The sequence below is a fragment of the Phodopus roborovskii genome, unplaced genomic scaffold, assembly GCF_943737965.1.
Source record: "Phodopus roborovskii unplaced genomic scaffold, PHOROB, whole genome shotgun sequence".
NCBI lineage: Eukaryota > Metazoa > Chordata > Mammalia > Rodentia > Cricetidae > Phodopus > Phodopus roborovskii.
This window is the reverse complement of record NW_026126447.1, coordinates 8,950,410-9,094,588: the sequence shown is the minus strand read 5'-3', so window position 1 is coordinate 9,094,588 and position 144,179 is coordinate 8,950,410. Positions and strand designations below refer to the sequence as shown.

At 37.9% G+C, this 144,179-nt stretch overlaps 2 protein-coding genes and 1 non-coding gene across 4 annotated transcripts; 2 read left to right on the top strand and 1 right to left on the bottom strand.

Annotated features, from left to right (window-relative positions):
• Window positions 1–3,885: 3,885 nt before the first annotated feature.
• Window positions 3,886–11,936, top strand: LOC127224833 (FERM domain-containing protein 3). Of its 2 annotated transcripts, XM_051187989.1 has the most exons (3): window positions 3,887–4,171; window positions 8,549–9,004; window positions 11,714–11,936. In XM_051187989.1, exons 1-3 carry the CDS (start codon window positions 4,045–4,047, stop codon window positions 11,725–11,727), a joined length of 597 nt encoding a protein of 198 aa, XP_051043946.1. In that variant the 5' UTR covers window positions 3,887–4,044; the 3' UTR covers window positions 11,728–11,936. The 2 variants fall into 2 exon arrangements, with proteins under 2 accessions (XP_051043945.1, XP_051043946.1); XM_051187988.1 differs by lacking the exon at window positions 11,714–11,936 and having other exon boundaries at window positions 3,886–4,171; window positions 8,549–9,072.
• Window positions 11,937–56,771: 44,835 nt separating this feature from the next.
• On the top strand, window positions 56,772–118,933 carry Rasef (RAS and EF-hand domain containing). Its single transcript, XM_051188055.1, has 17 exons — window positions 56,772–57,133; window positions 78,302–78,448; window positions 79,359–79,449; window positions 88,482–88,577; window positions 92,208–92,285; window positions 94,936–95,051; window positions 96,310–96,378; window positions 97,844–97,928; window positions 98,796–98,884; window positions 99,565–99,799; window positions 100,106–100,240; window positions 100,332–100,476; window positions 103,851–103,932; window positions 105,172–105,286; window positions 107,880–107,999; window positions 114,246–114,322; window positions 118,673–118,933. Exons 1-17 carry the CDS (start codon window positions 56,799–56,801, stop codon window positions 118,776–118,778), a joined length of 2,121 nt encoding a protein of 706 aa, XP_051044012.1. The 5' UTR covers window positions 56,772–56,798; the 3' UTR covers window positions 118,779–118,933.
• On the bottom strand, window positions 72,985–73,087 carry LOC127225004 (U6 spliceosomal RNA). The gene has a single exon (XR_007834751.1). It is a non-coding gene; the product is annotated as a U6 spliceosomal RNA (small nuclear RNA).
• Window positions 118,934–144,179: the final 25,246 nt, after the last annotated feature.

The window sequence follows — 144,179 nt, the reverse complement described above, 5'->3', positions numbered from 1 at the left end:
TTTTCTAATTGTCTGGAAAAGAATTTCAAGTTTTTAAAATAAAATATCAAATAAGAATTTTTTTCAAGAGCATCCTTTGTGCTGCTGATACTGTCTTTTGGAGCACTGAGCTCCAAACAAAGAAAGATCTGTGCAGAATCTGTAGAGGGACTGCACATACCTGCCTCCTTTTTCTTCTTCCTCTGAAGGGAAGTTGCATATGAATTTGCCTTGAGTCCAACAAGGTGAAGAAAAGTAGCAAGGACAATATAGAAAGCTAGCCTTGTTGGTTTTCCCTCTCTAAATAAATGCAGAAGATCAGAGAATCCTTACAGGGCAGTGCTTAAGATCTATCTACATATGAAGTCTGAAAAGTAGAGCAGAAAATTGATTTTTCAAATTTGAGCAAATAATAAAATGTGCTAAATATTGAGAATCACCTCAGTTAAAATTATAATTTATAATAAAATAGTAAAATATGATGAAGAAAGAAGGTATGCAAATGGGTGAAATTTTGTGGCTGGGAGTTAGGGGAAAGAAAAGTATGGTAGTAATTTTTTTCAGATGTTTTACTTTTTTTCTATTTTGTTTTTGGGAGGTCTGTTTCTTTCATGTGATCCATCAGGTCAAGTGTTGTACTAATATGATGAAAAGTAAAGTGGTTTATATGAAGTCATCACTGCAGCAAAGCTAGTTTTGCAGATCTCTCTTGGAGTTGTGATTTGAGAGTCAGCTGGTAGCCTGGACCAAAAATAGTTCAGAATTCCTTGGCTTACTACATAGGATGGTTATTTTTATCACCATAGAAGAGGAAGTGGGCACACAAACTAGAAGTGAAATAGAGACAACTTTACAGTTTATATCCCACATCTATCTTATTTGAACATGAAAGAAACATCTGGCTTGTGATTTGCTGAGACCTAGACCTTTGTGTCAAGAATGCATATCAAGTTAGGTTTTCCTGTTAGCAAAATTTTAGTCTCAACTTAAAATATATATGGAGGCATCATTTGCTTTATGAGATTGATCGATTCTTTCCAAAGAGGTTGAAAGGACAGTTTCTCATTAGTGATTTCTAGACCCATTCAAATGAATCCTTACTAATCCCTTGAAATTCTTTGTTTTGCTACAAGGCAGAAATTCATCTAGAAATGGTTTTCAAACTTTGTTTTCAATTTTTCAAACTATTACCACAAATATTTTTAAATGCCTATGAATCTTTAAAAATTAGTTATTTATGGTGTGTAGCATGTTTTAATAATATCTTCAAGAACCATTGCTGGTAACAAGTGAGGAATGACTAATGTCATTGTTCCAGGGCCTACTTTTTTGTTATACATCTATTTTGTGTATGGAAATTTTATTCAGAATTATATCCAAAGGGGAGTTGAAAATGGTTAAAGAGTTATTAATTTATTGTGTGATAATTTGGTGTTTGCAATTTTGAGGTTTTCTGTTCAAGACTCAAATTTAAAATCTGTTTCACTCTGTTTCACATAAGATTTATCACTGCTCCTGGAACTACCAACCCATGAGAAGGAGTTGGAGGCCCCTGTGATGTCTGCAGGTGTGACTTCTACCTCCCATTATAGTGCACCACACTCTTTCAGAATTGGTGCTAGGCTCCCATTTTACTTCCTGAGGGCATGATTAAATGGTTGAATTTCTTCTGCTTATATAAGCATACTTTCTTCATTAAGTATTACATTGTAGGCATTTTCTCACACCAATAAATTTCTGTAAACATAAATTTAATGTCTGAAATATCACATATATTGAGTTATATTCCAATTGGAAATTTAGGTTGATGCTTTTATTAGTATAATAAACGATGCCTTGGTGAACTGTCAAAAATTCGGATTACTCTTTCCAGAATAAATTTCTAATAGTGGATTTTAGGGTTAAGGAATATCAGACTTGAAAAACTCCCTAAGTTTTGCTAATCTTCTATCTGTAAATTCTGTTAATTTTAGTCTCATAATGAAATCTAACAATGTAGAATTCCCAATGATGGTTCTAAATGTAAACACTTTGTCTCCTAAGAAAAGAAAAAAACTACTGACATTGTAAAAATCTTTGTCAGTAAGTTAGCTATTAGAAGTAGAATAAATATATGAATCTATGATGGCCGCTTGTGCTGAGTCAGGAAACCTCCCTCAAAGGAGCCACGCAAATCTTTGCTTGAATCTAGCAAAACAGTCCAACTGAGAAAAATGCTGCTACCAAGAAGCCTTGCTTTTTTCTGTTTTTTGATTTCTAAAACCCTTTTAAGTTTCTGTTAAGTCTCAAATGGAAGTTCTTATTAGCCATGTTGGGCTCCATATGTAATAAGTAAGTTTTTCCTCCCGCAGCTGGTCTTGTCCCACCACAGAGCCAGCCCCAATTAACACACCAAGAATCTGTATTTGATATAATTCTGTTGGCCAGGTACTTGTTTCTTATCGGCTAGCTCTGCCTTAATTATTAACCCATTTCTATTAATCTAAGTATTTCCACATGGTCTTATGTTACCGGAGAGAGTGGGCCTGGACCTCTGTTCTCCAGTCTCTCCATGTTGACTCCTCCTTACTACTTCCTCTTTCCTCCTTGTCTCCTAGTCCTGCCTGTCTTGCTTTCTTATTGGCCAACAGTGCTTTATTCATTAACCAGTATGAGAAAGATATTTACAGAATGACATCTCCCATCATCTCCTCTTTTCTGTCTAAATAAAAAAATGGTTTTAACCTTAACATAACAAAATATATTACACAACAGTTATCAAGTAAGAATCACAGTTAACAATATTTAGTTCATTAACATTTAGTAAGATTTAAGAAAATATTTCATCATCTATTCTATCTTTGTGAGTCTAAAGTCTATGTAAATTATCTTTAATCCTAACTAAGGAAAACTATAACCATAACTATCTGTCTTCAACTCCTTCAAAGACCACAGAAGAATAGTATATAAACTCTAGAAATGACAGAGACAAAGGAACATACAAGCAAAAACATAAATGAAAGGTCCATTGTAGTATTTATCAGTTAAAAAATATCACTTGTTCATCATGTTCTAAAAATGAGAATGTTTGTGCCCTTAGTGACCATGCTAGAATGCAGGCACATTTCTGTCATATGGACAAGTGCACAAGTTTCAAAATGTAAGGAGAATGTGATACTTGACTCCTGCTTTTAAAACACATTATAGCTCGTAATTCAAGCACCAACAGCTGTCAATTTACATTTTAGTCAAACTGTTATTGCTTGAATGCCAAGGTTCAATATGGTGTTACCTCTTATTGTTTTCATGAATTTCTCCATGAGCCTTGACTGTAATACGAATGAAGAGTTGGCACGGTGACAGGATGGAAAGGAAGTATGTAAAGAACTCACCGTTTTGGTGCAAGGAACACAGTCCTGCCTACTTGCCATATGTGCCTGCCACAAACAACCAGGAGTGTGGCTGGCCCCAGCTGAATACACATCAGTCTCAGTGGAAAATGTGAACTACTGCTTAATAAATTATTTCATGTTGAAGCAATACTATTTAGGATATCCTGTTTTCAAATAAAACACATTATTAAAAACAATTGTAATTTACTGCTTAAGTACTTTTTCCCATTTAAAAAGACTGTGTTTTGCATTATTTTTTATTGGTAAAATCTGCTCTAGAATATGATGGGAATGTATTAAACACTTAAATGTAGATTGTTTCTGCCAATGGAGAATTAGTAAATTTTATTTTTATGGTAGGTATTTTTGATATTTGTTAGCGATCATTGATTTAGATGGGTTAGAAAAAAACTAAGTGAGGACTTAGGCATAAAATTTTTACTGTTCATCAGAGGAGGGGTGTGAGTTTATAAATAGAATCTTCTCCCTCCCTCCTTGCCCAATGTCTATCCCTGATGAGTTATTTTTGTTGGCCACATTAAGAACCTGACATTTGATTCTATCTCAGTGTGTTGTGCCTTGGTCCTCTGAAACAGAATGGATAGTGAGCAAAAGGTCAAAGCTGTTGTTGCTGGTTGCATATATTCAGGGCCACAACTGACAACAGAGCCTTAGGAATATCATAATATTAAAGATGGCAAAATGCTTGGTCAAGATCCGGACTCAACGAAGCCTCCACCTGCACATGATGAACCACTGTAGCAGTAATGTGTTTGTTCGTCTGCTGAAACATGGCTCCAAGGTCATACCTCGAAATGCTGGTACGTGCTTTGCCCTGGACTGTCATCCTATGCCTAGATAAGTGTGGCTGCTTCCAGCTACAAGCTCACTACTGGTGAGCCAGGCAGAAGCTAAGCATGCACGTGGCATACATTTTTATTTTTCATAAGGAGTGAAGGTAGAGAGGGAGAAAATAGGAAGGAGAGATGTAAGGTAATGAGGAGTGTAAACAAGTAAGTGAGAAGGGAAATGGAAGGCCAAGCTCTCTTGCACAACAAAATAATAAAGATTAACTTCTTTATTCAAAAGATACAAGAGGAAAGCTGTTGTGTACCACTGCAGATTGCTTAGTAGTGAGAGATGATGCTTATTAGACATAATGAACAATCAAAACATTTCTCTGCCTCTCATTATGTGGATTTCAGATCTCAGATGTGTTCCTGTGAGACAGAGTCTCCCCTTGTTTTTAATCTTCAATTGAGAATTTTATTGAAATAGACTACCAGGCCCTCCTTTGGCCTCTGTGAGCTCACACACAGAGAGAAGCATGTAGATGAGTAAAATTAAAGTGAGTAAAATGAAAATAATCAGCTAAATAACCACCATCAGACTGATGTCATACTAATTTCTTTTCTCCATAATGATCCTGTTTTATGTTATTTTATGATCTGGGAAATTGAAACAAGAATTCAAAGTCAGATCCTTATCCATAATGCTGCTGTAATTTTATATGTTTGTGTGTGTGTGTGTTTTCAGAGAATGGTTACAGTAAAATTTATTCTGAGAAATAGCTGGACTTTGTCATAGCTTAGTAATATTTATAAAAATGCCTTAGTTGAAATTAAGTGTATTTTTATGACAATATAAGTAGCATGTGATGAGTTCCTATTTGAGGACCTATACAACTATTGTTTTGTTTTATTTGAGGAAGTCTTGCATGTCTAGGCTGCTTAAAAACATAAGAAATACAACCATACCTATATGCGTCCATTGTCAGAGTGATACATTTTTCTAGATGACACAAAATGAATCCCAGAGTTTAGACTAGGGTTCAGTCCTTGTGCTGTACATGCTATGAATCTAGACTGGTCCATATAAGAACCGCATCACACAAAATAGTATCACTGAACTAAAATCTTGTTTGTTACTCTTACTAATGACTTTATTCTCCCAACCACTAGCAGCCACTTAAAAATCTCCATCTCTTTTACCAGACTGTAGCATACATAGTAGGCACCACACAGGATGCAGCCTTTTCAAATGCTTCACTTTTAGCTATAAGCACCTAAGATTGATCTAGGACATCATTTTAACACTGAATTATATAACATAATTGGATATTTTTTATAATTTTTATTTTTTAATTATTCCTGTAATCTTTCCCCATTTGTTGTTTCTGAAAATTTGTAGATAATAATTGTTAAATTATATTAAATTTTAGATTAAAAGGAGAACTGAATGTTTGGATATTTAGGACTCTTACTAAAGAATGTCATCATGGTCCTTCATTTATTGTTATGTTCAGTTACACTTTCACATTGTTCTCTTTTAAATTTTGCATATTTATATTCATTTTGCATATCGTTGAGTAGTGCATATTTAAGGATTTTGAACAAGATTGTCAATTATTATATTTTAATAGATTTGAATGATGTGTCATGAGCCACTGAATTTAAATTTTGATTTTGAAAACATTGCTCAATTGTCGTGATTTCCCCATTTATTTTGTTTTATGTACATAATCTTACCTTAGAAAATAGAGAAAGTATGCACTATAGTCCATACTTTCATATTTCTAGTTTTATTAGAGTCTGATGAATAGTGAGATTTTTCTCACATTTCATACTTGTTGGAATTCTAATGCTTTGACATTATATTCCTTCACCATCATATGTAGTTGTTTCTGTAGTAGAAATCTCAAGTCCTTGTCTTTTATAACATAAAGATTTAATGGAAAGGGGGCCAAAATAAAACCACAAGTATGGTGCTTGTGTATAATAACAAACAGATCCACAAGAAAGAATGATAGCTGTCAAGCAAAGGTGCCATCAGGAGAAATTAACAGAGAATCATGTTTGAGATGGTTTGAATCATAAGGCAAATTTTTAAACATAAGACAAATTCAGAAGAAAATGGTGAGAAAAAGTTTTAATTTATCTCTGTTCACAGCTTTTCCAATTCTCAGGACTTCACCTCAAAACAGTGACTTTTGTTGTGATTTTTGTTTTCTTTTTCACTTTCAACATTGTCAAAAGAGTCTATTCTAGTTAGTTTTATGCCAACTTGATACAAGCTAGGGTCAATTTTGAAATGGTACTCTCAATTTAATTAATGTCCTACATACAAATGTCCTATAGGCAAATCTAGGGATAATTTTGTTACTTAATTATTGATTAATGGTTGCTGTGACAGGGCCAGGCCACTATTGGTGGTGAAGCTCCTGGACAGGTGGTTCTGTACAGTATAAGAAAGTAGGCTGCAAAGTTCCGAGAAATCACTTAGCAAGCAGTATTCTTCTGTGGCTTTTGTCTTCAGGTTCCTACCTTGTGTTCCTGCCCTGGCTCCATTCAGTGATAGACTATAACCTGAGAGTTTTAAGATGAAATGAATCTTTCCTCACATCAATATAAACCTAAGAGAGACAGAAGACTATAGAAGGAGTTGGGAACTTTGAGTTAGAAAAGCCACAGAGATTAATAGGCTGTTTGGGAGCTTGGAAGATAAGGCTTAAAGCAGGTGACAGAGGCCATGCTTATGAAGTATTGGAGAGAAGCAAAGACTATCAGGACCATTTATGTGATATTTTTAGTTAAGAGTTTATGTTTCTGGTCAACTGGAGTTGAAAAATTGGCTGTCATTAACAAGAAACCAGAAAAACAGTAGTGAAATCTTTGCTTTGTTAGTACAGTTGATACTGGTTAGGTGGGGTCAGGTGGGGGCTCGGGGGGAGGTAAAGAATTAGTTGTGGTTACAAACAGACTAGCATCAAGGTAAAATCTTCTAGGAAGTATTCTTAGAGTTAGCAAACCGAAATTGTGGTTGAAGGGTTTCAAGGATGTATCTTATGACAGATCTTATGACAGAAGCCAGATTTGGTAATTTGTATTCCTGGTGGTAGTAATTTTGAAGAGATGAAGAGGCCATGGGGAGCGGCTGAGGCTTGACACTGTGAGAAACAGGGAGAGGCAATTTGTGAAGGTAACAGCCTCAGTTGCAGGTCAGAGTGTAGGTCTGAAGACGTCAGAGAGAAATTGAAGTTTGGTACCATGTGGTGGGATCAGAATCTCAGAAGAGAGGCCAGAAGAAACCATTAGTGACAGTACAGCCTCACTGTACCTGGGGAAACACCAGTATATTGAAGATACAAATACCATGAATGCCCACCAAGGACAGTAGTAGATGTGCAGTAGAGCTGCCCTGAGCCTAGACATGGCACCTGTGCTGTGTATAGTAGAGCCAGAGGAGTGGAGCTGCCCAGAACCTTTGGAGCCCAGAAGATCCTAAGTCAGACATCTGACGCTAAGCTTCACATTGCTGGACTTTCATTTTGTTTTGATTATAACTGTGCTTTGGCCCTTCCCTCTTGGAGTATGAAAGTACTTAACTTCTCTCCAACCCCTAGGAACCCACAAGCCCACAGTTAAGAGACTTTGGAGTATTAGAAATATTTTATTTTATTAAGACTGAACTTTTAAAGAGACGTTAAATTTTAAACACTGATTTTTTTTGTTTATTTGTTTTTTGTTTTTTCGAGACAGGGTTTTTATGTGTAGCCCTGCTGTCCTGGAACTAGATGTGTAGACTAGGCTGGCCTTGAACTCAATGTGATCTGCCTACCTTTGCCTCCTGAGTGCTCAGAATAACAGCATGCACCACCACTGGCAAGACTGAACTTTTAAAGTGTGTGAATTTTTAAAGACCGTGACACCTTTAAAGGTTGAAATGGTTTATATTATGAGAATGATGTTAATATGACATCTTAGGGGGAAAAGGAAAGTTAAATGTTTGAATTTCAATTTGACAAGGGGTCAGTTCCATTAATTCTATGTAAACATGACAGAGATAGAATCATTTGGGGCCGGGTGGTGGTGGTGCATGCCTTTAGTCCCAGCACTTGGGAGGCAGAAGCAGGTGGATCTCTGCTCATATTATTTTTGAAAACCTGCCCATAGTTGGGGATCTACAAACCAAATCACAAACTTAAAGGTAATTACAACCTTTGATCACTGTTATTTTAGGTTTATCTTGTTGAGCCAAGAACTTAGTGTAAGGTCTATTACTAACCTGACTTTGTTTAAAGTCAACATTCCACAGAATAGGTTCATGTATACGTCAAATTTCACATGGTTCTACATAAAGACTTTTATGAAACAAGAAAATCTGAAATTTAGAACTTATAAAACAATATTTTTTTCCAGGTGCCCCATTGCCTAAAGCAGATGTTTCTGAGTCCCTGGCTGTCAGCTCACCAGTGAAGAGAGCTCAGGGTGCAGATGCTCTGAGTGAAGAGGAAGAGAGAGGAAAAGAAGACCCCTTGACGATCTCTGAACTAGCATATATTCCCAGTACCAGTCTGCTCTCTACCCCAGTAGATGATGATGAAATTGACATGCTTTTTGACTGTGTATCTAGGCTCGAATTAGATAGAGAAGACATGGATTTATTTGAGGAACTGGAAGCAGATGAAAATGCCTTTTTGATGGATGAAGAGGAGGAGCTGAAGGAAGCCCGTCAAGCTTTTTCATGGAGCTATTCCATCTTGACTGGCCGTATCTGGGTCAATCCTATAGTCAAACGTTGCTCCAGGCTCCTTGTGGTGGTCCTGGGACTCCTGCTGTTTGTATTTCCACTGCTCCTCCTCCTTTTGGAGTCAGGTATTGATCTCTCCTTATTCAAAAACCTAAATTTGAGTAGTTTCACTATAAATATTACTGTTCCCTGAAGGAGTGGGCATTTGGGAAGATCAACATTTTTTGTGTACTTATTGGTATTCTCTAATAAGAATATAAGGCTGTATTCAATATTAATATTATTTATTTTTCAGTAGCTGCGATGGTACAAATGATCATGGGTTTGTATGCCAAATTCTTAATTTGGCTTCCTATACTTCTATGTACTTAACATTTGTTTAAACCAAATAAGGTTATTTTATTTAAATTAGAAAGACAGCCTTAAAGAAACAAAAGATATGCTGTTTTTATCATAGTGTAGACATTCTTTTTATTCTACATTGTAGTGAATTATCTTTTCCTGTTTCTTTGTCATTGCCAGCATTATGAAATACATGTTAATAATTAGAATTTTAGTCAAAGTGTAAGGGAATACTTTTCAATATAATCCTTAGTGAAAACAGCATTTCTCTAAGAAATGTTTATACAACTGAATTTATTCTGGGTTTTTCTTTCAGTTTTTAAAAAGTAATTTTATATTCAAAGAATCTTGGTAAATTTTTTGTGAAAGAAGTCCTATTGAATTATTTAAGTATACATATTTTAAAACTAGTACACAAAAGATATATCACAATTTTTTAAATATTATGGCATAAATTTTATAAAATATATGTTAGGCTAAGTAAACAATCTCATAGTTTGAAAATACCTGAATATGGTATAGAAAATTAGTAGAAACAAGTTGTAAGTTGTGCAAACAGACACTGGAATTGGAGAAATAGACAGAGAACATTGAATTTGCATGTGAAGGCCACCTTTCAGCATTTAGACATGATAATCTAACAGCTTCATTTTGGTTATGCCCATGGATTTATCTCAGATAGGCAGAATGTTGTAAAAAAGAAGTGAAATTTGAGAAGAAATACTACAAAGATACTTTAGTTAATTGTGCAGTGTTCACTAATTGGAGTGAAGGAAGATGTGTTGGACTGATGAATGACACCAAAGGAAAATGGACAGATGACCTCTCACATGGAAGTGATAGTGATGCAGGTCCTCCAACAGTGTAAGGAGCTGTTATGCTGTCTTTCCAAGTCCACAAGAGCACATTTCAGTGATTCACAATGACGGTAGAAAAATGTAAATGTAAAATGATTTTGAGCCTTCACAACATTCATTGTGATTCTGTGGGAAAAAACTCCTCAAAACTGTTTGTGTAAGTTAGTGTGTTGGTGGATATGTGTGTGTATGTGTGTGTGTTTGAAAGTGTATTCATGAGCACATATATTTGCATATATGTCAGTGTTTGTATGTGTGTACTTTATGTGTGCATGTCTATAAGTGTATATGTTTGGGTATATTTTAGTGATGTGTGTATATGTCTGTACATATGTATATCTCTGTGTGTTAGTATGCATATCTATGCATGCCTGTATGTGTATTTGTGTGTGCACATGCATGTGTATGTGGATCTGTACATATGTATATATGTGTGTCTGTCTCTGTATATATGTGTGTATATATGTGTATATGTTGTGTCTGGTGGTTATGTGTATATGTCTTTGAATGTCTCTGTGTAAATGTGTGTTTGTGTATGTGCATCTGTAAATATGAATATGTGAGCATATCTGGGTGGGTGGATGGGGGATGTCCTTCTCTATATATGTTTCTGTTATTGGTTGATGAGTAAAACACTGATTGGCCAGTAGTGAGGCAGGAAGTATAGGCAAGGCTACCAGACAAGGAGATTTCTGGGGAAAGGACACAGAGAAAGGCACAAGGAAGACATCATGAATTGGCGGAAAGAGTAACATGCTGAGGCATTATTGTTAAGCCAAGAACACATGGAAATACTTAGATTAAAAGAAATGGCTTAATAATTAAGAGAGAGCTAGCCAATAAGAGGCCTGCGCCATTATCCAAACAGTTTATAGTTAATATAAGCCCATCTGAACTTATTTAGGGCAAAACAGTTGGGGAACCAGGCAGAATAGAGACCCATTAACATGGATGTTGGAGGCAAAGTCAGAAAAACAGATGGGGGGGGGAGAGAAACAATATCATCTTGATTTTCATGATGGGCAATATATGCCTTTCTTTGCTGGCTTTATTTAATAAGATCTTATCTTATTCATAATTCAGCTTTGGTAAAGAAGGTAAGTGAGGGGAGAAATCTTACAGTACATTTCTTTGTGTTTTCTGTTAAGAGTGCTTACCAACACTATCAGAGAAAAGAAAAAAAAATGGTACTGAGTTTACAGTATAGAACTTAGGATTTTTGCCCATATTAAAACACTCTATTTTCTTACATTGTAAAAATATGTAATATATTATATCTCCCTCACTCTAATAAAATTTCAACACTATCATCAACTGATTTCAAAGTAGGCATTCCAATCTGTCTAGTGCGGCACAGCTCTGGGTAATCTGTCAGCTCAGGAACATTTTTAGTTGTGTAATACACTAGCTATTACATTTGCAGAGCTTTCTTCTCAAAGGCATCCTGTGATTTGTACTCTGAGATGCTCTCACATCTGGAGTGACTTTTGGGATTGTTGTAGATGATGAGACTTGAACATCTTCATGCAAATTTGCTCTTCTTTGGGAAGATAATTGCTGGAGGTATCTGTTTACTTACTTTTCTGCTTCTTCTCTTTTTCCCTGTCTGTCTTGGACCTGCTTTTGGATTTCCAGTCTTTACGCCATAAACAGAATCAGCAGGACCTGCACATGGGTGGACCCATTCAAGATTTGTTTTCCACATTCCAGCCTCAGTCTATGATTGAGTAGGCAAGTTCATGAGTGAGCCCAGAGCTCAGCAGTCATCAGTTCAGAGAGGAAGAAAGAAACATCACTTGGGCCTCAGGCTTCAGCTGTATTCACCCATCCTTTAGTAAAGCTGATTTGGACCCTCTTCTGGACATTGTGTGACATTGTGTCTTTTACATACTAGAAAATTAAATGGTGACATTATGGTGGTAATACTTAGGTCTTTTAACTTCCAACTTCACAACATGAAAGTGATAGAGAAGGAACTGGGAATCAGTCCATGACCAATGAAGGGTTGGTTGAAACTGCAACCCTTTACTTAGTGCAAATATCTTTTTGGGAAGGGCACCAAGGCTTTTTTTTTTCTGGTTTTCAAGACAGGGTTTGCTGTGTAGCTTTGGAGCCAAGGCTATTTTTATGGTTACAAAGGAATATTCTTGATACAATTAAGAGAGATCTTCTGTGTTTACTATGTATCAAAACACATATTTTAAGTTCCAGCACATTTTCCTTCTAACATATATTGCATTGTTTCTTCTTAACCATGCAATTATGATTTTAAGCACTGACTTTCTAGAAGTCTTCCTTTAAAAGAAATCAAGAAAATTCATCAAGAAAAACAGTTTAACAGCTACATCTTTCAGAAGAAGCTAAAAATGCAGTGTTCTGATGTCAGGCTACTCTAATTCTATTGACATGAATCAACTCAATCTTGTCTGTCAGCCTGATTTTCCTGACATGCTGACCTTCATGTTCTCAAATGGTAAATTGGATAAGACCAATGCTCACCACAGAGCCACGCTCTGTTCCCCAGGCAGAGGATTGCCGTATAGTATTTCTGTCATTCTTAGGTTCCTACTGATGTGATAAAATACTAGAACACAAAAAACATCTTAAGGAGGGGAATGTTTGTTTGGGTTTTAGTCAGTCATCATAGGAACCCAAGGCAGTAACTCAGGGCAGGAATTTGGAGACAGGAACTGGTGCAGAGGACACGGGGGAGTGCTGTGCAATGACTTGCTCTCCATAGCTCTCATAATCAGGGCTATAGTCAGGGCTACCCAGTGAAATCCTTTCTCAAGAGCAAAACAAAAACAAAATAAAAAAAAACAACTAACAAAACAAAAATCTCCAGTGTTTTTTATCGGGTACACACTCAATTTCCTCTGTGCTGCTATTGAACCATGAAGCTCCACTTCTCTGACTCCATCCTCCCCTGAACATAGTTTGTCTCCTAGGCTCAGGGAAGTTCCAGTATACATCAGCTTTTTCACAGACAGACATCCCAGTCATGAAGTTGCCTTTCAACTGAGGTTGCACCTTCATCATTGGCCCCTCCTAGACTCCCTTCAGGGTCCCTGACTTAGATATATGGTGTCAACTTTCTACTTCTCTCTATGACCCCTTCTATCCTGTGATCTCCACTTCAGCTGAGGTTGTACCTTTATTAGTGGCATCTCCTAGACTCTCATAGTGTTAACTCTTAGCTGTCCTCCTCAATCCCTTTGTGCTTTCAATGCCATACCCCATGAGACACTCTTCACGTTTCCAATTCAGCTGTCAGAATGAGACATTCTCAGATCCTCTGGGATAAAACTTCTGTGTGCTGATGCTGAGAAAACACTTCCCAGGAGATTTTTCCCACAGTGATGGTAAATTACCATAGCTGAATTTTCAGTTCCTTCCAGTGACTAGTCTCAACTGTTCCAGTAAAAATAAAGTTTTCACTTCTATAGATTCTTAGTCCAAAACATCATATAAATGACCTGATAAAGTTAGAAATGACCTGAAATGTTAGAAACCAGGCATCCATCACCTACAGTCCTCTAAGCATTATCTCCCATGTTCCTCCAACATCTCATGATGCTCTGAACAATTGGTGGCTTTTCCAGCCCCTAATTCCAAGCTTCTTTACAATCATATAACAACATTGTCAAGTTGTTCACAGCAATATTCTACTCTCTGGCACCAATTTCTGTCTTAGTTAAGTTTCTATTGCTGTGATAAAACTTCATGAACAAAAATCAACTTGTAGAGGAAAGGGTTTATTTTACCTTACAACATTCAGGACACAGTCTTTCACTGAGGGAAGTTAGAGTAAGAATTCAAGGTAGGAACTGGAATATAGGAACTGAAGCAGAAAACATCTCAGAATGCTATTTAATGGTTTTCTCCTCATGGCTGGCTAAGCCTGCTTTCTTATACAGTGTAGGATCACCTTCTAGGGATTTCACCATCCACAGTGAGCTGGGCCACCCTACATTAATCATTAATCAAGACTTGCCTACAGGCCAATATGACGGAAATATTCCTTAAGTGAAGTTCTTTTTTCTCAGATGGTACTGGCTTGTGTGAAGCATATGTTATTGTATATATGTCAAATATATATACTACTCCAATCCAACATACCTATTGTCAGTGATGAAGGGAATGCTTTAAATGATCATGTCATGGAAGCAGCTAATGTATGGCTATTTTAGGAACTCCATATCTTCTTTCAATATAGCTCCTCTTAGGTCTTTCTCTGCTGTAATGGCAAAGTGAAATAAAGAAAAATTATTTTCCACAGCTTGCTTTTTTATAACCAATAATCAGACTTAATTTAAGTTAGTGGTGGTGGAGTTACTAGCATTATGAAGGCCCACTTTATGTTTTCAGAACTGAGAAAAAAGTTCGATATTCAACAAAATAACTTACAACATATGGTTTTATCAAAGATTATAAATTATAGAGAAAATAATTTTAAAAAACTTTTGGACATATTTAATGTTATATACTTGATTTTTACTCTTGATAGTTTTATTTTCTTAAGTTTTTATGACTCATTTTATTTTTATAACTTATTTTTTATGGCTCACCTTATTTTATGACTCATTTTACTGTTTTCTCTTAAAAACACATTTTTTTCCCATGCAATATAATCTGAATATGGTTCCCCTTTTCTCAAGATTATCCCTACTTTCACACCACCCAAGTTCACATTCTTTCCTGGTCTTATTTTTATTAGAAAACAAACAGGCATCTACAAAAAAAATAAATCTTATAAGAAAGTGAGATAAAAATAAAAATAAACAAACCTGAATAGAACAAAATAATTAAATAAATAGAAAAGCAAAGAACTGAATAAAATTCACATATAAATGCAGAGACACACACATTAGCAAACACAGAAATCCAACAAAAATCACAAAATCAGAAACCATAGTAGATAAGCAAAAGACCTGTATGGGAAGGAAAAGGAGAAGGATTAGAATTTGGAGAAGGAGGAGGAGGAATACCAGACAGAAGAGCATTATGAGATTACAAAATAAAACTTCCCAAAAAAGTTTATTTTGTTCATTTTGTGCTAGTCATTTTCTGCTGAGCAGGAGGCTTCCTGGGAAGAGTGGATTGTATAACAGGTGAGACTACATTGCAGAAAAGTAATTTTTCATTTGCAAGTGATTATCAATTGGAGATATCTTCTTGATTACAGATGGGGTTTGTCCCTTTATCTCCCTGCTTTGGGACCACATCTATCTGAAACCTGTGCAGGCCCTGGGCATGCTACCCCAGTCTCTCTGAGTTCATATTTGTATCACTCCCGTTATGTCTAAAAGGCCTTATTTTCTTGGTGTCCTCAGTCCCAGATGGCTCTTACACTCTTTCTGCCCCTTCTTTTGCAGAGTTCCCTGAGCCATGATAAATAAAGACACTCTTCTTAATTTGTATCCCCTTGATCTTCTTTAGTTGACAAATTCTCTAGATAAAACGTAAAGTACTATATTGAATAGATTTGGGGTGTAATTGCTTTGAGTTTGTCACCATTTAATTTGATATTAGCTATCAGCTTGCTGTATTTTATCTTTATTATGTTTAGTCATGCCCCTTGTATCCTTTTATCAAGAAGGTTACTGAATTTTCTCAAAAGCTTGTTTTTCATCTAATGAGATGGTCATTCATGTGTTTTTTTCTTTCAGTTTGTATATATGGCAGATTACATTGACAGTTGAATCATCCCTGCATCTCTGTGATGAAGCTTACTTGATGTTGGATGATCATTTTTATGATGTGTTCTTGTAATTGATTTGCAAATATTTTACTGATAATTTTTATCCTAAGGAAAAGTGGTCTACAATTCTCCTTTTTTGTTGTTGTTGAGTCTTTATGTGGATCAAAGATCAGGGTAGCTGGTGGTCTCATAAACAGAATTAAGCAATGTTCCTTCTCTTTCTATTTTGTGGGAGAACTTAAGGAGTACTGGTGTAACTCTTTGCAAGTCTGGTAAAATTTGGTTCTAAAACCATCGGTCCCTAGGTGTTTTTGATTGGGAGACTTTTCTTGGCTACTTCAATTTCACTGTTGTTTATAGGGCTGTACAAATTGCTTATCTGATCTATTTACCTTATTAAATTGTATATGAAGAAAAAACTATTCGTTTCTTTTATATTTTCAAATTTACTGGAGAATACATTTTAAAACAATGTCCTTATGATTCTTTGAATTTTCTTGGTATCTGCTGTTATGTCCCTCTTTTCATTTCTGAATTGGTCTTTTCCCTCCACCCTTTAGTTAACTTGACTCTTTGTCAAGGTTGATTTTCTTCAAAGGATCAACTGTTGTTTCATTGATTCTTTATATTGCTTTTTATACATTTGTTTGTTTCTATTTTATTAATTTTGCTCAGAGTTTGATTATTTTTTTGCTGACTACTCTTTTTGTTCTAGAGGTTAGGGTATGCCATTAAGCTACTGATATAAGACCACTCCATTTTTTTTTTCTTTTAATGAACTCAGTTCTGTGAACTTGTTTCTTAAAGCCACCTTCATTGTGAACCATACATACATTTGGGTTCCTTGTGTTTTCATTTTCATTCAATTCTATGAAGTTTTCATTTTTTTTCCTTAATTTCTTTCTTGACTCAGTTTTCATTCAATATGGATTTGCAGTTTTCATGAGTTTGATAGCCTTCTGTTGTTGGTGATATCTGGGATTAATATGTTGTGGTCAGAGAGAATGCCGAGTGTTATTTCTATTTTCTTGAATCTGTTAACACTTTATGTTCACATATGTGTTACATTTGGAACATAGTTACTTGAGATGCTGAAAGTAAGGTACATTCATTTGTGTTTGGTAAAATATCCCATAAACATCTGCTAGATCCATTTGGTTTATGATGTCATTTACCTACAGCATTTCTCTGTTTAGTTATTATTTGGATGACATGTGTATTGGCAAGAGTGGGGTATTAAAGTCACTCACTATTACTGTGTGAGTGTCAGTATGTGATTTTGATCTGGTACCTTTGTGTTTGGTGCATTGCTGATAAGAATTGCAATGTCCTCTTGGTGGATTTTTCCTTTAATCAGTATATAATGTAATTCCCTGTATCTTCTGATTATTTTTGCTTTGAAGTCTATTTTGTCAGATGTTAATATGGCTACACTGGCTTTTTTCTTGGGTCCATTTGCTTGGAGTATTTCCTCTATCCTACTTCCATTAGATAATGTATATCTTTGATGTAAGGTGTGTTTCTTGGATGAAACTGAAGGATGGATATTGTTTTTTGTCTTTTTACTGGGGAATTGAGACTACTGGTCTTGAGAGTTCTCGATGAACAGTGTTTGTTAATTCCCATTGGTTTTTGGTTGTTTTCGTGCTTGTTTTCCCTTCTTCTTTGAATTTGCTGATTTGAGATTATTTATTCCTTATCTTTCCTTGAGTGTGGTTAAACTGTTCATGTTGAAGTCTTTCTTCTAGTGCCTTTTGTAGAGATAGATTTGTAAATAGATACTATTTAAATTTTGTTTATGGTAAAATGTCTTTCATTTTCCATCTTTTGTGATTCAAAATTTCCTAACTATAATAGCTTTGGATTAGGTTCCTGTTCAAGTTCTTATAGTCCTCATTTACAGTTTAATACAGCTTGGGTTTTCTTTATTGATTCATTTCAACTTGAAAAATTTTCTTTATTTCACTCCACTGTTTGTTTTTATAGATTTAATTAATGGATCCATTCGTTTTCACTTTAAGGTACTTCATTATATTCATGATAGCTAGATTGAAGTCCTTGTCTTGTGCTTTGTCTATATTGCATTTCTCAAGGCTTACTACAATATGTCTGCTGGGTTCTAGTGGAGTCATATTGTTCTGTCTGTCATTGGTTGTATTTTTACATGGACAACTAGGCATCTGACATGAAAGTCTTATTGAAATGGATGAGAAGACATTTCTTTTCTTTCACCAGATCCCAAGCTTGGCAGCAGTTCTGCTTCCTGTCTTCCTGAAGGAGAAAACTTCACACCAAGACAAAGGTAGAACAAGAAGATTGCCAAAATTTATTTATATCAGGAAGTAATCAAAAGCAAAGTATAGTCTCCAGATTGGAGAGTGGTTGGAACTGAGGAGCAGTAGCAAGACTTGTCTCTAGTCTGTAGTTTACCATTTATCTTCTAGGACTGTCTGGAATGATCTACTTCCTTGAATAAAAATGGTTTCGTGGAAGCTGTTCATATTTGCAATATAGTCTGTTACAATTAGATACATACATACATACATACATACATATGTAATATATATGTAACTGTCCATAACAGTTAAGACATTTATTACAGAAAAGGACAAGTATATATTATACAAAGGTATCTGCTAGAACCAACTGAGAGTGCTGTTTTCTTCCAGTGCTTTCTTTTTTTCCTATTATCTAGTCAGGTTATCATGTACCCAGTTGGAAGCCTTCCTATTTATTTTCTCCAGTGTTCCTGACCTTCCTGTTTTGACCCTAGCACTTATTTTAACTGTAACATTATCATTCCCTGTGGTTGCCCCTTCCTTGCTCTAACAATATCCTCCCAGATAAAAAGGCCCTAAGTATTTGAATATGAAGTGACACACAATTATTGCCAGAACAGTCACTGGGTCACAATTTCTACTTTGAGGCCAGAGATTACAAAACCTAAGGTCCTCAGTGAGCCTAGCAACATCAGTGGTGTAACATGTTACCACTTTAACACTTCCTGAATGGCAATCAAAATAAGAGCAAATTGAACTTCAATTTATCAAGCCAACACACACCCTTAACACACATTACTCCTAATAACAGTGTCACTATCACTGAGGAACTTGTTAGAAATTCAGTATGTTAATCTTAGAAAGCTCACTGGGATATATGTTCAATTTGGAAAAGAGCTACAGAAATGCTAAAAATTAAGATCAGAGCTCTAGCACACACTCTTCCAGGACATTTCTTTTTGCATAGATCAGGGTAGATTCTTTTTACACAGATTAGGGTAGAAATTGCACTTTTCTGAAACATATATGAAAACTATTGAGTCATTTCCATTCTCCCATTCTAAAGCCCTGAAGTGGTAGAGAAATCTAAATAGCAATAGAAAACTAAGACTAAATGTCAATTATACCAATGGTGTTGGTTAATATTTATCTCTCATGTGTATATGATGCATGTGTGTGTGTGTATGATGTATATGTGTAACTGTAGTGTGCATGTGTACAGCATATAGAATCTAGAGAACAACTTTTAGGCACTGGCTCTCTTCTTCTACCATTGGCTTCAATGAATTGAACTGTGGTTAAGCAGGCTTGAAGAATGATTGCCTTAGCCCTCTTACTGTATACAATAACCTATTTTAACTACTTGGAAGAATTTTTCTAAGTACAATGTCAGTGTGTTATACAGAAAAATAATAACAGTGATTAAACTTATGAATGGAAGCCTACTTCCCTGCCATACAAAAAACCCTGCGCTTTCCACTGAACATTTTTATTTCCTTTTTTTAAAACTGAGATAGATATGTTTATTTTCACATGAAGAATTGAATCAGCCGAATAGTTGATACTATGTGATGTGAAGAATCTTAGACATATTTCTGAGTTGATATTTTGATTTTACAATTGTCAATGCTGAAAACTACTTCTAATGATAAACAGCTGAAGTATGTTTAGGGATAGTTTAGGAATTGTTGGGTATACTATTCCTTTTATTTATTTATTTTTCTTATTTTACATATTGATCTCAGTTTCCCCTCCCTTCCCCACTCCATTCCTCCCTCTGACTCCCCACCCCCCCCCCCCACTCTCCCATCCAAACCTCCCCACACTCCACAGGGAGGGTGATACCTTCCAGGAGGGATCAACAAAATCTGTCAAGTTATTTGGAGTAGAGACTAGGCCCTCCTTACTGCCTCTAAGTTAAGGGAGTATCCCTCCATGGGGAATGTGCACCCAAAGTCCTTTTGTGCACCAGGGATACATCCTGGTTCTACTGTCAGAGATCCCTTAGACTGCCCAATTCTTCTAACTAAGGCCCATGTTCAGAGAGTGAGTCGGTCCAATGCTGGATTCCCAGCTATCAGTCTTGGGGGTTCATTAGCTCCCCTTTGTTCAGGTCAGCTGTCTCTGTGGGTTTCTGTAGCCTGGTACTGTCCTCCTTCTCTGCATTTGGATTCTAGTTTGGCTCAGTGTTTAGCTGTGGGTGCCTGGTTCTATTTCTATCAGCTACTAGATGAGGACTCCATGATGGTGGATAAGTTAGTCATCAATCTCATTATCATGGAAGGGCATTTATGGTAGCCTTTCCACTGTTGCTCAATGTATTTTCAAAATGCATTAATTAATTACTATTTTGTTTTCTCACTATAGAAACCTCAATTTGTTACCTTGTTTAAACATGGAATTTGGGTTAACCTGTTTTGTGTTTCAGGGCAATGGACACTCATATTTGATGCCAGAAGAAACTATCCTTTATTTCTGGTTAATAAGAGTTGTGTTTTTGTATCAATAAGCTCATTTATAGGAATCTAAGTGTCATACAGTCACAATAAGTACCATGACATAAAACACTTGCTCTTAGGGTAATCTTTTACTCTAAAAATTCTTCACAGTCCACTAATACCTAGACTCTCATCTTGAATGTGAGGAATGTGAGATCAAGGGCTCTGTATATTGTACTTGTGTCATGTACCATGTTAATCCATGTTACCATAAATGGAGAGCAGAAACAGGAAACAAGACACTTCAGAGTTTAAATATTTACATATTCTATTTCTGTAGTTATACTGTTTTGATCTTTCCTAGGCTTCATATATATTAGTAAAACACTAACCCAGTAGGAGTAGATGCCAGCAAAAAATGAAATTGAGACCTGAAATCAATAAAGTAGAAACAAAGAAAACAATACAAAGAATCAATGAAACAAAGAATTGGTTCTTTGAGAAAATTAACAAGATAGACAAACCTTTATCCAAACTAACCAAAAGCCAGATAAAGAATATGCAAATTGACAAAATTAGAAAGGAAAAGGGAGACATAACCATGTACAATGAGGAAATTCAGATAATCCTCATGTCATACTTTGAAAACCTGTACTCCAAAAAATTCAAACATTTAAAGAAATGGACAATTTTCTGGACAGGTATCACTTACAAAATTAAATCAAGAACAGATAAGTAGTTTAAATAGGCCTATAAACCCTAATAAAATAGAAGCAGCCATAAAAAGTCTCCCAACTAGAAAAAGCCCAGACTCAGAAAGAAAATCATGGTATGCACTCACTCATAAGTAGATATTAGACATAGAGCAAAGGATAACCAGCCTACAATCCACACCACTAGAGAAGCTAGGAAACAATGAGGACCCTAAGACAGACATACATGAACTCCTCAATTATGGGAAAAGGCCCCCTGAGTATATTTGGAGCACTGGCAGTGAGGAGAAGGGATGTAGAAGAAAGTGGAGGGAAAAAGGAAGTGAGGAGGAGGACATGAGGGAAAAGGAAGGCCAAGTTGGGGGGAAGAACAGAGAAAGGGAGCAAGGAAAGAGATAGCTTGATAGAGGGAGCCCATGTGGGCTTAAGAAGAAATGTGGCACTAGGGAAATTCCCAGGAATCCACAATTATGATACCAACTAAGAATCTAAGTGATGAGTGAAGGGGTCAAAACCAAGCTGGGGGAAATCTACAGAAACAACTCACTTGAACAAGTAGGATGTTACAAACTACTGACTGACAGCTGGGGAACCTGTATAAGACTGAACCAGGACCCCTGAATGTGGGTGTCATTGGGGGCTTGAGTAGTTTATGGGGCTGTTGGCAGTGGAACAGTAATTATCTCTAGTGAACAAATGGGTTTGGGAGCCCATTCTCTGTGGAAGGACACTCTCTGAGCCTAGATACACAGGTGAGGACCTACGTCCTGCCCCAAATGATGTAACAGACTTTGATGATTCCCCATGGGAGGCTTCACCCTCCCTGACGAGGGATGGTGAAATGGTGGGGAGAATGCAAGGATGGGAGGGATAGGGAACTGGTTTTAGTATGTAAAATAAGATTGTTTTTAGTTTAAATAAAAATTAATTGAAAAAAGAAAAATGTAAAAAAAAAAGAAAAAAGAAAAAACACTATTTCACTAGACTAAGGCTCATTCTTCTTACAATGTACATAGGTTTATATGCTAACAAAGAATTTAACATGCCATTGTTTTAAACTGATTGCATTTAAATTCTTATAGTTATAATCATTATAACCACTCTCTTGAAGATCCCTAAAACACCAAGCTTCTGAAAGTGGCAATACTTTTAGGGAAACAATCAGAGCCCTCTGGAACTAGGTGAGAACCACAGAAGTGAGCTCAATGAAACATATCTGAGGAGACATCATAAGTGCATTTGGAGTATTATCATTCTGTGTCTCCTGGATGCCACAATGTGCAACATTATGCATACATAACACACTAAAACTGATATATTTTGATTATTAAAAAGAAATGTGTGTGTGTGTGTGTGTGTGTGTGTGTGTGTGTGTGTATGTGTGTGTGTGTATGTGTGTATGTGTGTGTGTATCTTGATCGGAGATGTAATTCTGTAAACATATTTCTCTTATGGGACTAGGAGAGGTGGAGGATTCTGGGAGACGTAGTAGAGTCACAATGTGATCTCGGGAAGAGAGGGCACAGTTTGTTGTTCTCTGTAAGATAAGACCATGTAGAAATATATATATATATATATATATATATATATATATATATATATGTAATTACAGATTAATATTTAAGACATATCTGGCCAATAAGAAACACTAGTAACTGGCCAACAATTTTATAATGAATACAGTATCTCTGTGTGTTATTTTGGGACTGATGTGGCTCAGGGACAAGGTTGGTGGGAAAGTGCTTGTAACAAAATAGCACCTGCAACATGGGTACTAAGAACTTCCACTTAAAACTTGACAAAAGCTTAAAAAGGGAATTTAGAAACAAAAGAACAGAGACAAGCAAGTCTTCTTAGTAGCACCATTTTTCCTTGGAGGGCTCTGTCTTGCTGGAGACAAGCAGACAATCTCCTGGCTCATTTAAGGGAGGTTTTCTGACCTGGTATAAACAGAAAAAACTGTATGGCACTTTTAAGAGGCCCTGCTAACAATTGAATGGTATGTATGAGAGCTGACAGTGGCAGTGATCACATCTCCAAGCCGGCAGCATAGACCAAGATGGTGAGAATAGCTCTCAGTGCTGGCAGTAAACATACACCCCCCATATTGGAAAAAAAAAAAGTGGCTAAAGCAACTGCCTCTTTAATTTTAACAATGTTTTTGTTCATCAGATAAAAGACTTGTGGCTAGAAAAATGGAGTAGATATACAATAAAGACAGATTCAGCTGAAGTAAAACCTAAAAGGTTTTTACAGTGTATTTAAAAATATACATACGCTTGGGAGAGAAAAGAGAAAAATATACATAAGCTTGGTTAAAAAAGAAAAAAAGTGACTGGGCAATGCTGCACACTTTTAATCCCAGCACTCAGGAGGCAGAAACAAGGAGATCTCTGTGATTTTGAGGTAGCCTAGTATACAGAGTGAATCCCAGGACAGGCAAAAGTTACACAGAGAAATACTGTCTCAAAAAATGGAAAAAAAAATAGAAGTTAAAGAAATAGAAGAAAAGCCACCTAATGATGGGAAATACAGATACTGTATGGTATTGTGTTGTCTTTGAATTGCTCAATTGCTAAGGAAGAAACAATAACTGCTAAAATACACTTGATTATTAATGCCGCTGAATTAATCCAATTTATATATTTTAAAAATGCTTTGACTTCTAAATTTAAGTCTAAGGACACATTACTGGGGAAAAGAATTTCTATTTTTGTTTCCACAGAAAATAGAAAACTGTGGATTCCTTCCAGACTAACATGGTTTGATCAAGCAAGAGCCTGAAGCAATGTCCATGGGACAAGGCAGCCTTGCAGATAAGGATTTCTGCGTCTTCTTAGGATCCCCATGACAGCACCCCATACCAGAAGGAAGCAGTTTGGAAAGAACAACGCCCAAGTTCCCAAATATTGTCTATAAATGTTTGTTTTCATTTAAATAGGCTTGGTTATAAATAGTTAATGATCACAACCAATCACTTTTTAAAGGTAAAAAAGGATTATGGTATAGATATGAATACTTTGCTTTGGAGTAGATTTTCATTTATTGATGCAAATTTAAGGTCAATTTTGTGATATGTGTATTTCTCCTCTTGTTTAGATATTGTGTTCATATAGCTCATTTAAAAATGTAATGTTTAATTAGTTACCTATGATAGTAAAACTTAGAGTTGAGTTAGTTATGTTTTCAAGATATATTTGAGATGAATAGACATTCTTCAAACCTTTCAAAGACCTACAGAATATGGCATTTAAAATAGTTTAGGGTTTTTCTTGACAGTGAGGCACAACTCCTCTTGGCAACACCACCTGCGTCAGAAAGGAAGATGGACATCAAAGAAACTGGTCATGGAGTTTACTTCCAGTATGGCAAGACTGATCATTTGGGCAAGATACTGCTCTTATCTGGTCTGTTTGACTTTATGCTGTATAAACTAGACAGGCAAGACCCACAGGAAAGTGACTGCTGATACAAGATGGATATTGCTAAAGGGTTCCTGCTTCATGGAAGAGTCTGCCAATCATTCTGCAGGACACAGAGAAAAAAAGTACTGACAAACTGCCAACACAGGTGGGACAGTTTGAAATTTCCTGCTTTGTTGAAAAGTCTGCCAGATACACTGTGGCCTATGTGCCAAACATGGATGTACCAATTTATAGAAGGACTTTGGATGACTGTCCAGGTAGGTAGATGTTGCTGTCATTTCTGGAGTTTATATACTATCCTTCTGTGGTCTTTGATGGAGTTGAAGACAGATAGTTATGGTTATAGTTTTCATTAGGATTAAACATACCTTACATACTTTAGATTCATGAAGATAGGATAGATGATAGTAGAACATTTTCTTTAATTCTTGATAATGTTAATGGACTAAATATTGTTAACTTATAGTTCTTATTTGATATCTGTTTCATTATAAATTTTACTATGTTAAAGTTAAAAGCTCTTCTTTTTATTTATACAGAAAAGAGGAGATGATGGGAGATGTCATTCTGTAAATATGTTTCTCTTATTGGTTAATGAATAAAGCATTAAGGAAAGCAAGATAGGGACTAGAAGAGGTGGAGGATTCTGGGTAACGTAGTAGATTCATAATGTGATCTTGGGAAGAGAGGATGAGAGTCTGGCATTCTTGGTAAGATAAGACCATGTGGAAATACATATATTAGAATTATGGATTAATATTTAAGATAGAGATAGCCAATTAGAAATTCCAGTAACCAGCCAACAGTTATATAACTAATACAGTATCTCTGCATGTTATTTGGGGCTGAGACAGCTCTGGGACCAGTCTGGCGGGAAAGTGCTTGTAACACTATCTGGTTTAGAATATTTTAAAATTACAGTCATTAAATTTTTAAATGGCAATAATGACAAAATTAAAATTAAATTTAAGACAACCTTTATAGTAGCAGGAGTTGATAGTTTCTTCGACTGATTAGAGCATTAGGCATAGTGTCTTGGTAATGTAAATATGCACACACACACACACTTGTTTTGGCATGACTTACTAAAGACATGAACAAGTTTTGGTAAATTCACAGTACAATTTGATGAGTGCTTTTACTGTCAGCACTCCAGCCTCAAGACAGGAGGATCATGAGGTTGGTATCACTTTGGGTCACATATCAAGAACATATCTTGACCCCTTTTCTTCTCACTCCCCCCTTTCTAAAAAACTGGACTCTGGGAGTTTGGCTCAGTGCTTAGCTGAATCTGTTTCTGATTCCATCAGCTACTGGATGAAGGTTCTATGATGGCATTTAAAGTAGTCACCTATATCCATTATAGGTGAAGGGCATTGAAGGTACCCTCTCCACTATTGCTTAGATTCTTAGTTGGGGTCATTCTTGTAGATTCCTGGGAATTTCCCTAGTACCAGGTTTCTTGCTAACCCCATAATGACTCCCTCTATCAAGATATCTCTTTTCTTGCTGTTCTTCTCTGTTCTTCCCCCAACTCAGCCTTCTTAATCCCTCATTTTCTTCTCCCCCTCCATTTTTCCTTTCCCCTCTCTCCTATATACCTCCCCCTCCCTCTTGCTCCCAATTTACTCAGGAGTTCTTGTCCCTTTTCCCTTACTGGGGAGTCTATGTAGTCTCTCTTAGATTCCGCCTTGTTTCCTAGCTTCTTTGGGGTTGTGGATTGTAGGCTGGTTATCTTTTGCTTTATGTCTAATATCCACTTATGGACAAGTATATACCATGTTTTTCTTTCTATGTCTGTGTTATCTCACTTTGAACAAGTTGGGAAACCCAAGAAAACAGACAACCTGAGCAAGTGGAAGCACATGAACTCCAGGCTGATAGCTGGGGAACCTGCAAAAGACCAAATTAGGCCCCCTGAACATGGGTTTCAGTTGGAGGGCTTGGGCAGTCTATGGGGGCACTGGCAATGAAACCAGAATTTATCCCTTGTGCATGAACTGGCTTTTTGGAGTCCATTACCTAGGAAAAGATACCTTGCTCAACCTAGATACAGGAAGGAGGGTCTGTGTCCTGTCCCAAATAATGTGACAGACTTTGATGATTCCCCATGGGAAGCCTCACTCTCTCTGAGCAGTAGATGGGGTGTGTGGGATGAGGATATGGTGGGGCTAGTAAGAGGACAGGAGGGAGAGGGAACTGGGATTGGATGAGGATATGGTGGGGGTAGTAAGAGGACAGGTGGGAGAGGGAACTAGGATTGGTATGTAAAATGATTGTTTTTAATTTTAAAAATTTAAATAATAATTTAAAAAAAATAAAAAAAGGACATCTCAAACAGTACACTTTCTTCAGTGAAACTCCACAAAATTACTCTAAGTGTATACATAAATCATCATTAAATTGTATGCTTATACATACAATTTGTACCTTCGTACTTTGAATAACTGTCTTAACATTAAAATATCCCAAGTGGCCAGCCCTGAAATCACATATATGCAACCAAATTTATACAGACACACATATTAACATCTGTAACTATATATTCACATAATCTATCATCTGTCTGTCTGTCTATTTAAAACAGCAATTAAAAAGTAGAGGAAGTCATGGATTTGAGAGAAGGCAAGAAACTGCATGGGAAAGGTCTGGAGGAAGAAAATGGCAAGAACATGTAATTACATTTAAGTTCAATTTCTTTTTAAGGAATACTTAAAAAATACTGCTTATTTTAAAAAATATCATGTAGAATGGCCTGGGGTGTAAATAGCACAATAGTGAGTGGCTAGCATGAATGAGAAGAGTGAGAAGGTGGGTCTAGCTCTAATACCACCCATATGTGTTGATATGTGTTATGGGATGAATTATGAGTCTGAAAAAAAGTTGTGTGCTAAACTTCTAAATCAAAGTAAATCAGCTGGCCTGTAATTTTATTTGGTAATAGGGTATCACAGATGTAATTTATTAGAGTTAACTCCTTCTACATAGGGTAGGACCCCTATGCATCTACAAGAGAGGGAAGTTAAGATTACACACACACACACACACACACACACACACACACACACACAAAGAAGGGGAGGGAGGGATTGAGGGAGAGATGGAGGAGGGGAAGAGAACACTAGATGAAAATAAAGGCAGAGAGATAATTATTAGGGTACAAATCATAGAAGTTAGGCTAAAGTGAATAAAGAGATTCTAACAACCCTAAGAAAGAATTGTTTAATAATTTTGTTGTCATCAGAAAGACTAATAATTTTGTTAATTATCAATCAACAAAATCTGTGATATATAGATGTTTTATAAAATTGTGTGCAGCTGTCTTAGATGAGCACATGTTTAGAATTGTAATAGCCTTTTGGTGGTTGTTTCTTTATTGAGTAAGAAATGATATTTATCATTTGTGACAGGTGGCTAACTTAATCTGCTTAAGAGAGACTTAGTTCACTTTCCTCTATAGCTTCAGAAAAGGAGCTCTAGGCTAGAAATAACACATACTGGAGGGAAAACATTAGCCGTTAGTTTCATATATATTACCAGCACTCCTTTATTTTCAAAGGCCAATGGATTATTATATGCAAAAGACATTTTTAACTTCTCTCTCTCTCTCTCTCTCTCTCTCTCTCTCTCTCTCTCTCTGTGCTTTTTTTGAGACATGGTTTCTCTGTGTAGTTTTGGAGGTTGTCTTGGAAGAGTTTAACTTTCTAATGTGTCATTTTCAGGTTCAAAAATTATTTTCATGGTCTCAATCTATTTTCAAGTGATCAAAGACAAACTAACTACCCTATCTTATTACCATCACAAATGGCAAGTTTTAGATAAAAAAGTAACTTATTTTGATTCAGTTCAACAATGACAGTTCAGTTTATTCAAAAGTGATAAATATTAAGTAAATATTAACCATGGCGACTTTTATGCCTTCTTTACTTAGATTATTTGAAATAGGGTTGCTGTGATTGTCAATACCTTTCCAAACTGCTTTTCAGCTTTGCTTTAATAATGCTAACTGCTAAAAACCCATACCAACAGGAATTTGAATCATATAGTTCTCTTTTGAAATATAATTATCCAAATAATTAAATTATTATCATGTTATTTGTGAGTTCACTGTCAATATATATTTATGAATTCCTACCAAATTGTTCATAATCCTGCCATATACAATGGGCAGGAATATGGTGCGGGCACATTACCACAATGCTGACTTTAGAAGTTGATTTCTTGGAACTAAAAAGATTTAGTCTATTGAAGAAACCATAAACCTATTTTGCCATGAAGAAGAAAAACATTAAATCTCATTTCATGTAGAATTTACAGTGTTGCATTGGGAAAAAAATGTACAAAAATGTTATAAAGTGTTCTGAAATCTTTATAGTGGTAGAACTGACTATTTTTGGTTAACACATTACAGTCATGAAACATTGCCTTTAATTTTCACAAATTAAAAATTTATCACTAATAAACTTTTTATACACTGCTATCTCTTGTGCATAACAATAAAGAAAGCATAAATGAAGAAATACAATTAGTAGATTACTAATTGCTTTTATTTTGTATTGAGTTTTTTTTTTAATTAAGAAATCAATCAAAACTTTGAGTAGCTCATCAAATGGATTTAAGAGGTACTTTATTTCAGGAAAATAATTAAAAATTATAATCTGTCAGGAATCTCACTAAACAGATCTGTAATAGGTGACAAGTGTACATACTAGTATAAAATCAGAATTATAGAAACTTCAGGAGTGTTCATTACTCCTACGTTGTTTTTGTGAAACAACATAGAGCAAGCTACGACAGTGTTGCAAGAAAACTTAAATCATTTGTTAAAATAGACTTGTTTTCATAGGTAACTATAGCTTACTATTTCATTATTACTTAGTAGATGCCCACAATGTTCAATGCAGTATGGTCCCCTCTAAGGGTTAGTTGTATTTGTCATTGTGACACAATCTACTTGGGAAAAGAGAATTAATAAAGCAATGTCTAGATCAGGTTAGCCTATGGTTATGTCTCTGAGGGCGTGTTTTGATTATATTAATTGAGCTGGGGAAAACTTACACATTGTATATGGAACCAGTCTCAGAGTTTGGGTCCTAGATGTTGTAAGGCAGAGGGAAATTGCACAGAAGTAAGAATAATCATTTACCCTGTTCTGAATGTAGATGTGATATGTCTTGTTCCTTAAGTTCCTGTCATCCTGACTTCCCCAGAATGATGGACTATAACTTGGAAATGTGAACTAAAATAAAACTTTTCTTCCAGAATCTACTTTTATCACAAGAGAAAAAAGGAAACTAGGATAGATTAGGAACTAAATCTAGAAGTAGAATCATTGCCCAGACAAACCTGACACAATTTGAACATCCTTATGAATGAAATGTGAAAGAATTTGGAACTTTGAGGTCATGGTAGGTAAAACACATTTTAGTGGATGGCTCCATACCCAAGTGTATATAACAAATTGGACTCAAAGATTTTTTTTAAATAGGAAATGTATATAATAGCCAGGTGTTTGTGACACATGCCTTTAATCTCAACACTTGGGAGGCAGAGGCAGTGGATCTCTGTGAGTTTGAGGAAGTGCTTGAGTATGATCCAAATACCTTATATGAAATTCTCAAAGATTTAATACAAATTTTTTTTGTTCACTCACCACCTTCTCAGATTATTGTATATTTAAACAATTAGCAACTTAAAAGTTTAAAAATGAAAATAAGTAAATAAATGAAAAGCCCAGAGATAGCTAGACTCCAATAGACATGACCTCAGAGATCAAAACCCTAGGTCTACATTGACATTTGAGACGTCTAGAACCAAAGTTCCAGTTTCTCAAGGGACTCTGGACCAACTGGAGTGAAATACCTATGTTGCCTTTGGGGATATTGCCAGAGCTAGATCCAGTTTCAGATCCAGAGTCAGAGCCAGGGTCCTGTTATTGTTGTATTTTACTCTTTCAGTTCTAGTAAGCCTCAGCATATGAGCCCATAGTATTCTTGTCAACATGGGAGTTGAAAGTAATAGGAAGTGGTAGATGCCCTAAACAAGCTCCACAAAAACCAGCAAAGTGTGGTAAAAGTTGTGTGAGTTGTTAAAACATATTTTCTGTGTGATGTCTAAGCACAGCACCAAATAAAGAACACTATTTTTTCTCTTGTTAAGAAGGATGTGGATACTTACATGAAACAATAAATTTTCAATAAAACCCTCATTTCTGTATCTAATTTGAAATACTTGTTTATGCACAAAAGTATAGCTTGAAAGCATTGGAAATCTTTATAATGATCAATAAAAAACAGTGAGTACTCTTTTATTTCACCTTGATACCTTTCTATAAGTTTGAAGTAGACAATTACTAACACTTGCTATCTTTATAGATTATATTTTAACTGCATAATAATAGATTTTTATGGGATATATCTGGGATTCCCATTAAGTTATCCCAGAAAAACAAAAGATGAAAGAGATTGATGCTAAAGATGGAAAAATAGCAAGGACAGCTCTCTATAGCACTTTCTTAGCACTGCTACCATACTTGGCTGGGACCCAATCATCCCTTCTAGACCATCTCTATCCCTTTGTGACTCCCAACTAAACACCATAATAGCTATCTACCAGGGATCTCACAAATGCCACACTTAACGTGCAGCCAAGGGACCAGCCAATACACTTTGCTGGGACCAAGGAACCCCACAGTTGCCATTCTTGTACAGGACCCAAAGTGGACATCTTAGATTTACTATTGCTATGTTGAATACCATCAACAAAAGTAAGTTTGATTTATGCATCCACACCACTGTTCATCATCTAAGGAAGTCAGGGCAGGAAGTCAAAAAGGACAAGAATCTTGTAAGGAGTATGGTTTTTCCTCCTGCCGCTGGTCTGGTCCCGCCGCCGCGCCAGCACCAATTAACCTTGAAACTCTGTATTTGATATAATTCTGGTGGCCCATTACTTGTTTTTTATCGGCTAGCTCTGTCTTAAGTATTAACCCATTTCTATGTATTTCCATGTGGTCTTACCAGCGAGAGGCAGCTGGCGGTTCTGCCTTCTCCTGACTCTCCATCTTGACCCTCCTTCCTTCCTCGTTCCTCCTCGTCTCCTAGTCCTGCCTATCTAGCTTTCCTATTGGCCAACAGTGCTTTATTCATTAACCAGTATGAGAAACATATACAGAATCACATCTCCCATCAGAATCTGGAGGCAACAGCTGATGAAGAAGCTATGAAGGAATGTTGCTTCAAAGATTTCTCCACAAGGCTGTCTCAGCCTGCATTCTTATATATATATATATATATCCAAGTCCATATAAATGAAAACAAACATTTACAGACAATATTTGGGAATTTGGGTGTCGTTCTTTCCAAACTACTTCCTGCTGGTAAGGGGCGCTACCATGGGGGATTCTAAGAAGATGCAGAACTCCTGGCTGTAGTCTGTAAGGCTGCTTTGTCCAGCTGTTTTGAAAGTAACATCACCTGGTACTCTGTTTCAGGCGGCCTGGCTTGATCAAACCACATTAGTCTGGAAGGAATCCACAGCTTTTCATTTTCTGTGGAAACAAAAATAGAAATCCTTTTCCCCAGTAACTTGTCCTTGAACTTAAATTTTGGAGTCAAAGCATTTTTTTTATTTAATTTATTATTTTACAAGTCGATCCCAGTTCCCTATCCCTCCCTCCCTCCCTCCTTCCCTTCTTCCCTCCTTCCTTCCCTCCCTCGCTTCCTCCCTCCTTCACTCCCTTTTCCCCTCTCTGCCCTCTCACAGGCACTCTAACCACCCTCCCCTCCTATCCCCCCACCCCAATTCCATATGTAGGGGAATGCCATCCAGTTGGGGTCATGTAGATCTGACAGGTCATGTGAAGTAGGGACTAGGGCTTCTCTTCTGTCTCTAGATTAAGGCAGTTATCCCTCCATGGGGGAATGTGTTCCCAAAGTCATTTTGTGCACCAGGGATACATCCTGGCTCCACTGTCTGAGGTCCCTTAGAGTGCTCAGTCCTTCTGGCTGAGACCTATATTCAGGGGGGCCTGAGTCAGTCCCATGCTGGCTTTCCAGCTATCAGTCTGGTGGCCCATTAGCTCCTCCTTGTTCAGGTAAGCTGTCTCTATGTGTTTCTGCAGGCTGGTCTTGTCCTCTCCATCTGCATCTGAGTTCTAGTTCGGCTCAGTGTTTATGTATGGGTGTTTGCTCCTGTTTCCAACAGGTATTAGATGAGGGCTCCATGGATAAGTTAGTTGTTGATCTCACTCTCTGGGTAGGGCATTTATGGTAGCCTCTCCATGGAAGCTCAAACTGTTAGTGGGTGGCAGTCTTGTAGTTCTCTAGGAATAGAAAGAAGACAGGGGAGAGAGAGAGAACATAAAAGAGGGAGCCAATATTGGTTTGGAGAGAAAATTGAAAGCAAGTTCCTATTTCTAAGACAGCATGTACTTTGGAAATAGGCTTAGAGGCCTGCAAGCTGTATTTAACCCAAAAGTCACTATCTTTCATAGTACTAGAATGTACCGCAGAAGCTTCCAAAGGAGGGAGAAAAAGACAACCCTACTTGGTTATGATGGGTATGATAACCCTAAGGATGTACCTTGGCAACTACCAACAACTCTCTAATTGAACTTACCCAGATCTTTAAAAAAATACATCCCATAGCCAGGAAGCACTAATTACAAAGATTGCTGACCACAACAAGTTATTCGTTGAAATGTCAACTCATTGCTCTGACCAAGACTGCTTATTCTGGTTTTAACTCATCTGTGAAGCATTTTCCTTGAGCTCTTTTCTGAAAGATCTTATGCAGAGTGAACATCCTTGACTTTTCCATTTCCTATTGATGAATATACAGCTTAGAGAAAATGGGAATGGAATGGGACAACAATGATGGATGGTCATTTTCAGTACTGTATTTGAGGGGGTGGGAAAATAGCACAGCTAGAAGCCTCTTACATTGTATAGTGTTTTACATGGTCTGTTCATAAAATTCCCTTTTTCTGTTTGTAAGAATGTTCGTCCAACAGAAGAAAATTCTTTAAATATTTGTAACAACTTTTTTTTTTTTTTTTAAAAAAAACCAGGCCAAAAAAGAAGAAGAAAAAAAGGTTTTTGGGAACATGTTAACATATAAAGTGGTTTTATAGAAAACAGCGATTGTCTTGTATATTTTGATAAGCAGCAGTTCCAGATTTCATTTGTAATACAGTTTGTGGTATTGGAAGAAAAGGATTCTGGGATTGCCTAAGTGAATTATGTTATAAATGCAAAGAGGAGGAGGAAATATTAAAAACCATATTTTCTAAATGTGTAGCGCATGGTTAATTCAAGATTCTGTACACTACAATATTGCTTCCATTTTCCTTTGTTTGTATATTTGATACTGTTACTTAGAATCTCTAACAAGTAAAGCATTGTAGCATGCCTTTTAGTAAATGTCATGGCATCTGTACTCTCTTAAAAAAAAAAAAAAAACAAGTGTGAAATCCTTTGTAGTACTGGAAACTTAGTGAACTATGGAGGGCTAGTGGAGACAGGGGTCTTAGAGGAGAGTACACAACTTCCACATTTCTATATCAGACTATTTACAAATGCCTTTCTAAATATTTGTTCCAACAGGTAAGTTCAGTTTTTATCCTTTCTCAAGAAAAATTCTCTCTCAACACTCAAAACTCATTACAAAAAAATCTGCAACTGATCAAAATGAGAAATAATCATTTAACTGACATGTCTTAGCACTAATTTGCAGGGGGAGAAAAACCTGTCAGATTTCTGGATTTACATCTTTTTAAATAGAACCACTCAACCTTTAATTGGATTATCCTAAAGGGACCAGAGATCAAACCTAGTAACCCCTGACACCAACAATACAGAAAACATAGAGTTACTATGATTTTTTTCAGTACTCCCCATAAATATTGTAATTATGGCATATCATTGAATTCTGGTGAGTTGTTTTTGTCTCATGCCATCTAGGAAAATGCCTTCCTTGAAACAATTATAACAATTAAAATTCTTCATAATGGGCTGAAACCAAATTATGCTGGATAATGTTTCCTCTAATTTTTAATTAAAAGAGGTGATAATTACTTTTTCTTGGAATGTTAAATACGCATGAATGTATTTGTAATGATTATTGCATGTTTGGGTGATACAAACATCAGTACGGCTACCAATTAGTACAAATGTCTAACAGATAATGTTTTCTATTTACCAGTCCCTCATTTTACTATATTAGGCCAATACATTCTCCTAGTGATCCTAAGGTAGGTGTTTTTTTGCATCATTCTTGTGAAATTGATGAGAAAAATAAGGCACAGAGCTGAGGTTTTTCTCAGCGAATTAGGCTCTAAGTACACTATGCTTTTCAAAGTAAGTAAAACAAACTTTTCAGACTCCTTTGATAAGCATGCTGGAGTCATTTATGAGAAGTTGTACATAGAGATCTTACTGTTTCACACATAAAAGACTTCCAGTTCTCATTCTTCATAATCTTTGGAATATTTGTGAATATGACTTTAATTTTACCTATATGTTCCTATTCATTTCTAACTCATACCTAAACAAAATACAAAACTCTATGATTACCAGAGACATGGACGTGCATTTATGTGGAGTGCTTTCCAGAAAAACAAGTGGTATTCTCTTTTTCCTTAAGAAACCAAAGTTAGTTATGTGAAGACCACCGACAGACAGACTATATGGTTCTATACCATGCTGCTCTCAAGGTAGTCAGTTACCTCTGCAAGTTTTCTTCATTTCTAGATTAGAAACCTGTTCTCTGAAAGGAATAGATCATGCTAAACCAATTTAGTTCTACATAAAAGGGACCATGGCTTCAAGAGTTGTAGTAAAACAACGAAACATGAGAGTATGGTGTCTGTCATACATTTACCAACTTGTTCACTTCTCCACACATTTAACTATTAAAATGTTAAATTAAGTGCAGTAAGAACTACAAGGCATCTTACTTTGAATTCATATTTGAGGACACAAAATGCTTTATGTAAGATGTGGAAATAAAGCATAAATGAATGGCACTAAGGAGGGATAAACTAGATAATCCTCCAAGAGAGTGTGGTGGAGAAGGTGGTGTTGCCATATATACCCTTGATATACTCTGCTGCATATCAGTGTAATCACATGCTGAACTGGCTTATAAAACAAAGGCAAGGTTTTTTGTTGTTGTTGTTGTTTTGGTTTTTTAAATTACTTTTAGGTTGTTTTACATTGATTTTTTTGAGATTTAATTTTAATTGCAAAGTTTCCCCTTTCCCTTTCTTCCCCCAAAGCTCCCCCATATAGCCCTTCTCAATCTCCTTCAAATGTATAATATCTATTTTTATTAATTGCTATTGTACGTGCATGTGTTCCTAAATATAAGGTGTTGAGTCCATATTATGTTACCTGCATGTATGTTTTCAGGGCTGTTCAGTACTTTCCAACCAATTGGTGTGCTCCTCTTTAGAGAAAACTACCTCTCCCATTTGTAGCATTACTCAGTTGCTTCTAGTTCTTTGTGTAGGGTTGAGGGCTCATGGGCTTTTCTTCATGAAGTATTTCATGCTGGTTGATGTCCTTCTTGTTCAGTCTTTGGGCAGTCATGTTGGTGAGACCTTAAGGGCATAGCTTCTGATGTTAAGAGGAAACACAATATCACATTAGATCCTTGAATCCCCTGGACTTTATATTTTTTTCTGCCCCTTCTTCATCAGTGTTCAGTGAGTTTTAACTGTAGTCATGTTTTAAAGACATGACTACTGGTACTGGGCTCTATAATTCTACATTTTGATTGTTTTTGGTTTTCTGTAGTGGTCTCTATCTATTGAAAAGAGAAGTTTCATTAATGAGGAGTGAAGACTATACATATCTGTGGGTATTAAGACAAATGTTAATAGATTGTTGTAAGGGCTTATGCTGGTTTAATAAATTAGTGCTTGTAGATTCTCCAGTAACTGGGATTTTCACTGGCGCTGATTATGGCTAGTTTTTCACTCTTGTTGAGCAGTTCTTAAGTCAAATTATTGAGCCGATGGCTATCATCAATATATGTGTGTCACTACTGCATCCATTGGGTTATCATGCTGTGCTCATCATTGATGTGGTTCAAAGACATCATATCTATGTAGGAGTGTTGTTTGCCTCCCTCCTTTGGAAGCTTGCATACTCCATTTGTTACCATGAAAGCTAGTCCTTGGGTAAGGAGCATTTGGGTCAGTTTTATATCAGGGTTCTCTAGGTCCTGTTTCTGAAGTGCATGGTGTGAAAATAAGTTCTGCTTCTTCTTCTTTTTTTTTTCTGCCTTCTCTCCAAGCCATTAATTTGGAAGATTCTTCTCTCATGCAATACATCCTGATCATAGCTTTCTCTCCCTTCACTCCTCCCACTAGCCCTATCTCTACCTCCCCTTTTCCCTGAATACCTTCTCCTTCCATCATCCTTCAGAAAAGATCAGGCCTCCAGGAGAAAATAGCCAAACAGGATGCAAAATACAATATGATAAGGCAAAGTCCTTCACACCAAGGCTAGACAAGGCAATTCAAAAGACATAAAGCAGTCCCAAGAGTAGGCTAATGAGTCAAAGACATGCCTGATCCCATAGTTAGGAGTCCCACAGAAAATACCAAGCAAACAGCAACAACATACACTCAGAGGACCGGGTACAACACCATTAGGCCCCATTCTTGCTGCTCCAGTCTCTGTAACACAATATCTTCCCTTCTTAGCTGATTCAGTGGCCCATATTCTCCTCGTGTCCTCCATCCCCTCTAATTACTACAGTCTTTCCTCCCACTCTCTTTTGGGATTCCTTGAGCTCCCACATAGAGACCTGATGTAGGTCTCCAGTTTACATCCTATCTCAGTATTTCAAGATATGGGTCTCTGCATCTGTTCCCATCTGCTGCCAGAGGAAGCAACTGGACAAGGCACTGATCTAAGTGTATAGCAGAATATCATTAGGAATTGTTTCATTTATTTTTTTTAAGATCAGTTGTGTTTAGTTAGCAGGACTATCCTGTTTCCAGTTCCTGGCCACCCAGGCAGTAGTAGGCATGGGGTTCCTTTCATGGTATGGGCCTCAAGTTAAAGCAGATATTGGTTGGCCACTCCCACAAGTTCTGCCTCACCACTGCCAAGCACATCTTTCAGGTAAGACAGATTGTAGGTAATAGGTTTTGTGACTAGTTTGGTGTCCATGTTTCTCTTTTAGTAGACTGCAGAGTAATTTAATGTACCAAGGAGACTAGAACACGGGGTGAAGGTTCTATGCAGGCACCAGCTCAACCTTTCTACATTCTACAAACTGTAGATAGGCCCCACTATCCATTGCAGACAGCAACCCGCTGTCCTAACATCATCTTGAGTTATTTGGGGATTTCCATGAGATCCCCTGGATGAACAGTTCAATAGAATGTAACCAATCCCAACACTGGGATCCTTGCCACTGGGAACTACAAGAGATGCACAGTTCAGTCTCCATATCCCCCATTATTAAGAGTCCTCAATAGGATTGCCTTCATGGATTCCAGAAATATTCCACTGCACTAGGTTTTCATACCACCATAAAAATGCCCCTTTGTTGGGGGACATGAGAGAGGAAAAGCAAATAACTTTGGAATTCATGGGAAACAGCTCAGTGTGGTGGTTATGTCTCAGATAGGTTGAGTCTAAGGACTACATTCCCTGAGGATCTAAGGACTACATTTCCTGAAGACCTTATTCTGTATTGAGCATAGCTCTGCTTATTGCCCTTGAGGTCACCATGTCTCTCATAATCTATGAGTTGTATGAAAACTCTAAGGTGGTTTCCAGCCCCTCTGGGCAGTGTCATTAGTACTTACAGTAATAGTAACTGTCTTTTTGCTGCTGGAACAGATTAATGATTCAACTATCACCCTCAGAAAGCCCTTAAAGATGTACATTCTTGGTGAAGTTAGGTTAAGATGTTTTTGTTAACAGCTTTGATGAAGAAAATCTTGAGGAACAATTTAAAGTTGAAAGAGGAACACTTTGTTAGTTGAGCAAAGGACTCATGGAGCAAGAACAAATGCTGCCTAATTATTACTTGTTGACATGCCTTTCTTGTTAAAGATGGGTTGGTGACCAAAGACAATGATTAATTCCTTGTACCCACTTTTGCCCTTAGCTTCTGTAGGTTTGCACTGTGAGGAATTAAAGTTGAAATGGCTATTCAAATAGCCATTTCAAATATATATATATGTATGATCTGTGATCCTCCTGCCTGCCAGTTCAAAAGAAACTGGCTGAATTGTAACTGGATTGATTACAACTTGTTTAACCAATTTTAAAGGAATCATTGCTTTGAGGTAAAGATGTTATGGTGAAAAATTAATACAACTTTAACTACCTGTGGGATTCTCAGAAAAACATGAAACTTGTTATTGTAATGTGATTTCTTCCTGTATAAAGATTTTAATTTATTTTTAGAAAATATGTTACTTCTCTCTCCATTCGGTGCACCCCCCCCCCCACTTCCCCTGAGCTCTGGGGGACTTGTCCATTACCAGTTCTGTGAGGGGCTTTATATGAATCTCTTAGAATACACCTTATATCCTAGTTCCTCTGGTGGTATGAATTATAGGCTGGTGATCCTTTGATCTAGGTCTAAAATCCATATATGAGTGAGTACATACTGTGCTCCTCTTTTTGTAACTGGGTTACCTCATTCAGGATGGTTTCTTCAAGTGCCATCCACTTGCCTGCGAATTTCAAGATACTATTATTTTTTTTCTGCAGAGTAGTATTCCATTGTGTACATGTGCCACATCTTAATCAACCATTCTTCAATTGAGGGGCATCTAGGTTGCTTCCAGGTGCTGCTATGAACATAGTTGAACAGATGTCTTTGTTGCATGGATGTGAATCCTTTGGGTATGTGCCTAAGAGGGAGATTGCTGGGTCCTGTGGTAAACTAATTCCCATTTTCCTGAGGAACCACCATACCAATCTCCAAAATGGCTGTACGAATTTGTACTCCCACCAGCAGTGGAGGAGTGTTCCCCTTTCTTCACATCCTTTCCAGCATGAGTTGTCATTGGTGTTTCTAATTTTAGCCATTCTGGCAGGAGTAAGATGGTATCTCAAAGTTGTTTTGATTTGCATTTCCCTGATAGCTAGGGATGTGGAACATTTTCTTAAGTGTCTTTCAGCCTTTTTGATTTCCTCTATTGAGAATTATTTCTTCAGTTCTGTACCCCATTTTTAATAGGGTTATTTAGTGTTGTGTTGACTAGTTTCTTGTGTTCTTTGTATATTTTGGAGATCAGCCCTTTGTCGGACGTAGGATTGGTGAAAATCTTTTTCCAGTCTGTAGGCTGCCGTTTGGTCTTGTCTACTGTGTCCTTTGCCTTACAGAAGCTTCTAAGTTTGAAGAAGTCCCATTTATTAATTGAGAGATGTAGGAGAAAATGAGGGGGAGGAAAGGAAAACATGTGCGACCAGGAAGATTTAACCTGGTTAGGAATAGAAGACAGGAGAGAGAGAGAGAGAGAGAGAGAGAGAGAGAGAGAGAGAGAGAGAGAGAGAGAGAGAGAGACAACATAAAAGAGGGAGCTAATATTGGTTTGAAGATAAAATTGAACACAAAGAAAGATCTAGAGAACTACAAGACTGCTACCCACTAACAATTTGAACTTCCATGGAAAGGCTATCATAAATGCCCTTCCCAGAGAGTGAGATCAGCAACTAACTTATCCATGGAGACCTCAAGTAATGCCTGTTGGAAACAGAAGCAAACACCCATACATGAACACTGAGTCGAAGTAGAACTCAGATGCAGATGGAGAGGACAAAACCAGGTGGCAGAAACACATAGAGACAGCTTACCTAAACAAGGAGGAGCTAACAGGCCACCAGACTGATAGCTGGGAAGCCAGCATGGGACTGACTCAGGCCCCCCTGAATATGGGTCTCAGCTTGAAGGACTGAGAAGTCTAAGGACCTCAGACAGTGGAGCCAGGATGTATCCCTGGAGCACAAAATGACTTTGGGAACACATTCCCCCATGGAGGGATAACTGCCTTAATCTAGAGACAGGAGAGAAGCCCTAGTCCCTACTTCACATGACCTGTCAGATCTACATGACCCCAACTGGATGGCATTCCCCTACATATGGAATTGTAGTGGGGGGATGGGAGGGTGGTTAGAGTGCTTATGAGAGGGCAGAGAGGGGAAAAGTGAGGGAAGGAGAGAGAGAGGAAGGGAGGGAGTGAGGGAGGTTGGGAGGGAGGGAGCGAGGGAGAGGGAACTGGGATCAACATGTAAAATAATAAATTAAATTAAAAAAATGCTTTGACTCCAAAATTTAAGTTCAAAGACAAGTTACTGGGGAAAAGGATTTCTATCTTTGTTTCCACAGAAAATGAAAAGATGTGGATTCCTTCCAGACTAATGTGGTTTGATCAAGCCAGACCACCTGAAACAGAGTACCAGGTGATCCTACATTCAAAACAGCTGGACAAAGCAGCCTGACAGACTATAGCCAGGATTTCTGAATCTTCTTAGAATCCCCCATGACAGCGTCCCTTATCAGCAGGAAGTAGTTTGGAAAGAACGACACCCAAATTCCCAAATATTGTCTATAAATGTTTGTTTTCCTTTAAATGGACTTGGTTATATAAAATAAAAAAAAAAAGAAAAATGCATATAAAATTCTAAAAAAAAAAAAGAAAACATGTAACTTTTGGTTGTGAGTTAATCTTTTCTTATATAGAAATTTTTGTATTAGTAGGCGTAAATGAAATAAAGAAAAATCAAAGACGTAGAAGAAAAACATCAGGAAAGACATAGAAGGAAAATATCAGGGAAGATATAGAAAGAGGAAAACTTGAAAGAAGGAAAACATCAGAGTAGAAGAACAGAGCAGAAAAAGTAAGAGAAGAACAGAGAAAAAATAAACAACAAAAGCCAATCAACCAACCAACCAACCAACCAACCAACCAACCAAACAAACAAACAAAAAAACCAAAAGGAAGAATTAAGCTTTGGCCCCCAGAAAATTTGTGTGTGTGTGTGTGTGTGTGTGTGTGTGTGTGTGTGTGTGTGTGTGTTTAAAGTTGAGATGACTCATGCTGACCTGTTTCTCTGATGTGGAAGATGGGTCCCTCTGTATTCCCTCAAATTCCAGCCATCTATGTGCATTCTCCACCACTCCATGCCATCTCCTCTCCTCCACCTGATCCCTCTCACTATTCTCTCTATCCATCTGAAAAACTATTCTATTTCCCCTTCTTAGGGAGATCCATGCATTCCTTACAAGGGTCTATGGGTGGTAGCTTGATTATCATTTATGTAATTGCTAATATCGACTTTTAAGTGAATGCATACAGCATTGGAAAGGCAAATTCTTAATTAGCGAATACACAGAACCTTTCTGCATTCACAGGAAGCCACCAATTGCTATTTCAGAAAACAAAATGTTCTTATCAACAAGAGGATCTGTTCTTATCTCCATGAACAAAATCTGTGTAGAGATCTAACCATGGTTAGGCAACTGTTCTTGCACACTCCATTTTTTTTTCCATTTTCATATTTCAATTAAAATTTAGTAACAATCAAATGTTTGTAGTCAGCTTAAGAAAGTGGTCATTATCACTAGTTTATACAGTCATGGAGATGAAAAAGATAAAGGTAGAAGACAGCTTTTGAAAGACAGAAATCCATGGGACAGTTACAACAAAATTTAGTAAAAAAGTAAGAAGATAGGTATAAGTTTAAATTGCCTATGAACCATTCATTCTTATTTTTTCCTGCTGTCATTCTGGTAAGATGTTTGGTTTATTTCTCTTCAGATTTCTTTGTTTGTCTCATATTCTAGATACTAACATATACATATAGCTAGTAGAGTTTTTTTTCCCCTCACAATCTGTAGGCTGCAGATTTTCTTCTTCATGAGGGTCCCATTTAACAATTGTTTGTTAATATAAATGTCTGAGTTACCAGTGTCCTATTGAGTGTGCTCCAGTGCCTTTAAGTTGAAGCTTGTCTTCTTTCTTACAAGTATAGGAGTGTTCTGGGAGCTATTAATGGGGTAAAAGGTAAAATTTATGTCAGTTTTGGAGAGGAAATTGTTTTTCCATTAAGAGAATACAGCATGAAGGAATTAGAACAGAGTGGGAAAAGGAAAACCCTTGAAAGGAACATGTTAAGAGTGGGTTTTGAGGGATAGGGTCAAGGTTTGTGTAAGGAATAGGAGGAATGAGATGAATTTTTAGAGCTTCCTTTAATTATTGTTTTAGATTTACATGCCTTAAATTACTTTCTTGAACCTGTAAATCATTTTCTCTAATCCTCATTACCTCCTTAAGCTCTCATATTTTCAGATCTTTATATAGTCTACTTTTTTTTGACCCACATAATTTGTATCATTTACTTTTTAAAATTTTTTATTAATTTACTTTTTACATTCTAATCCCAGTTCCCCTGCCTTCCTCTCCTCCTGCCCTCCCCCCCCACTCACCCCTGCTCTCATCTACTCCTTGGAGAGGGTAAGACCTCCCCTAGAAAGTCTACTAAGTCTGTCCTATCATCTAGTTTAGGCAGAACCAAGGCACCTTTCCACTCCCCACACCTCTCCGTCTAGGCTAAGCAAGGCATCTCTTCATACAGAACATACACAGTAAGTTTGTATATTAGTGTTAGATCTTCTATCCACTGCCAGTGGCCTCATATATTTCCCCAGTCACACCATTGTACCTATATTAAGTGACCATTTACTTATTCTTACTCTATATGCTCCTTGTCTGTTTCTTATAACCTTTCGAAAATTGAATCTTTCTTAGTGTGAAGCCTGTCAGCAGGGTAATTTGCACATCTGAAATGAACTAACCAGGCAGCTGAGTGTTGTTAAAGCTACAGTTAGTCATCAACATCATAAAAGATCTCTGAAGGATAAATGTGAGTAGGAAGTATAACTTAAAGGCTTTTTTTTTTTTATAAAGAAATCAATTAAAACAACAAAGGCTAACTTAGCTGTCTGAGGCTTACATGGTTCACTGTGTGCAGAACTAGTCAGTCTTTAGTTGTCAGAGATGGGTATAATTTAATCTTCAGTTGATATACAGAGCAGACAGCCTTCAGCTGTCACACCCAGTTGTAAGGAATTTTTTCCTATTGAGGAAGAACTTGGGAAAATTGCCCTTTCTTTGATGAGGCAGAGTACTGTAGTCAACCTAAGAGTGTCTACAGTTTGTGCTGGTTCCTGGCAGCAGCAGGTGAGGCATGGGCACTTTTGTCCAGTGGTTACCATCACCACAGTACATGTAGAGTCCTCAGTCTTCTTCGGAGACTTAAATAGTTTTCTTGTAAGGGAGGCAGTCTCTGTTTACTGTGGGAAGTTTTTGTTGAATATATTATATACCATATTAAGCAAATAATTAAGGAGTTTGATAATAAAGTACTTATAAGGCATACCTGATTTTAGGCTTAAGCTTGAAAACATGTGGCTAAAAAAGGCTTATTTTGACAATTAATCATAATTGTAGTTATGAGCACATTAAAGAGCATGATTATTTAAGTTAGGTGTGTCTTAATTATCTTTAACAGTTTATATGTTAGTCCAGCTTTATCCCTAAGTTTGAGCCTTAAAATGTGAGTTGAAGACTCAATTGGAGATCCTTTAGCATCAAAATAAACCATAAAAGCACTAAAGTTTTACCATTATAAAATATCCCAGTCTTTTGTTTGACTCAGTTTGAGCTGAAGGAAGTTTCATAACAGGAAAGGGTTAAGTAGGGAAAGTGGCTGATGAGAAGGGAGAAAGCTGAAGGTGGTGTTGGATAACATGGCCATAAAGTACATTGTAGCTCACTTGGTAATTAAATCTGGAGAATTTGTCTTCAGGAAAGGGGAGACTGAAGCAGCTGCCTCAACGGTGTAACTAACATTGGAAGCTGGGCTCACATAGGAGTGTGGCCAGATGACAAATGTGTGGAAAGTTTGGTTTTAGTGATGGGAGGAGGATTGGTGGTGTATTGAAAGGAGGGCCCTTTTAGACTGTCATCAATTGGGAGGAGAGGGCAGGCAGGGCTATTGGCATCATGAAGTTCGACAGAGCTCTAGGAGCCTTAACAGCAGGGGTAGGGGTGTGGGAAAGTCATAATAACACAAACAGGGACCTCAGCAAACTGCAGGACTTCCTAGAGGAAGCTGAGGGACTGGAGGAACATTACAGAGGACCTATGGGGGATGCTGGATTTAGTAGCAGCTCTTGGGGGAGGTAGTAAGGAAAAGGATGCTATGGCCCATTCATGGACCTAAGGAAGCTGCAGTTTCTAGGTGGAGGAGAGAGAAGACATGGATTTGTTAAGGAGTGCTGGAGAGGCTGAGTTTGGGTGATGAGCTCTGACTCCTTCCCACCAGACCAAACTGGGCTTGGCCATGCAGAGTGGGCAAGGTGAATTGTTAGTGGAAGGGTGTGAGCAGGGTGGGATTTTGGTGCTGTGACACAGAGCAGTACAGGGCACAGGTTTGGCAGCTGGTAGGCACAGAGTGCTGGGTAGTTGGTTTTCCTGCAGCACACAGAGGTTTATATAGGACAAGAAACAGAATGTGTATGAAACAATGGAGCATAGAAAAGTTTATAGAGTATAAGAGACACACAGAGAGCTTGGAGAGGACAGTAGAGAAAGCAGAGACATGTTCAGGCTCCAGAGTTATGGTTGAGTACTAAAGTACACTGTTAATATTAGATTTGAGTTTTCTGGGTGGAGGAAGGATTTTCAGTAACTAGTGGAGATCAGTGAGCCTAGATAGAAAGAAATGACATCTCCACAAGACTCAAGAGACCATAAGAAATGTCTTTGGGATGGCTGGTGACCCAGCCTCTGTCATAAAGAGAAGGGCATAGTTTTCCCTTAAAATTCAGGACCTGTCCACAGGATATTTGAAGAGGGAGGAACTCCAGATTCTATTTGTACAGCCACCAAAAGCAAAAAGAAAGCATGCCAACTACACCAAACTTAATGGAGAATATAGGGAGTTTAGCTGATGTTGGATGGAGAAGGCTGGTGTTTAAAGGTCCAAATGTGCAGAAACTGGACTGGGGGGGTGGGGGAGAGTGCTTAGGCCAAATATGTGTCACAGAACTAATGAAATGATCTTTATCTGCACAAGACACTCCAAGACCAACTTCTCAGCACACAGGAGATTTATTTTCCCCAGAGGGACAAAGGATATGGAGTAAGAAACAAAATGGGAGATAGAGGAAGAGGGAGAAGGGGCAAAGGAACGAGAGAGGGAGAGAAAGAGAGAGAGAGAGAGAGAGAGAGAGAGAGAGAGAGAGAGAGAGAGAGAGAGAGAGAGAGAGAGAGAATTTATTCTTGGGGACAAAGGACTGCCTCTGAACGGAGAAGAGACAGATGTGGCCCTTAGGTAAATGCCAGTTAATAAAGGTAAAAAAGGAAACTCAATGGTAGGATGAAGTGTTTATTCTAATTGGCCATGTTAACTAGGGTAGCCACAAGGGACTTCAATACTTTGCTGGACTTCAATATTATAGCTAGACCTTAGTAGTTAACTTCTGTGGGAAGAAGTGGCAAAATAAGGGAATAGAACTTTGTGGCTAGCTTTAGGAATGTAAACTAATCTAATAGCTTTTTTTTTTTTTTTTTTTGCAAGGAAGGGGGAATAGGAGAAGGGTATGGCCTTTCAGGGTCATGCTTGCCATGTGTAGGCCTGTTAGAATCCCTTGAACTGCAGCAGATGGTCTGATATAAAGCTGGGGATAAGACTTTGGGATTGGACGTGGACGTAAGGAGAGAGAGGGGAAGATCTTCAATTAACTTACTTGCTTATCTCAAAGAGTAGTCTGCTGGTTTTCACAGAACATCTGTCAGAGCTGGGGGCTTGGGTAATGCAAAGTGTGTGGCAGTAGTTAGGAGGAAAAGATCTATGTGACACACTAAAGATGAGGGCCTGAGGAAGGGAGAACTCAACAGGTGCTCTGCTACAGTGGTTTTGGAGGAGCTGAAGGAGTGAGTGGTAATGATCTGCAGTTAGCCTACCTGCTTCTCTAGCTGGAGTGTTCCTGCTAGGTATCATGTCTTAGGTTAAAAAGGCAACAGAATCCCAGTATGGAAAAGGAGATTACAACTGAGGAGCTACTGGTAATTGATAAGTGCTGAAAGGGGGAAAATAAATTTTCTTTAAAGCTCTTATATCTGATAGGATGATCACACTCCAGTGGATGGCTCCATACCCAGGGGCAAGGAGTATTTTATATACAGCAACATAAATTGGAGTTGGAAGGTTACAGAAAATAAAAAAAGGAGGTTTGAAGTTGAAGGAGTTGGAGAAGTAGGGGTTAGATATGGAATTGAGGGCCTACAGACAAATGGGACCTCATGGAAGTTCAAAACTTCCTTAGCAAAGGAAATGATTGAGTGGCAGAGAATCTTTGCCATGTATCTTAGTTACTATTCTATTGCTATGAAAAGACACCATGACCAAGGCAACTCTTATAAAAGAAAGTATCCAACTGGGGCTTATTCACAGTTTCAGAGTTTTATTCTATTATCATCAGGGGGAAAGCAGACAGACATGATGCTGGAGCAGTGGCTGAGAGCTTTGCATCTGATTCACAGGCACAAACAGAAAGAGACATAGAAAAACACTGGGCCTAAAATGGACTTTTGGGACCTCAAATCCTACCCCCCCAGTGACATACCTTCTCCAATAAGGTCACACACCCTAATCCTTCCCAGAACATTTTATTAATTGGGGACTAAGAACACAAATATATAAACCTTTATAGGCACTATTGTTTTTCAAAACTGTCAGGGCAAAGGAATTATGCAGACTGGATCCAGAAAGGTATGTATTTTATCTTTAGATGATATGACTGTACAAAGGAAACATTTCTAATTCTACTGATTTTTGTGAGAATATAAGTATGTCATTATAAAATAAGCAATTGAATTTTTGTACACTAGCAGCAAAAAATAAAGTTTATATCAAATGTTTAATATTTTAATAGCATTAAAATACCAGATATAATTACAAATGTATTTAACAAAACACACAGAAGGAGAAGGTCTACATTATAACCTGCAGAGAACTGTTAAAGGGAAGTAAAAATTATTTAATGAATAAAATGGAGCATCCTTCTCATTAACTGGCAAACTTAAGAGTAAAATATCAATCCCCCAATCAACCTATACTATTTAGCATAATCAACAATACCAAGAAGACATATTTCATATAAATCAGCAAAAATATACCTCAAAAATTAAATGGAAACACCCAGGGTCAGGAATATTCAAAACCACATTATTGTCAGTGTACACTGCATTTTCTTATGGCATCCAGATCCTCTTTGAAACTCATTCAGTTTGCTGAGGTGCTGCAGTTGTAGGAGGGAAAGTACAGTTTTGATCACCAGTCTTGGTACTCTGTTACCACAAACGATTCACTGGTCTGAGCTCTGTTTTTCTTCTAACATAGTAGCCCCCTTCTGCTAAGGCAAAAGTGAAAATGAATTTTCTGTAATCTAATGAAATAACAGAAGCAAAATGAGGTCCGATTTCTTTCTACTGTATTCAGTTTCTCTCTTTTTTTCTCTTCCACGATTTATATGGAAAATACAAACTTCTGACTCAACCAAGAAGGACAATACATCTGAGATGTATCTTTGCTAATATGGAAAAATCACACACCAACTCTGCTTTATCATCACAAATGGCGTAAGAAGTTTGAAAGTACTACTCTTCCATCAGTTCTAGTGACGTCATGCTGCTGTGGTTGAGATGTGAAATGTTATTTAATACTGTTTGGAACATTCCCAAAATATTCATTATTAAAATTTTCTATTTAAATTATTATTATTGTGTATTGTGCTGGTGGAGGTAGACAAACATATAAACCAGAGTGCATGTGGGTTCAGGGACCTAATTCAGCTTTTCCTTCCACTGTGGGATCTGGAATAAATACCTTATTCCTTCCATTTCACCATCCCAGTACCTATGTATTTTCTTTAAATAGTACCAAGAGGTTTACTGAAGTTTTGTAATTGCTAACACACTCACAATGTTACATTAATTCCAGGAAAAAACACTATCAAATGGGAAGATCTATAATATTTATATTTGAAAACTAGACCATAAGAAAATGTCATATAATGTTCACATTTGATGATTCTTAATGGGGGTATATTAGTATCAATTTAATTTTCATGCTTTTACACATATACTTAATTATGCATTTTTTATACATCTTTAACATTTTTCCTTTCAGTTCCTGGGAATGTTATGTAATGAGTAATATACTCTTGAGAAGTAAAACCCATACAGGAACTCAACTTTCCTGAGCATTCCTGGACTTACTGAGGAGTCTCTTGATGGTGTAGCATTTGTGGGATATTTAGTTCCATCTTAATTGGCATATCAGATCTTTCTAGGGAAGAGTAAGTAAAGAATTAAGTCATTATGTGTCAAAGCCTCTTGTGCCTGATGGAAACCCTACACTGTAGATTACAATGCATTTCCATGAAAAGCTTTTCCCATTTATCAGTTTTATGAAAAGCAGGTTTCAAGGGTGCTATTCATTTCTGTTATGGGAAAGTGGGCTAATGTACCACAATGAACCATTTATTGTGACTCCCTACTTTTATTGACATGAAGCCTCACAAACACTTTAAAGAATATTTATTCTACAACCCACAACTCCAGAGAAACTTGACAATAAGGACAACCCTAAGGGAGACATACATGGACCCTGGAGAAGAGGAAAAGGACAAGATCTCTTGAGTAAATTGGGAGCATGGGGAGAGGAGAGAGAGGGGTAGGAAGAGAGAAGGGAAGGGGGAAGGAGAACATGAGGGATCAGGAAGGTCAAGGTGGGGGAAGAACAGAGAAGGAGAGTAAGGGAAGAGATACCTTAATAGAGGGAGCCATTATAGGCTTAATGAGAAACCTGGCAATAGGAAATTCCCAAGAATCCACAAGGATAACCCCAGCTAAGAATCTAAGCAATAGTGGAGAGGCTACCTTAAATGGCCTTCTCCAATAATGATATTGATGACTGCCTTAAATGCTATCATAGAGCCTTCATCCAGTAGCTGATGGAAGCAGAAGCAGACACCCACAGCTAAACACTAGCTGAACTGGAATCCAGTTGTAGAGAGGGAGGAGTGATGAGCAGTGGTTAAGACCATGCTCGGGAAACCCACCACCTGATCTGAGCAAGTGCGAGCTCATGGACTCCTGACTGACAAGTAGAGAACCTGTATAAGACCGAAACCAGGCCCCCTGAATTCAGGTGGCAGTTGGAGGGCTTGGGTAGTCTATGGAGCCTCTGACAGTGGAACCAGTATTTACCCCTAGTGCATGAATGGGTTTTGGGAGCCCATTCTCTATGGAGGGATACTCTCTTAACCTAGATACATAGGGCATCACCTAGGTCCTGCCCCATATGATGTGGCAGAGTTTGATGATGCCCCTCTGGGAGGCCTCACCCTCACTGGGGAATGGATGGAGGGTCAGTGGGATGGTGAGATGGTGGGGAGTGAGAGGGAACTGGAATTGGTATGTAAAATGAGATTGGTTTTTATTTAAATAAAAATTAATTTTAAAAAGAATATTTATTCTGCAGGTAATTATCTTAAGGTAAGACCAGATCAAACCCAGAACTAAAGGTTTTGTTTATCAAATACAATTAGGAGATATTAATGGTTTTATCTCTTGTGTTCTAAGGAAATCTTTAAGAAACTTGCTTCAAGTTTATCTCTGATTTGCAAATTTCTCCAACAGCCAGGGAGCAGGCTGTCTCTAGACACCCTGGTGCTAACTTTGGCTGTCAAAGGGTCCTGTGTTATCTCCAATTCCTGGCTCACAGTTTTTGTTTGTAATATATTAATAGAACTTCTGTGTCTTTCTTGGCTTTCCTGACATAGTACTGAGAGTAATGTTCTAAGGGTTTCTGCAGCCTGTTATATGATATGATGAAAGAAGACGATAAACCTTGAACTTGTAAGAGACAGACTGCAATGAAACTGTGGGAACTGGATCTCATTTCTTTGACACTGGTAAATGGTGTAATTAGGTGTGAGAGAGAAAAACTCAGATTTATATTTATATCCTTTCTCATAATTAAGGGCAATAATTTAGTTACATGACAAATGAGGATAAATGGAGAAAGACATGGATTTATACAATAACATTAGATTGCCAAGTACTTGGACTGCTCACCTGACCTTTTCCCTTGGTTATCTCTAATTAAAACATGGTGCAATCAGTTTTGAATTAAGGTGCCTTTAAAACCTTTGTACTATTTATATTTTCACCAGATAATTTCATGATGGGCTGAGGTTAATCTGAGCATTACAGAATTTTCAGAGCCTTACTGATCTATCTACTAGATTCTCATATTACTTTCCTCTTCTCATATTAGACAAATGTCCAAACTGTTTCCATGTAGTGCCAAATGTGCCAGGAGTAATAACACTGCCACACGATTGGGACCCATTATGAATAACAATAATAAGTACCTAAAAATGACTGTTCAGATGTGGTAGTGTAATGATCTAAAAGTCAGCGGGAGAAGATGGAGGGTATATAATAGTGATTGTCACAGTGTCCTTGATGTGAATTACTGTTCAGTAATGGGCTACTGAGTAACAGGTATGTCAGTATCCATAAGTTTGTGTGGTTCCATTTCACATTGACTTAGGTCTTTCTTTCTTTCTTTTCTTTTTCTTTTTTTTTAAATATCCAGTAATAACTTTACTCTTTGACATAACCAACAATTACCCAGCATATTGAAATGGAAGGCTATTGTGTGTTGGGTCATATTTAAAGAATTAATGTGAGCTGTAGTGCAGACTATTGCAATGCAAAACAATGTGTTATATTTAGAGAATTAGTATCATCCATGGAAGAACTTTGTATATTATTTAAGTTTGTAAAAGCCCTTGTTTCATTCAAGGCAATGCATTTTTTTAGCAATTGTTCATACTGTTGGTTAAACTATCACTGAATTTTAAAATATATCTCATTTACATTCAGCTGTGTCATGTTTTATTTTAGAAGAAAAGATAAATGAGGCAATACAAGTTTGGTTTGTGATGTTGCTTGTATGTCTATCTTGTAATAAGTTATTATGCAACAGGATTACTTATTAGAATATATATTAACATTCAAGAGACAATGATAATTATAGAAAGATGTAATAGGCATCAATGTTATGTGTCACCATAGGAATGTTGGTATTTTGTGGTTGACAAAATAGTTCATACTTGATTTTGTTGTCATTATTATGTAAAAGGTAGTTTATGACAATGCATGACCCCAGGCTTTCTCCTTAGGGCTGATTGCTCCGCGATTTTTCTTGCTTCGGTTTTTCCAATCATTCATTCTTAAGTATTTCTTACAGGACTTGTTCTGGTTTATGCAACAACACCAACTATGATATAGGCTGATTTTTTTTTAAATCACTATGCACAGGGAGTTAACTGTCTTGGAATACTGCTACCATGTGAAACAGCCAGTGGAAGTCCTCAAAGGCATGGGCTAGCCACCACCCAGCACCTCTCTCCACATTAAAGAATCTTGGTAAATGACCAGAGACAACAAACACTAAAACCACCTTGTGGTACACTGTCCAAATGGGTAACAAAAGAATTTATGCACAAATAAATGGCTACTGTTTAAAATGACTACTTATTGGCTATGTTACTAGGAAATGGGTAAAAACAAAACAAAAAACTCATCTAGCTGTTCTGGAATAAGTTACTACTAGTGGAAATAAGATATTCACAGATGGCATTTGTAATATATGTGTTTTGTGATGACTTTGTAATGAAAAAGGCTGGGGGGAAAGGAAGACAGATGAAAGAAGACAGGGAATACTGGGTGCTAATCATGAAGTCCGAACAATCTTTAGGAAAACATTTCAATCTAAGTAGTGTAAAAACAACTCATTTGTCTTGAAAACATATCCACTTCTGTCTAACTGCATGAAGTTGAGTTACAAAGATTCAGTTTAATCATCTTTGGTGTACAACTTTAAAGGTATTACTAAGCCAAGTCAGTTTTTATATTACATGGAAAAATCAATCTTTAGAATAAACAGGAAAGCTCATGAAATCAGTGCTTATGCTGAAACCCATTGTAGTAATTATAAAGTCAACTGGTGTAATAGGCTCCAGATCACACATCACTATATTGAGTTAGTTATGAAGCTGCTAAGACAAAATTTCTGTTAGAATGGCTATCACAATCCACTAGCTACATCTGTGCAGGGCTATATAGTTCTTACATCCCAGGCAGTTATAAGTGTGAACATAGCCAGTCTACCATTCAAGGAGGATTAATCCCTGTGAGTGTGTGCCATTTAAGGAAGAGGACTCTCTAAGAAGTTCAGCATTGGGCTTGATGTTTAATGGCCTTTGCCCAGAAGGAATGTGACAGGCAGAACTCACTACAATGCCCATGTTTTCAAAACTCCAGTGATCAATATAAATTAATCCACCCTGAGCAAAAAAGTGAAATGCTGAGTGTGATCATTAACATTGACAACTTGACTGAATCTAGATTCCTGAAGAGACAAGCCTGTGGTAGTATCTGGTGAGGGATTATCTAGGTTAGATTGATCGAGGTGAGAATATCCTCTTTAAATATGGGTGTCCTTGCATCCTGACTGCAAAGGCAGTATGAGCAGCTGCCCCATGTTCTGTCTCTACCATGATAGTCTGTGTCCCTTGGACCTGTAAACTGTGATAAATCCTTCCTTCTTTAAGTAGATTGTGTAAGGCATTCTGTTGTGGCAATGCTGTGTAACAGTTTTCTCTGAGATAGAAACATTGCATCCTGCAGGGAAGCTCCTTAAAACAGAAAGAAAGCAACTCAAAAATAACACTGGGACATTTCTGAAACTGGTCAGATTTGCTAGGAACCTCCGTCCCAAAAGTAAACAATAAAGATTGCTAAGCATCATTGTCAGGTAAGTTAGGCAGTAAAGGAGAAGCAGACACTAGCCAAGCCTCCAGAAGGAGGTGTAGATAGCCGAACTACCTGATTGGGATACTCTCCAACCAGATGACAGCTGTAGGCTTTTCAATGTGATCTAGATTTCCAACTTTGGTGAGCTGTCACTAGTGCTGGAGTGGGCTTTGTTGATAAAACTGACTTTGAGCCTTTTCTGCTCTTGTAAGTAATCCCTCATCCATTGTCTTAGTTAGGGGTGCTATTGCTGTTAGACAGCATTTAATTGGGGCTAGGCTACACTTTAGAGATTTAGTCCATTATCATTCGGGGTGCCATGCAGCCAGATATTATGCTGGAGAAGGAGCTGAGTTCTACATCTTGATCTGAAAGCAGCAGAAGCTACTGTGTGACACATTGAGCACAGCTTGAACATAGGTGATATCAAAGTCCTCCCTCACAGTGACAGACTTCCTCCAACAAGGGCACACCTACTCCCCACAAAGTCACACACCTCTTGATGTTACCACTCCCTTTGGGGACCATTTTTTTTTCAAACCACCACACCCATATTCCTGTAAATAACCCCAATAAAATTTACTGGTTCACCAAGTTGAACTTTGGTGGTATCAATATTTTAGTCTGTTATGGGCTTTCTATCTGGGGTGAGTAAATGAGTGTGTTATATCTCCCCAGCAGAAGTCATTCAACAGGGAAAATAGCAAGTAACTAATATAGAAAATTGGTAATGTTGCTGTGACAAAGTTCACAGGGCTTTGAAAATGGCTTCTGAGTTGAAAAATGGAAGAATTTGGAAGTCTGGACTGAAAAAGCCCTTGAATACTCTGAGTAGAGCTTAATGGATATTCTGGTGAAAGGTTAGAAAACTAGACAGCCAAGAGAACCACAGCCAGTGGAAGGCCATCTCATGATGTTTCAGAGGAATCAGATTCTACTGGAACTGAGCTAAGAGCCATATGTGTAGTATTCTGGCAAAAACGTCTGACTGCTTTCTGCCTTTGCCTTGAGCACTTGATTGAAGAAGAGTTTAAAGGCAAAGGACAAATAGTTTGATAATGTCAAGGTTATTGCTCATCATTTTTAGCTAAGAGGACAGCAAGAGCAAAAATGTGAAGGTTGGAGTGGAAAGGTGTATGAACTAATTTAAAAGGGAGTGCAGTGTTGGTCTTCAGCCAAAACTTGCCCTGAACTTATGGAAATCCTGCTGTTGCAGAATTTCTGGTGTTGGCATTAGAGGCTTGAGTAACTGCTGGTCTGGGCAAGAATGAAATGGAACAGTTTTAAAGATGGGATACATAAAGGAATCAGTGTCAAGGAAGCAACATTGTCAGTAAAAAATGTTTAAAACCAAAGGGATATGTATCCATATGTTTTGTTTAAAGAAAAGACAACAAAGCCCAAATGGTTCTGCTCCTTGTTTAAAGACTGTGGTGTGTACCCTGTGACTTTTAACAGTCCTTATAGTCCTGGCTCAATCATTAGGAGAGTAACCAGCCACCACCTTTTGATTGGATTTAAGGACCACTTCATGAGATGGATCCCATATCTGACACTGCTACAGTGGCCTAGATCCTACACCTAGACAGATCATGGGCTTAGGGGAAAACTCCCAATTACTCTGCTAAAGGACCTAGCAATACAATGACTCCCAATGATACATTGTTATACTTAGAGATCAGTGCCTTGCTCAGTCCCCAGAGAGTGATTCTGTGGAACATTCAGCCCTAGATGGGATGCCATTATCAAATCCCTCTCCTCAGGCTTTCAGGGAGGTCTATGGGCAAGAGGTGGCACAAACATTGTTAAGTGCCAGGAGTAGTGGATAACTGACTCCAAGGCCACAGTGTGTCCCAGACACAATAGGACAGATATACAGAAGAACTAAAGTGATGATGGCAGAACACACAATGTCTGTACATGTTCATGCCAGACAAAAATCACAAGACTGTAAAGGGGAAGTGGATGCAAAGTCCCATCCCCAGTCAAGAAACCATATGCAATTGCAATTGCTAGCTGGTGGAAAATCAGTGTGCTCCAATGGAGTGTCATTGCATCTCTCCACCACACTCTAACACAGGCCACATCCCCAGGAGCATTTGTTCAGCATAAAACAAGCAATTTTTTTTTGTGCTTTAGTTTTTTTTTTAATCTTACTATTTTTTGTTTCTTTGTTTGGATGTTTTGTTTGGTTGTTTTGTTTCTTCGAACACACACACACACAAAGAGAGAGCAGACAGAGAGTGAGAGAGACAGAGAGAGAGAGAGAATAAAGTTGGGTGTGGAGGAGAAAAGCTGAGGTAGGAGAAAACATGATAAAAATACTTTATATAAAATATTCTTCAATAATAAATTAAAAAGAAGCTGGGAGTGCTGGTCCATGCCCTTAATCCCAGAACTCCCCTGAGGCAGAGGAAGATGGGTCTTTGTGTGTTTGAGGCCACCTGGTCTACAAAGCTACAAAGTGAGTTCCAGTGTTAACAGCGAAACTCTCGAAAAGCCAAAAGGGAGGGAAAAAAAAAGAAAAAGAAAAAGCTATCTCTAAGCGATTTTGGTATTAGCTTTCTCTAAAGCCAAGGAGTCACAGAGTGACAAAAAGTGTTTCAGTTTAGGCACATGGGAGACAAATGTGACTATGCCAATTAAGTAAAATTAGAGGTTTTTGGGAACTTTTTTCCTTGATTTTTAAAAAGTAAAGTTGTAATTAGGCAAAGTTATCACATGTCTGGACTAAGAGAGAACACAGTCCCAACAAGTTTAGCCAATTTGGCCTCTTATCCCTACCCACCTTTTCCCCTTTTGTCATCTTGTTAGCACTCCATTTGCAGGCCCGCACCTCCCATATCTAGGGTGCAGAAAGGGATAATTTGAGTAATTACAGGTCTTTAAGATCCGGACAGAGTCCCATAGTTCCTGCTCACTCTCCCAAAGCCTAACAGAAATCCCCTCCAGCTGCTGCAAATGAAAGCCTGGGAGCGAAGCTGCCTCTTTGCTCCACTGCTCCACCGTAGGGTGGAGCCTAACCGCGGGGAGGTGCCAAGAGGCACTCGGTGGCTCAGGGCAGCAGTCGGGCGGCTGCAGCTGGCGACAAGCGCTTCATTCGGCTTGCGCTCCGCCTCATCCGGACATTCCCGCCCTTGGCAGGTGGATAGGTGGCAGAACCGGCTGGACCTGCTCCATTGGCCGAGCCCTGGACCCGGGAGCTCCGCGGTAGCCAGCGGCACCATGGAGGTGGACGTGGACCCCGAGGAGCTGGCGCGGCTGCACTCGGTCTTCGCCGCCTATGACACTAAAGGGTCCGGGCGCCTGGAGCGTGCGGAGTTCGGCGCGCTGTGTGCGGAGCTACACGTGGCTGAGGCTGAAGCGGAGGCAGTGTTCCTGGGGCTCGACACCGATCGCGATGGTGCCATCACCTTCCCGGAGTTCGCGCAGGGCTTCCGAGGAGCCTTCGGCCGGGACAGTGCCCAGGGCACCTGGGAGGAAGCAGAGCCAGCGAGCCTGGGCCCGGCGTGGCGGGACTTCCATGCGCGCCTCGGGGACGAGGCTCAACTCATTCCCAGGTGCGTGGTCCGGCGATCTCCGGAGGCATGCGCTGTGCAGCTGGGATACCCAATCTGGGAGCGGCTTTTTCTCTACTGAACAACTGGGGTGACTTTTGCAGAAGAGATCTGGAGTTACTGGTAGGGAAGGAGTTGGCCAAGTGAGGTTTGAGCACTTCCTGCGAGGACTGTGGTGACTGACACCTGTAGCCTCCCTCTGGAGTGGCCCAGGGCTGGCACAGTCTTGGTGGCTCACTGTGGCCTGTCCAGTCACCTATTGCTGCTTCCGTGCCGCATTGGCATCTTATGTCATAGTTCTGTGTTTGTTTTTTGCTGAAACAGAAAAGGAAGCTGCAGTATATCTGGGTACACATGCTCATTGATGTGCCCTGCATCACTTATTTTATTTAAGGTTACCTTGGGAAGTGTGTTTGTCTGTTTTTGACTGAATGAGAAAGAATCCTAGGAATTGGAATTCAGGAGCCTCCAGGGTCTTTCCCAGTTAATGAAAGACAGAAAATTGATTCCAGGTCTTCTATGCTGAAAAACTTGTTTTTATTCAGTAAATAAAATGACATAGTCACACCATATATTTCCCGACATTACAGATAGGATAAGAAATACTTATTGTCAAGTTATTAACTTTAGTCTTAATTGGAGGGGGATAACAAGGGCGATTTTAGTATCAGACTTTTATCTACTGTCGCTGCATTTCTGCTTTTCTCTGGAAGTTTTTCTGCTTTTGTGGTTGTAATTTAGCTACAATTTTGTGGAGCACTGGCTGTTTTTATGAAGACCTGAAAAGCTTCATTTTAATTGGCAATTTCTATATGTAAGACTTTTGGTCTCAGAGAAGGGAAACTGTCTCGGGAGGTGTCAGGCTCCTTTAGATTGCTCCAGAGCACATGCTTTGTCATCCTGGTTTCTACCTGCAGTTGGATAAGGGAATTTTGTGACTTAGGTTGAGTGACTCACGGTGACATTATGTTGAGAAAGTGGGTGTGAGGTCTAATCCCTTTCATACACGTGGGGGAAAAACAAACCCTATGGTGTTTCCAGGGAAGTAGGAAAATTTTAACACTGTTGCTCTAGGCTATGGCTTTTCTTTGAGCTGTTTTTTTCCAGCACATCTAGTTATTATTATTTTTTTAAATAAGATTTAAGAATGAAATAGGGAGAGATACTGTTGTGAGTTTGCGCCTTCTCCCCTTTTCCTTATTAGATTTCAGCTGCAGACGTTTGACACTTAACCTCTCAGTCAATATATTGATTTTTCCAGAATCAGTGGACAAACCAGGACTTAACATAAGTAGTGGATGATTATCACCACATCTTTCCAAAGGCTGTCAGAGGTTATTAAAGGTATCAGTGTCACCTGATAGACTTCTGTCCTAACCTTCTTATGGAAGGTTAACAAGTACAATGTTTGCCTTTCTGTTTTGTTCCAGTGAAAAAGAACCAAGCTTAGTTGAGCCGCCTGATTGTTGCCATGGCAGCAATAAACTGTTTTGGTAAGTTAGAGAACTGGCACTCCACTTCCTCTTACAGTTGTTCACGTTTTTTTTTTTTTCTTCCATCCACACTTGATTAAAAAAAACACACACACACACACAACAAAACAGAAACTGCTTAACATTTTGTTATTGATATTCTGATTCATTAACATAAGCAAATTCATCCTTCAAACTTTATTGAATACACCACAGATACCTACTACTATCCTAGGTATTGTTCCACAACCTTGGGGCAAAGGGAAAGGAAGGATAACAAGCTTATACAGTATGTGGGTTACATTTCTTTATATATGTATATTGGTGGGCTATTTGCAGGAAACCACAAATATTTTACTGCTATAGATGAGAATTTTCTTTGCTATCTTCAGAATTTTTTTTAAAAAAGGTTTATTTTATTTTTACTTATTTCTATGTGTTTGTGGGTATGTGCAGGTTACCTCAGAGACTTAAGGTGTATTAGAGATAGTTGTGAGCTTCCTAATATGGGTGCTTGGAGCCAAACCCAATTCCTCTGGAAGAGCAGCCAGTGCTCTCATCTGCTGAGCCATCTCTCTGGCCCCAAAGTCTTGAATTTTCTAATCTTTAAGAAAAATGGTACTTGTTCATTTTACTATGTGATATAGTGGGGTTGATTTGATATAAAATACTGTTTTCTTCTGCAGGAATAATGAAATGTACAGGAAGCTGTGGCATTCTAGCTTGTTCCCAAACTGATACTCTATCTTGTTTGATGGTGTATGGCCTCATGGCTGTCTTAGGGTACACCCGCCCAGTTTAAAATTAAAATATACTAGATACAAGTTTGGTAGTGCTAACTACTTTTACATTTTAGCAAATATTTAGTGATTTTACATTTGCAAATGTTTTACATTTAGGCAAAATATTAAGTGATTTTTAGGTTTAAACTTCACAATCCACAATAATTTTGAGATTAGAGAAGAAATTAAATTGTGCTCTAAAGGAATGTAAATGGCCTTTGTGATGTCTGTTAATACATGAAAGTGTTTGTTTTGTCTTAGGAAATTGAGGAACTGTTTCCCTTAAATTCTGGTGGTTTGTGACCTGTAACCTTGCATCTGGCAGATATAAAGATAGAATATGGTCTCATAGTAGTGAATCCAAAATAAGAAGCAAGTGAAGCAAGCACTTATGAAAGAGTATTTAGTAAGGAAAGTGATGGTAGGTCAAGGGGCCTTCTAGAGGTAATGGGTGAAATTGCTGGAATGAGATGTCCAGGTATAGAGCTGACTTAGAATGCAGCTTAGAAAATTGCTGGAGCCTAGGTCATTATATTTTTGGTTGAGTTCTTGGCTCTTGCATTTGAAAAGAGCAGTGATCCCAGGTTGTTTTTCACTGTTCTTGAAGTAGATTCCCCTACTACTCTTTACACTTCTTGGTGATATTGGCCTATAAAGAAGGAAGTAGACACCTCAGGAAGAATCTGGGTTCCTGTCTCCCAGAAAAAGGAGCTGACCAGAGATAATAGATAGTAGGGAACAGGAACAGTTTATTAGAAAAAGACACACTTCCAGGGGAGGATGTAAGTCAGAGTAGAAAAAAAAGGTTAGATACCCCTGGCCATTATGTAAAAAATTGAGGCTTTTCTCTTAGATTTTTCTGGGCTTTGGGAGTTATTAGAACAGGTTAGGCTTTCTTGTGCAAACTCTGTTAAATGTGCTTTTTTATTAAATTGACCAGTTCTTTGACAAATTCAAACATTATATAATATACTCTAGTCACACTGTTCTGTCTGACCTCTCTTATTCTCTTACCCCAACATCTCCCCCTTTCATCAAGTCTCCATACCACCTTCAGGTATTTATTTTTACTTTGTGATCTTCTTGGTTTAACTAGGGTCACTCACCTGGGAATGGGTGTGAAGCTATGACCTTCCTCAGAATTTCTGTTTGCTGTGATAAAAATCTAAAAATAACTCACAAAGTGTTCATTTCATCTTACACTTCTTAGGTCATAGTCTACCACTGATGCAAGTCAGGGAAGGAGTGCAAGGCAGAAACCTGGAGGCAAGAACTAAAGTAGATGCTTGGAAGATTGCTGCTCACTTGCTCACTCTACTGGCTTGATGAGCCTGCTTTCTTATATACCTCAAACCACAGTGGTGACATCCTCCATAGTGGGCTGGACCCTCAACACCACAATTTTCAGTTAAGAAAATAACCCACATGCTTGCCTATAGGTCAGTTAGAAGTGTTTTCTTCTATGATTCTCTGTTTTCCATTAGCTCTAGATTATGTGAAGTTGACAAAAAAAAAAAAAAAAAAAAAAAAAAAAAAACTAACCAGGCAACCAATCAACCAACCAACCAACCAACCAGCCAACCAAACAAACAAAAACCGAACCAAACCAAACCAAACCAAAATCACCTAACAGGACAGCTTTCCACTGGAACTTGAGTGGCTATATCACTGAAAACAATGATGTCTTGTCTCTGCTTGCCCCCCTCCTTTAATCCTCAACTGCCATTGGCCCCCCCTGGTCAAAGTGAGGCCCTCCAAGCCTCTGAGTCCCTATGCACCTATGACTGTATGTTTTCTGGCCCAGTATTATGTAGAAACTATACAGGCAGCCACAGCTCCTGTGAATTTGAGTGCCATAACCATGTAATGCCCTCAAGACACTACTCTATGGCCCATTTTTCTACAGTTAAACTCATATTCTTTTGTCTTTTTTAAGTGATGTGTACTGAATTTTGGGAGGTGAAATGTTGGTGTCTCCTTTAATGCTGAGTACTCAACACTCACTTTTCTTAGCACCTTGACCAAGTATGAATCTACATTAACAACTAGTCACTGCACAGAGATGCTTCTTTAATGAAGGCTGAGGACAGTACTAATCTATGGACATAAAGATAAATATTTGAAAGGCAGTTTGACAATATGTCCACTTAGCAAAATGTTTGTAATTTTGTGGTTTGATTAAGATATCCCCTGTTATCCTGGAATCTGAATATTTGGTCCTTAGTTGGTCATGCTTTTTGGGAAGTTTAGGAAGTGTGGTCTTGTTGGAGAAGGTATGTCATTGGAGGCAAGCTTTAAGAGTTTGAAGATTCTTGACATTTTGAATTTACTCTCAAGGATTCCTGCTTGGGCTTCAGGATAGGAGATTTCAATAGATTGTTCCAGCTGCCTTTCCTACCTCCTTGGCTCTGATGTCATGAACTTAATCCTGTGAAACCAGGTGCACAAATAAACTCTTTCATTTACTAAATTCCTTGGCCGTGTTCTATTACAGCAATAAAAATGTAACAGGAATGGTCAGGACATTATCTGGGGAAGAAGGAGCACAATACTTAGGAAGAGAGGGAGGAAAATAACTGTATTGGTTATTTTTCTATTACAGTGATAAAGCATCATGAGTAAGGCAACTTACAGAAGAAAGCGTGACCTGGCCTGGACCAGCAGGTGGTTCTTCAGTGACAAGTTCTTAAGGGGGAGGCCCGGGGATGAGAAAATAAAGAAGATAGGAAAGTTTTGGTCAGGAGATCTTGCATAAGTTGATAACTTATACCAAGCAAGTTTATTAAGAAATATAGCATCTTATATACAGTTTTCAGGAAAAAGAAATGTGACAGACTCACAGGAAGCTATTCAAGCAGTGGTGCATGAAAGGAAGACAGGATCTCAAATGCGTCACCAAATCAGAAACACAATGGCTTTGGAACTGATAACTTCATCATTGTTAGGGGGAAATTCAGGTTCCCAGGAACTGAACCTTTACTGCTTTGAGGCCCTGGCCCCAGCCCCATACTAGGCCTTGCCAATTCTGCTTCTGGGCAAAGACACAGAACTACCATTCTCTTTTTTCTTTATCACCGCCCCTGAAAAAGTCTTGCATCAGCCTGGCTCCCAAAAGAAAGTTTACTTGGTTCTAGAGGCAGAAGAGTCTATCATGGGTGCAAAGCATGGCAGCAAGCTGTAGATATGATAGCCAGAGAAAAAGCTAAAGTCTCATGTCTTGAACCAACCAGAAAAAGGACAACTGGGAATGGTGGGTAGATTTGAAACCACGAAACTGTTCTTAAATCTGCTCAAAGAGTGCTATCAATTTGGGACCAATTACTCAAATGCAGGGAACTTATCATTAAAACCACTACACAGAACAAAAGAAGTAGGTTCACCCCTAGTGCCTATATCCTTCCCAGCCATGGGCATTTGACCATGCACATAGTTATTTGAGCAGTATTGTTTGAGTAAATTTAGGTCATTGATTCTTTTATTAGGAATGAGCCTCAGGTCTGATCAGAAATTAGTTGTGATCCCCTTCAAATAGTTGTACCATTGTTTCACCACTAAGCAGCTCTTGCAAGAAAGTTGATATTCTATCCAGTTTTAGACAGGGAAGAGTGATGAACAAAGGGGTCAAGACCAGGCAGGAGAAACCCATAGAAACTGCTGACCTGAATAAGGGGGAGCTCATAGATTCCAGTCTGATAGCTGGGAAACCAGCATAGGACCAACCCAGATTCTCTGAATGTGGTGTTAGTTGGGAGGACTAGGCAGTCTATGTGGCCTCTGGTAGTGGATCAGTATTTATCCTTAGGATATGAATGGACTTTGGGAACCCATCCTATATAGAGGGATACTCTCTCAGTTTAGGCACATGGGGGAGGGCCTGGGCCCTGCACCAAATGATATGACAGACTTTGAAGACTCCTCATGGAAGGCCTCACCCTCCCTGGGAAGCAGAAAGGGGATGGGATAGGGGTTGGTGGGGGGAATAAGGGACAGGAAGGTGTGATGTGGTAACTGGGATTGATATGTAAAACAAGATTGTTTCTAATTTAAATATATATATATATATGTATATATATATATATACATATATATATATTCTGCCTTAATTATTAACCCATTTCTGTTAATCTAATATTTCCACGTGCTCTTACCGGAGAGCCAGCTGGCATCCTATTCTCTCCAGACTCTCCATCTTGACTCCTCCTTACTACTTCCTCTTTCCTCCTTGGCTCCTAGTTCTGCCTATCTATTGGCCAACAGTGCTTTATTCATTAACCAGTATGAGAAACATATTTACAGAATGACATCTCCCAATATATATATATATATATATATATATATATATATATATATATATTATTCCCCAGGATAAATCTGGGGAAAGCTATTATTGTATTTTATCTCCCAGCTACCAGAATAGTGACTGCCTACATTGTGAAGTCTGTATAGCACCGAGGAAGCCCCTAGGCTGGTTATATCAGGATTTCTCTGTATTTTGCGACCAAATGTGTTGGTGTCTTCAGCAATAGGATCACTTAGTTATGGTGAGCAACAAGTAGCAATGGCTATAACCTATACAATTTAATGGACCCCTGAGGTATTATATCTTATTAGCATCCTATATCTCTTTGGTGGGGTGTGCATTTTAGTACTACAACAAGCTATAGTTTACCTTCAGAGAGTTTGGAGTACCTTTGTTCTTGAATTGTTTGTATTATTCCTTCAACTATTTGTTTTCACAGTAATCCCTTAAGCATTTATTCATATCCTTTTTCATATTATTGAACATTGTTTTTACCATTTCTCTCCTCTTAATATTTTTATTGGAAATTACTTTTATGTAATAAATTTTTATCAGCTCCCCTCTGCTAATTTCTTCCAGATCTTCCCCACCTTCCTACCTACCCAACTTTATCTCCCTCTTTAAAAACAGAAACTAAGCAAATGAGCAGAAAAAGGAAGAAATCAAAAATCCCCACAAATGAATGAATAACAAAACAAACAAACAAAAAGACCCATAAGACAAAAAAAAAAAAAAAAACAAAAAACAAACAAACAAAAAAAACCCTGAAAACAAAAAGTCCACTGAGTTTATTTTGTCTTGGCCTACTACTATGCTCAGAGAGTCTCCATTGAAGAAAATTTTCCTTTTGCAGTGGGTATCAGTTGTAGAAAGCTTCTTGTAGAGGTTGGACCCTGTGCTCACTTAACTCTCTCAGTACTGGGACCCTGCCTAGCTTGAACCCTCTGTAGGTCTTGTGTGTTGCCATAGTCTCTGAGTTCATATGTACATCATCAGCCCTGTTGTATCCAGAAGACACCGCTTGCCTGGCTGTTAATATCTTTTTGCCTCTTCAGAGCTCCTTGAACCTTAAAGGGAGGAATTTGATGAAACCAACCTATTTAGGACTAAATGTTTCAAAGTCTGTATATTGTCTTATGGCTCTCTGTATTAATGGTCATCTACTGTAAGAAGAAGCTTCTCTGGTGTGGATCAAATGAGCCACTGATTTATGGGTCTAGCAGTGTGTCATTAGAGGTCATCTTATTGCTATGTAGCTTTAATGGAGTAATTGTAGTGGTAAGTTTTTCACTAGTCCCAGTTACCTATTAAATTCTCAGATTCTTGGCCATTTTAGCAGTGTCAGGTATGGGGTCCATCTTATGGGGGGGCTATAAGTCTAATAAAAAAAGTGGTTGTGCCACAATTGTGCCAGCATGTCTTTCAAGCAGGTCACTGTTATAGGTCACAGGACTTGTAGCTGGGTGGTACTGATAATTACCCTTTTCCTCCAATAACATGCAGTATATTGTTGTTATGTGAACACTAGTCATAGGGGTGATGCTTCTAGTTAGGTTCCAGTTCGAGTCTATGCCTTTGAACATATTTATAGTCACTGTCTTGTAATAATTGCTCTAGAAGTGGTAATTGTCTAGAAGGTGTTTAACTCAGGGAATATTAAAATAAGGTTGCTAATTTCTGGAGTAGACAAGTTGTCCTTTTGTTTGACTTTTTGTGATGTGTCTTAGGCATCTAAAATTTGGTCATTAACAGTATTTTCTGGTTGGATGTCTAGTCTCACCTCACATTTGTCGAATACTTGCTTGGATTCTTGTTTGCTGTTACCTCATATTGTCAGTTTCTCATCTAACAAAATGGTGCTTGCTGTTCATTCTTTGGGCTACTGTGTATTGGTATGGGAATGGGGTTTGAGGTCAGAAGCGGTCTCAGCATGGTTAGAGACAGGTACAAAATCTTAGCCCAGGATTAAATCTGTGGGCTTGGAAGATTACTCTAAATATCTTCAGAAGTTCATGAGAGGCTTATCAGATTTTATGTGTGATTGTGGAGTTCATGATCTGGCTCCATGAAATACTGATGCTGGGCAGATGGTGGATAGGAAACTGCATTGGACTTTCTCATTCTCAGGTAATGAGAGACTTAAACCAGACTCCAAGAGGAGGAGTTCATTTTTGTTCCCATGTCTCAGTATTTCCCCTGTGTTTATTTTATTTTATTTTTCTTACCTCTGCCTCAGACTGTGTCTGTACACATCTGTAACCAGGTTACTCAAGTAAACATTGATAATTTAAATGGGTTGCTTAAAATTCAAAATTCAATATTCTAAAAACTTGTAGACATTTTTAATAAAAATTAAAATAGAAGATTTTGCTGTCCATTTTCTTTCTTCTTTAAGGTGAAGATAGATTGAGGTGCTGGGTTGTGGCTTCTTAGTCATGGCAAGTAGAAAACCAGGCTCAAGATTTATTATCCATCATGGCCTTTATCTATACACTACTACATATAGCTGTATGTGGTCTAGTTTCTATGGATCCCACTTCAGGCATAAAATCTTAATATCCAGAGCCTCTCTCTCTCTCTTTCTCTCTCTCTCTCTCTCTTTCTCTCTCTCTCTCGGTGTGTGTGTGTGTGTGAGTGTGTGTGTGTGTGAGATTCCCACTTCAGGCAAGAGTGAATTGGTGACACAGGACTATGTAAGACTGGATTAGACCCATATGAAGCTTGAAGTTAGGCTTATACACAGAACATTTGATTGATTCTGAGTGAATCTTTGAGGGTTTTGTGTTAATGTGAAAGGACAGTGCATCACCTTTCTCTGGCAAGAGTATAGTGAGGTGACTTTAGGTTTAAGGTTGCAAACCTGTTATCCAGGTTGCTATAGTGGCTAAAATTAAATTTATTAAAATAAATTTAAAAAAGAAACTGGGTTTTGATCCCAGTTCCTGTAGTTGATGTAACCATGCCCCAAGAAGCTGGTGAACTTGGTTCTGTGTAGTTAAGCTCCAGACAGCATGCAGTGGCATACACTACTTTAATATTAGAGTCTTTAGGGAGAAGAAGAACCTGTGTATGAGTAAATATACACTTGTCTACATTTCCTGTTCTCTCTTGGTGAGGAGTCTGGTTGAGTTTAACAAACTTACTTATAATGGAGGCAGGTCCAAATTGCTTGAGGCTGGGTGGAAGGCTAGAAGCGGAAGAAGACTCTGGGAGGAGTGAAGGTCAACAGTCTTATCTGGAGGTCAGTATTGTGTGTTAAAGGCTTTGGCTGCTTGGTGGGGCTCCACCTTCCAATCACTGGAGCAGAATCTGTTTTCTCCAAAATCTCCTGATTATGTGGTGCAGAAATAATGTTTACTTGTTGTCACTGTGCAAGATACTGAAGGTGAGGATAGTTAATATATTTTAAATTATATGATTTTATTTGAATACTGTTTTCCAATCTGACAAATTACTTTTCTTATTAAAGGTGGTTCTATCCAAAATGTTTCTTAAAAGAATGTTAGTTCTTCCACATATAAAGATATCCAGGATAGTCAGGTGTGTGTAATCCCAGTGATTAGAACTGAGGCATTCCAGCCATATGAACTCCAGATGTCCTCTCCCATACTTGTGTCTTGTTCGCTGTGGAGCAGTGTATGTAGCATGGTCCTATTCTGTTGTGCTGATTTTGTGGTATTGCTTGCAGTGTTGACAGTTGAATAATTATGATTATTACTGTTACTATGATTGTTAAATATAAATGTGCAGGCATTAGCAATTGACTGTTCTCTGTAGATGAGACTGTGTTTGGCTAAGAGAGCTTTCCTGTTGAAGTGTAATTGCAGAAGGAATGAACATGCTTTTAGGCCTTGTTCTCTTTTGGTCTGAAAACCAGTGCATGTATGGGGACCTGTAGATGCCACTGCACCAGTCCTTGTTTCCCTTCAAAGTTCTTTTTTGATAAACACTTTGATTTATTTTACCTTCTGTAAGACTAGACAGGTTAAAGAAAGTGTCTTCATTTATTATCCTTATGTTTTTAATTTTTTATTTATTTTTATTCTTATTTTACATATTGGTCACAGTTCCCTCTCCTTCTCTCCCTTTCTCCCTCCCATGCCCCTGACCACCCTCCCATCCCATCCCCCCACCACTCCACAGGGAGTGTGGTGCCTTCTAGGAGGGATCAACAAAATCTGTTAAATCATTTGGTATAGGGACTAGGCCCTCCCTCCTGCCTCTAGGTTAAGGGAGTATCCCTCCACTGAGGGAATGTGCTCCCAAAGTCCTTTTGTGCACCAGGGATGCATCCTGGTTCCATTGTCAGAGGTCCCTTAGACTGCCCAGGCCTTCTAACTGAGACCCATGTTCAGGGGGTCTGAATTGGTCCAATGCTGGTTTCCCAGCTATCAGTCTGGGGTCTCATTAGCTCCTCCTTGTTCAGGTCAGCTGTCTCTGTGGGTTTCTGTAGCCTAGCCTTGTCCTTCTTCTCTGCATCTGGATTCCAGTTCATCTCAGTGTTTAGCTGTAGGTGTCTGCTTCTGTTTTTATAAGCTACTAGATGAAGGCTCTATGATGGTGGGTAAGTTAGCCATCAATCGCATTATCAAGGAAGGGCATTTATGGTAGCCTTTCCACTGTTGCTCAAATTGTCAGTTGGGGTCAGTCTTGTAGGTCTCTGGACATTTCTCTAGCATCAGTTTTCTCTTCAAACTTATAATGGCTCCCTCTTTTATGGTATCTCTCCCTCCCTCTCTCTCTCTCTGTTTCTCTCTCTCTCTTTTCTCTCATCTATTCCTCCCCTGACTCAATCTTCCTAGTCCCATATGCTTTCCTCTCCTCCTCTTCTCTTTTTACTAGCTCCCTCTCCACTCACTGCCCCCCCCCATATGTTCAGGAGATCTGGAGTTTAGACATAGAACAAAGGATCAACAGCCTATAATTAACACCACCAGAGAAACTAGGATACAAGGAAGAATCTAAGCGATTCATACAAGGTCCCTCATAGAAGGAGAAAGGAACAAGATCTCCTATTATTCTTATGTTTTATCATACTTAGATTCTTCAAAATCGTTAACTCTTTAGGTTCATTGGATTCTGTCATGGAGGATAACTGAATATAAATCAAATCAATGAAAACCTCTGACAGTGGAACCAGTATTTATCCCTAGTGAATGAATGGACTTTGTGAGGAATACTTTCTCAGCCCAGAGACATACAGAGGAGTGCCTAGGTCCTCCCCCAAATGATGTGACAGACTTTGATGATCCCCCATGGGAGGCCTCACCCTCCCTGGGGAGTGGGAAGAGGGGATTGGTGGGAGGCATGGGAGGATGGGAAGATAGGAGGGAAAGGAAACTGAGAATTTTATGTAAAATAGGATTGTAAAAAAAAAAAAAAAAAAAAAGAAAGAAAAAGAAAACAAAGAAAGAAAAAAGGAAAATAGGAGGCCCATCAAAGCATTGGTTGAGATATATTCAATTTTAATGACTGAATTTTAGAATCAAATTTAGTCAACATAATTTCCTCATCAGTATGTTTAGTTCCTTACTGTCTTTTTGTTTCCAACTCTTGTTTTTAAATTTGATTAATGCTTTCCAAATAATTTTGAAAAAATATATAATAAAGCTTAGGAGACTTTACAGAAATAGCTGATATCTGAACTGGTTTACTGGGTTATTCTTCAAAGACGCTAATAGCTCCCAAGCAAAGGTCAGCACAGTGATTAAAGAAGGGTCCCACTTTGATCCTGTTGTTGTGAGTGAAAACTTGATGATCTGTGTCCTCATTGGGGAGAATATCCAGACTGCCTGGTCACAGGTTGCACAATATCACCTCCAGGTACATTTCTACTGCACAAAGATATTCTCTTCATTAGGAATTTTGTTAACTGGGCACATTTATGGGGTAAAGCCTGCTTAGTACACATAAGACATATGTACTGTATATAATGATCAACTCTAGAAGTTAACAATTCAGTCTCCTTAAATATAAGAATTGCTCTCCTCTATCCTCCCCCGACCCAATCTTCCTGCTTCCTGGTGTTCTCCTCTCCCTTCCTTTTCTCCTCTTCTCTTTCTCCTAACTTCCTCTCCACTCACTGCACTCCCCCCCCACCAATATGCTCAGGAGATCTTGCCCCTTTTCCCTTCTGTGGGGGACCATGTATGTCTCTTTTAGGGTTCTCCTTATTTCCTAGCTTCTGTGGCCTTGTGAACTGTAGCCTGGTGATCCTTTGCTCTATGTCTAAAATCCATATATGAGTGAGTACATACCATGTTTGTCTTTTTGTTACTGGGTTACCTCACTCAGGATGGTTTCTTCTAGTTCCATCCATTTGCCTGTGAATTTCAAGATTCCATTGTTCCCCCCCCCACACACTGAGTAGTATTCCATTGTGTAAATGTACCACATTTTCTTTATCCATTCTTCAGTTGTGGGACATATAGGTTGTTTCCAGGTTCTAGCTATTACAAATAATGCTGCTATGAACATAGTTGAAAAGATGCCTTTGTTGCATGGATGTGAATCTTTTCGGTATATTCCTAAGAGTGGAATTACTGGATCCTGTGGGAGACTGATTCTCATTTTCCCGAGGAACCGCCATACTGATCTCCAAAACAGCTGTACACATTTGCACTCCCACCAGCAGTGGAGGAGTGTTCCCCTCTCTCAACATCTTCTCCAGCATAAACTATGTCGTTAGTGTTTCTGATTAGAATAGATATAGCATAATAGAGAGAACCATTATAGGGTTGAAGAGAAAGGTGGCACTAGGGAAATGTCCAGAGACCTATAAGGATTACCCCAACTAACAATCTGAGCAACAATGGAGAGGCAACTTAAATGCCCTTCCCTGATAATGAGATTGATAACTACCTTATATTGCCATCCTAGACCCTTCATCCAGTAGCTGATGGAAACACAAGCAGACACCCACAGCTAAACACTGAGCTGAACTTCTGGAATACAGTTGAAGAGAGGGAGAAGTGATGAGCAAAGGGGTAAAGACCAGACTGCAGAAATTCACAGAGACAGTGACCTGAACAAGGGGGAGCTCATGGACCCCAGACTGGTAGCTGTAAAACTACCATAGGACTGATCCAGACCTCCTGAATCTGGGTCTCAGAAGGCCTGGGCAGTCTATGGGACCTCTGACAGTGCATCCCTGGTGCAGGAAAGGACTTTGGAAGCACATTCACCATGGAGGGATACTCCCTTAGCCTAAAGACAGGATGGAGGGCCTAGGCCCTACCCCAAATGATTTGACAGATTTTGATGATCACTCCTTGAAGGCCTCACCTTCACTGGGGAGTGTATGGGGAATGGGTCGGGTCAGAGGGGTTATGGGAGAATGGGAGGGAGAGGGAACTGGAATCAATATGTAAAATAAGAAAAAAATAAAAATTTATTAAAAAAATATTAGAATTGATTAACATTCTTAGGTGTGGTAATTTTAACACATGTCTGCACCTGTGTGCTGATCAAATTAGAGATAACATTTCCATCTTCTTTTCATTACTTTGTGTCTGGAACTCATCATGTTCCTCTTTTCAGGTTACTCATAAATTCCATAACAGTTTGTCCTGAGCTATGACCTCCTCTTTTGTTATAGAATGTTAAACATTTCCACTTTATCTATGTGAGTATCAGTTTTTCAGCCTTCTTCTGGCATCTGATTTTTGCATCTATTTGAAAAAAATGAGGATCCAGATAAAGACTATGTGTTTTCTCATTCATTTCTTAATTTGCTAAAAAATTGTATTTATTATTATTATTATTATTACTATTACTATTATTATGTGTGTGTGTGTGTGTTTGTGTGTTTGTGTGTGTGTGGGTAGGTCAGAGGACAGTTGTATGAGTCAGTTCTCTCCTTCATCTATGAGCCATCTTGCCATCACTATAGCAGCATTTTAAATAAGGTTGAATGTTTCCCCTTGTCCTAAGGAACTTCTGAATACTTTGATTCTATTCGTTGGATGGAAAATATCAAATCATTATTGGAATTATCACACATGAGCTTTAAAAACATCTCCTTGTGTCTCTAGAAAACTAACTCATTTACTTCTGTGACAGAAGTTTCTTCTCCTTCTGGAGAACACATTAGTAGTTTTCACCTTTGAATTTGTACAAGAATATCTGAAATCAGAAATCAGCAATGCATGAAACTAAGAGTGGCAGTCCCTTGATTGTGTGGAATAGTCACACTCTGCAGAGTTTATCAAAGGACCTCTAAGACTTAGATGATACTGCTTCTCCAGGTTTACATCTCTGTTTTCCATGTCGTTAATGATACCACCACAGTGCACTTTTGTGGAGGATAAATGTTACCTGAAGTCTCGTTTTCAAATATACTTTTTTCCCCCTAGGAGTCTTTATACATAGTGAAAATATGGAGAAAGTAGTCTCCATATAGCACACGTCTACTTTGCCTTCTATTGATGCTGCTGGGTGTGATATGTTCCATTTGATGAAGTGACATTCAAATGACTGTTATCAGTTAAGTCTGTATTTTTTCTAGGTGCCTTCGATGACTCTTCTTGACACTACCGGCATTACTTCTATGACTTACCTAATTGTTCTATAATTGTTCTATTGTTCTATTCTCTTCTTTGTCATGAGAGTAAAGCTTATGAGCAGTTAGGTCTTTACCCTTTTTTTTTTTTTTTTTGAAAGAGGGAAGTTTGATTCTTTTTTCCTTTATTAAGAGATGTGTTAGGTATTTTTATGTAATCCATAGATTTTAATCACTTGATGTCTTTTTAATAGACAATTTTATGATGTTTATATACAACTCCAAATTTCTACTGTTTCAGTCAAGGCAAAAATGAAGTGAATAAACAAAAAGACATTTCTGCAAAGCAGATAATTTTTTTTCAGATCAAAATTTAGCTTTGACAGAGTATAGGGAAATTATGACTTTTTGGTCATTTTTCTTTATTCTTTTATTTTACATTCCAACCACGGTTCTCCCTGCCACCTCTTCTCTTGCCCCCACCTTCTGCCCCCTCACCTTCCACATAGCTCACCCCCAGTTCACTCCTCCTCACAGGTAAGGGCTCCCATTATGTCATCATAGTCTAACACAAAGGGTTGGGGCAGGACCAGGCCCCTTTCCCATGTATTTAAGGCTGAGCATGGCATCCCTCCATAGGGCTCCAACAGGCTAACTCATGTACCAGATTTGTATTGTGGTCCTACTGCCAGGAGCCTCTCTGATAGTTCAAGCTTCACAGCTGTTTCCCACATACCATAGGCTTAGTTCCATTCCCTGGAGTCTCCACTGTTGTAGTTTTAATTTTCCCGAGTTTCCACAAAAATATCGAATACTTTACAAATTTGCATGTCATCCTTGCACAGGGGCCATGCTAATCTTCTCTGTATCTTTCCAACTTTTGTATATTTGCTGTCAAAGCCAACACTAGTTAGGGGTTTATTGCTGCACTGAAACACTACCACTCAAAAGCAGGTTGGGGAGGAAAGGATTACTTGGGCTTATACTTCAGCATTGCTGTACAAATCACTGAAGAAAGTCAGGGCAGGAACTCACACAGGGCAGGATCTAGGAGGTAGGTACTGACTTGCTGCCCATGGTTTGTTCAACCCACATTCTTAGAACCCAGGATCGGCAGCCCAGAGATGGCACCACCTACCATAGGCTGGGCCCTCCTCCATTGATCAGTAAATGAGAAAATCCCTTACAGCTGGATGTCATGGAAGCATTTCTTCAGCTGAGGATTCTTCTGATGACTCAAGCTTATGCCAAGTTAGTACACAAAACCAGCCAGTACAGAGATTAAACCTTTTGTTTGTTTTAGTGAGTCTATTGGTGTCAGAAGGGTTTATTGCAGAATATAAATGCATTACAATTTAATTAAAATCTAACTTGTAAATTTGAACAGCATGAGAGCTTACTGAATTGCTGAAGGCAGAGTACTGAATACTCAGGTGTTCAGGGTCAGGACAACTTCTTGTTGCCCTCTGTGCTTGCTGCCTATAATGTCTCAGCTTTTTTGGACACCAAAGACAGAAGTTGTCTGTCTCCTTCGTTTTTGTCTGCATCTCATTGTTTTAGAAGCAGGAAACAGAACCTCACAGTGCACAGTGAACCTCAGTAAAGGTTTGACTGTACAACACACAGAGGGGTCACTTCCACTGTTAAACTCACTGTCACACTGTGTGGCTGAGGGAGCTGAAGTAAGGGAGGCTAGATGTTGGCTCTTGCACATAAAGCTGTGGTGGTGCAGGGTGCATTGAAGTCTGGCTGAGCTCTGTTATACATAATGCAGTCTCTTCATCCATGACGTCAGAAGACACCAGTGCCTCCTCTGACCCTGTAGCACATTGCCTTCCGTTCTTTCTATTTTACTGTTTTCATTGGCAAACTCCCAGTTCTAAATGTCACTGGTTTTGAATAGGAAGCCATTTACAAACTGAGTTCTTCCTATGTGATTAAATCTAGTTAATTTTCTTATCTTCCAGTAACTTTGCATGTTTAAATTTTTGGGAGGATGAGACCCACGTAAGTACTTAGGTATTTAGAATATGTTGAAACACATCTGGAGTTTTAATTGCCAGAGATATATTTGAGTGTGGGGCCCTGGATGATAATTTGATTTAATATTTGGAAGAGATCTTCCTTTGATCATTTAGCAAAAACAAAACAAAACAAAACAAAAACAAAAAAGAAAAAAACCCCAAAACAAAACAGAGACATGGAAGCCCAGCTCCCTGGAATGACCCATCTTGTTGCCTCAAGTAGTTAATGCTCTTTAGGTTTATATTTATTTTGTCTTCAACTAGAACTGCGTGAAGATTGGTAATGCTGGCTGGTTTTGTGTCCATTTGAAACAAGCTAGAGTCATCAGAGAGGAAGGAGCCTCAGTTGAGGAAATGCCTCCATAAGATTCAGTTGTAAGGCATTTTCTCAATTAGTGATCAATGGCAGGACCCAGCCCATGGTGGGTGGTGCCATCCCTGTGCTGGTCATTCTGGGTTCCATAAGGCAGCAGCTGAACAAGCCAGGGGAAGCAGCTCCCCTCCATGGCCTCTGCATTAACTGCTGCCTCTGAGATCCTGCCCTGTGTGAGTTCCTGTCCTGACTTCCTTCAGTGATGAACAGCAATGTGGAAGTATAAACCGAATAAACCTTTTCCTCCCTGCCTTCCTTTGTGGACACAGAGTTTTGTCGAAGCAATAGAAGCCCTAAAATGGGAGTAGTTAAAAGATTATTCTGATCATGCCATCTCCCCCACTGGTTCTTTCTGTGGCTTCTGGTATTCTTAGAACTATCTTCCATCCCTGTCTTTGGAATGCGTTCTGATCCTGCAAGCTCTGATTCCTGCTAACTTCTCCACTCCTTATTTGATGCTGAAGGAGTGATACTTCTCCTGTTCCCACACTCTCTCCCTGGAGCATTGGCCTCCTACTCTTACCTAGTTGGATCAGGTTTTTTTTTTTTTTTTTTCTTGATGTGATGTAAAGACCTGGTTCCTGCCTGGAAAACAACACTCTGGAGCCAGACAAACTGAGCTGGAAACTTTTTTCTTTATTTTTGACACTGTAACATATGTAATCCAGTTTGGCTCCCAACTAATAATATAGCTCAGGATGCAGTGACTATTCTGATCCTCCTATTATCACCTTTTGAATGCTGGGATTATAGGTGTGTGCTACCACATTCAGTTTATGTGGCTGAGGATGGAACCCATGACTTTGTGCACCTTAGAAAAGTCTGTGACATAAGAAATAGGATAAATGAGGATTCAAGGCCATTCTGATATAATAGTTGATTATGCAGCATACACATTTTCTACCAGTAGTGATATATTTTAATAATTAATTTATGTATATATCTTAATATAAATTACTTCTAGAACTTTGTATGAAGCATGATCAGAAAATAGCATAAGAGAATTCATGTCAATATAATTTGTTCCCACTTTAGACATTTACAGAAAGCAAAGGACCTGTTGAGACTTCTGCAACTGAATGTTTCGCTGTTGTGCAGTTAGCTGGTAAAAAAAGGACTCTAGGGAATGATTTTCCTGACATATTCCCATCATATAGTGTATTTTTAGATTTTGTACCCTATTAGTCTAAGTCATAAAGACATGAGTGGTTGTGTTGTACATTGACATTGCTTATGACAATCACATAGAAGAGAATTTTGTTGTTGATTTACTATTGTCTAATAAAGCAGATCATTCTTGCAACTATAATTTGTTCTGAGCTCTAATGGGAGGAGTGAAGACAGGTAGGAGTATCATAAATTATCTTATAAAGTGACTTACTGCCATGTTATCAATAATGCTTAACTTGAACAATTTTTAAGAATCATGATTAGCCTCTGAGTAGATTCAATAATTTAGTTAGAAGAAAAGGTCCCATGGAGTTTAAAACAACATGAACTTTTTTTATAACTCATGTAATATAGTGTTTCAAGGTTCTGTTGATTAATTTTGAATCCCATTTCTTTTGGCATTGTTCAGGTATTTAGCAGAATTGAGAAGTGATAGGATGTTAGCGATTAATTATGAGGTTGCTAGCACAAAACAGTATTTCAATTCTGACATTTAATCTTTATGTCCTTGGGTCCTATGGGATGTCCAGGCATTTGTAGTGCCAAGCACCACAGTTAGTGAAAGAAGCAGAAAATTATCATGATTGCACATTTAAAAAAAAAAAATGACACCAGGGAACCAGTAGGGTTAGTTTGTCCTGGGTCTTTATTCTGGGCTTGTAGCTGCTGTCTTCACATGTTCTTCTCTTTGTATATGTCTGTGTCTAAATATCCTCTTTCTATAAGATCACTAGTAAGATTGGACTAGAACTCACCATAATGATATAATTTTAACTTAATTCCTTCTTTAAAGATTCTTAAGTACAGATAGCTAGAGTTTGAGTTCCTGAACTTGGGGCATTGGGAACATTAATTTATCTCACAACACACCCTTAGTTCTGCCTGATTTGCAAAATGCATTAATAGAAATACTTTCTGTTGTTATTGTGAACATCCAATAGCCGATTTGCTCAAGATGTGTGACAGTGAATTTGGGTCTAGTAAGTAGGCATAAAGAGAAGGAGGCACTTCTGTATTATAGCCACATCTTCTCTTGATTGATGGGTTGCATCCTTTGACATCATTCATCAGAGACCAGACAGTTTGGTTTCCTTTCTGGCATCAGTGGAGAGCCAGGCTTTCTGCTTTTATCACAATATGTGGCTGTGTGAGACAGTAGTAGAGTACTTTGCTCTTTTCAAAGCAAAAAAGATTTATTCTGATACTTTCTGCTTACCTTTCTACCTTGCTGCATTCCTTCCTGGTGTAGATAACGGTGACTTTGTAAAAAGAAACTTAGATTAATTACCCTGTAGATAAACTTTGTTAGAAGAATTATAGCATCACAGTCTGTAGTGTAAGGACAAGCATTCAGGTGCAGATAAAAACTTCATCATGAGAGGCAGCTATCAAGGACAGTGATGGGTTCCTGAAGGGACAGAGCATTCATTTCTCTTCAGGCCTGAAGGACGAGGAAAAATCCAGCACAATGGGATGTTGGAAGCAAAGATAGACCTTCAGGTTTGAAGAACAAAAGGTGATTTCTTACTCTCATATGATTTCAAGGGCAGGTGGAGAGGTGGATAAGTTCCATACCGTGTAACCCAACCTAGATGTAAAAGTCATAAGACACTGATAAAGTAAAGCAATAATTCAAGCTTGTCTTGGGTCTAGGAACAGATGGTCTACAGCCGCCAGAGGGAGAGCTTGAACTCTGGGAGAACTGTAAGGATGCTGAACATCTCTTTCCCAGCTTTGTCTAGGGAGAGAGCCTGTAACCTGACCAACCCTTTCTCCCCTGTCCCCATCAAACTTTAGTCCGTGTCCTTCTTTTGTTCATTTTTAACTAAAATAATAATAATAATAATTTACAATTTAGCTAGAATGGACTTGATTGAACTCATGGTTCCCTGCATTAACTTCCAAAGTTCTTCTGACCTTTGTGGGTACCAGGCATGCATGGGGTGCACAGACATACAAGAGAGCAAATCACTCACTCATATGTATAAAATCATAAATGACTACATCTAAAACAAACATGAAAATGTATTGCCCTTGAGAGACTCTAGGATGGAGAAGATGGTGTGAGATCTGTGTTTAGGGTGTTTGAATGATCCGTGGTCATCATACTGTTGTCCATATCTAGGTGTTATGGATGACTGTGAAAGGATTGTGAATTTGCCTCAAGTAATTTTTGACTGACCACAAAATAATAACTATATGCATTCTTCTGAGTTCAAGGATTAACACACATCTTGTTAGGGACTGGAAAACACAAAATATTGTAATTAGCTTACTATTCTCTAAAGTTGTTTACTATTTCAATTTTTAGCAAGTACAATGAATAATCCTTCATTCTAAATTCATTTCCTGGGCTGGTACTGGCTTTTCCAGTTGCCGTCTTCTGCCATGGAGAACATACAGACTCTCTGCCTTCTCTTTATCTTTATTACAGACCGATATATGGATTTTCAAATCCTTCTTGTTTCTTATTTAGTTATCTTTCTCATCCCTATAAATTTTCTGTTTTACTTTTAAACTGATGTCATTTAATTTTAATATTTTTGGCAGAAAAGAACAAGTTAGTACCCTGTACCAGAACATCAATCTTGTGGAGCCAAGACTAATCCAGCCATATGAACATGTGATAAGAAACTTCCTCCGTGAGATCAAACTCCAGAGCACAGAAATGGAAAACTTGGCCATTGCAGTGAAGAGGTATGAGTCTGCTTCCTTTCTGAGGACACATAGCATCCTTCTACTTGTTCTGTGACCAGGGGGTGCAAAGGGACTGAATACACAGCCGTGTTATGATTAAAGTGGACTTCCTGAACGTTTGGAATACAGAACACACAATGTGAGTCGTGTCAGGTAGTAATTGCAGGGTCAAACAGCAATCTGTTGGTCAACCTATGTTGTCAACTCCTCCAATCTGACAATTCCACCCTGAAAAATTCAGAATGTTTCTTCTCTCCAGTCACTTGACCAACACAGGAAACTATTCTAGAGATGAAGGTAGACTCTGAAGCCAAGTCAGGCAAAGACTTTGCCAGCAGATTTCCTATACTTTCTAAGTCTCAGTCCTGTGTCTTCAAAAGAAGGATGGAGATGCATCCTTTGAGGTCATGAGTATATTATACCTTTGGGTATAATATAAGACTTTTTCTAACAGATATTTTGTCTCTGGAGACTAATTAGAAGCAGTTGCTGAAATAGGTCTTTCTTGGCATTAACTTCAGCATATACAATTGTGAAGTTTACATAACAGAATTTAAATATTATATCTGTCTATTACCATGAAGTTCTTTCCTTTGTTTAGGTTTGTCACTCAGTTGTGGCAACAAGGTGTTCACATTTGCTGACATTGTTCTGGAAATTTGCTGTCTTTAGCTATTGTTTATCTCAGGCTAATATTTAATCTATTTCAGTTGTATATAATCCTGTTTTACATCCAAATAGTCATGCTGGCAACCTTAGTTTATCACATAGAAGGATTTGGAATTTGGAAATATTGTGTAGAGTATATCTTCACTTATATAATGGGAAGCCTGAAGTTGATGAGTTTTGAGTTTCTCTTCACACTTTCTTCAGTACAAGTATACAATGATTTTTTTTTTTTTAATTTCAGAGCCCAAGACAAGGCAGCCATTCAGCTGAGTGAGTTGGAAGAGGAAATGGATCAGAGAATTCATGCAGTGGAGAATGAGACCCGGAAAGATGTGAGTTTGTGGATTGGCCATTCATTCATTTACTTCACAGATATTCAGGGAGCACCTTTTATTGTGTCACTCTCTTAGTACCAAAGCTTGGGGACATTAGGCTTCACTACCTAGTACCCTAAATAAAAATATCAACCTTCTAGATTTTGACAGAGAAAGGATTTTTATAACCAGAAGTGTTTTGTATTCATGATTTAAAGAGAAACAGAGATTGTAATCAAGTAAGTTGAGGATGTATCTCTTTAGTACTGGTAAGTATAGCATAAGCCTCATGTGAGTAGGAAAGGTGTCAGTTTGCTTGGGCCAGTAGAGGTCTTTGTGAAATGCATGACATGCAGTGGAGGACTATAGTCAGATTTGGTGAGAAGATGGCTGAACATTTACCTGTATATTGATCTCACTAACCAACTTTAAATCTTGATTGCAGTTAATTTAAAATCCTATCTCCTTCCTGGAGTGCTTTATGATGGAATCTTTTTTTCATTCATACTCTTAAATTGAAAGTTACATGTTCTCTTTAGTGATTTTCTCAAAGGAGGCATGTTTTTAAGTATAAAATATATTTGTGCAGCTGAAACCAGACAATATGCACATTTTTTTCAGTAGGTAATATTAGGACATAAAATGGTATTTTGGTGCTGAGAGACAATAAAAATGCAGAGCCCAGTACTGGCATTGAACAGACATAAATCTATGTTCTGACTTGTTCCTTACCAAGTCCAGGTGGCACTAGTGAAGTATTCTCTCCTGTGAGTCTGTGCTCTGCCACCTACCAGCCTCAAGTAGGATTAATCATGGCGATGTACTGAGAAGTGTTGCCAGTGATAGGCACTAACATGGCAGTTACTTTCTTTTTCTGTGCCTTGTTTGTTTCCTTCCAGATAATTTATCTTACTTGTCTTTACCACACACATCAATCCCTTTAGGAATCTTTGTTGTCCTATTTCTTTAAAAATAATCTTATTAATTCTTTGAGAATTTCATGCAATGTTTTTTTTTGCTTATATTCACCATTCCTCAGCTCTTCCCACCTTTCTCTACCCACCCAACTGCATGTTCTTCTCATTTTCTTTTCATCCTGTGTTTGTCCAGTTTGTGCCGTCCAAACTCCTGGTAGGCCAATGGTTATTGTAGCTCAACGTGTTCACATGTGGGTGAGACAGATGATTACTATTTGATGCTGACAGAGTTCATAGCACTTTCCATACAATGAAAGCTAGCTGATAAAACTGAAGCTTCCAGGTCAGTACTTGTTTGATATCTCTGTGTTTTGAGTTCAAATATGCAGTGTCTTTAGCAGCAAATTCCTACCACCATGTTCTGGAGAGTAACCAACAGCATTGGTAATAGCATGTAATGTGTGTGGAGTCTGTAGCAACAGAAAAGTACTGGAAATAGCATGGGGTGTGTGTGGGGCCTATAGAACTCCACTGGTCAGCAACTGAAAACAGGTAATCCATTCTTGGCCCAGGGGTTCTTATTTACAGTATTGCTGGCTTATTGGGGTATTATCCCTTTGCTATAGCAAAACTCCATTTAAAAATTTAAAAGATGAAATAATAGGTATGGAATCTTCTACAGTAGCAGCATTGTTTGTCCTGTCTCCTAATTACCAGTGTACAAACCCTATGGATGTTATATTTAACTGGTAGCTGTTTTAGGTCACATAGCTTAGCATTGGTGCAAATGGTTTTTCCCTTTTTACAGCACAATCCTTTTGTGCTTAGAAATAGTAAATTCATTTTTAGTCTCCTTTAAAACTTTCTACCACTGTTTAATCTGCTTTTCTATCCATTTATCAAACAATTCTCATGTACAATGACCAATTCTCATTGCTTCCAGTGCTGCCCAGATCAGTTATGGGTAATGGAGATATTAACATGACCCCCACCTCTTATTTATGCTTTGCTAATGATAATAATTTCTTACTTTCCTGGCTTTAGTCTAGAAGTAAAAAAGAAACCTACAGCTTTTCTGTATTGTGGCCAGTTGGTTTCTATGCATATATACCCTGAGACCTCAGTATGCCAGTCAAGGACATTACTGGCAGCTGAACGTTTGCACTCTGGGAGGAACCCTGTCTGCTAGCCCTTCCCAATGCCAACTCATACGTTTAATCTGCTTTCTTTGGAATCACACATGAGAAATTCTCTAGCTTCCTTTAGTCAGCATGCCATCCTTTAGCTTCCTGGGCCTTCATCTTGTATACTATTTCCTCAGTGGCATCATTTCATGGCTTTTGAGTCTGATTTTAGTTCAACTGTTTTCTTTGTTGTCTGCTGTCATGTTCAGTCCGATTTTTTTTTTTTTTTTTTTTGCCATGGTGATTTTTTTACTAGATTTATTTTCTACTTCCTCAATCTCAATTTTGCAATGTTGAGTCTCCACCTTGCATTATTTTCTCACCTAGTTCTCTAGCCAAGTGAGTTCCACCCATGAGATTTTTTGTACATGGAATGCACATTGCATTGATATAGTTTTTTTCCCCTCTGTAACAACTTTAGTGACTTACAATTTGTATTTAGTAAACTGTACTTTTATAAGTTTTAAGAATATAGTTAAAATACATATATGTATACACACACATATATATATACATAGAATTAAGTACACACACATATATTTATATATCTATTTATTTTAGATATAATGCTGTTGGCTAGGTATTAGTTTCTTTCTTTTTTTAAATTTATTTTATATAACCAAGTCCATTTAAATGAAAACAAACATTTATAGACAATTTTGGGAATTTGGGCATCCTTCTTTCCAAACTACTTCCTGCTGGTAAGGGGAGCTGTCATGGGGGATTCGAAGAAGATGCAGAAATCATGGCTGTAATCTGTAAGGCTGCTTTGTCCAGCTGGTTTGAATGTAGGATCACCTGGTACTCTGTTCCAGGTGGTCTGGCTTGATCAAACCAAATTAGTCTGGAAGGAATCCATATCTTTTCATTTTCTGTGGAAACAAAAATAGAAATCCTTTTCCCCAGTAACTTGTCCTTGAACTTAAATTTTGGAGTCAAAGCATTTTTTTAAAATTTAATTTATTATTTTACAAGTCGATCCCAGTTCCCTATCCCTCCCTCCCTCCCTCCCTCCCTCCCTCCCTCCCTCCCTCCCTCCCTCCTTTCCTTCCTCCCTCCTTCCTTCCCTCCCTTGCTTCCTCCCTCCTTCACTCCCTTTTACCCTCTCTGCCCTCTCACAGGCACTCTAACCACCCTCCCCTCCTATCCCCCCACCCCAATTCCATATGTAGGGGAATGCCATCCAGTTGGGGTCATGTAGATCTGACAGGTCATGTGGAGTAGAGACTAGGGCTTCTCTTCTGTCTCTAGATTAAGGCAGTTATCCCTCCATGGGGGAATGTGTTCACAAAGTCATTTTGTGCACCAGGGATACATCCTGGCTCCACTGTCTGAGGTCCCTTAGAGTGCTCAGTCCTTCTGGCTGAGACCCATATTCAGGGGGGCCTGAGTCAGTCCCATGCTGGATTCCCAGCTATCAGTCTTGGGGCCCATTCCCTCCTCCTTGTTCAGGTCAGCTGTCTCTATGTGTTTCTGCAACCAGGTCTTATCCTCTCTGTCTTCATCTGGATTCTAGTTCAACTCAGTGTTTAGATATGGGTGTTTGCTTCTGTTTCCAACAGGTATTAGATGAGGGCTACATGGATAACTCAGTTGTTGATCTCACTATCTGGGAAAGGCATTTTTGGTAGCCTTTCCATGGTTGCTTAAATTGTTAGTTGGCGGCAGTCTTGTAGGTCTCTAGACCTTTCTTTAGGTTCAGTTTTCTCTTCAAACCAATAATGGATCCCTCTTTTATGTTCTCTCTCTCTCTCTCTCTCTCTCTCTCTCTCTTTTGTCTTCTATTCCTACCCTGACTCAATCTTCCTAGTCCCATGTGCTTTCCTCTCCTCCCCCCTCGTTTTCTCCTACTTCTCTCGCCATTCTCTGCCGCCCCCACTTCCCCTGTGCTCTGGGGGACTTGTCCCTTACTAGTTCTGTGAGGGACTTTATATGAATCTCTTAGAATACATCTTGTATCCTACTTCGCCTGGTGGTGTGAATTATAGGCTGGTGATCCTTTGCTCTATGTCTAAAATCCATATATGAGTGAGTACATACAATGTTCCTCTTTTTGTGACTGGGTTACCTCTTTCAGGATGGTTTCTTCAAGTGCCATCCACTTGCCTGTGAATTTCAAGATTCCATTATTTTTTTCTGCAGAGTAGTATTCCATTGGGTAGATGTGCCACATCTTCTTTATCCATTCTTCAATTGAGGGGCATCTAGGTTGCTTCCAGGTTCTTGCTATTACAAAGAATAATGCTATGAACATAGTTGAACAGATGTCATTGTTGCATGGATGTGAATCCTTTGTGTATATGCCTAAGAGGGGGATTGCTGGGTCCTGTGGTAAACTAATTCCCATTTTCCTGAGAAACCACCATACTGATCTCCAAAATGGCTGTATGAGTTTGCACTCCCACCAGCAGTGGAGGAGTATTCCCCTTTCTCCACATCCTCTCCAACATGAGTCATCATTGATGTTTTTAATTTTAGCCATTCTGGTAGGAGTAAGATGGTATCTCAAAGTTGTTTTGATTTGCATTTCCTTGATAGCTAAGGATGTGGAGCACTTTCTTAAGTACTTTCAGCCTTTTTGATTTCCTCTATTGAGAATTCTTTCTTCAGTTCTGTACCCCATTTTTTAACAGGGTTATTTGGTGTTTTGTTGACTAGTTTCTTGTGTTCTTTGTATATTTTGGAGATCAGCCCTTTGTCAGATATAGGATTGGTGAAAATCTTTTCCCAGTCTGTGGGCTGCCGTTTGGTCTTGTCCACTGTGTCCTTTGCCTTACAGAAGCTTCTAAGTTTGAAGAGGTCCCATTTATTAATTGTTTCTCTCAGTGTCTGTGCCCCTGGAGTTATGTTCAGAAAGTCCTCTCCTATACCATTTTGTTCAAGGGTACCTCCTACTTTCTCTTCTAAGAGGTTCAGTGTGGCTGGATTGATGTTGAGGTCTTTTCCATTTGGACTTGAGTTTTGTGCATGGCAACAGACATGGGTCTATCTGCAGTCTTCTACACACCCACATCCAATTCTGTCAGCACCATCTGTTGAAGATGCTGTCTTCGCCCCATTGTATAATTTTAGCTGTTTTGTCAAAAATCAGGTGTTCATAGGTATGTGGGTTAATATCAGGATTTTCAATTTGATTCTATTGGTCTACCTGTCTATTTTTATGCCAATACCAGGCTGTTTTCAGAACTATAGCTCTGTAGTAGAGCTTAAAGTCAGGAATGGTTATGCCTCCTGAATTTCTTTTATTGTCTAGGGTTGTTTTGGCTATCCTGGGTCTTTTGTTTTTCCATATAAAGTTGATTATTATCTATATGTCTATATATTAAAACTGTCTTTACAACTGTGACACTGGGCTTTTTTCTCATGTCCCTTTGTTATGTTGTTCATTTAATATCTTTGGCAGATAACCACTCTTTTTTTTTGTCATAGATTTGTTTAATGTTTTACAAACTGTATATGAATGAAATATTGCAGTATGTGCTATTTATTCCATGGCTGCTTTTGTTCAGCATAATTATCATTAGATTTAGCCATGTGTCAGTACTCATTTACTTTATAGTAATGTTGACTTCCATTGTGTAATATGAAACATGGCATGTATTCATGCATCTGTTGATATTTGAGTTCCATGCAGTTTTTAACCACACAAGATGATTTGAGTATTTATATATGAAAATTTATGTATGAAAATACTTTACATTTCTCTTTAGAATTCTAAGAATGGACTAGACTGATCTCCTCTCTGCCTATATGTTTCTTTTTGTAAGAGACTGGTGTACATTGTATAGGTAAGAGTGACAGTTCTGTCTGAAGATCTGGATCGCAGAACCTCAGATGAGAGAGAGTATGCACATTTTTCTTTCTGTGTTTGGGTTACCTCACCCAATATAATCTTTTATACTTTCATACACATATCAGCAGATTTCATGATTTCACTTTTTGTTACACATGAGTTGTATTCCATCATGTATATCAACCACATTTTTATTATTCATTCATCAATTGAAGGGCATTTAGGTTGGTTCCTTTTCTGACATATTATGAGTAGAGCATCAAAACACATGGCTGAATAATATCTGTGGGGTCAAGTCCTTTGGACATATGACAAGGAATGGTATGGGTTATGGTAGAATTATTTTATCTTTTTGTTATTATTCCATACTGATTTCCACAGAGACTACACCAGTTTGCAATCCCAACAACAATGAATGAAGGCCTCCCTTTCCTTGTATCTTCTGTAGCATTTGTTGTTAGTTGTTTGTTGTGTTTATCTTAGCCATTTTGATTGGGGTCTAATGAATTATAGTTCCCAAGTTTCTAAAGATGCTAAACATTTTTGAATACTTACTAGTTATTATTATTATATTTTTTCAATTTTTGAATGTCTTTTTTCATTTGTCTTAAAGTCTGAAGCAAAGCAACAAAGGGGCCCTCATTGTCTCCTGAGCTGACTTTTTGTAGTATTATGGACAGGTGAACCTTTACTCAAGCCATCACCTGACTACTTTGGGACCTGCATGTTTGTTCAGTAGTCCTTTACCCTTAACTTTGGTATTTGATTTGTCTTTGTTTAGTGAAGCTACTTCCAGTGCAAAGGGGTTAAAAAGTAGATTTACTTTTTACTTTGTGTGTATAAATGACTTGCTTGAATGCATTTCTGTGCACTGTGTGCATACCTGGTGCCTATGGAAGACAGAAGAGGACATTAAATCCTCTGGAACTAGAGGTACAAATGGTTGTGAGCTGCCATGAGGATGAGGGGAACAAAACATAGGTCCTCTGCAAAAGCATACATGTCCTTAGCTGCTGAGCCCCAAATAACCTAGATTTTTTTTTTTTTTTTTGATGTCTATGTTGACTCTATAAGAATCACCAGGGAGATAAAAGCTAATTCTAAAAACCAAATAGCTACAGGGTTTGTATTGGCTATATTCTAGTGGTCAGCAATAGGCAAGAATGTAGATTGAAATGACTGTCATAATTAACAAGGATTTATCAAGTATGCCAGGGCTGACCTTAAATGAATACCTTCAGCTGAATGACGTGGGAGGCTAGGCTAATAATATTTAGTGACACTAATAAAGCAGAAGATGTTTGTGACTAGCAAAAATACAGCTTTTAATAAGATAATCTCCAATACCCTTCAAGGTTTAAGACCCTTGCTAGTGAATTAACAATATCAACAAAAATAATCAAAACAACCTGAAAATAGAACCTATAAGAGCAAAAAAGAAAAAAGTGGGAATTGAAAAAAATAAATAGCTGTGGTCCCTTTTAAGTATTGTGTACACTTAGAGTTAACCAAATTATAGGTAAGTGGAGGAGATGGTCTTCTCACCTCTAGATGTCCATGGCACCTGTTCATATCAAAACTTATTGAGTTGTGATGTTACATATAGTCTGCTAAGTGACTGAGTCCAAGGGCAGTCTCAAGATCCAAATTATTCATTAGAAAAAAACTTTGTACCTTAAACCAGTTAAGACGGTGAATTTGGTAAGGGGGCAAGTCATGGCCTATGTGAGAAAAGGACAGGAATGTCTCATCATCTGGGGACTTAAAAAAAAAAAAAAAAAAAAAAAGAAGAAGGAAAAAAACTCACTGTATTTAGCCAAATCAATGCCTCAGCTATTTATTTTTGCCTTTTCTCTGTTAGTGTTTCTTTCTGCAGAATTGCATATTATTAAAAACTGCTTTGTTGTCCCTAGAGTCTCTCGAATCTATTATTGTATTCCTAACAAGTTGTGATCTGGTCTCACCTGGTCTTGCCTGCTGACCACAAACCATAAATTTATCTTATAGCTTCAAGGGGGAGGGGCTCAAGGTCACAGCACAGCTAATCAGCTTTGTCTTGCAAGGACACTCTGGGTGGGGAAATGAGAGTGACTTGGTTTGCTTTTCTGTTGTTGCTGCCGGTGCTAGCCTCTCAGTTCTTTGTTGTAAGGGACAGACAGCAAGGGAACCGACTGCTTTTTGGGACAGAGAAAGGCAGCTGATGGATCTGTAATATAAAAGTCCTGTTCCAAAAGAGAGAGGGCACATCATTATTGCCTTTTATAGATCCCTTATCTACTACTCAACTTTTTTTTCAAGACTGTTTTCTAGCATGTAGCCAGCAGCTTGGAAAGTTTCCAGTCTTCTACCATTGCCTTCTTTCATAAATTAACCCAGGACTTCTCCCCCTAAGCTGATTTCTCCTTTTACCTCACTAGAGATTTCTTTATAGCAGTCCATGCGCCCTCTGGTGTGCCTTTTTTGTCACTGTTTTCTACAGGGAAACTTAATGAAATGCATTATACTATGCAGCGTATAGTCATGTGCTGTGTAATTATGTCTCCACTTCATATATTTCAGTGGTCTCATCATCAATGCCCCCCACCTTACTTGGTATAAGTGTATTTCACCATGCTGCCTCAAGGACAAAATCATCTAATAACATTTCTCAGACTGTATACCTGTTAACAACTCTCCCAGCCTATCATAATTGCTGTACACTCTGCAGAGACATTTGTAATGATGTGATTTGAATTTAGGTAAAATGAAAGTAATAGGTTAACAGGTCACTGCCTGTGCCTTCATGAGTTCTGAGCCATCATAGGATGTATTTGTTCACAGGCAGGGTCCCATAGTTTTGCTATATCTGTTGACACCAATGGTTAACTGATTGACTGGTGTGCTGTGGTATTACCACAGGATTATAACCTTAGAGACATCACTTCAGAATGATGTGTGAATTGTGACATTTTTCAGTTTTTCCATTTTCTAAGGTTTTAATTCCAGCTCTCCTGCACACCTATAACATCCTGGTGTCCTACAATCTAGTCTCACCCTTCATGTTTACGAATATTTTTGTCAGCTTAGCTTGACATGAAATGCTTCATATATATGAAAGTTTGAAGGCAGTTTAAGAGACAGAATTTACTTAAATGATGTATTTTATTTTTCCTGTAGGAAAAACGCAAAGCAGAGGAAGCCCTTAGTGACCTCCGACGTCAGTATGAAACAGAAGTAGGAGATCTACAGGTGACCATTAAAAGGTTAAAAAAGGTATGCATATGGCATCTATATATTCTAGAAATTATCTCTATTATCTCACTGTATCTAAGACATCAAAAATGAAAAAAAAATTTAGAATTATGTTGAAGAAGAAGAGAGAATGACATTGCTAAGTCAGTTTAACTCCTTGAGAGACTTATAACATGTAAAAATAAAATATCTTATACTTGAACAGTGCATCAAACCTATTTTATTAGTTTTCATTCACCAAGTGCTTTGAGTGGATCCCCTGTATCCAGAGGAAAGTATGTTCCTTATTGAAACTTATCTGGCTAGATCAGGTATCCCTGTATTCCTGTCCTTAGCGTACTTCAAGGTGCATAGCAGAAATTTAGTAAATGTTAAGTGAAATGAAAATTGCTTTTAAGTAGAAATTTCCAGGTCTAGCAATCACCTGATCATTAAGAAGTAAGAAAAAAAATGTGGAAACATGAGCAAAAGTGTGTTTGAGTACTGATATTCTCTTTCTTGGGCCCAATGAACAGTTTCTTTGTACTCTGAGATTTGTTTATAAGTGATTCTGGATTGTAGCAGTGAAACAGCAGAATTTTGTACCCTTGCCAGCTTCCATGGTGTGGATGCTTTTAGAGTTATTGACATCATGCTATCAAATTGACATCTCCATATGCAGAAATAAACTCTCACCTGTCACCATAAAATTGTTCTATCATAGAATTAAGCTCACATTTTATGTGGTTGTTTCCACAAGTGGTGGGAATAGTTTAAGTAAACAAAAATGAAAATTAAATATTCAGTAGTATTGGAGGGCCATTAAGGGAAAGCCATTTCCTTCTGGTCAAGAGCATACAATCTACTTAACCTGTATAGAAACCTACCATTCCAGGCACCCAAAACATAAGAGTTAATCCAATTGGGCCAGGTAGTCTCCTGGTTTAAGGAGTTACCCCTCTGGAAGGTAGATTCACCTAAATCTAACCTAAAGATATGGGAGGAATAATAATTAACCCTCTAATAAGACAACACAGTTATCTTTCATGGAAATTCTTCCTTCTGTTCAGTTGCTAACTGAGAAACATCCATGGAGCTTCCTTTCCCCTGCCAGCATTTTTTTTTTTTAATTACTCAGAAAAGTGTAACTTTTCCTTTTTTCTATTTCTGTTCTAGGTATGCATTCCCCAATGGAGTCTCAGGGCTTCTGGCTCTTTTTCTCACCCCCCCCACCACCTTTTTGCCATGTGACACTTGTCTGCATTGCGGCTGAATATGCTAGTGTTAACTCAAAGGACATGCCTCCCTTTTCAACATGTTCTTCCCTTAGGCAGCTGCCAAGATTAAAGCTTACCTGTCTAAGATTTCTCCTTTAAATTATAGTAAAATTGTCATTTTCTTATGAATGTTTTGTTAAATTTGTTTGTTTTATGAGACTAAGACCTTTGTGAGGGGAGCCCAATTTCCCCAGTAACATGGGGAACCCCACCTGAGACTGCCTGTAACATAAGAATCACTAACAGTTTGGTAAAGTTAAGTTACAGTAACTCGTCATTGTCACCCATGATCATCTTAATCTCTGCAGTGGCTGAGAGTCATCTAGAAGTCCTCTATAAAATATTTCTCTATGATTATTTCATATGTAGTCTACCATCATAGAAATAGATTCCAGAATGATGAATTAGCTTATCCATTGAGTCTTGAGTCCCCTCTTTACATTGCAAGGATGGATGCTAAAAATGTGACCTGATACCTGATGTAACATATGATGAGATCCTAACAGTGGGAGATCATAAATGAGGATGATAAAACCTGAGTCCTTATTGAAATTATACCATTTTTTCTGATAAAAATAGAAGTATTTTCTTAATATTTTCAATCCTTAACTTATCCTTTAAAACATAGTGAAGTATCCTGCCTAACCATATGCTAAACATGAACTCATTTTTGAGGATCAAGTTCCAGAGTGACTTGCTCAAAATTATAGAGCTTGTAACTGATAGAGTCTGTGTTTCTTGCCTATTCTAGACTTCTTGTCCACCTGCTATGTTTGTTATATAAAACAGTAAAAATATTTATAGGAGAGAATGCTAAGGGCTCTCAAAATCATAAAAAAGTACGTTAAAGATAATTGTGACTGCCATTATTTTGACAACTGATTGTGAGTCTTAGGGTTTTTTTTTTCCTTCATAATTATCTTCTGTAAAGTCATAATGCATCTCTATTTCTTAAAGAAATATCATGATAACTAATTTTAAGTTAAAGTTATACTATACAAGCATAGGGGAAAAGAACAGGACAGATGTAGATATAGCATATTTAAGGACTCACAAATCAATGGACTTAAGTACTGGGAAATAGATCCACAAAGTTACAGCCATCTGAATCTCATGAAGATAGAGAATCAAGAGTCTTTCTTAGAAAGTGGTGCTAAGTCACCTTCCCTGTGGAGTGGGAGGAAAGGGGATGGAATGGGAGGGTGGTCAGGGTGCATGGGAGGGAGAGGGAACTGGGATCAATATGTACAATAAGAAAAAAATGTGATGCTAAGTAAAGTGGGTTCCCCAGATCTTCCTCTTGCCCTATAGGAGAGTCAACTCAAAGGGTATATGTAAAAGAAGCAATCTAGTAGAAGGCAGTGCCTGGAAAATGAGACAGTCTTCACCAGACAACAAACCTAGTTAATATACATCTGTCAGTCACAGTGAGTCATGTGGAAGTCATGCCACATAATAGCTTCTGGCAAGATAGAGAATGCTCATGGTTAATGTGCATGAGCATGATGAAATCTGGTAAACATTTGACTAGTGCAGACGCCCTCTCTTTGACGACACCAGAAAACAACTCCTCACGGATCTGGAACATTAACTTCTTTGTAGTCACATCTTTTTGTTTTTGTTTGCATTCCTAGAGTTTGAATGTATGGTCTTATACACGCTAAGAAAATGTTGTATGTTGGGTCCTTCTTTTTTTTTTTTTTCCTTGACATTTGTTTTTGAGATGCCATCTTGATCTGTGACCTGAAATTCATTGTACAACTGGATTCACAGTTGTATCCCACAACAGCTGATTCATGGGGAAGTTATTTTTGTTTTAGATATTCTTGAACTCTGGTAAGAATGTATCAGCCAGCAAGGAGACCTCATATATGCTCATTTATAGTTCATTCTCTCTCTCTTTACATCATACTTATATGCTTAGATATTAGTGATTTCAATTATTATTGTAAACATTTCTTAAGTCCACTATGAAGAAAACAGGAAAATCTGATATTAACACCCCTCTCATTTTTTTTTTAATTTAAAAAAATTCTAGATGATTGTGGTAGTGAACATCTTTGTTTTTAGCAATCATCTGTATTTCCGGCCCTTGAGAGGTAGGTTTAAAGCCAGCTTCATCAACTAAGCAAAATTGAGTCTCATGCCAATATAAGATATGAGACTATCTCAAACAACAATATACTCTAACAGAAGATAAGACTATTACAAAGTGTCAAGCATACAGGATGAAAGAGAATGCCCATATTCTTTTAGTAAATAAAGAAAACAAGGATTGAGTTGTGTTATTACTGAGTGGTTTTCAAAGGGCTTTGCAGTGCTTAGAAGAAAATACATTTAATAATAAAAGTCTTTCTCCAGTTTCTAAATACCTAACTTTTATTTGCCTTTTCAGCTTGAAGAACAATCAAGACACATAAGTCAAAAGCAAGATGTGACAGCATTAAAGAAACAAATTTATGACTTAACAATGGTGAGAATCACCCTACACTGGAAGAAATTTATTTCCTGTTAGACAGTATCCTAATTACTTTCTATAAGTATGATAAAATACCATAACAACAAGTTGGGAAGGAAAGTATGTTTCATGTTGCAGTTCTAAAGTAATGGTCCATCATCAGGGGAAGCCAGGATGGGAAGCAAAGAAAAACCAAGGAGGAACACTGCTTACTGGTTTGTGTCCATGGCTTTCTTTCTTATATAATCAGGACCACCTGCCCAGGGATGTCACCATGCACAGTGGACCCATCCACATTAATCATTAATCAAGAAAATGCCCAAAAGACTTACCGAGGCCTAATCTTGTGGAGATGTTTTCTCCAGTAAAATTTTCTCTTACTAAATGATTCAAGTTGACAAAAAGCAAACCATCGCAGACAACACAAGCACATGTTTCTGGTATTTATTGTTTCTGTGATTCTGGAATAAAAGCTTAAGGAGAAAGTAGATATTATAATTACGGAAAAACTTTAAAATATATTTGAGTAACTGTATTATAAGAGTTTTCTCTCAATTAAATACTATATATATAGATCTGAGGACAACAACCCATGAGTAAGCCTACCCTCAATGGTCTCTGCCCTCCCATATCAATCACCAATTAAGAAAATGTCTGATAGGTTTGCCTACATCTGGATCCAATAACTCTAGCTTCTGTCAAGTTGTTATAAAACTAGACAGCACACAAATATTCAACTATCTTTTTTGTGCCACCACTACTATAAATTTTGTTTTTATTTTCCCTTGAAAATATTAGTTTTGGAGGTCATGAAATGACACTTTTATTGTATTGCTTTGATATATATATATATATATATATATATATATATATATATATATATATAAATTTGAATTTTTAAAACTTCATTATAACTTGTATTTCCTTGAATAAATGAACCTTGAGGGTCATTAGACTTAGTGTTTCTTGATTCTGGGAAAAATGAAACAGTATATAACATAACTCCCACACTCTTACTTTTCCCTGTTCCTCAAATCTTCATATTCAAAGAACCAAATATGGATTCAACTATGGTACATTATTAAAATTTAAAAAATTAAATTCTTAACATCATCATTTTGGTATGTGGCATTTGTTACCAAACAATGATAGATAGGAGCTGTCACTATACCTTTGATATGTTATTGGAGACAGAGAAACAGACAGACACAGACACAGACACACACTTCCTTGAAAGTCTGTCTCATTGACATGGTGAGTACAAATTGTTTCTACATAGATCAGGCTAGCCTCAACTAGAGTTCTACCTCTGCTTCCTCAGCTCATTTAAATTTATTTTCCCTGACCCCTTCTCTTAAAACATTTATTTGTTTTTACTTTATGTATGTGGGTGTTTTGTCTGGATATATGTCTCTTCATCATATATGTGGCTGTTGTCTATAAAGGGATAAAGATGGTATTGGATCCCTTGGAAGTTATGATGGTTGTAAGTCACCATGTAAGTTCTAGAAATAGAACCCAGATCCTCTGGAAGAGTAACAGGTATCCTTTACTACTGAACCACCTCTCTGCCCACTAGCTTCACTTCTTATCCCGCCTTCTGTTATTTGACTGGGCCTCTTGGCATCTTCTGTGTTCTCTAGCAGGAGCTTCTAAGCATTTGGTTTTAGAATGCTGCCTTGGTGCATTTTTTTTAGTGGAATTAAATACTGGAGGCAGGATAACCTCATACAGAAAGGGTTTTATTTAGAACATGGTTGTAGTGGTTCAAGAACATGAGGCAGTGCCATCTTAGCTTTGATGTGAACCTTGTAGTTCACAGCTGGAGTATGAGCCAGAAGGGTAAACAGGAAACAGCAACTGATCTCAAAGATAACTTCCAAGGACAGCACCCTAACTGATCTAAGGAACACCTACTTTGTCTTACCTCTTAAAAGGTTCTGTGTCACCTCTCCACCTGGAAACAGGAGGAAAAGCTTTGTGGTGGGGGATACTCTGTCAAATTATATATACATCTCCATATTACCAATTGTCTTTTCCCCAACTCTCTTCTTTGGGGTGGCACACATCATCCACTTTCCATTTTCTAGAAATGTGTTTAAGTCACTTGACTATTCATGGGCCCCTGTTCCATTCCTTTAACTGTAAATGGTTTGTTTCAATTGTAATTTCATATTCATGAGGTTTTCTGGGAAGGGAAAATAGACCATCTATGTGCACAGTCAACTATTTGAACCGCAATGTCTGGGGATTTCTATTTTAAAGGAAAATATAAAATTGCATAACTATACATGTCAATTGTTGATTACATTTTTAAACAAAAAAATAATTAGATGGTGGTATTTACTATTAAAAGCAGCCAGTGTAACTAATTTTGGGAAGATGTTCAGATATTTCATCTTGGCTATTTTTCCAATAACATGAGTGCATTATTATTAGTCCTTGTTTATTATAGTTTGAGACAGATGCCAGGTGCAAAATAAATAACAACTTTAAACTTTGGTAGTGTACAATATTTGAGTATATAATTGGTTCCCTAAACATGAAGATGTAAACTGAGGACAGGTAAGAGTTCTATTTTTGTGGGGTTACACTGCATAGTACTTCCTTTGTCTAGAACCAAGAAATCATGATTCTAATTCCCATAATGGTTCACTTTCTTTAGGAAAATCAAAAACTCAAAACAGAGCTTTTGGAAGCACAGACAAATGTAGCATTTCTTCAGAGTGAACTAGATGCTTTGAAAAGTGATTATGCTGACCAGAGTCTGAATTCTGAACGGTATGAAACTATTTTCATAATAGAGGGTCATTCATTAAATTTGGGAAAAACTATATATATTTCTAAAGATGGCACCTTTAGTGACAGATTTCTTCCTCCTCTCCCTCTCTCGCTCACTCTCTCTCTTTCTCCCTCTCTCCCACCTCTGTATGCATGATCAATCTTTTAAAAAGAGTAACCATTAGATTTACTTGCCTCTTAGGACAGTACAGGGCTTAGAAAAATGTTTGGTTTAAGTGGCCATGGGAAGAAAATACTATGTAATAACAATCTTCTGTTAAACATGCTTGACAGATATGAATACTGACCTAAAACATAAGAATGGAGTTATTAATTATTCAGTGCATTGGGTTTGAGGTACTGGTATTAATCAAAGCCAGGCATTCTTACATGAGAGATACAGCTGTATACATATACACAGAGTAAATTTTGGCATTTGGGAGAAAATATTTTATACATTTTCAAACTTCAATCAGAATTACTCATTGTAGTATTAAAGAATATAACTTTTACTAGATATGTTCTGTCTGGATCATTAGAGACAATGAGTTGTGAGTTTAGCATATATAAAATCAGAGAAACAAATTTAAAATTTTCAAGTTCATTTGGGAAAGCCATGAAAAAAAGTTAAGCAGTATGGACTGAGGACCGGTAGTAATGCCATTAGCAACATCAAGGGGTGGGTAACTACCTTCTTCAAGCCTATGTTAAGGAAATGCAGGAGGTAAATACAAGAGGAAAGGTCAGCTTGTATTGAGGTAAGGACAAGAGGACTCAGAGACAGCAGTATCCACTAAAGCAAGTAGCATTGCCATCAACCAGTAGCATCCTTGGCAAGTTATTAGTGTTTATGCCTTCATCCACAGACTACCCTATCTTGCAGGTACCTTTATTATCTCCAGTTTACTACATATATTGTAGGTAAGGGGGGGGGGATTAGAGAAACAATGTAAGAGAGAAGGAAGATTGGTTTGGGGAGAAATGATCAGACTGTAGGCCATTTAATTTGAATAGGAAACAGCCTTTTAAAACATAGTAAACGCTGATAAGCTAGTTTACAGATATTCTTAAAGGGCCTAAAATTTTTGGCTAAGGAACTTAGATTGCTATATGCAATTGGGTTTCACCTCATCAGCAAAGGATAAGTTTCTACAGGTGAGGCTTCATAGCTTGGAAGGAAGCTAGAGTTTGGCTGTGCCTTATACTCACACCTGTTGTTTCTTCTCTCCTCACTGAAACATCAAATATAATTTTTCAGGGATCTGGAAATAATCCGAGAGTATACAGAAGATCGCAGTAGTCTTGAGAGACAAATTGAAATCCTTCAGTAAGTTCTCATCTGAAAAGCTCATTTCATTTTAGTTAATGTTTGCTAATAAAACATATGCCACGTGTAAGACAACCTGCCATGACCAGTGTTCAGGTCACTGCTTCTGCTCCCTGCAGTACATTTGGCATGTCTCATCTACCTGTAACTAAATTACTCCAGTGCAGCCCAGTTGTCAAGGTCCTTCCAGGTCAGAAAAGTGTATGTCACATGTCTGTAATGATGTAGCATTCACCCTCATTGTTCTCTGTGGCAGATCTGGAGAGCTCCCAGGTCCTCACACAGATGGGGCCATAGGATAGTGTTCAGTCATTCTTTTTCATTTTGTTATGCTGACTACAGACACACTTTTCTTGAGCTTTCTTTTTCTTTTTTGTTTTTAATTCTATCCAGTCTATCAACTTCACTACTAAGTTGCAGTAATTCTATCTTCTGAGGACCTTTTTTAAGAAACCTTGATGTTCCTCCATTTGTTTTTCTTACACAGTATATTCTTTGGTTTTTAATCTACTAAAGGAAATAATGTTGGGCTCAGCAAATATCTCCAATTTTTAATGTTCATTAACTCTCTGCTGTGGCAACTTCAGAGGTCACTTTTTATACAGTCTTATTCACTCACTCGTTAACTCCTTCAGTAGATTTCCCAGTTAATATCTTTCAAGGGTGAGATACTCTTGTAACTGAGGGTAGAATAGTGAGTAGCAGAAAAAAAATCTTTTTTTTTATAAATTCAGTCAGAGAGGAGGAGAACATTTATTTCTGGTTACTCAGAAATAAATATGATATATACCCAAATGAGAGAAGGATAACCAAGGAAAAATACATGTCCCCCCCCCCCCCCCCATGGAGAACTATGGAATTTCAATAAAGTGCTCCTGGTGGAAGTGATAAGAAAACTGTAACATGAAGGATAAAGTGTTTATAAACAAGAAAATTAGAAACTCCATGGGATAAGGAATTAGTGGTCCTCATTTTGTAGCCAAGGGAAGTACATGTTGAATGACTTTTATTATTGAAGTTCATGTTTACAGCCCAATCAGTATGAGATCAATAACCAAGTGTATACTTGATACAGAAATCCCATCAGGGTGTAAAGAGGATGTGATGTAGAAATCGCCAGCATGATATAGCATGCTGCCTCACTGCTTGGGCCTGAGCTGTGTGAACAGGAGAACAGAGAGCTACATTAAGCCTGCTGACACAGGAATTATGTAAGGCAAGAGAGAGTGCCACAGCCCAGCAAATGTATTCTGGAGATGCTCCCAGACTTCCAGGATAGAGAACTCATCAATTCAGTCATGGCAATTTGTATCTGTTTCTAATTCTGTTTCTGGGTTGTGAAGGGAAGCAAGTTTATAAAAGTGTGATAATATATGTACATTGTGAGTATCACTGCATTGAGACAGAGTGGGCATTGATTCCCCAGTACTTCCTGTATCTGTTTGCTAACTTCTTTCCTATACAGAACAGCTAACCGGAAGCTGCATGATAGTAATGATGGCCTCAGGAGTGCACTGGAAAACACTTACAGCAAGCTCAACAGATCCTTGGTATGTAATGTCATCTTACAAGATATTCTGTTCTCTCAATCAAATGTTCTGGCATAAGAATACCATGCAAAAATGAAAAAAAAAAGAGAAAAAAGAAAAAGAAAACTGTGTGATAGAGTAATTTCATGTTGAATAAGTTTTCTAAGTTAAAAACAAATGCAATGATGTTACTCAATCTCTCTGTATGTATGTATGTATGTATGTATGTATGTATGTATGTATGTATGTTCTAATAAACTAGAGAAAGGTGCTGTGATTTTAGCCTTGGAGGGTTTAATAGTATAAGAGCTAGTTAAAAGGACAGCAAAATATAAGAAAAAGTGAGAAATTTTTGGTTATAATAATAAAAAATATTTCCAATCAAGAGAAGGTACCTATGCTTCTGGCTTGTTTATGTTCCCTATGTCACACTCTTGAGAGAGTTTTGGGTTTTGGGTTTTAAACCCTCCAATAAGAAAGAAGTTTCCCAAGACTGCATTTGCAATGAAGCCTCTTATTCCAATTTGTGGCTCAGTTTTTGGCAGGAGAGTCTAGTGCCATATTAGGGCACCAAATAGTTACTCAACAAGATTTCCAAAAGAGACAATTCCAGGAAAGCCGAGGGTGTGGCTTCTGGAATATCTGAGGAGCTAGCAAACTCTTTGGAGTATGCAGTAGAGTCATATAAGGGCTAAGATTGTTTAGGAAGAGAAACCATGTCTGTTATCTTTGCTGAAACTTTCCAAATGATATTTTTCATGTTTATATTGCTCATGTGTGTTCATTGACTTTTTATTTGTATTTAGAGTTAAACTGTGTAGGTTTGCATAAACATATATCTGAGGTACAGAAAATGTCTAGATATTAAACATGTATTGTGTATTACAGCGTATAAATAACATATCACCAGGGAATACAATTTGTAGAAGCAGTCCCAAATTTAACCACCATTCTTCTCAACCATTGGCCTATGATAGGTATGTAGTACCTGTTTCTTTGATTATCTTGGTTGTCCATAGAGGTTGAGTGTAAGACAAATTATCTTAGAGCTGAATTAAAACAAAGGGATATATCTAAGTAATAATTTATATTTGTTATTATCTTACACTAATGTTCAAGAATGTGAAAATGGTGAAACAGTAAAGTGAGCTTTGTTGAAATTGAGTTTTGCTTTGTTACTGGGACTTTGAATGAGGGTAGGCTTTCCCTGATTGTGCCTCCTCACACCCAAAGGAAAAATTTCCCAATGCCTTTTCTTGAAAACAAACAAGCAAACAAACAAATGAAACAAACAATGGAATTAACAAATAGAAAAGAATTACAAGTTAGAAATAATCAAACTATTCAAATGTGGTCTAACGGTAGTATAATTAAAAAAAACTCGTGTTCTAAGAATATTTTATTAAAGTAGTCCAAGACTGTATTTGTATCTAGTAAATAGATCAGCCAGTTTAAAAGAGGGGACCATATGTGTAAGGTTTCTCATTTGTCATCATAGCTTATTGCATAGAATGAACTGATTGCTCTTTACACTTTCTCTCCTGTTCTATGAGAACATCATGTATCTCCTGGCAAATGGCAGTGTTGTCAGACTGTCCCTTTGTGCTTTTGTACATTGTGAACTCGTTGGTAAAGTTGTCTCCTCTTTTATCACAAGGTCATTCCATTCTTCATATGCAGATGAGGATTGTGACTCTTTGGCTCTCTGTGATCCTCTGCAAAGGATGAATTATGAAGTTGACAGCCTACCTGAGAGTTGTTTTGACAGTGGCTTGTCTACTCTGAGAGACTGCAATGAGTGTGACTCTGAGGTGGACTACAAGCACCAGAGAGGATTTCAGAGTTTGCATGGAACACAGGAGAACCTTAGAGGAGATGCATCAGATACAGATGTAAGCCAGAAGCCATGACACTCTGATACCTTCCTTTGACTAAAATCTTCCACCATGTTTTATGGGAATCTGTCTTAACAGCACATAACCTAGGCTGTTAAGGTTATAAATGGGAAACTGTCATTAGAATGGCATTTCCTCCCCCCCCCCACACCAAATAGGGAGGAATTCTCAGATTTGCCTTGAAGAAGAGGTTTGTTCAATAATCACACTAAAAGTAGACTCAACATTATAGTTTCTTTCCCCCTTTAGTCTGTGAAGTATATGTGAGGGACTTTATTTTTAATTGATCCTTTTTTCTGATAGGTTCCTGATATAAGGGATGAAGAAACATTTGATTCTGAAAGTGTGGCCTCAGTCTTATACTGGAAGTCACAGGAATCTTTTGGTGAAGGCACCGCTAGTTCCTCCAGAAAACCCATCTCAGCTCTTTCACCTCAAGTAGGTAGCTTTTGAGATTCTTCTTTTCATGACATGTTACTTAAGATGAAAAATGGCCCCTGTCATCACCTCTGTGGCTATTTCTCTCTAGACAGACATGGCAGATAATAACTCCAAAGCCACAGCTCAGAAGGCTTACAAGATTGTGCTTGCTGGAGATGCTGCCGTGGGAAAGTCCAGCTTCCTCATGAGACTCTGCAAGAATGAATTTCAGGGGAACACAAGTGCAACCCTAGGTATGACTCTTACAAGACAGTTACTACCTCTAGCTTGATTTCAGGATTATATACATAGATTCACAGATTTAAAAAACTTTATGTATTTATTCATGTACACAGACTTTGTGTGTGTTTGTCATGGACGATGAAAATCTTTGTAGATAGTGGGATCAAACTGTAGGAGAAACTGCTGGCCAGCCCACCCAAACCACAGTGTCCCTGCCCAGATGCTCAGGTCAGCCAGCATGAGCATGCTTGGAAGGCACTTCCTCCATGAGCCAAGTCTGCCTCTACCCCCAGAGACTGCTGACAAAGAGACACCTGACCCAGAGATACCAATGAGGAAAGGACAATGTGCAGAGTCAGCTGCCTGAGCCAATAGGACCTTGGGAGGGGGTATAAAGGCAGGCTTAACTTCCTTAATAAATGAGTCTGCAGCATCCTCTGCTACTCATTGACTCCCAGTGCCTGAATCATGGGTGGCTGCATCTTCTCAGCCTGTCCCACAAGGGGTGTCCAAGCAGGTTAACCCACTACATTAAACAAACCCTGCTTAGACATAGTAGATTCTTTTGTTCCACTCAATTTTTTTAATTTTTTATTCATTTTACATACTAACCACAATTTCTTCTTGCTTCCCTCCTCCTGCTTCCCTCACCTTCCCCTACTCCATTCCCTAGCAACTCCCCAGAAAGTGTAAGGCCTCCCATGGGGAATCAACAAAGCCTGGCATATCAAGTTGAGGCAGGACCAAGCCCCTCCCCCATGCATAAAGTTTGAGCAAGGTATGCCACCATAGAGAATGGGTTCAAAAAATCTATCTCATGCACTAGGGATAGATCCTGGTCCCACTACCAGGGGCGCCGCAAACGGACCAAGCTACACAATTGTCACCCACATGGAGAAGGCCTAGTTAGGTTCCATGCAGGCTCCTCAGCTATTGGTTCAGAGTCCATGATGTTCCATAAACTCAGGTTAGCTGTTTCTGTGGGTTTTCCCAGTATGATCTTGACCCCCCTGGCTCATAATTCTTTCTTACTTTCTTTGACTGGTCTCCTAGAGCTCTGCCCTGTGCTTGGTTATGGAGCTCTGTATTCGCTTCTATCAGTTACTGGAAAAAGGTTCTATGATAACAGTTAGCGTAATCAGCAATCTGATTACAGGGGAAGGCCAGGTACCCTTTGCACTACTGCTAGGAGTCTTAGCTGCAGTCATCCTTGTGGATTCCTAGAAATGTCCCTTGTACCAGTTTTCTCCCTAATCTGATAATGGTTCCCTCTATCAATACAATACATCTCTTCCATTGCTCTCCCACTCCATCCCTCCCACAATGCAACCATCTCATTCCCTCAGGTTCTCATTCCCCACCCTTTCTTCTCTATCGCTCCTCATCCCCACCCCAAGTTCATTCAGGAGATCTCATCTATTTCCCCTTCCTAGGGTGATCCAAATATTATCCCTCTTAGGGTCCTCCTTGTGACCTAGCTTTTCAGGAGCTCTGGGTTGTGGTCCGGTTATCCATTGCTTTAGTTAAAATTATCCAAAGATTTTTTTTTTTTTTTTTTTTTACTTTTTGAGGCAAGGGTGAAAGGTACTATTTCCCTGATTTATTTCCCAGTCTGTTTTTCATTAGGATATAGGATATAGGCTACTGGGATGTGTGTGTTTGTGTTTTTGTGTGTGTGTGTGTATGTGAATTCTGTGTCTTTTTCTTTGCTTCTTGACTATGAGTTTTTGGGTGGAATTTTTAGGGTAACTTACATACACTATCATAATAGCTACAATAAAGATACTTTGACTTCTTTTCTTATTTGAATCCTCTTGAACTCTGTAAGTTGTCTTATTGCTATTGGTAAGATTTCAAATCCTGTATTAAATATGTATAAAGATAGTGGATATCCTTGTCTTGTTTCTTATTTTAGTGGAAATGCTTTGTGTTTTTCACTGTTCAGGATGTGGAGTTGATGTACATTTCCTTTATTATGTTGAGAAATGTCCCTTATATCTCTAGTCTCTCCAAGACTTTTATCCCAGGTAGAAATATTATTTCAAAGGCTTTTCTGCATCAAATGAGATGAGCTTTTTCTGCATCAAATGAGATGATCATTATGTTTTTTATTAATTTACATATTTTGAACCATGGTGATTCTTTGGAAGTTGCTAACTTAATCATGATAGATAGCTAATCTTTTTGATGTGTTCTTGAATTCATTTTGTAAGTATTTTATTGAGAAGTTTTGCATTTAGGTTCATAATAGATAATGGAGTATTTCAGTCTGAAGAAATTAACTACACCCAAGAGACCAAAATTAATAAATGATTACTGAACAACATATCAAAGTGGAAGAGAGATACACAGCAACTCTCAACAGATATAAGGAAATTTAAATAACATCTTTCATCATTTCTGACCATCATATCTTAAAGTTGGATATGGACAATGATAGCAACAGCACAATGTATACAAACTGATGGAAACTAAACAAATAAGAACTGAATGAAAATTGGATGAAGACATAAATCAACAAAGAATTTTGAGAATTGAATGAAAACAAATATACAACATACCTAAATCTCTGGGACATGGTGAAGGGGGTCTATATACTAATTATCATTTAATTTCTTTTTCATCTAAAGAGTTATTTAGACAATCAGAAATGATAAAGAATTGGTTCCCTTCATCACATTGGGCATATCTGTAAATTTATAGTTCTCTGATAAACACTTCAAAAACAGCAGCAACAACAACAACAACAAAAAAACAAAACTGGAATTTCACTTCAATTTAATTTATAAAAGAACTGAAGTATTGCTGTGGTTGCTAATTTATAGTTCTCTGGTAAATACTTCCAACAAAAAAAAAAACCCTGGAATTTCATTTCAATTTAGTTTATAAAAGAACTGAAATATTGCTGTGGTTGCTAGAGAGCATGGCATACATATGTATGTGTGTTTGTATGTCTGTGTGTGTGATAAACAGACCGATCTGAACACACACATATGCACACATAAATATACATATATATGTGGCTGTAAAACTCAAGGGAGCATCCATGTACATATACATATGATGTTATATGCACATATATGCTTATATAAATAGCATGCACTATATATATATATATATATATATATATATATATATATTCTTACAGTTTTGCATGCACACATATAGGACTGATTCCAATCATCTAGGAAAAAAGAACTGAGCGTGCTCTATTCCATAGTATCACTTTACCTTGTGTCAGCAAGGCTGCAGATAGTGAATCCATTTCTACATAAGTGAATTGACTTATTTGAAGCTTGCCCTTTGAAGGCCAAGTGCATTTTTTTTTTTGTTACATTGGCTTTGGCCAAAACTTCCAGAATTACCTGTGGCATTTCTATTTCAGGAGTTGATTTCCATATGAAAACTCTGATTGTAGATGGTGAACGGACAGTTCTTCAGCTCTGGGATACAGCTGGGCAAGAAAGGCAAGTGCTTATCATAGTGTTTTGGATTAAAGAATGAAAGCCTCATAGGGTTGACTATGCTATTTGTATTCCTAATATATCACTGTGCTTTAAGACACTGCATTTGTAATTGTAAGGTATATGGAATACCAAAAGAGATTATCTTTCCAACATCTCCCATGCCTTTGTATCACTTATATGCTCAGAGGGTCTTTGAGCTTTTTTTTTTTTTTTTTTTTCCAGTTGATATTTGGTTGTGACAGCACACTTTGCTGTGGAGAGGAGGCAACATTATTTCTGAATGCAGTGTCACTGTGAGGGTTACTTAGATTTGAAGCAGTACAAGATGGGTAAAGAGACCCTATCCATTATCCTTGATTGAAGGGTAATAGCACAAGGCAAGTGGCAGATATACTTCTGGTGATTCCCTATGTTAGATTTCTTGACAATGACCCGAAATATGAAGCATAAATTTTAATTTTACCTAATTTTATGTGGGTCAAAATTTACTCAGATATGCAATGAGTATGCTTGAGCTCTGTGTCTGCACTGTTCTTTAGTGATAAATGTGGAGACACACTCTATCTTTGGTCACTGCAAATCTTACTTCACTGCTTTTCCCATATTTTGGTCTTGGAGATTAGGCCACAGGCAAGAAACAGCATATGTCCAGTTTCCTTTGTACCTACTTCTTAATTGATACAACAACTCACTCTTGCCCTTTTAGAACACAATTCTCCAGAAGGCTGGGAGTTCCACCATTGTGTCTTTGTGCAACGTGTACACACACACACACACACACACACACACACACACACACACACACACACACAAACATACACACACACACACACACACACACACACACACACACACACACGTACAAGTATACAAGGGCATAGGACAATATCAGATGTCTTTCAGTCACTCACTGCCTTGTTTTTGATACAGGTATTTAGTTTCCCATCTGTCTGTTTGCTGGTTGCTGGGGTAGACATTTTATCTTTATACTTTCACCACTGTTGCGACTAAAGTTTGAGGTTAGATGTGTTCTTGGGATTATCTAATGGAGAAAAGAATGGGCTTTCTCAATGATCCCTAGATCTCTCTTAAAAAAAGCTTATCAGTTAGTTGTATTGCTGTTAAAGCTTTTATTTATTGGAATTGGTTATAGAAAATAAAAACTAAGGGCATAATAGAGATGAACTGGCGAGGACCAGATGACAGGTTGATGATGAGCTTTTGCTTTGTCTTTTCCAGATTCAGAAGTATTGCCAAGTCTTACTTTAGAAAAGCAGATGGTGTCTTACTGCTGTATGATGTTACTTGTGAAAAAAGCTTTCTTAATGTACGGGAATGGGTGGATATGGTTGAGGTAAGGATTATAATGAAGGGATCAAAAATTATGTAAGGGAGTCATGGACTGTATTAAGAAATGCCATTTTTATTTTTCCTGGAGTGAATATTATTAGGAGCCACTGATCTGTGCTGTCAGGAAGATTGACAGTTCTCAGTGCATTTGGCAGTCTTATCTCTACCTGGGATCATTTCTCAAATTTAAGATACTTTTCTGCAAGTAGCTTCTGGAAACAATTCTCAATTCTTTGCTAGATAAAACAAAGGAAGCCTGTATAATGAAATGGAAACGGGTGGCCACAAAAGCAACTTTTATAAATGTGAAAGTATTTGCATTGCATGTACACTGTAACAGGAATTTTAGAAATAGCTGAGACAAAGTTAAACTTATTCTAGTTGTGATGTGGGGATATTTAAGTATCACAAGATAACTTGGAAATAGGAATTGACATTTTTAACATGTGGCATGGGTGACATTTATGTTAAGATGTTCATATCTCCATGTAAGGATCGTTCATATCATTTGGTTTCACAGTCAGAATTTGTAAAAGTCTTAGGTTTACTGCAAGTTACTAACTTGCATTTATATGCTTGTTACTAACAAGCATATAAATAACAGGGTACTCTCTAGAAAATGTAAACTACTGGTAAATACTGGTAAAAACTTCCCAAGTAAGTAATATCATCTGTATTTTAAACATATTAAGTTACAGACATGGCTGAAGACTAGTGTTGTCCAATCCCATGTGCCTGTGGATTAATATTTGCTTCCTGGCTACAGAATTTATTGGAAGTGATTGGAATAATTCTTAAATGGTGAAATATAAATATGCTTTGTTTTACCAAAGCACCATATCTTAAAGTCATATAAATGCAATTAAAATATCCACATTTCTGAAATATTTATCAGGTAAAATTACCCATAAATTGCATTTATTTTTCATCTTAAAAAAATAAGAAAGAAACAAGCAGGTTTTTACATATTTTAGAACCTGGGGGCATAGAAAGTTCATGATGTTAGTACGAAGGGATGGAATGGAGTTATAACATCTTGACTCAACATTGTTCATTACTTTGGTAAAGTGCAGTAATAACAAGTTACAAATGAATAGCAGTTGTCTTGAAACTAAAGGAACCCTAAGGGGCTTGTCTATGCAAGAGAGCCTTCTATGGAATAGAACTCAGTGGGCTATAACACTGAGTTCTGTGCCAAACATCTTATCATTACTATTTGGGGCTTAGTCTCCATTTTCATGCTTTGTGTATGCTGAAGAAAATGCCCAGAAAGTGGAAATTCAAAAGGCAAGGACAACCAATGAGGAAAATATCCTTACATTAAGTGGGGCACTGCAGATGCATTTTATAAGTGAAAATTTCAGCCCCCCATATCAGAAAAGGAGGAAAATTGTGTACAAGATGATTTCTTGGAGTTCTTATCACACACACACACACACAGAGAGAGAGAGAGAGAGAGAGAGAGAGAGAGAGAGAGAGAGAGAGAGAGTTACCTTGCATTTGAATTTCACTATAGAAAAATATTGGCCAGAAAGAGATTTCCCCATGACTCTTTCTGAGATGAGGCACTGACATTACACAGTCCCTATTAACTGGCTTAAAAAGAGTGGCACCATTGCTAGTGGCAGACATGGAGAAGACAGAATGCTAAAGAAAATTTACAACAAGGAAATGGTATGAGAGAAAGTGTCAGGTATTGCAGAAGAGTAAGGAGGTGGAGCCCAGGCCCATGATGAGGCAGCAGGACCAAGGGGCCCTCATAGAGAATGTAGTGTTTAAGTCTGTTCTTCAAGGGATGCTACATTCAATTTATAAGGCTTTAGAAGTCAGTTAGATACTCAGCTATGTGGCTAGTATGATTGATTATTTGTTTGTCTTCACCATGAATTCTTGATTCTTGCTCCTCTTTGCATTAAGTACGCTTTTATCTTAAGTCAAAGACAAACATCAAATAGAGTCCTCTTGTTTATCCTTATGTCTTGACCCTGTATGAGGAACATCTCAAACTGAATGAGTGTGACCTATAAGCAGTTTAAAGTTTAACTTCCAAGTGTTTGTTGTGTGATGGCTGCTTTTCCTAGCCAGGAACCAGAAACATGTTTCTTTTCTGTCATGTCTGTCACATATTTTATTTACATCACAGCCTTACAAGGTAAAATATGCCCTCTGAGATCATTACCTACAACATGGGCTCCTGGCCCCACTAGGTCTTCTGAGATTCTGTAGAAGTCTGCACATACTGATTGGGTGATTTTGAAATTTATGACTTAAGAAGATTGGTATTTATGATTTGTCTATTTTGCTTTGTTGTAAACTAGAGTAGTGAGTGTGAACCTGCACCCCAGTTTTGTACTAGTACAGACAAAGAATGATATATTCTTTGCACCTGGCATGAAGCAGTTGATGTAGAATGAACATTGTTTTAAGGAGAAGTATCATCATAGACATAGACAATGAAAATAGCTGTGTATTCTGTTCTACACCTATAAATGGTTATGAATACTAAATTTGGCACTTTTAGACAGCTGGACAATGGAAGCTACTGGTACCATTGTCATAGCACTGTTTAATGTATGTCTACTTTTACTTCCTGGTAGGATGGAGCCCACAGAACTGTTCCTATCATGTTAGTAGGAAACAAGGCTGATCTTCATGATACTGCTAATGCAGAGAAACAAAAGTGCATCTCAGCATATCTTGGAGAAAAACTGGCCATGGTAAGAGTATGGGGAGGTGTCCAAAATGAGACAATATTATGGTAGGTCATTGTTCTCAGAATCAGAGGCAATCCTTTCCCTATGTACTTTTCTGTTCTGATACAGTCCTTACCCTGTTTTGTACCTCATCCTGTATTGTACACTGTGTTGGAGACAGTCCTTGTTCATTGTTTTGTATACAACCTTTACTCCTGGGTACTTTACTGTGGACACAATCTTCACCTCTATGTCTTGCACTTTCTTAGAGATAATTCTTACCTTTAGTAGTTCAGTGTTATACACAGTCCTCACATTGTGAAGTTGGCTCTTTTAGGGAGAATTCATATCTGTCTACTTCACTGAGTTGAGAGAGTTATTCTCTCTTTTTTAGTTCCTTGTATTTCCTCCTGTGTAGTTGATGATTTTTTTTATCTTGTGTTGTTAACAATTTTGGATACAGATCTTATCACTATATAGTTCACTGTACTGTAGCACTTGCTTTGTAGTTTACCAAGGTAGACACAATTCATATTCCTGTCCTGTATACCTGTGTTGAAGACTTCTTCAACTTGTTTAGTTCCTGTGTGGACAACAATCTCCACTCCTATTTATTTCAGTGTTTCTGGAGGCATTCCTCATTCTGCATAGTTGATTGTGCTAGGAACTATCCTTACCTTGTTGTACCAGTCCTTACTTTGTAGAAATGACTGTGTTAGAAACAGTCCTTACCCTGTGTATTACTATACAGTAGTGGAAGACTCTATACAACACATTGTGTTGGACCCAATGTCTTACTCTTTGTCTTATACTTTGTTGGAGATATTTTTCACCTTGAGTATTTGCCTGTGTTACATACAGACCTCACATTGTGTTTTAGGGGCAGTTCATACCTATCTAATTTATACCTTACTCCTCGAAGTTCACTATGTTGTATTCCTCAACATTATATATTACCCTGAGTTAAAGACAGCCTGTAGTTGATGGTGTTGGACACTGTACTCATCCTGTGTGGTTGACTGTTTCTGGGGCAGTAGTTCTCACTTGGTGTAGTTCTTTGTGTTGGAGACAGTCCTGATATCTATATAGTTCACTGTATTGAACTAAGTCATCATAACTATGTCTAACTTTGTTGAGAAGATGCTTCCCCCTGTGTGGTTGACTCTGTTAGAAATAATCCTCATTCCTGTATAGTTTATTCTTCAGGAGACAGGATCATTCTTTCCCCTTTGTACCATTCACTTTGTTAACACAGTAGTTATCTCTGTTGTTCTTTAACTTGGAGATAGTGTACTTTACTTGCTTGGAGCTAATCCTTTGCCAGTATACTTTACTCTCAAGAGCACAATCTTTTCATCTATATAGTTTACTCTTTTTTGATTTCCAATATGACACTTACCTCATTTGTTCATATGACAGGAGTTTTGCACTTTTTTCAGACCTAGGATGTAGGCCGGTCAACTGTTAGCTCCAATCTGAGTTTCAACTTGTTCCCTCATGCATGTTTTGACTTACTATTGAAATCCTCAAGATTTACTTTACATCCTCCTGTCATTCCTGTCATATATAACCATTTGTTTCTACTACACATGTGCAGTTGTGAATTGTATATATTTCTTTCTATTGGTTTGCTTACGTAAACCTAATAGAATTTTTCTCTCTTAGTCTACAAAGTAGCCACCAAATCCTTCCCTTAAACTATGTGGTAATAGTTAATCCTCATCTGATGCTGTTGTATCCCAAATTGTCCTTTATTAAAAGAATGTCTCCATTTTGTTTTACAATGACATACAAACATAACTGTTAGAATTGTGTTGAGTGCAAAAAATAAAAACAAAACAAAACAAAAATAAACTAAACACCCAAAACAAAACAACAACAAAACCTGTGAGGTTTATTTATGCAGGAAGAGCTGATAGATACTTGTAAGAATTAGAAACAACTTAATGATTACCAAAGATACAAAACAAAAATGGGAGTTTGCAGCATGAAAAATAAAAGACCCAGAGACAGATATTGGAGTTCAAGCTTTAAGGTGAAGATCAGAAAAGCAAAGCAGCCAAGCCACCAGCTCTTACCTCTTCCTCAGACTGAAAGGGCTGATCCTGTCTTCAAGAGCTCTCACCAAGCCTCGGACTGCTGCCTTTCCTCAGTGTGGCTGGAAAATCCTGAGACTGACTACTGAATACCCTGTTCCTATCTTTTTATAGCTATCTAATGCTGGGATTAAAGGCATTATCTCTGTTACTATTTTAGACTGACTCAATCTCATGTAGCCCTGGCTGGCCTTGAACTCAGAGATCCATCTGCCTTTGTCTCCTGAGTCCTGGGATTAAGAGTGTGTGCCATCACTGTCCAAATTCTTTGGCTAACTAGCATGGCTGCTTCACTATTTTGATTTCCAGTGGCTTCAATAAATCATAAACAATATATCTCCAAAGGAGTTGAAGTGTGGTAGGCAACCTAGCTATTAGAAAGAGCAAATGTAAACATCCTGAGATCAGTTGGAACTTATGCTCCTGGAGAAATACATGGTACCTGGAGATTTATGTGATAAAGATAGGATGTAAGGTAAAGCTCGAAGAATCCCTCAATGTGACATTAAGCAGGGTATGGTTGTCTGTGGAAATACATTTGAACATTACCTCAGAAAGGATGAGAAGTATTTAAAGGTTAGAAGCAGAGGAGGAACAATATAAGCAAATAAGTAAGGTCAATTAATGGTGTTTGTCTATGGACTGGAACATTCCATGTCAGCAACACAGGAGGTCTGTACTCTGATGGGAGAAGCTGCAAGCACGATGAAGGAAGCCTTAGCCAATGGGCCAAGGAAACATACCCTTTCCCCCTCACTGACAGTCTTGCTGTGTAGTCAAGGCTATCATAAGATTTACAAGTAACCTGATACTAGAAACATTCTTTTTACAGACATATAATTCCGAAATGGTTACTTTAAACTATTGTTTACTTGTTGTTTTTGTTTTTTGTTGTTTTGTTTTTTATTTTTTCCAATTTTACATATCAATCCCAGTTCCTTCTCCCTTCCTCCCATGTCCCCCAACCCCCATTCCTGTCTCACTCCCCACCCACTCCACAGGGAGAATGATGCCTTCCAGGAGGGATCATCAAAATCTGTCAAGTCATTTGGTGTAGGGACTAGGCCCTCCCTCCTGTTTCTAGGCTAAGGGAATATCCCCTCCATGGGGAATGTGCTCCCAAAGTCCTTTCATGGATCAAGGATACATCCTGATCCCACTGTCAGAGGTCCCTTAGACTACCCAGGCTTTCTAACTGAGACCTACATTCAGGGGGTCTGAGTCGGTCCAATGCTGGTTTCCCAGCTATCAGTCTGGGGGGGGGGTCCATGAGCTCCCCGTTGTCCAGGTCAGCTGTCTCTGTGGGTTTCTGTAGCCTGGTCTTGACCCCTTTTCTTATCACTCTCCCCTCTCTGCAACTGGATTCCAGGAGTTCAGCTCAGTGTTTAGGTGAGGATGTCTGCTTCTGTTTCCAACAGCTACTATATGAAGGTTCTAGGATGGCATATAAGTTAGTTATAAATCTCATTATCAGGGAAGGGCATTTAAGGTATGTTTGTTTAGATTGTTAGTTGGGGTCATCCTTATAGGTCTCTGGACATTTCTCTAGAGTCAATTTTCTCTTCAAACCTACAATATATTCCTCTATTTTTTTTTTTTTTTTGCTCTTGTCTATTCATCCTCCAACTCAAAAATTCTACCAGGAAATTCCTACTGCTGATAAACACCTTCAGCAAATTAATAGGATACAATGTTAAGTCAAAAAAGTCAGTAACCTTACTGTATACAGATGATAAAGGGACTGAGAAAGAAATCAAAGAAATACCAACCTTTACAATAACCATAACCAACATAAAGTATCTTGGGGTAATGCAAACCAAACTAGTGAAAGACCTATATAGCAAGAACTTTGTGTCTTTAAAGAAAGGAATTAAAGAAGAAAATGGAAAGATCTCCCATGATCTTGGATAAACATAGTAAAAATGGCAATCTTGCCAAAAGCAAGCTACAGATCTAATTCAATCCCCATCAAAATCCCTGCACAATTCTTCCCTGACCTTGAAAGGATAATATAGAAACTTTATATGGAAAAACAAAAGACCCAGTATAGCCAAAACAACCCTGTACAATAAAGGAACTTCAGGAGTCATCGCCATCCCTGACTTCAAGCTCTACTATAGAACTATATTCCTGAAAACAGCTTGGTATCAGCACAAAAATAGACAGATAGACCAATGGAATGGAATCTAATATCTTGATATTAATCCACACACCTACGAACACCTGAATTTTGACAAAACAGCTAAAATGGAAGGAGTAAAGCATCTTCAACAAATGGTGCTGGCACAGTTGGATTATGGTGTGTAGAAGACTGCAGATAGACCCATGTCTATCGCCATGCACAAAACTCAAAGTTCAAATGGATCAAAGACTTCAACATAAATCCAGCCACACTGAAACTCTTAGAAAAGACAGTGGGGGGTGCCCTTGAACAAATTGGTACAGGAGACTGCTTCCTAACCATAATATCACTTCACAGACACTGAAATCGACAATTAATAAATGGGACCTCCTGAAACTGAGAACCTTCTGTAAGGTAAACGACCCAGTCAACAAGACCAAATGGGACCCCACAGAGTGGGAAAAGATCTTCACCAACCCTACATCTTACAGAGGGCTGATCTCCAAAATATACAAAGAACTCAATAAGGTAGTTATCAAAACACCAAAAACCCGATTAAATAAAGGAATCCAAAATGGCTGAAAGACACTTAAGAAAGTACTCAATATCCTTAGCCAACAGGGAAATGCAAATCAAAACAACTTTGAGATACCATATTACTCCTGTCAGAATGGCTACAATCAGAAACACCAATGACAACTTATACTAGAGAGGATGTAGAGAAAGGGGAACATTCCTACACTGCTGGTAGGAGTGCAAACTTTACAGCCCTTTGGGAGATCGGTATGGCAGTTCCTCAGGAAAATGGGAATCAGTCTACTACAGGACTCAGCAGTTAGGTATATACCCATGCAACAAAGACATCTGTTCAACTATGTTCATAACAGCATTATTTGCAATAGCAAGAATCTTTAAGCAATGTAGATGCCCTTCAACTGAAGAATGGATAAAGAATATGTGGTACATTTACACAATGGAATACTACTCAGCAGAAAAAAAAACAAGCAATGGAATCTTCAAATTTGCAGACAAATGGATGGAACTTGAAGAAACCATCCTGGGTGAGGTAACTCAGTCACAAAAAGAGGAACATATTATGTACTCACTCATATGGATTTTAGACATAAAGCAAAGGGTCACCAGCCTACAATTCACATCGCCAGGGAAACTAGGAAACAAGGAAGAACCTAAGAGTTTCATACAAGGACTATCCTTCATAGAAGGGGAAAGGGACAAGATCTCCTAAGCATATTGGGAGTACGGGGGGAGGGGGAGCAGTGAGTGGAGAGGGAGCTAGGAAAAAGAGAAGTGGAAGAGAGGAGAACATGTAAGACCAGGAAGATTGAGTCAGGGGATGAATAAACTATTGTTTTCATCTGCCTCAAATTATTTGAAGATAATGTGGTCTTATGTGCTGTATTGTAAATAAAATTTTGTATTTTTAAAAGATAAAAGAAAAGTCTTCTGATTAGGAACTATTCCTAGTATTACCGTGTTTAGACTGGTTTGTTTTGTTGGTTTCTGGTAGGGTCCCATGTGACAGGGTGCATTTGACAGTCTGCTTTCACCCAGTCTACTACAGGGCACATTCCACCCTACCTTGATAGTCAGATGGTTCTGTTGCTGTTGTTGTTTATGTCTGAAACTCTGACTTTGACCTTACTTTTCTTTCTTGTTACTCTTGGCATTCTCAATTGAATGTATGTATGTATGTATGTATGTATGTATGTATGTATGTATGTATACACACACACACACACACACACACACACACACACACACACACACACACTTCTTTTTCTAGGCAGGGTTTATCTTTGTAGCCCTGGCTGCCCTGGAACTCACTCTGCACACCAGCCTGTCCTCAAACTCTGATATTAGCCAGTCACTGCCTCCAAAGTGCTGGGATTAAAGGTATGTGATACCATACTTGGCTAGGAAAAAGTGTTTTTAATTTAATAACTTAAATATCAGGAATATATTCAAAGCCTTCACTGAATTGTGTATACTTTTTTTTTTTTTTTTTTTTTTTTTTTTTTTTTTTTTTTACAGACCTATGGGGCATTATTCTGTGAAACAAGTGCCAAAGATGGCTCCAATGTGGTTGAAGCTGTTCTCCATCTTGCTCGGTAATGTTTGCCTTGTATTTGAAAAAATCAAATTTTCACTTACCTGATGGATATGTCAGATTCTTTCCTCATAGCATTCAGTTAAATTATCTGCTGCAGAACATAATTCTGCCTTTCATCATAAGGAAAACAGTACATGTGTCAATTATAAAATCTAATAATTCTGCTTGTCCATTGTGGACACTGACTAAATATTTTTACTACCAAACTACCAAAAGAGATGTAGCTACAGAATTTTTGAACATTTTGCAAGGTATCACTATGAAAGGTAATAATTGACTTATAGTATCAGCACAATAGGCTATTAATAACCTAACTATCTACTAGGAAATTTTGCTGATCAAATAGTGTATATAGAACAATAACAATAAAAGCAAGTTGCATATCATACCAGTTAGAGTAACTGTCTGAATTGCTCACTTTGTAATTATTAAAAGAGGGCAGTGGTGTGGAGAATACATAGTGCTTCACATGTGGATTAGAATAGAATTCATCACTAGAAGGCTTGCATAAAAATGAACATGTCAGTTCTTCAAGTATTGCTGGACATGACAGTACTATATCCCTGATTTTTATTTTCTTCTTGGTGTGTTTCTTGGGTAGGATTTTATTAAGGTGGCTCAAGCTATTGCCATTTGAAAAGGGGGGACCTCAACTAAGACAGTACTCCCACCAGATTGGTCTGTGGGCAAAACTCTGGGCAATTTTTGTTCTTAATAATTGATTTGGTAGCACTGTGCATGCTATCACCCCTACCTATTTGGTCCCCCTGGCCTTGTGGTCCTGGGTTATATAAGAAAACAAGCTGAGCAAGCCCATGGGGGAAAATCAGTGAGTAACATTTCTCCATGGTATCTGCTTTAGTTTCTGCCTCCAGGTCACTGTCTTCTCTCCCAGGATGATCTGTGATGTGGAACTATAAGCTCAAAAACCTTTCTTCTGAAGATTCCTTTTGGTCATGCTGTTTTATCACTGTAATAGTAACCCTAACTAAGATAGAAATTTTTACCAAAGCGTTGACTAGTGCCAGAACAAACCTGACCATATTGTTGGGGTAGATTGTGAAAGGATTATGGAAGTGAACTTTAGGCTAGAAAAATCTTTGATGTTAAAAATGTAATGGGTTATTCTTTGGGAATTTAGAAGAAAAAATTGAGAAATATGAAAAATACAGATGATAGGGGCTTGGATTGTGACATCTCACAGGGAAGTTTTGACTTTGTTAGACTTTATTGCGACTCTTCATGTGATATTTTGAATGGAGAATATGGAATTCTCATCAGCTGGGGTTGAATCATCTATGTTTGCGAAGATACCAGAAGCACTAAATAGAACTCTTGCTTTTCTGACACTATCAACACTGGTCAGCTGGAGCTGATAAATTAGTGGTGACTAATTAGAGACAAGTGCTATTAAGGTGAAATCTTTGTATTTGCTCAGGATTGGCACACAAAGCTCTGGTCCAAAGGCAGAGTCAGGCTGTATTTTTACACTGGTAGCCAAACTTGGTAATGTCTCCTAAGTGGTACTGGTTTCCAAGGCATGAAAAAGTCATGGAGAGTAGTTGAGGCTTACTATTGTGAGAGGCCAAGTGAGGACATTGGAAAAGGTACAGCCTTAGTTGCAGTAGAATCCCCAGGATGGAAGGGGTCAGGGGGAGAATTGAAGCTCAGTACCATTTGGCAGGGCAGAGTCCCCAAAGGAAGTCCAGGAGAGTCTATTGGTGCAAATGAAACCCAGTTGTAGAGACTCAGCATTTTGGAGATGCTAATACTACAGGAAGGCCATCAAATTCAGAAGCAGCTTCAGCCTGTAGTTGGCCTTAGCCTATGAGTCCCACTGTGTCTGCGATAGAGGGTAGACTGGACCCATGCCTTTGAAGCTCAAATAAATGGGTCTCATAAATCAAACACTGAACTTTTCATATGATTGAACTGTGATTTGCTTTGATCTTCTATGTTGTAGTATGGAGGTATGTACATTCTTTTTTAGTTTACAGGATTCCACAGTTAAGAGACTTTGGAACTTTAAAGATACTTTTGGTATTTTAGAGAAACTTTGAATTTTGAAATTTGTGTTAGAGAGGCTTAACTTTAGAAGTATTTGAATTTAAAGATTTCAGAATTTTAAAATCTGTTTTAAAATCTGGAATGTTTTCTATTTTAATATTAACATTGATATCTTGAAAATGAACAAAAAATGAAAGGTTATAATTTAACAGTAGTGTGTTTGTGTTTAAATTTGAGAACAGTCAATTGTCCTCATTAGTTTTTTTGTCAACTTGACACAAGATACACTTACCTGGGAAGAGAATAGCACAATCAAGAGAATGCCTTCAAAGACTGCCTGAGAAGTAAGCATGTGGAGTGTTGTCTTTATTAGTGACTGATGTGAGAGAGCACAGCTCACTGTATGTGATGCTACTTCTGGGCAAGTGGTCCTGTGGTAGATAAGGAAGCAGGTTGAGAAAACAATGGGGTGCAAGCCAGTAAGCAGTGTTTCTCTGTGGCTCCTGCTTTGTTTTCTACTTCGAGGTTCCTCCCCTAACATCTTTGGATGGTAGACTGAGGTGTGGAATTGTAAGCTAAAATAATTCCTTTCCTCCCCAAGTTACACTTGGTCATGTTTTTTTTTTATAATAGTGATGGAAACTTTAATTAAGACAGTCTGCCACTAATGGAAGCATGATTCCTTGCAGTTATAAAGGAATTGTGTATGTATTAAAAGGGGACCCCCCCAACAAAATCTAAATAAGGACAGTGCTCTCTAATTACAAACAAATGCAGTTTTCTGCATGCAGTTCTTTCTCTGATGGTGTTTGAATGTGTGTACGAATCATCAGTGTGAAAACTGACCAATAGTTTTCCTTGCCACATTTTAATTAGTGTCATGGGTTTGTAGTACCTAGTAAGTCAGACTCTGGTCACCAAATGTTTGGAGTTTGGTCTAGGAGGAGATGAGTATCATGATTTGAAATAATGAGTAAACAGGCCTCAGATCTTCCATAGGTCAAAAATCATCTCTTTGTGGTAAGGGACAGCAGGTATCCTGGCCTCAGACTTGGTGTCATTGAACAGTTTTGTCTCATGGCCTCACTTCACCTACACCTCTACTTGAATTCATTTGTGTTTTGCAAATTTATAATAATTTATAGATACAGCAAACTTTCTCTCTAGTATCATCCAAGTTCTCTTAGATCTTAGCCTTTGTGCATTTTGTTTTTGTACCTGGGATTCCTGCAGAAGTGGCAGCAGGTGAATGCTACTTTTTTTTTTTTTTTTTGTAAAGTTAACTTAATATTTTTAAGAGCATTTCATACTCAAATACTTTTTGACTATTTCCACTATTCCCTCTCCCTTCTCCAACTCCTCCCATGTCCTCCCAACTCCCTCTCAAATCCATGTCTTTTTAGTTGTTTACACACATACACACACATACACACACATACACACACACACAGACTCACACACAGACACACACACACACAGGCACACACACAGACACACACACACACACACCTCTACTGACCCCTTTTAATGTTGTTCATAGTGTAGACATATTTAGGATTAACCACTAGAGTTTGTATGACTTATCGTGGAGCTCATCTCAAGATGAAGCACTATAGACAATCAGTAGCTTCTGAGATGGGATCCCTGAGATGGGATCCCTGAGTGCTTTTAAGAGGCTGTAAGTTAATTTTCTATTGCTGTGGTAAAGCACCTTGACAAAGGCAACTTGTAGAAGGAAGAGTTTTAGAGGGCTTATGGTCCAGAGTTTAAGAGTCCATTATCCTCATGACAACAGAGATGTGTGGCAGCAGGTAGGCATGCTGACTGAAAATGGAAATAGATCTGAGGACTCTTCTGTCAAATCGTAAAGTGGTAGCAGAGAGCATACATGGAATGACACCCAGGTTTTGAAACCTCAAAGTCTGCTCAGGGTGACATTCTCCAGCAAGGTCATACATTCTAAACTTACCTAAACCGTCCTACCATCTGGGGACTGCTTGAGCAGGTGGGGGATATTTAATTCAAACAGCTACAGGGTTTCCCCCACCCAGTGTCAGCATCTCCTAAAAGCATCTTTCTTCCTAGAAGACCCTAAAAAGGTGGATTAAGCACAAAACTGTGACTCTGTAATTATTTATCTAGATATCTCTCTCTCCTTCTGAGTCTTGTCGCTGACAGCCTATAAATTAGGAAGGCACAAATAAGACATTTGTTTAATGGTAGAATTATCAAGGCTTTGTACTTGGAAACTGTTAATTTTATATTGTCCCTGTAATTAATCTCCACAGGTAAGAAGTCAAATAGCTTACTTTTGTTGTAATCTTTTTCTCCCACCTTCCAGAGAAGTGAAGAAAAGGACAGAGGATGATGATAGCAGATCCATTACTAGTCTCGTTGGGTCCACGTCCAGAAAGTCACTGCAAATGAAGAACTGTTGCAATGGCTAAACACGGGCTGTCTTCAGCTCATAAAATCCTTGTTTCTAGAATACTGATTGTGGGACACTGGCTCTCAATGGAGTGTGCATCATACAACACTAGCCTATGAAGAAATATTCCCTGGCAAATTGAGCTGTACTTCCTGTTCTCAGAAACCTCAGGCTTTCTTTCTTTCTTTCTTTCTTTTTTTTTTTTTTTTTTTTTTTTTTTTTTTGTTTTCCTTAGTGAGCTATTTGTGATGTTTGACCTCTGTAGATCTCTAAGAGAAAATGTTTTTTAATATGATATGATAAAATAAAATTATATTCTCAGACCAAAATTATTTAGAACTCACTGATAAAATTGCTTCATAAGAAAATGGACATTGTAGTTGACCTGTGACAGTGTTTACTTAAAATTTGGACATAAAGGCATAGAACTTTGTTTTATACAATTCAGTGCTTTAATACAAAGAACAATGTGACTAGAAGTATTTTATGTATTGCAACTTTAAATTTTGGGTGGTATAAGATATCATGGTTATTTTCATTTGGCAAAACAGCTTTGCTGCTCCGAAGCCCAATAATGTTAGGCAGTCCAGGCTACATTAGATCTCTTCCCCTCTTCAAAACAAGGAAGTTAGCTTCCAGTGACTCTTGCATTCTGGAGCATTTTGAGGAGCATGAAGGGCACAGTGGTTCATAGTTACTAAGAGCCCTGCCAAACATACCTTTTGTTACTAAGGTATTGATTTATCAAATTTCTGAAGTGAGAATAGAATTGAAGAAATTGGGAATATTTTAGACTCCCATTATACAAAAAAAATTTTGATAACATACAGTATGTTTGAAAAAAATGTATGCAATAAATACAATTTGAAGAGTACTTATGAATTCTGTGGTTTAAGTTGTATGTGAAAACTTTAATGAAGATATATATAACACATACAACAATGCCACAAAAATATATTCTAACTACTGGCTTCTAGAAGCTGAGGGGAATTGGCACTAATGGCCAATGGGCACATACTTTCTTAGGAGAACGGTCACAGTTTACCAACATCAATTTGGAAGTAGTAGTATCATAATTTTGAATATGGTAAAAGCTACCAAACTTTGTATTTGGAAAGCATAAGTTTTATGAATGTGAACATGTCTCATAGAAAATACAGTATCTCTAATATTTTAACAAATGAATATATCATTGGTATTTCACATTGAATTGTGATTTAGAGCCTTATCTGTAGCATATTGCCAGTTCCTCAGTCCCTAACTTCAAATGTTAGCTTCCTCCTTAATGAAAAATGGGAGATTATTACTAGGCATGACATTGGAAAGTGCTGTATTTAAAAGAACTTTGCCTTTAAAATGGTGAATCTGTTTTTTATATATGTGACTTATGACCACTCACTACCTAGGACCTGAGTAGTCTTGCTTTTCTCCTGGAACTTACAGTGCCTCCCACTCCTCCTGACCAAAATGTCTTAAGGGACAAAGGTCTCACTATCTGATCCAGGATCAACCAGAAAATACATTTCCAGAACCAATTAGTTTATTCTTAGCAAGAGATTTAAATATCTTGGTTTATACTGGTATAGGCTTTGAGTAGCTTACCCAGAACATAGTACCAGTTACTTATGTAAATTTTATTATGTATGCTCAAACATTTCTTTTTATTGAAGTAAAACAATTCCTTGGGCCGGCAAGGTGTCTCAGGAAGTAAAAGTACTTGTTGCCCAAGCTTGCCAACCCAAACTCCATGTGTGAATTCACAGTGGAAGGGGAGAATGGCTTCCTGATAGTGGTTCCTTGACCTTCGCACTTGTGTGCCATAGTGACTAAATAATACATGTGCACACAAAGAAAGAGCAATAGATACTTCCTTTTAAACAACGCTTCCTTTTAACAATGCCTTTTGAGCTTGATTTTTGTTATCAAACTTGTAATTGTTTGAGCTTCATTTTTTTTTTTTTTTCCTAACTGGGAATTGAATTGGTATAGTTATACACAAAAGCCAAATATGTTATCCCAACTGAAGGTCTCTGGGATTGTAACAAGAAAACTAAATCTTCAGTAACTACATACAAATAGCTACTTTATGTTTAATGGTTTGCAGCCCAGGTAATGGGTTACATTTCTTATTTAAAAAAAAAAAAAAAGAATTCTTTGTTAGAAATTGACACAGATGGCAGGGAGGAGTAGTGATGAGTTTTGTAACATGTGATACAGTAGTTAAGTTTTACCTTACAAAGTGGGGATCCCAGACAAGGCTGAATCTTACATATTAATACATGGCACATGTGTAGTACTCGCTAAACAGACTGTTAGAGTTCTCTTTGTTCTCATGTTATTTCCCTCATATGTTGTTTTGTTTTCTACACTCTGTTAAAAAAAGTGTATCGTTAATGCAGAAGTTTTACCTTGGGTTTTGTCTCTAGATGTGGGGTCAGAACAGCTGTGTTGACCAGAAAGTTGTCTAGGTAACTTGAATGACAAGCCAACATTTTCAATGTTCTGAATATAAAATATTCAAATTAGAGGTTTCTATCTCTGCTTAAGGAAAAACTAATTAAAACTACTTTTAGCTGACTTGGTAGTAGACTTTATTTTGATTTTTTTCAAAAGTGTTCCCAAATTTAAAGACTATTTTAAATAAGGACAAAATATTGTTTTCAGCTTAAAATTTTTTTGATGGGTTCACACATATCTTTCAAGTAAGTTAACCTTGCATCCATTTTTCCTTAAAAAACTTTCAAAATCATAATAATACTATATACATATTTTAAATGCACTTTAACCCTTTGGATAATATTTTAATTTCTTTATGGAAAGTAATATTGGAAAGTAGGCGTTTTTTCACTGTTACCTGTCAGGCCTGTTCATTTCATAATTTATTTTTCTACTTGTTGCTGTATATGATATTTTACATTTGATTATTTAATAGTAGGTATAATTTAAATGAATATAGACTGTCCTTCCTCCTCTAAAGATAAAGTTAAGGTTAAGGGTTAAGATTTTCTTTCATATTTATACATTGATTAGCCTTAGAATATTGTTTTTTAGGCTTTTCTTGTATATATGTGTAAGAAATTATGTACGTGTATGGCAAGTAAGCAACTGAGAACTGAGTCACTGTTATATGATTTTGATTTATATGGTTTATATTTTTCATCGTTTGAGCTGTTTCATTTATACTGTTTATATATTTTCAAACCATTGATACCACAAAGTATAATTGCATAGCCATGCAAATATCCAAGATCCATAAAATCTGTGCCTTGTAAATGCAATAAAGTGTTCTTATTTTGGCCCTTGGGCAGTTTCCTGAGCTTTCCTGTGGGTATTCAGAAGCAGCTGATTCCACAGTGTCTACAAGAGACAGTTCTTCTGCAACACTTGTCTTTTTGGGACATGCTATTCCTGCAGTGGGAGAAAAAAAAATGAATGAGTGTGTGGCAGTTGGTACTTCAGTAGAGCGTAACAGGAAGGTCATTGAGGACACTCGACCAGTAATGGGACTTTTGTAATAGAATTACTGGATGTACTATATCCATTATTTTTTTAACAATTGGAGAATTTCTTATATTGCACTGTATTTACATTTCTATTCCACCTGTATTCTCTGGGACACCCCTACCATCATGTCCTCTCCACTTCTTACCAACTTTCATGGTCTCTTTTATTTTAATTGTTTTTACACACAAACACTTCTGCTGAGTTTGTATAGTGTTGCTTGTCTGTATATAAAGTTTTAGTGCTGAACACTTGGTATTGGATAACTGTTCAGGTTACTCATCTCTTGACAAGAATAAACCTCCCTTTTTTCAGCAGATATTGTCTACAGCTTTTAATCTATGGTTATGTCCTTGTGAGCTTTCCCCCATCCATATTGGGATGTCGACTGATGGTATCATTGTGCCAATTTTGTTCAGATGATCATGACATTAATATTTAATGGGTAGTATTTCCTGTCATATCTTGAAAACACAATCTTGTAGCAGACAACCTGGACCCCTAGCTTTTAGAATTCTTCGAACCCTCTTCTGAAATGTTCTTTGAACCTCATGTGTAAGGCTTTAGTTATATATGTATCGATTGGGAATGAGCTGTTTTCTGCATTTTGCCATATTGTATACTTTTATCATGGTTTCTATTTGCTGTGAAAAGAAGCTTCTTTGATGAAGGATGAAATATATACACCACAGACACACAAGCACACACACATATGTATAAACATAATACACATACACATACATATTCAGTGAATATAAGGATAGGTATTTAAAATGGAGTTGGAAATTACCCCTAGATATAAGTGCCGTTATTGCATTCTTGAGTATACTTGCTGTGATGGTCATTGTTGATGGTCTTTAGGCTATATAGGATTTTCATTGCTTTTATCCCTTGACCATTTTCATAGCAACATTGGATATCCTTAGGACTGGTCCTCAGGAATAAGGCTTCAACATCAGTTCCTGATGAATTCCTCCAAATCCTGTGTTTGAGGAGGTCATAAAAAAAATCAGATCTCCTGGAGTCATATATGGTTGTAAGCTGCCATGTGGGTCCTGGGAAACCAATGTTCAACAATAGCAATAAGTGAACTTAATCATTGTACTAAACCATCCCTCCATCCCTCCAGTCCCAGATAGCTTGTATAGCTTTGTTGTTGTTGTTTTTGTTTTTTTGTTTGTTTTGTCTGAAGTTCTGGAAGGCAACCAAATGCAATAGCAATTTAGACTTACCAGAAATTTTAAGGGAAGTTTCCTATGCTTGACACAGGGGATTTTATAATATAGTCTATGGCTGGGGGGGGGGCACTGTCAGCCCACATGATAAATTTCATTAAGAACACTATACATGCAAATGTATATATCTATGTAATTTAAAATAAACATAAAATAACTCTGACTCTAGCTTTTGCAATCATCATCTCTCTTTATTTCCCCTCCCTCTCCCTTAGTATTGACCTCCTCCCAGATAACATGTACTGCCCCATTGCCCCTCATAGCACCTGTGTCCTGCTATTCCTCTCTCTTGAGCTCCTTTTGCACCTTGCCCTCCCCATTGGCATCTACTTAATTTCCTGGTTTCTATGGTTACTCTCTGTTGTATGCTCACATGGAAAGAGTACAAGTTAGGTCTACAAACAAGAAAGAACACACAGTGTTTGTCTTTCCAGGTCTTCCTTAACTCCCTCTCTCAGTACAATATTATTAACTTCCATACTCTTACCTACAAATTTCATTATTTTATTTTTCCATTCTACAACTGAAGAACATTTAGGTTGTAATTCATTTCTTAGGTATTCTGAATACAGGATATGGCTGAGCAAGTGTGCATGGAGTAGCATGTTCAGTTCAATAGACATGCCACAGAGCAGTGTAGCTGGTCATAGGATATATCTACTTTCAGCTTTTTAGTGTTTATCACACTGATTTACATAGTTGTTGCAACATTTTTTAATCCCACCAACAGAGAATGTGGGCTCCACTTTCCCTATATCTTCGCCAGTATTTGTTGTCAGTTGTTTGGTTCGTCTTGGCTGTTCTGACTGGAGTAGGATGGCATCTCAAAGTAGCTATGATTTGCACATCCCTGACTGCTGAGAATGTTGAACATGTTAAATATTTATTCATATTTGTTTTCTTTCTTAAGAACTGTGTTCACATCCACAGCCCATTTTGTTTTGTTTTCTTGAGATCTCTGTATATTCTTAATGTTAGTTCTCTGTCAGATGTACAACAAGAAAAGATTGCCTGTTCTCTTATTTTAGTCTTTCAATTTTTCTCCTTCACTATATGATTCTATTTACTTTTATGAAGTCCTATTTGTCAATTGCTAACTTTAATTACTGGTCAGACGGAGTACTATTCAGAAAGTCTTCTCCTATACCTATATCTTGTAGGATGCTACCTATGTTATCTTCAAGGCTTGATATTCTGTCTTCTAATTGATAAGTTCTTATAGTCAATCCACTGAATATTCAAATTAAGTTTTCCAATTCTATCTTTATTTTACCTTGAGTTTTCTTTAATATTTTTAATCTTTTTGCTGAACTCAATTTTCAAATCCTATTTATCTTTGTCTTTTTTTCCCCATTTTATTTGAGTGTATTTTTGTTTTATCTCAGCTATTCCTTAGGCATACATTACTAATCTCATTGAGTTGTTTGTTTATCTTCTTTACATTTCCTAATTCTTTGAAGAAATTTATGGTTGCAGTTTTAAGTTCTGTATACAGGGTTTCAACTATGTACCTAAACGTGGAGGTTGGATATGGTACATATGAGCTACGTTCTGGTATTTGTGTACCAGATATATGACGAAGGCCAAACCTGGAATTTGGAAAAGATGCAGGCAAGGCAGATATACAGCAGTCAATAGACTAGGCCGGTACACATTTGTGTAACCCTGGCTAGGCTTAGAGTTTACAAATGTCACATGTATGCTAGGGTTGGATGGACTTCCCAGACACTACCCGTATATAGGATAAATGGAAAATAGCAGGAAGGTTGAGAATGGGGCACGTGAATTTCACCAACCAAGATAGTATATAGGGTATATGGCCCAAGCTAGGTCTGGGAACTGGGGAGATTGCAAGAGGGCTAGCATCCAGCTATACCAGGCTTTTTCTTTTGGGTCACCAACCAATTTCCAAATTATGATATGGAGACTTGTTAGTTATAAATGCCTAGCTAGCTTTGGTTCATTTCTGGATTGCTCTTTTAGCTTACATTAACCTATTTTTTATTTTATATACCTGTTGCTGCAGGACTCTTTCTCCTTTCTTTCCTTCTATATATCTTACTTTTATTGCTTCTTGCATTTGTGTGTCTGTCTGTCTGGCTCTGGACATCTCCCTCTCTTTCCCTCTTGTTCTCTTCTCTTCTTGTTCTTTTCTCTAGTTCTTCTCAAGCCCAGATTTCTCCTTCTATTTATTCCCTCTGCTTACCAGCCCCACCTATCCCTCTCCTTCCTAGCTATTAGCCATTCAGCATTTTATTAGACCATTCAGGTGACTTAGGCAGACAAGGTGAAACAAATGCAATGCACATTTGCATAATTAAACAAGTGTAACACATTCTTACATCATTTTACAAATGTAGCAGAAACAAATGTAACACACATTTACATACTTAAAGTGATATTCCAAAGCATAAACAAATGTAATACATCTTTATCTAGTTAAAAATTCCACAACATCCAGGAAATTCATCACATGGGAATGGAGCCTTGAATGTATTATTTGGACTAGATTTAGAGGTTATTTTTTTGTGTGGGTAAGCTAGGTCCAGATAAAGTAACTAAGATGATATTATGCACAGGATTGCTCTGGCCACTTTTATGGCATTCAAGGGTCAGATCCTTTGATACTCAGCCATGTTCAATATTGTTCAGTGTAGTGATGTATTATTTATACTCCAATGAAGTTTGCCTGGGGATCAGAATGCAAAGCTAGCCACAACCATAGAGGTCAGGCAGTGGTGGTACATACCTTTTTTTTTAATTACTTAAATTAAAAACAATCTTATTTTACATGCCAATCCAAGTTCCTTCTCATCCTCTCATTCTCCTCACCAATTCCCCCCCCCCCCCATCTCAAGCCACCATTCACTCCTTAGGAAGGGTGAGGCATCCCATGAGGGATCATTAAAGTCTATCACAACATTTGGGGCAGGATGTAGGCCTTCTCCCCTGTATCTAGGTTGAGAAAGTATCCCTCCATAGGGATATTTTACTGGTTCAACTGCCAGAGGCACCATAGACTGTTCAAGACTACCAACTGACAACCATGTTCAGGGGCCTGGTTCAGACCTATGCTGGTTCCCCAGCTGTCAGACTGGGGTCCATGAGCTCCCACTTGCTCAGATGAGCTGTTTAGATGGGTTTCTCCAGGTAACATCTTTAATCCTAGCAGTAATACTAATTAGCCATAGAAGTTGGTTGGTGGTGGTGTGTGATTTAATACCAGCACTAAAGAGGTATGTATGACAGGAGCAGAGTCTCAGAGCAAGCATTCAGACTTAGGGCAATTAGTCTCCAACCACATTAAGGACAGGATCTCCTTGGCCTTGGAAGAGGTAAGAGATCTGGTTACTTGGCTGCTTTGCTTCCCTGATTTTCTTCTTGAACCCCAATATCTGTCCCTGAGTTTTTATTATTCTGCAGTTCAGTTAACTTGTCAAGGAGTCTCCCTTTTTCATTTCTTACTTTCCTTACTGACCTTGTACTTGTTTAATTAGACATATGTCTTCTATCCTTAACCATGTTGCCTGATGCTTCCTACACTTAACCACTTTGCCTGCTGTAACTTCCCTTCTGTGCACACAGTGAGTAGAACTATAATAGTACTGATATTTGAATACATGCTGTATTACTTAGTTTTCTTTTTTTATAGTTACAATTTGACACTTTTTTATTTTTTTCCTGTGCATTTTTCATTTAAATTAGAAACAATCTTATTTTAAATATCAATCCCAATTCCCTCAGCTTCCCATCCTTCCATGCCACCCCACTGACCCACTTCCAACACCCTCTCTACTCCCCAGGGACAGTGAGGCCTTCCATGTGGGAATCATCAAAGTCTGTCATATCATTTTGGAAAGAGCCTAGGCCCTCCTCTATGTATTTAGGCTAAAAGAGTATCCCTCTATGGAGGAATGGGCTCCCAAAGTTTATTTGTGCACCATGAGTAAATACTGGTTTTACCACAGGAGTTGTCATAGACTGCCCAGGCCTCCTAACTATCACTGAAGTTCTGGAGAACTGGTTTGGTACTATGCTGGTTCCCCGGCTGTCTGTCTAGGATCCATGGGCTCCCACTTGCTCACACAGCTGTTTCTGTGTGTTTCCCCAGCATGATCATGACCCCTTTACTCATCACTCCTCCACCTCTAGCTACAACTGGATTCTAGGAGTTCTGCTCAATGCTTAGCAGTGGATCTCTGCTTCTGCTTCTGTCAGCTACTGGATACAGACTCTAGGAATTTCATTATAGGGAAAGGACATTTAAAGTAGCCTCTCCACTATTGCTTTGATTGTTAGTTTGGGTCATCTTTGTAGATCCCTGGATATTACCCTAGTGCCAGATTTCTGTTTAAACCTATAATGGCTCCTTTTATCCAGGTATCTCTTTTCTTGATACTGTTTTAATCTCAGAATTAAACATTGGTGGAGAAGAGAAGGACACCTTTCTCTTTTATAATATCACATTTGCACTTCACATTATAGAAAGGAATCTACATGTTGCTAATGATGAGCCTGTTCTGAGTTAACTTCTAACAAGTGAAGAATGCACAGCTTAGTAGCCACAGCCTTGGTATATGTGAACCTTCCACAGAGGAAATGAGGAAAAGTACAAGAGTTGTGTCAGAACACAGTCAAAAGAATGACAATTGGTGATCAATGTGAGATCGGCTTCAGGGAAAAGGCAGAGGGTTTTTTTACCTCAGGTGCATTTTGTTCCCTGGATTGGTTTTGGATGTGATCCCAAGCCTTGTGTGATAAACCTTTACATTTAATTTACAGGATGTGTTTATTTTTGGATTTCAGAACATAGCTATAGAACCCAATCTGGTCAGTGTATCTTATATATAGATATGGCCTTCTGCCTTGATTTTATGCTTTCCTAGATATAATCTATAGTGTCAGGCAATTGCGTCAGAAATTGGTCTGTCCTGAGAAAGTTCTGGGAAAGGACTGCTTTGTTAATATTCAATTTATGCTTACTGGTGTTTATTTACATGTTTTCTGATCATGTCTTTCTGAGTTCAAGCAACTTTCTTTAGATTATTGTTTTCTTTGTTTCATTCATGTATAAAAGTACACAGAAACTGAAGTAAGGTTGTCTATAGGTCCTCAGATCATAGGACCAGCAGGCAAGATTCTCATTCATCAGCTGAGAAGTTGACAGAAGTGTAAGAGGGAAGCATCACCGTGGATCTAAGACCAGAATGACTGCACGACCAGAGGAAAGGCTCACACTCTTCAGTGATTGGCTGCCTTTCTTTCTGATTCCATTATTCTCTGAAATAAGATGGGACAGAAGACATATCTTTAGGATTTTAATCTTCTGTCTTCTCAAATTGCTGGCTCTTTGAATAAAGAAATTTTAAGGACCAAATTTCTCCCTCTGATTACTGGATCCATAACGACATAGACACATTTCCAGCTTGTCAGTTACATGACTGTATTATTTGACTTAAGAATTTTTAATTTTTACTTTGAAATTATAATATAACAACATTTCTACTTCCACCTCCCTCCAAGGTATCCCATATACTCTTCCTTGCTCTCTGTCTAATTCTTGGCCTCTTTTTTTCATTATTTTTTTGTATGTGCATATATGCATGTGTATTGTATTTTTCAAGGTTCTGCAATGGAACCTTGTGTGTGTGTATTCATGTACATATAATACACAAAAATGTATAAGGGTGATTTATTACAGTTCCTCACAGCCTGTTGTCTAACTTGTTCAATGATGGCTGTCTACCAATAGAAAGTTTTAGAATTCAATACTTGCTCATTCCATGAGGCTGGACATCACAGCTGATATTTACTTTATGGCTGCAGAGGTAGGCTGTAATGCCAGTGAGTGGATAGACTTGCCAGAAGAGCAAGAATAAGCAGACAAATAGTGAAAACTTCCTTCTTCCATGTCCTTTATATAGGCTGCCACTAGAAGGTATGGTACAAATTAAGGTAAAACTTCCTACCCCAAAATGTCTGGATTAAAGTTGTATTGTCCCACATCAAAAGCCCCAGATTAAAAGTTAGTCTTTCCACTTCAAATGATTTAATTAAGATAATATCCTTCACAGGTTTTAGATTTTAGTTTATTCCAGATGTAGTCAACTTAACAACAAAGAATAGAAACCACATGATTATATATTTCTAAATATAACCCATTCAGCCTTTATAATGCTCCTTGTTAACTCTTTGGTATAGAAGTATTCTTCTCTGAGAAAGACTATCCCCCTTATTCTCAGCATAACTTATTTGTTTGTAATTATTTGTGTAGGGTTAAGGCTTTGTGGACTTTCCCCTGTCCACTTTTGTTTTGTTTTTGTCTTTCAAGACAGGGTTTCTCTGTATTGCTTTGGAACCTGCTCTGGAACTTGCTCTGTAGACCAGGCTGGCCTCAAGCTGAAAAAGATCCAACTGCCTCTGCCTCCTGAGAGCTGGAATTAAAGGTGTGAGCCACTGACGCCTGGCTTCCCCTGTCCACTTTGGCATGTCTACTGGTGATGTTTTTGTTCAGCTTATTTTTTAGGTAGTCATGACAATGACATTTTTATGAATGTAGCTTCTGATATTACTGAGAGACACAGTGTCATGGCAAACATCCTGATACTCTGGCTCTTAAAACTTTTATTCTCACTCTCCTGATGTTCTCTGAGCCTTAGGTATGGGAATGCTTTATGGATATATCCACCGGGACTGGTCTCCACAACTTTGCATTCTGTTGTTTGTGCTTTTCCATAGTGATCTCCATCTGTTGCAAAGAGAAGTCACTTTGATGAAGTATGAGTACATTTATCAGTGGGTATAAGGACAACTATTTAGAGTATAGTTATTAATTATACTAGTTTAGTAAATTAGTTCTCGTAGGTTTTCCAAAACGTATGACTTCACTAGCACTGGTTTCCAGTACCAGGCATGGTTTCTCTATTGTGGAATAGGTCCAACTAGAGATCTGTGGGTTACCACGAAGTATATGTCCTAGTCATTGTTCTATTACTGTGAAGAGACACTGTGACGACAATAGTTCTTATAAAAGATGCTTAGTTCATTATCATCTTGGTAGCAAACACAGTGGCATGCAGTCAGACACGTTGCTGGAGAACTCTATTTTCTGATCATTGACAGCAGGAAGGAACTGTGGGCTTAGCATGGGTGATTTACAGTGAAATCTTATTCACATTCACCTTCCAGAACGTTTGCCAGGTACAACAGATATTTAGTTTAACAACTATTGCAGGTAAGTTTTGTTTCCCCTGGCTGAGGGCTTTTTATTTCTTATCAGTGAGATTCTCATTATTGAGGTATTTCAGACTTTTTATCTTCTCAGAAGACATCTCATGGAGAAAAAAGGCCTACGCATCATTAACTCCCATCAGATGTCTTGGGGGAGGTAATAAATCCTACCCAGAACTTTATTAATTAAAAAAAACCTTTTGTTTGATTATGTCTCAGAACCACCTTCAATTATCACATGTAAATATTTATTGACATGAGATACTAATTGCCTTCAGAAAACTTATTTTTTTTTTTTTTTTTGTCTAATGCATGGTAAGGAAAGGTTCATTTAACAGTGGTAAGAGAAAGAAACATCTTTTTAAATGACTGAGATGTGATTAATGGTTCCAGTTCCAATCACAAAGCAATCTACGTGAAAAAGCTTCTGGGTCCCAGAACAGTAATGATGGTTTATGGCCATCATCAAAAGCCATGCAATCTCATTTTACTAGTCATTCAAGAAGTAAAGAAAGGACAGATAGTGGTGACAGTGATGACATATTGAATAGGGCACCAAACAAGTTATTGTTACTTGGACTGTACCATGCACAGTGTTCTTTTTATGAGACTCAGTTAAACTTGGAGTTTGTAAGAGATAGACATTGTAGATTTTGACCCAGGCTGTTTCTCTCTGTGTCTCACAATCCCATCTGTAAAGTGATGACATAACAGTATCCATCACATGAGCTAGATTGAAACTGAGTCAAGCCCTAAAATATCCTAGAAGAATAATACATATTATAAAACAGGAGCAGTTATCTTAGTGATATTAAGTGTTTCTCATCCTTAAAGGTCCACATTTCCCAGGAGTAGGACTGTTAACTTAATTTTGAGGGCAGTAAGATTTTTATTTTACAGAATACTTAGTACCTTTGTAGATTTTTCTGTTATTGTTTCCACATATACTTTTTCTTTTAGTCTCTAATATATGATTCAAACAAAGGGAAGCTACATGTTTATGACACACTTACTGTGTATGTGCTCCCCGATTCAACAGGAGCCCATCCTCATTTGGATTACAATGTGACAGAGTTTCTGTACTGTAAATAGTCATCTTAAAGTTCTCCCAATTTTTTTATTTCCTAACTCAGCTACAGTTAATAATTGTCTTCCCAAATGCTGCCCTAATGGTCTTTCATAGACCAGTGTTCATTGTATTAATAGTTTTGAAAAGAAGAAATAATCATGAAATGCATGTTACTACTGTGTACTAAAATCTCCTGTGTTTACTAAAATCCTTGCCTCTGTGTGTGAAAGTAACACTGAGTGAATAATTTCCATTCTAGATGGAAGGCCCTGCTTTTGTTTCATATAATGTAAGGCTGCATCTCCCATGGAAGCACCGTGTAAGGTCTTCACCAGTATCACTAGGTGGCGGTGCAGCATAAAGATGATGTTCCTTGGGATTTTGTGGGTTTCCTTTTCCTCTCACTGTTGGCAGCAGAGGCTAGATTGGCCTGGGCAAGCTATCATTAAAAATTAATGCAATAAAAAGAAGTAGGTTATTATTGTGGTATATCGGAACTGCTTCAGTTAGAAGTATATCAATTTCCTATTAAACGTTGATTGGGCAGAGTTTGTTATTCGGCTGCAATCATTTGTTACAGGTTAAAAACTCATCTTACAGCCTGATTATTCCCCAACTAAGTTTGATTTTAGATTTTGGGTATATTTGATGTAACGTGTAAAGACAGATGGATTTGTTTTGCTCCAGGTGATTTGTAATTGTTTTTGTCATACTGACGTGCACTATATATGACCCAGTGACATACTGCAACTTCAATAGCCACATCAGAGAGAGTGTCTGTTTTAGGACTTTGAATTTAAGTTCTGTAAAAGTCACTTATGGAAGCAGAAGAAAAAAATGATTAAAAATTACTGCTTAGTTACAAAAAAAGTCGAGTTATTTTTAGCACTAGCCTCTACTTCAGTTTTACCTAGAGGCAACCTCTTCCCCACATCTTTTTTTTTTTTTTTTTATTATTTATTTTTTATTTTACATGTCGATCCCAGTTCCTTCTCCCTTCCTCCCTTCTACCTCCCTCCCTTCCTCTCTCCTTCCCTTTTACCCTCTGTCTCCCCTCACATGCACCCTGACCACCCTCCCCTCCCATCTCCCCACCCCGATTCCACATGTAGGGCAATGCCATCCAGGTGGGGTCACTATAGATCTGTCAAGTCATTTGAAGTAAAGACTAGGACTTCTCTCCTGTCTCTAGGTTAAGGCAGTATCCCTCCTTGGGGGATGTGTCAACAAGGTCCTTTTGTGCACCAGGAATACATCCTGGTTCCACTGTCTGAGGTCCCTTAGACTGCTCAGTCCTTTTAGCTGAAACCCATATTCAGGGGGGGCTGAGTCAGTTTCATGATAGATTCCCAGCTGGGGGCCCATTAGCTTCTCCTTGTTCAGGTCAGCTTTCTCTATGTGTTTCTGCAACCTGGTCGTGTCCTCTCCCTCTTCATCTGCATTCTAGTTCAACTCAGTGTTTAGTTATGGGTGTTTGCTTCTGTTTCCAACAGGTACGAGATGATGGCCCACGATGGTGGATAAGTTAGTTGTTGATCTCACTATCTGGGAAGGGCATTTATGTTAGCCTTTCCACGGTTGTTCAAATTGTTAGTTGTAGTCAGTCTTGTAGGTCTCTAGACATATCTTTAGGTTCAGTTTTCTCTTCAAACCAATAATGGCTCCCTCTTTTATGTTCATTCTCTCTCCTCTCTCTCTCTCTTCTGCGGGTTGGAGTGCACACGTACAGCCATTTTGGAGATCAGTATGGCAGTTTCTCAGGAAAATGGGGTTTACCACAGGACCCGACAATCCCCCTCTTAGGCATATACCCACAACTTCTTTTTTTAAAAAAATGAAAATAGACTCTTTTCTCATACAGTATATCCTGGTTATAGTTTCTCCCAATCCTCCCAGTTCCTGCCTTTCTCCCCTCTCCTCTGGATCCACTCCCTTTCTGTCTCTGATTAGAAAAGAGAAGCTTCTAAATAAGAGATAACAACCAAACATGACAAAAAAATATATAAGAAGAAGCAAACACTTTTATAATGAAATTTAAAATGTCAACACAACAGGAGGAAAGGAGTCCTAGGAGCAAGCAGTAGAGTCAGACATCAACATGTTCTCATAGTGTGGTGTCACATAAAAATACTAAACTAGTAGCTACATTATATGTGTAGGTGACAATGTAGAGAACCATGTCATGTAGGACCTGAGCTTTCTGCTTCAGTTTTTGTGAGCTCAATTTTTGTACCTTGTTTAGTTGATTCATAGAGCTGTGTTCTCCATCTCCTTTGACCCATACTATTCTTCTGCCTCCTCTTCCATAGTATTTCCTGAGCTCTGAGGAGAAAATATTTGATGGACAACTCCAATTTAGACTGTTTATCCTCATAATGTCTGATTTTGGGTCACTACATCTGTTCCCATTTGCTGGTAGAGGAAGCCTCTCTGACAGATAAATCACTGATCTACTAGTATAGTGGAATATCATTTAGGATCTATCTATCTGTCTGTCTGTCTATCTATCTATCTACCTACCTCCCTACCTACCTATCTATGTATCTAACTATCTACCCTTGTCATATTTGGTTTTACTCTAGGTTTCTGAGCTATCTAATCTTTGTATTTGGTTACCCATGTTGTGTCAAGAATGGATTCCTTCTTGTAGAGTGGGGCTTAGGTCAAATCAGACAGTGGTTGGCTACTCCCACAAGTTCTGTGCCATCATTGCCAAAGCATTCTTTGCAGGCAGGACAGATTATAGCTGTAGCTCAAAGGTTTTGTGGCTGAGTTGCTGTCTACATTTAATTTTCAGTAGCCTGACAAGTACTTCCTCTAGTGCCAGACAGACTAGAATGACGGGTGAAAGCTCCATGTACGCATCAGCTCAGCTTCTCCATGTTCCATGAGTTGTGTGGATATTGTCCTTGGCAATGGAACTCCACTATCAGTTTTCAAAGAAAAGCCCTTTGTTCTAGTATCAGTCTGGCTTGTTTGGGAGATTTCCATGGGACCACCTTGGCCAACAACTCAATTAAATACAACCCATTCTCTCCACTGTAAGCCATGCCTGGTGACAAGAGATGACTGGTTGATACTCAGTGTACCTCATTAACAGGAGTCCTCATTAGAATCACTTTCATGGATTCCAGGAAGTTTTCACTGCACTAAATTCTCACATCATCGTAAAAAATAAAGGCAGTGAAAAATAATTAAACCATGGGCTGAAATCAATAAAATAGAAATAAGAGTAATACAAACAAAGTATCAATGAAATGAAAAGAGTTGGTTTTTTGAGAAAATCATCAAGATAGATGAACCCATATTCAAACTAACTAAAATATGGAGAGAGTATATTCAAATTAACAAAATTAGAAACAAAAAGGGGGCATAACAACAGGCATGAAGGAAATCCAGGGAATAAAGAACACTTACTTTTAAGTCTTGTACCACTTACCAAAGTTAAAGAAAGACTAAATAAACAATTTAAATTGACCTATATCCTCTAGTGAAATACAAGTAGTCATCAATACTCTCCCAACAACAATAAAATAAAAGCCTAGGGCCAGATGGTTTTAATGAAGAATTCTACCAGAATTTCAAAGAAGAGTTAGCACCAATATTTGTCAAGTTATTCCAGAAAATAGAAACATATGGAACATTGCCCAATTTATTTTATGAGGCCATAGTTACCTTGATTCCCTATGTCTTCTATTAATACATTGTCTCCTACTGTCAGTGAGAAGTCATTTTCCGAGGACATGAATATTCATGCATCAAGGCAGTATGGGTGTGGTGTGAAAACAATTGATTCACCTCAATAGGATGAATCTCTCATACAACACTTGTGACTGGGGGCTTCAAGGGCAGTGCTTTATGATATTACTGAAAACTTTGTATGCAAAACTGTGACTATAGTATATGTTCTTTGGCTTTCTGTCATATACTCTGTCTGGAACAGAGTCACTGAGTTATTAATATACTGCCTCCTTCATGTCACACAACCACCCCCACTCATCAACCCTGCCCATCACTAAATCATTCAGAGATAATTACAAAGCCCTACATATTTGCAAAGAAGTGGGAGGATTTAGGCACACATGACAACTTCTCTCTTAAATCATTTTAGCTCTGCATTATAGGATTCTATAGTTGGAGGTGGGTGCAGTCACTTTTTCTCTTGAATGACCTCACTGATAATATCAGATGCATGTCAATGACCTTAGAAACTAAATTGATCAGACAGGTTATGACACTCAGATTCCCATCGAAACAGAACCTTGGATATTTTTTTCTGTGAATCATTTCTCTTTTACTATGTGTAAAATCAATTGCTCCTCATCTCTGCTTTGGATGAGCCTTGCTCACATTGATGGGTTTGTGCAGATCATAGAGAGATTTGTGTTTCTTTACTTCCTCTGATACAGAACACCCTCCTTGGTAACAAGATTATTTTTATCTATCTATGTGTTTTTTGATAAACTTCAAAATACTATGTGAGGTAGGATGAACAGGCAGAAAACTGAGTAAACATGGGAAAATTTGTCTTGACTTTCCTGCTGACAGTTACAGAACTGGGAAATGATACGTACATTTCTACAAAGACTATACGCTGCCTCCATCCACTTGCGGTCAAAATAACAAGAATTATTGAATTATATCACTCTACTAAGATTCCTAAAATCATCTGTGCTGACCTAGGCCCAGAATTACTTGAAACCACTCATTTTGATACTTCCCTTCCGTTATGTCAATTTTGACAACATTTTCAGAACACTTTACTCTTGTAAAGTACACTGTTTGAGCGATGTGAAAAAGGACAAGGCACTCTTAGCAATGATTAGAGGTGCAGCTAGAGATCCAGGAAAATCATATATATGCCTATTGTAAAGGCAACTAAGGGTAACTCTCTCTTAAGAAACCCATAGTCACACTTAGATATGCCTTATTCTCTTGAACTTCTCTTTGTATTAAGAACCATGCTTAAGTTTTGTGTTTAAAATGTCTTTCAGTAAACTTGAACTGTGCCTCATCTTAACTGGTAATGATACTCTTTCTTGTGGCAAAAAAAAAAAAAAAAAAAAAAAAAAATCCTAGATTTTTCTGAGTGGAGCTTCCAAAGAAGAGAGAAAATTGCCTAGGTTTCAGTTGTGACACCATGAAACTGTGTCTCTTACGCTGCTGCAATTGACAGTACATATTGTATAAAATAATAAATAGAAAAGTTAACCAATAAAAACACTAATAGAAATAGTATTAAAGATAGACCTGGGTTCTATCCTCAACTTTAAACTAATAAGGACATAAAAATAAAGCAAATTCTTTAGCATATATAACATACTCAACACTTGTGACTTTCAATTCCTGTGTTACGTATTCTGTGAGGCAGGTAGGTGAGATTGTTTTGAAAAGTAATCCATTAACTTTCTCTTTCTGTTGCTATTGTTTTTTTTTTTTTTTAAACAGTGTCTCCTTATATAGACCAGGATGGTCACGAAGTCATGGTCTTCATTTACTGGCATTCATAAAACTATCATCACAATATGTACCAGGGGTCCATATTAGCTTCCTAAATTCTTGAGATTTCCTTCCAGTGCTCTTTGAAGAGCTCTACATGTGGCCTGACATCCTGATGTACTATTAATCCTGATGGGCAGATTTTTATAAGGAAAACTTAATTTAAAGTAAAAATATGGGAATTGGTCATTATGATACATAATTTTAATCCCCACACTCTGGAGGCAAAGGCAGGTGGATCTCTTAGTTTGGGGAGTCTGATCCACAAAATGGATTCCAGGACAGCCAGGGCTGCTAAAGAGCAAAACCCTGTCTTGAAAAATAAAACAAAACTAGATAGATAAACACAAATATGGAGCTGGAGAGATGATTTTGAGTTTAAGAATACTGACTACTCTTCTAAAATACCTGGGTGTGTTTCCTAGCACCCACATGGCAACTCATAACAGTAATTCTTCTTCCAAGGGATATGATGCCTTCTTCTGGCTTCTGAATGTACCACATACAAGTGGCATACAAATATATTCAGGCAAAATATCCGTATGCATAAAATAAAATAAAAATAGATTAAAATAAACGTTTACTCTGTAAAGGACTGTCAACTTGGAGTGAAGTTATATGTAGATGGTGGGAGATTTGGATCCTATTTTTACAAATTTTCCAATGTTGCATAAGACTTGTCATGTATATTAACCCAAATCTAAGATCTGTAAGTAGAGAGCAGACATGATTATTGCTTTTTTGGCATTTTATTGCATACTGTACATCTTGCTGTAACACAGTTAACTCATTATAGCCAGAGGCACCCAGATACTTCAGTCCTGTGATTTATTTTTTAAACACAAGTAAGGACATTTGTTTTCTAGTACTTCAAATTGATTACAGAAGACTTCAAAAATGTGTGATTTGTTGTTTTTGTTTTTTCTATATATTTTTAATTTAAGTGAAAACAATCTTGTTTTACATGCCAATCCCAGTTTCTTCTTCCTCCCCTCCTTCCCTGTCCCCCACTGGCCCTCTATTCCATCTTCTTTCTGCTCCCCATGGAGGGTGAGGCCTTCCATGGGGGAGCTTCTAAATCTGTCACATCATGTGGAGCAGGGCCTAGGCCCTCCTCTGTGTATCTAGGCTCCCAAAGTCAATTTGTATGCTAGGGATGAATACTGATTCACAACAAGAAGCCCCATAGATTGCCTAGTCCTCTTAACTGACACCCATTTTCGGGAGTTCTGGGTTGGTCCTATGCTGGTTTTCTAGCTATCAGACTGGTGTCCATGATCTCCCCCTTGTTCAGATCAGCTGTTTCTGTGAATTTCTCCAACCTGGTCTTGACCCCTTTGCTCATTACTCCTCCCTCTCTGTAACTGGATTCCAGGAATTTGACTCAGTGCTTAGGTGTGGGTGTCTGTTTCTGCTTCCTTCAGCTACTGGATGAAAGCTCTAGTATGGTAGTCATCAATCTTATTATAGGGGAAGGGTGTTTACCAGCTAATGTTTTGGGTTGGTCCATGAAGCACATTTTAAATTGTTGGAAACTACATGATTACTGAGGCTATCTAATTTTATACTTTAAAAGTCTTGAAGCATTTAATTTCAATAATCAAAACATAATAAAAATAATTGATCCTGTTACCTGAATATATTATTATGTGATCATTTTTCCAAAACATATTCTCTCATTATCCACCAATCTCTGAGCTTCTCTGGACATTCTTTAGAGCCTTTACTCCTAGTGAAAATGCAAGTATCAGTACTTAAAATATTTGGTTACAGCAATTTGTTCAAGGAAAGTTTAGGGGTTCAAATACAGAAATATGCAACCAAATATATTCCTGGAATTTAGGGACAAAGTAACTTTTTCTTGATGGACTTGAACTAAAACTGGTTAGAGTTGCATTGGCCCAGGAGAAGACTTTTTGAAACAAACATCAACAACACATGCACTTAGAACAATTAGTAAATTGGTCCTCCCTCAAGAAACTAAAAAGTTTATGTATAGCAAAGGATACTATTGCGGTAAATAAGGATCAGGATAAACAAATAGGCCGAATAGATGTTTATTCAGGGAGAAATAACTTACAACCTAGACAGATGAACACCAGGAAATTCAACCCAATCCTCTCCTGTCCGAGTCACGCTAGAAAGAGAGCGCCTTTCCTCGCCCCCTCCGACCTCCTTCCACAGGTCACTTCCGCCCATGGCTCCACCCCCCAATGGGCGTGGTCAGTGCCACAGAAGGACTATCTCACTACAGGATACCATAATTTAGACAAAGCAATAGGTTAAAAAATGCAAATATTTTTAAACAACTATATATCTCATATGTAATGAGACTAATATCTAAAATATATAAAGAACTAAAAAATTTGGAAATCAATAAAACAAACAAACCAGTCAAAAAAATGGGGTAGAGATTTAAACAGAAATTTCTCAAAAGAAGAAATGTAAATGGCTGAGGAACTCTTGAAGAAATGGTAACATTCCATTTTTCTTCAGAGACATGCGTATCAGACTACTCTGAGATTTCATCTCACACTTGTCAGAATAGCCACTATCTATAAAACAAATGAATCTGGAGGTAGTTCTATTTCAAGATCAGCTTTATGGGTGACCAGAATCCAAAATACGATGTGGTATGTATTTGCTTATAGGTAAGTGTTAGTTGTTAAGTCCTCAATAAGTCCTCAATATACAACAAGTATAACCAGAAGATAGGTACAGAGTAAGGGAATATCCATGAGTGGTGAATCTTTCTAGAAGGGAAAATAGAAGAGGTAGTTATGGATTGACAAGGGGAGGACTGATGCAGGAAGACAAAGTTGAGAGAAGAGAGGATGAGTGAGTAAATTAGTGAATGGGGCATATGGGGAGGGACATCTAAAACTAAGGAACAATTAAGGGGTATATGGAAACCTAATGCAGTATAAGATTCCTAAAATATATACATATATGAAGGCAATCTAAATAAAATACCCAAGTAAAAGGGGAAATGGAACCCTACACAAGACATCTTTTTTATCACCAAACCTACCTTTCAGTTCTAAGAATGGGTTATAGCTAATTAAACTTCATCCAATGGGGCCTCATAGGGTACCCAAAGCAACACAGGCTGTTGCCATGTCTATTGCTTATTCTCCCACAAATTGAAATTAAGTCTTTCTTTCTAAAGACAATACCTATACAGCTCAACTAACATAGAAAAGTTGAGGTGGTTCCTACTTAGAACTTTCATTCCTGCTGACTATTGTTCATAGTACTAGAAGACAGCCAGCAATAATGGTATAACCTTGTGGGGAGAATAACCAACCACTATCTCATTGATTTTAAGGTGACAGGACCAATCCTCAACACTGTTTGGGTGGCCAAGAGTCTGAGACTAGATAGGACAGGGACCTACGGGCAAATCAAACACTATATAATGCTAAAATAATGTAGCAATAAAAGGACTCCTAATGACATTCTGGTATACTCAAAGATCAGTGTCTTGTTCAGCCATCATCAGAGAACCTTTCTTCTTTAGTGGATGGGAACAAATACAGAGACATGATGTTGGACAATGTGAAGACAGTGAGAGACCTTAGAGCACTCAGTTCTGAATTGGATATCTGTATCTAACCCCACCCCTCAGGACTCAGGTAACCCCAAAGAAGAGGAGGTAGAAAGATTATAAAACCAGATGACATGAAGGATACCAAGAAAACAATGCCTTCTTAACACAGCAGGACTGATAGACACATAGACTCAGAGACTGGCAGCATGCACAGGGCTTTTTATAGGTCTGGGACAGAAAGACTCCCAGCACTCAGTGTGGATGGGAAGCAGATACAGCCCACATCACTAATCTAGAAACTGTATCTAATTGATAACATTCACAAGTGAAAATCAATTTTCTCCAAATGTGTCTAACTGGGCATATAGGGCAGCCCCCATGCCCTACCATAGATGCTCAACACAGAATGATCTTAATGGCATCATTTTTTTTGTTGTTTTTTTGTTTTGTTTTTGTTTTTTGTTTTTTTTTTTGTCTCATAATACTTTGCCAGGTCTTTTTTGTTGTTGTTGTTGTTTGTTTATACTTATTATTTGTTTAATTTTTGCTTTAGAGTCCTTTTGTGCATGTGTTATTTCTCCTGGCTAGTTTTATATCAACTTGAGGAAAAGTCATCTAAAATGAGAGAGTCTTGATTGAGGAATTACCTCCATGAGATGCTACATGTAAGCCTGTGAGCATTTTCTTTATTAGTGATTGATGGGAGAGAGTCCAGGCCATTGTGGGTGCTGCCATCCCTGGGCAGGTATTCCTGGGTTCTATAAGAAAATGAGTTGAGCAAGCCAGTAAGAGACACACCTCCATGACCTCTACATCAGCTCCTGCCTATAGGTTCCTGCTGTGTGTGTTTGAGTTCCTGCTCTGACTTATTGTGATTAAATAAGGATCAGGATAAACAAATAGGCTGAATAGATGTTTATTAATGGAGAAATAACTTACAACCTAGACAGATGAACACCAGCAAGTTCCACCGGATGCTCTCCTGTCCGAGTCCAGCCAGCAAGAGAACTTTTCCTGGCTCTTTCTCAGACCTCCTTCCACAGGTCACTTCTGCCCATGGCTCCACACCCCCCCCCCCCCAGTGAGCGTGGTCAGTGTCCACAGAAGGAGACAAAGTAAATATCTCACAATTCCCCTTTTAGTCTAAAGAAAAGATTTAGGCTTGATACAAAACTATACACAAAACAGTGAATAACAAGTGTGCTCTAAGAAAAGGAAAATTGAGAACAAAATGACCTACATATCTAGTCCTAGGGTGAAGGCATAATGGAGTTTACAATAGAGTTGTCCTAAGCTGGAAAACCTAAGTCTAGTACCTAATATATCTAGGAAGAGAGAATAATAGTTGTGATAGTTTAATCTTCAACCTCATCAAGACCTGAGAAGAAAAATAATGATACTAGGGTAGACAAGAAGTGCGGATGGGCAACTCCCAAAAGGTACAGCAAGGACAGAAACAGCAAGACACATGGACAGTCACCCTAGGTCTCACAGAAACATTGGTACACCCAGTTTTGGCTAAGGCCAAGAGAACTTGACAGACCACAACAACAGCAGGGAGGTAGAAATGGCTGTCTTACCCTGACTTGGCAAGGTACAGCAGTCTTCTATATTTGTCTCCTGCAAGCACATAGGACTGCATGTCCAAATCAGTGGTCAAGGTGGGGGCAGTTCTTTGCCCAACAGGCCATTAGCTGAGGAGAGAGTGAACTCCAGCAGGAGAAACAACAGTGTCCAACATATTTTCGGGAAAGCGCATGGTGCTGTCAGGAGCAACAGTGTCTCATGTCAACAGAGTACTAATATTAAAACATTTAAATGCCATGTTCTGCATGTCTATGAAGTGATTGAAGATTAAGCATCTATATCTGACTAATCTCATAGGTACAGGAAAACATGAGTGAAGATAATCTGTAATACGCAGGAACTTAGCTAAAAAACTGAAACTTCCCTGAGTAAAGCAGGAACAAATACTTAAACAATATAACTATATACATATACATACATATAAATCCATAAAATAGAGGTAGAGTAGAAATGTCAAGACAAGAGGTAGAACTATAAAGGGCAGCATGATAAATATCCAAAATTGTATCAATATACAAAATGTCTTGAATAAAAGAAAAGTATACTTACATAGAATATGGCAAGAATAAATGTGCATAAATTGTATCAATATACAAAATGTCTTGAACATAAGTAAAAGTATACATACATCGAATATGATAAAAATCTTTGTGTTAATTGGGGCTGGCGCGGCGGCTGGACCAGACCAGCGGCTCTTACATATGGCGCCCACGTGGCTAATAAGAACTTCCACTTAAAATTTATCAAAAGCTTAAAAAAGGGTTTTAGAAACAAAAGAACAGAAAAAAGCAAGGTTTCTTGGTAGCAGCATTTTTCTTGGTTGGACTCTGCTTTGTGAGAGACAAGCAGATAATTGTGAAGCTCCTTTAAGGGAAGATTCCTGACTCAGCATAAGTGGCAAAAAATCGCATGGCTTTTAAAAAGCACTGGTAACAATTTACTGGTGTGTACGAGAGCTGGCAATGGCAGTGATCACATCTCCAAGCCGGCAGCATGCTTGCTGGATGGCAGCACAGACCAAGGCAGTGAGCACAACTTTCAGTGCTGGCGGTAAAAGTACCTGCCACCAAGTTTGATAAACCACGGCTGACACAGCTATGATTTTCATTTTAACAATGTTGTTGTTTACCAGATAAAAGACTTGTGGCCAGACAAAGATAAAGATTTACAGTAAAGACAGATTCACAATAAGAAATCCTCTAAAGGTTTACAGTGTATTCTAAAATATATGTAGGCTTGGGAGAGAAAAGAAATAAAATGGTTTTAAATAGACAGAGAGGAGCTGGGTATGGTGGCACACGCCTTTAATCCCAGCACTCAGGAGACAGAGGCAAGCAGATCTCTGTGATTTGCAAAGTAAACCTGGTATGCAGAGTGAATTCCAGGACAGATAAGAATTACACAGAGAAACCCTGCCTCAAAACATGAAAAAATAAAAAGCAAAAGCCAGAGTAAAAAAAAAAAAAAAAAAGATGAGTAAAGATGAAAAGCACAGAAAAATTATGGATACTATGTACTATTCTGTTGTCTTTAAATTGATTGACTGCTGAGGAAATAACAACTGATAAAACAAATGCTGCTAGATCAATCCAATTTATATATTTTAAAGATGCATTGACTCTAAAATTTAAGTTCAAGGACAAGTTACTGGGGAAAAGGATTTCTATTTTTGTTTCAACAGAAAATGAAAAGCTGTGGATTCCTTCCAGACTAATGTGGTTTGAGCAAGCCAGACCCCCTGAAACAGTG

What these genes read in the sequence shown, in the direction of transcription:
- Rasef (XM_051188055.1), top strand. Translation starts at nt 56,799, where the DNA reads ATGGAGGTGGACGTGGACCCCGAGGAGCTGGCGCGGCTGCACTCGGTC. An exon ending in GAGGCTCAACTCATTCCCAG is followed by an intron (nt 57,134 to 78,301) that starts GTGCGTGGTCCG and finishes TATTTTTGGCAG; the next exon opens with AAAAGAACAAGTTAGTACCC. An exon ending in GCAAGCTCAACAGATCCTTG is followed by an intron (nt 97,929 to 98,795) that starts GTATGTAATGTC and finishes TGTGTATTACAG; the next exon opens with CGTATAAATAACATATCACC.
- LOC127224833 (XM_051187988.1), top strand. Translation starts at nt 4,045, where the DNA reads ATGGCAAAATGCTTGGTCAAGATCCGGACTCAACGAAGCCTCCACCTG. An exon ending in GGTCATACCTCGAAATGCTG is followed by an intron (nt 4,172 to 8,548) that starts GTACGTGCTTTG and finishes ATTTTTTTCCAG; the next exon opens with GTGCCCCATTGCCTAAAGCA.